Source organism: Carica papaya, chromosome 5, assembly GCF_054855325.1.
Source record: "Carica papaya isolate Zhongbai chromosome 5, ASM5485532v1, whole genome shotgun sequence".
Classification (NCBI taxonomy): Eukaryota; Viridiplantae; Streptophyta; class Magnoliopsida; order Brassicales; family Caricaceae; genus Carica; species Carica papaya.
Genome location: NC_142313.1, coordinates 14202253 through 14346431, shown reverse-complemented (window position 1 = coordinate 14346431; position 144179 = coordinate 14202253). Strand labels below are relative to the sequence as shown.

At 35.9% G+C, this 144179-nt stretch overlaps 3 protein-coding genes and 1 long non-coding RNA gene across 4 annotated transcripts; 3 read left to right on the top strand and 1 right to left on the bottom strand.

The window, feature by feature from the left end:
* Nucleotides 1-811: 811 nt before the first annotated feature.
* Nucleotides 812-4370, top strand: LOC110806960 (uncharacterized protein At1g28695-like). The gene is made up of 3 exons (XM_088220262.1): nucleotides 812-1049; nucleotides 1135-1530; nucleotides 3844-4370. Exons 1-3 carry the CDS (start codon nucleotides 903-905, stop codon nucleotides 4342-4344), a joined length of 1044 nt encoding a protein of 347 aa, XP_088076388.1. The 5' UTR covers nucleotides 812-902; the 3' UTR covers nucleotides 4345-4370.
* A 75785-nt stretch (nucleotides 4371-80155) lies between these two features.
* LOC110816230 (RNA-binding (RRM/RBD/RNP motifs) family protein) lies at nucleotides 80156-85654 on the top strand. Its single transcript, XM_088219650.1, has 13 exons — nucleotides 80156-80269; nucleotides 80406-80729; nucleotides 81381-81940; nucleotides 82015-82104; nucleotides 82186-82425; nucleotides 82931-83152; nucleotides 83242-83530; nucleotides 83618-83931; nucleotides 84034-84143; nucleotides 84245-84348; nucleotides 84443-84516; nucleotides 84597-84690; nucleotides 84932-85654. Exons 2-12 carry the CDS (start codon nucleotides 80435-80437, stop codon nucleotides 84687-84689), a joined length of 2391 nt encoding a protein of 796 aa, XP_088075776.1. The 5' UTR covers nucleotides 80156-80269; nucleotides 80406-80434; the 3' UTR covers nucleotide 84690; nucleotides 84932-85654.
* Nucleotides 85655-109605: 23951 nt separating this feature from the next.
* CYCP4;1 (cyclin p4;1) lies at nucleotides 109606-110732 on the top strand. Its single transcript, XM_022044356.2, has 2 exons — nucleotides 109606-110055; nucleotides 110378-110732. Exons 1-2 carry the CDS (start codon nucleotides 109664-109666, stop codon nucleotides 110634-110636), a joined length of 651 nt encoding a protein of 216 aa, XP_021900048.2. The 5' UTR covers nucleotides 109606-109663; the 3' UTR covers nucleotides 110637-110732.
* A 4253-nt stretch (nucleotides 110733-114985) lies between these two features.
* LOC148253770 (uncharacterized) lies at nucleotides 114986-120902 on the bottom strand. Its single transcript, XR_015819109.1, has 2 exons — nucleotides 120119-120902; nucleotides 114986-115226 (listed from the first exon to the last, which is right to left on the bottom strand). It is a non-coding gene; the product is annotated as an uncharacterized LOC148253770 (long non-coding RNA).
* Between the last annotated feature and the right edge of the window lie 23277 nt (nucleotides 120903-144179).

The window sequence follows — 144179 nt, the reverse complement described above, 5'->3', positions numbered from 1 at the left end:
AATAGATGATCAAGAACTTATATAGTGTATACGCCCATACTTTTTAGTCAAATAAAAGTTAATCACATAATAATATTATCACACTTATCGTTTAAAATATTTAAATAAATAACTATTATATGTTATCATATTGAATAGATAGATTAACATCATTTATTATTCACACGATTATGCAGAGTAATATTCTAAAATATTTTTTAAAAAATAAAATTTATAGTCATCATTGATCATATTGGAAGTGGAATTAAATGTTAAAAAAAATATTGGTCTAAAATAAAGATTCATGATTTAAAATAATATTGGATAAGAAAACATAAATTTTCACCGATCATATTAAAAGCATAATTAGACGTAAAAAAATATGTACTAATCTAAAATAAAGATCTCTAGCTTTAAAAAAATATTGAATAAAATAAGTTCGAACTTATTCTAAATATAAATTAATTAATAGTATCATTTATATACCAAAATTAAGTTTAAAAAATATTTTAATATACAAAATGGAACTTTCATTTAATATCAGGATTTGCATTTAGAAAAAATTAATAAAATCAAAATTTTATTTAATGTGAAACTTCTGGACGTTATATATTTTATGTTTTTATCTAATTTTTATATTTTTCAAAGAATTTGACATTAAATTTACGTCTATCTTTCTTTATCAAATTAATTTATATTTTTGACGCATTTAATTTTATATTTAAAAATTAGTTTTAAAAAGGAAATTAAAACACGTGTGAAGGAACAATCAGTTATTTATAATTATATAATATAAAAAACGGATATTAGTAATGTTATTATACTTTTCAAATATGTAAGCTAGTTTTCATTTTTATGTTTCATAACTCACTGTGTAAAGAGTTCGATTCAACTCCTCCAAAACAAATCTCCGTCTTCTTCACATGGAAATCCATAAAAGAAGCTCTCTGCAAAATCTCGTAATCGTCTGTCTCCTCCTCTCCGGTGTTGTTTTTGTCTGCTTATGGTCTCCTTCAATGTCATTTCCTTTCTCTTTATACCGAAAAATCAACTGTTCGTCTTCCAATTCGGTAACACATCCGTTTCTTATATCTCTGTGTTTATTTCCATTTTTTTTTTCAAATTCGAAGTAATTATATATAGGTGTATATATAGACTCAGGAGAGGATTGAAATTCAAAAAGATGAGATTGATTTGGCGCTAGAGAAAGCTTCGATGGCGAACAAGACGGTGATCATTGCAGTGGTAAACAAGGCTTATGTGGAGCAAAAATTGGAAACAGAGACGACAATGCTCGATCTGTTTTTGGAAGGATTGTGGATTGGAGAGGAGACGAGGCCGCTATTTGAACATTTGTTGTTTGTGGCCGTAGATCAAACGGCTTATGATCGCTGCAGATTTAAGCGGCTAAACTGTTACAGGTTGGTGACAGAGGGCGTTGATTTTGGCGGAGAGAAAATTTTCATGTCGCCGGATTTCATCAACATGATGTGGAGAAGGACTCTGTTTCTCTTGGACGTGCTCGACCGTGGCTACAACTTCATCTTCACGGTATGTTTTCTGTTTTTCTTCTCTTTTAATTGCCAACAATAAAATTAAAAAATAATTAAACAAAAATTTAAAAAAGCTAGACAGGAATATTGGTAGGAGAAAATTAAGATATGTTAAGCAATAATTAAAACATTTAAAATAATGATCCATAAATATTCATATAAAAAGTAGGTAAATAATCAGAATATTATGTTAAACATAAACAAAATAAAATGGTAAATTACTAGGTTTCAGTTATTTAATTTGTCTTTCTCTAATTTATTAATTCAGTTGAATCTTTTAGGTGTTTAATTAATGGTCATTAATTCTGCCACAACTGACGTCAGGCTATTAATACGCACATCTTCTAGAAACGTGTCAATATTGATTACATTATACGTACATACATATGTACATGTAGTCTCAGTTGTTGACTGTTGGTTACCTACCAGATACTCTATCCTAGACCTTGAGTTATCAGATTTTTTTTGAAGTGTTTTAACATTAAGATAGCAAAAGTAGATAGTCAACACTGTGCTTACGTGAGAACATAATATAAATTATTATTTTTAACATGTGTAATAATAGATAAAACAAATTACATAAAAATTATATAAAAAAAAAAACTGATATTTTAGAATAATTCATTAAAACATTTAAGTAAGAATTGGATATTCATAAATATTAGAATGATGCAAATAAAATCATTTATGTTAACTTGTACGTTTTATATGTTTTTTTAATTCACAAATTTATCATATAAAAATTAATTATCATCTTACAAGTTTATCATAAAAAATGTGCTTACAAAAGTTTGATCTTGGAATCTATCTAAAATAGAGAATTTTTTTATTGAAAAAAAAAAGAAAATAGTTATTGTATATGTATATATATATATATATATAAAGAACAGTTCCATGTTTGAATAACATTTTAATTACAAAAAAAATAAATAATTGTTTTCTATAAATATATACTTATTATAAATTATTACTAATTTTTAAAAAATAACATATAAATTAGTTTGATAAAAAGTTAAGAAACTAAAAGATTATGTCTATAACGCTTATTTTCTGGCTTCAAAAATTTATTATAAATATAATATCTTTTATATTATTAAGAGAAATATGAGAATATTATTTACTTAAAAATAAATACCACTGTTTTTATATTTATATTACTCTCCAGTAATGATGTTGACCAGCTAAACTGAGATTCTCAGTTTTGGTCCATGAGGATTTGTAGTAATTATTAATTATACTTCATAAAGAGCCGCGGCAGACTTTCGAGCCACGTGGCAATAAGATACTGGCCAACTTGAAGAAATATCCATAAAAATCCAGGTAAGTCTTTGCAACAGAAAAAATAGAATATTCTATTTTACAGAAAGAAAATTAGATAGTAACTTAATTTGGTTAGGAAAATGAGTAACAAATTTTAATTTTAATTAAGAAGATATTAAAGTTTTATCCATTCTATTGTTTTTAACAAGATTCTTAAAAAAGTCTAGGGATTTGTCAAATCATGAAAAATCATACTTGAGACTAACGTAATGTTTAAGATTAATATTTTTAAATATTTAATGACACATTGATCAGTCAATAAATTCATACATTTTAATTATTTAAGTCATTAAATAATATATGTTTATTAGTTTATTAACTTAACTGTATCTTTGGTAATTTAATATTTATTAGTTATCAGCTCATTCTGAATAATAAAAATAAAAATCAATGTTTATTTTGATTTTTAATTGACCAACAGTAATATATATGATTTAAACAATTTACTACTTTTCTAAAATTAAAAAAAAAATCTTAATGTTGAACAACAATAATATATATATTACTATAAATCTGAGAAATTTAGAAAAAAATCTTAATGTTGTTTTCTTAACCAGGAAAGAAAAGCTTAATTGAGCCAGTTTTTTTTTTTTTTACCCAAGAAAGAAAAGTGTAAGTAAGACATTTCTGTTGAAAAAAAAAAAAAAAAAAAAAAAAAGCTAATCTAATCTCCATCTGATCTTAACACCGTTTAATCTTACATAATTAGTAACGAAGTCTCATACAAAAACACAATGTTAAGTTACTAACCACCACTTGATTGAGGCACATAATATCAATGATTTTTTTTTTTTTTTGCGCAACAGAAAGGGTTTTTCACCCAATTTAACTTTTTTTTTTTCTTGCAAATATTAACTAAGGATCATTTGCTTATATAGTTTATCTAAATTTCTAGGCATTATACTGATATTTGGCCTTGCCATTTCTATTGTTTGTTGCGGGTGATTGTAGCCATTTTTATATAATTAATTAATGTTTTGTGGGTTTACAGGACACAGATATAATTTGGTTGAGGAATCCATTTAACCAGCTAAGCAAAAATGAAACTATGGACATGCAAATAAGTGTCGACATGCATAATACAGATTTAATCAATACTGGCTTCTACTATGTGAAATCCAACAACAAAACCATATCACTTTTCAAGAAATGGTACCAACGCAAAGAAAACTCAACAGGGATGAAAGAGCAAGATGTTTTGGCGGGTTTATTGAATGAAGGTATATTTACCAAGCTAGGGTTGACCTTCAAGCTCTTAGACACTCTTCATTTTAGTGGGTTTTGCCAAGATAGCACCGACATTCAAAAAGTCATCACTGTCCATGCTAATTGTTGTCGCCATATAGGCGCCAAATTTCATGATCTAGCTCGTGTTCTTCATGAATGGAAACAATTTAAGGCGTCTCCAAGCACTAATGTTAATTTTCATTGGTCACCTCATACACAATGTTGGAATTCATGGAATGATACAAAATATCGCCCCATATCTTAATAAATCTTCTACATTTCATTTCTCAATTACTACTTAATATTCTTAATTCTTTTTTTACCTATACAATAAATTTTTCTTATATAACATGCAGTGTTATTACAAATATTATAGGGATATATTAAGGCTTTGTATGAATTTAGGATATATATATATTTAATTCATGAGATATTTTGGCCTAAAAATGTTACTTTATTTAAACTTTTAAATCCATATGTATTTTATGCATAAGAATATTTATAATAATTATACATATTATTGTTTCTACTATTACACCATAGCTAGCTAAGGTTTAAATGATTGTATTTTTAAATATGTTAATTATGCTTTCAAACAAGCAAAAAATATATATGTTTTTAAAGCCATAATTAAATAGTAAGTTATTTAAATTATAAAGAAATTATTAGAATATGCTAGAAGAAATATAGTACATAGTTTCTTTACAGAATAAAACATAGAGAAATAAAAATTTAGAAATATTGCAATTGTGTTTTGTGCTTGTTAAAATTTTCAGGGTTAATAATTTAACTACCATGTCTATGAGTGTGCTTGTTAAGTTTTCTAAGTCTACAAATATTATAGTACTTAGCACCAAAATACTTGTGTAGCATTACGTTTCAAAATATATAGGTATCCAAAAAAGAAAAAAAGATATAGCAAGGTAATGAGAAAAAGCATGGCCTCACAGTAGAAGGGAAAATTTTAATCAATAGAAGCAAAACGGAAAAATAAAAAACGATAATACCTTTAAAAGAAAAATATATTATCAACAAGGTTATAGAAAAACAAAATAAATGGAAGGATGGTGAAAATCTTACTGATGTTGAACTAAAAAGAACAAAATGCATGTAGAGAGTATTTATAAGCATTTAATGAATCAAATCACTAAATCAAGAAGAAATACACCAAGAATATGCTTACAATTAATAAAACAATATTTTACTCCCACCTAAAATTAAGAAAAATGTCATCATTATGATCATGCCTAGAATCTCCAATACCACCCCTCAAGTTAGAGTCTGAGGATCCTGAATGCACAACTTGGAGAGAAAAAAATCAAACTGTTGCTTTTCTAAGGCCTTCATAAAGATTTATGAAGCTGCATAGAAGTAAATAGACATATTTGGTTTAAATATTATCATTTTGTATTTCATCATGTACAAAGTGACAATTAATTTTAATATACTTTGTTTGTTTACGGAAAATTGGATTAGCAGCTATGTGTAAAGCTCTCTACCACAATATAGATGCATAGGTCCTCAATGTGTCACACCAAGAGCATACAACAATCCTTTCAACCACTTTAATTCACAAGACATGGTTGCCGTGGACCTATATTTCGCTTCAGTCGAAGAGTGAGACATTGTATGTTGCTTCTTAACCTTTTAAAAGATTGACAAATTACCTAAAAGAACAAAATAATCACTTGATGATTGTCATGTTAAAGGATAACTTGCCTAATTGGAGTCACAATAAGCGTACAGTTTAAGGTTACAATAAGCATGCAGGAGGATACCTTAACCTAGATTACCTTTCAAATATCGAACAACTCTCGAAGCTATTTCCTAATGTCCACCATTCGGCTGCTGCACGCATTATACAAGCATATGCTCACAATAAGACAGTCCGAGCCTAGTAATCATCAAATAAATTAGTCACCTTAACTAACGCCTGTACTATCCAAGATCATGCAAACTAGCATTTTCAGCAAGTGTTAATTTATGATTTTGTTCAAGATGAGTGCCAACTGGCTTAGTTTCTAATAAACAAGTCTAAAAAATGATGTCCAACACATACTTATATATAAGAAGATATATTACGAGTCCCATACAACTTAAATTCCCAAGAAATATTTCAGTTTTCCCATATTATTCATATGTAAACGCATACTTAAATAATTTTTGAACTTTTGTCTAGCCGTTCGTTCATTACCATATATAATTAGATTGTCAGCATAGACAAGAACATTGAGTAAAATCTGTTGATCTCTACAAGTAAAAAGTGAGTAATCCAAATATTACTATTTAAATCCATAAATTCTAAGTGTTGCTGCTAACTTGGTAAACCAACACATGGGTGCCTACCACTGACCATATAACAAATTTCAAAGTTTGCATACCTTACTTGGTGTTAGGGATACAAAACCAAATAGCATTTTCATGTACACCTCTTCACCCAACTCACCATGCAGAAATGCATTATATATATTCATCTCATGTAATTCCTAATTTCTCGCAGCTACAACAACTAGAAACGTTGCACTGTGACCATCTTTATTGTCGGGGTGAAAGTCTTGTTGTAATATATGCTTTCGACTTGATTATTTTTAATGATCAGTAAACGTGTATTACATCTCTCGATGCTTTTATTTGAATTATATTTAATCTTTTAGACCTATTTGCTCTCGATTACTTTTTTCATAGGAGGAAAATCTTTTACTTTCCATGTTTCATTATCCTCAAGAGTATGTATTTCCTTTCTTATCGCCTCTATACAACAATCATCCTTTACTGTCTCAGCATAAGTACTACGTTTATACACTATGGTAATAACTACCATAAAAGATAAATATTGCATAGAAATTTTGCGCAATTTACATGATGTTTTATAGGATGGGGTGTATCTGACAACTTTGATTTGAACGATGAACCTACTGAAGGGATTACTTAAATGGTATGCATCACATAGTCCTTTAAATGAACAAAAGTTGTTAAATCCTTTTTCATTTGCCAATTTATTCATCAGACACCAGGATCTTCCCATGTCGATACCCCCTTATCTCCTACTCCAATATTCACATCAGTAGGCATCTTCTCATCATGACCCATCTCAATATTCACCTCGTGCTCCACACCTGAGGTTAGAACTTATTGCTCTTCCACATAATCCTGCACATATGAGTCCTCATTTTCTGCGGAGTTATTTGCAACTCCATTGTTGGTCGAGGAGGAATCTATATTGTTAGCGTATGAAAACATCGTTTCAACGAAGACAATAGCCATTGAAACAAAATATTTTTCTCTTTCTAAATCATATAACCTCCAGCCTTTCTTCTTAAATGAACCCAACCAAAATGCACTTTATGGCTTAATTAGCAAATTTATCTTTCTCCCTATTCTGGTCATGTGTATAGTACAAACACCTAAAAGTTCAAATGTGTTTATAGGAATATACCTATCCGTATAGGATCTCATATGGTGTCTTACCATCCAATAAAACATATGGCATTTTGTTAATCAAATATCCTGTTAGAAGAATACATTTGCCTAAAAACTCAATAGACAAATGTGCTTAAAAGCGTAAGGCTCTTGCCACATTGAGAATGCATCGATGCTTTATTTCTATAGGTTTATTCTATTGAGGTATCCCAACATAAGAAGTCTTGTGCAAAATTCTGTATTCAGCAAAATATTGTTTTTAAACACATTAACTCAATATCATTATCGCTCCTAATAATTTTCATATCTTTCTCAAATTTTCATCTAACCATTACATGAAATTTTTAAGAACATAAGGAACCTCATTTTTCTATTCAATAAATATATCTACACCACACAAGAATAGTCACCAACCATTATCATGAAGTAAACAGCACCGTAAGAAGCAGAAACCCAATAAGCTCCCCATAAATCACAATGGATCAAGTCGAAACTTTCTTTAGCTTTATTATCACTAGGAAAGGACACTTATCTTGTTTACTTATCTCTAAAACAAATGTCGTAGAACTTATTCTTGATACTATCACTTCTACTAGCACTACCAACTTCATAAATTAAATCTATAAACCTAGAGGAGGGATGACTCATTCTTTTATGTCAAAGATCCGAAGACGCAACACCAATTGTCTTGTATATACAAAAAAAAAATTACTCTTTTGAGAAAATAAAGCTCTTACATTATTCACTGCTCCAATCAGCATCCTGGAGTTGCAGTCTTGTATAACACAAATTTTATTAATGGATTGAACAACAAAGTTGAAATCATTAAGAAGCTATAACACATAAATTAAATTGCACTTCAACTCAGGCACAAACAAAATATGTTATGGTTTTAATTTCTCTCCAAAAGTAACTATTCTTACTTTTAAAGGTATGGTCTCCGCTCTACCTAGTAACCGAACCGAACATGGCGCAATATTGTGCAAGTCACTCAAATATATATATGTTCCATTCATGTGAAGCGAAGCCTCTGTGTCAATAATCCATGGCAAAAAAAAATTCCTTCTCGTTAATCTCTCAATAGCACCATTTGTGTGCGACTTTAACATGTTAAACAATGTGGCATTGTTCGTCACCCAACCCACTAATTCTTGTTCTATTAGAATCAATCACAAAATTTCTCCCGCCATCAACTCATGACATTTGAATAGTGTTGGCTTGAGGAGTCCCTTTACATTTTTGTCCTCCACCAATACTCTGTTGGACACCACATCCACGTGTATCGCCATGGCCACTAGTTGTTGTGCATGACATGTCGCCCCACAATTTTGAATAACCAATCTGTTAAAATTAGTTATCAACATCATGTCTCTGCTTGCAATTTGGGCAAACCACGGTCTTGCCTTTTCCATCCCCTCATGAGTTTCGAACACCAACATGTATTATAGAACTCATGGGGTTGCCCGTGTCATGGTCCATACTCGTTCTTGCTACATAACATAACATAAGCTCGATTTAGATTTGACAAAGATTCAATGCTCAGGATATTGGAACATACTGTCCCATATCCATCTTCATCTAATCCCATCAAGAATTGATGAAATTTTTTTTCTTCTCTCTTCTTCTCCAATTTAGTGGTAATGTTACATTTGCATCCAGTGCAACTACAAATTGGGATCGAGTCATAATTCTTCAATTCGTCCCAAAAAGACTTTAATCGACCAGAATAGGCGACTATGTTCTATCCTTCCTACTTGCAATTTACAAAGCCTTATCTCAATTGTTACACATGTGGGCCATTCACAACAAAAAATCGCTGCTTGATTTCTTCCCAAGGATCCTTCATATTCTCCATGTAAGATATGATTAATCAAAGTGTGGGTTCAACAGTGTTAAACACCCATGAAACGATCATTAAGTTAATAGTCCACCAATCTTCAAGTTCTGGTGAATCTTCATTTGGTTGTTTGATGGTGCCATCAATGAAATCATATTTATTTTTGGCTCATAATGCTGTACACATAGCACGTGCCCATTTGTTATAATTCTCACCTTTCAACTCAACTTGGATAATTATATTACTCAAATTTTCATTCGAAGTAAATGTATAGGAGGTTGGCATTTTCTTGTCAGAATATGTCCTACCTTCATCTTATTTCTTCCCTTCACTAGCCATGATCATGTACAAGCTCATAACATTGCTCTGATACTATAAAAAGATCTAAGTAATTTTCTACCAATTTTGTTCCCCTGAGTTATTAATATATATATAAAGAAGAAATACACAAAGAAAAAATTTACAATTAATAAAATAATATTTGCTTATACTTAAAATTAAGAAAAATATCACGATCATGCTTAGAATCATGATTATGCCTAGAATCTCCAATAATTAATTAGAATTTTTTTTCCAACATGTCTAAGTGAGGCATTGGGAAGTCCTCTTTGGGACTTATTTGATTGACATCCAGTAATTCACAAATATGTGAATCTTTTTGTCTTTATTTGATACTACAACAATATTAACCACTAAAATCATATGTTAGCAAAAAAAATATTATAAAGGCACAGTACTTTGGTTAAAAATGGAAAAAGACTATGTTGAGTTTGACAAAAAAAATGACATAAGTGTTAATCTGTGGGGTTCGCATTTATGCCCCTCTTTACATAATATCACAGGTCCTTGACCCTTTTCAATGTGGGGAATAAACGTAATAGACATTATTAATCCAAAAGTGGCAAATGGCCACAAATTCATTCTCATTGCCATTGATTACTTCATAAAATGAGTAGAAGCAATATCTTATGGTAGTGAAATTCATTAAAAGGGAGATCATTTGCAAATATGAATTGCTAAAAAAGATAATTAGTAATAAAGCTAGAATTTGAACAATGATATGGTAGGCAACATTTATAAGGAATTCAAATTCATCATCACAATTTTTTCCTATATAAGCACAAAATGAAATATGTAGCTGTGATCACAAACTTACAAAGATAATGAAATAGGTAGTTGTGATCGCAATAATGATTTAAACTTAAAATGAATAGTATGGCATGCTCCACTTTTCTTTGCATGCACATCATACCTCTATAAAAACATCAATTGGTGCAATTTCTTATTCATTAATTCTTGGCATCGAGGTTATGTTGTCGGTTGACATATATATTAAGTTTAATAAATGATATATTTATTAAGTTTAATAAATGACAACCCTTTATTTAAACTTTTGTTGAATAAGTTCTTGATCGTTTAAAGTATAGAGGTTAAATAACGGACAATGAAACTTGAAGGTTTAAAAGTAAATTGGTCGAATTGAGTAAAAAAATAAAAGACTAATATGTAATAAAATTTATTTTATTGTAAGTAGGAAATTGAAAAACATTAGCTCATGAATCCCTTTTTGACACTTTTGAAAAATTATATAATAATCTTTGAAGAAGGTTTTAAAAATTTGATCTTTAAGGTTTTATGTGAAAATTTATTTTGATATGACTTTTAAGACATTTTAAAGTTTTGAGAAATTTTAAACACAAATTTTTAGAAAAAAAAAATTATGGAGTATTTAATGTGATAAAACATGTTAGATCTCTTTGACACAATGAGAGATGTTCATGTGATGCGATGTGATAAAATATATCACATCATTTAACACACTGAAAGGTGTTTAGGTGATGTGATGTGAGAAAATGTGTCACATTATTTCGATAAAAAGAGAAGTATTTGGGTGACATGGTGTGACAAATGCATCACATCATTTTGGCACACTAAGATGTCTCTTAGTGATGCGATATGATAAAATATGTTTTAAGTCAAAGATGAGTCCAAGTAATGTGATTTGAAAAAAGGCATCATATTCTTTCATTAAATTAAAATAATCTCATTTTTTTTAACAAATAGGACGAAGTGATGTGATAGGTTTCACCAAATCATATTTGTGATAACATCTTTTATGTCACAAATTTTCAGAGTTTTAAATGGTCAAATTTGACTCCTTTATTTGTCTATTAGATCTTTCCTTTGAAACCTCTAAATTTACTTCTCTACTTCATTTTAAACAACTTTTATAATGATTTTTTTTAAGAAATCAATCAACTTCCTAGAAGCATTCATGAAATATTACTCACATACACATAAAAATAGGGGAATCTCGAAGGTAAGTATAAAAAAGGAATCAATTAATGAGAATCCAAGGATAAAAATGACTAAAAAAGCTTCCAAATTTGCATAAATGTTAATAAAGGATCCCATTTTTTTATCATGATGTTCTAATGGCTTGGTCTAACCAAAGGAATAATTTAGGAAGGTAGAGAACATTTACGGTCCAATTATTCACTAATCATTTATCAAGTGAGTGCACGTAAACACCAATTGAATATTTAAAAATTACAATATTTGTCAATACTTGGTCATAGAACAAGTTAAAAGCTTCTTTGGATAAGAATCATGTTATCCCTTTGTTGACATTTCTGAGATGCTTGAGTCTAAATAATAGGGATTGACTTAGTTGCTAGCGTTAGACCTTGGGTTTCAAGATTTAGGAGAAATAAATATGGTACAAATGGTTTAGGCACCATAAAGGTATTGGGTGATGTCGCACTTGAATCATCATCTTGCCTCTCTTAGTCTCACTCTTCTTTCTCTATATTCTAATATGCCTATTGTCATGCGCATCAATTATGTAAAACAATTTACCAAATTTTTTTGTTTATTAACAAGATTTATAATAATCATTTCTTCGTACTAGCTATGAAATTTTTGGTATAGGTTCAGGAGGTACATAGATGAAACATAACTCGGCTCATGTCATTCAGAGGCTTGCCAAACCCTTAAAATCAAAATTCTTTTTTTGGGCATGTTGGGAGTAAAATTTCTCGTCTTTCTTTCTTTTACAAGTAGTGGTGAAAAGAATGCTCAAAGTTTCCTCTTTTGCTCTATCTCATTACTCTGTTTCTCTATTCCCTTCTAGTTCTACTTCATTTTTCTTTTCTTCTAATTTTTTGGAACCCTTTTTCTTTTTTATGTTTTCTTCTCAATTCTTCCTTATTTCCTCTCTTTAACTCCCTCAAAAATGAAGCTCACACTTTTGTCAAATCTCACACTCTCTCCACTTTGTGTTTTTATTTTTGGATTCTTTGTTGGGTCTTCTAAAAAATCTAATTTTTACTTGTGCAAATTAAGATAATCACAAAATTAATTAAGAGAATCTTAATTAATGCTTCTAACCCCATCAATCTGTAAATGTTATCGACCATACCCCATTTTATAGGGTAATGACTGGAGTATACTTAAATCACATATACTCGAGTTAAATCAAATAACTTAACTTTACTAATCATAACAGAGTCACAGAAGTATTACATTCCTTAAATGTAAAACATAAACATATGTATGATTCTCTAAATTTTCTTACTTACATTACTAAATATAAGTATGAAACAGTAACATTAATATTAAAGTATAGCTTCAAAAACTTCCTCTGTATCACTGTTCACTCTGCAGCGGTATTTTTAGTATCTGGAGAATGATAGTGGGGTGAGATAAAATATCTCAATAAGCGATATTACGAAATCACAGCATAGTATATGCAATATATAGTTTATTTACATACAATAAAATAAAATATATATCATATAATCTTTCTGAAATATATATACAAATTAAAAAACAAATGCACAAATCAGAAAACAAATTCACAATTATTTCATTGTATACGCCATCACTATTATGAAAGATCAACCAGTTACCATACATTATGCGTAAGCATACATACTTATCATTGGTTCCCTATGTACCAGAACACGAAATGACATATATGAGTACATTGAAACACTATTAACCCCCGAACACGGAACAGTTAGGGCACACATATGAGACTATTTTTTCATACACCTAAACATGAAATGGTTATGTATGGATATGCACTGATCACTTCGCCAATAAACCTGAACACTGGTTATGCATGGTCATATTAAAGCCTAACATAATACAAGTGTTTTTAGAACAACTTCTTTCCATAATGAGTAATGCACACATATCAAACTCACATTTCGAAAACAAAAGGCGAAATAATACTTATATCAAAGTAAAATTTTAACAAATACTTACTTAATAAATATGAAAATAAATTGAATATTTTTACATTTTTATATTGAAAATACATAAAATACTTCAAAATTACATAGACTATGAATCCATAATATCCACTTGCATTAGGTCCTTAACAGTCATAATCTTAATTTCAGCAGAGTTCTGGCTTTATTTATGACATTTTGCTATCAAAAATTAAGTAAAGTTTCGAGATGATTTTTTTGTCACTTTCTTGACTCAAAAATATCCAACACAATACTCAAAAACTAATTCCAAAAATTAAAGAGAAATTGAACTTCAAAATTTAAGAAAAAACTTACCTTTCTAACAGTTTATAACCTTCTTTTGATTGTGAACCTTTCTCCTCTTCTCTTCATCTTCCTTTACTCTAAAAAATTTAGCAAAGTTTCCCCAAGATTTTTATATAAAATCTCACGATACTCTCAAAAATTACACACTTTGTACTCCTTCTTTCCTTACCTCTATGTTTCTTACTATTTTCTCTTATCTAGAATGTCTCTTCCTCCCTTCTCCCATCCCCTATTTATAGGAGTGGAGAGCCACAAGAAAAAGGTTGCCACCATTCTGTCATACCATTTCATCTAAAATTTGTCACACTTCATCATGTTACTTCATCTAAAAAGTTACCACTTTTCACATACCATTTTATCTAAAAGCTCTTTTTTCATGTCATTTCATCTAAAAAGTTGCCACTTTTTACATGTCACTTCATCTAAAACTTACAACTTTTCGTTATGTCACTTTATTTAAAAGTTATTACTTTTTGCATGTCACTTCATCTAAAAGTTATCACTTTTTGTTATGTCACTTCATCTAAAAGTTACTTTTTTTAATTATACAACTTCATCTAAAAAGTTCTCACATTTTTCTATGTCTCTTCATGCTTATTCTAGCTCTTTCATTCTTATCCATCATTTTTTCGTTTGACTCTAAACTAAATCCTTAATCCTATTATATATTTTCAAATATATGTGAATACTAAATTAAATATATCAATCATAAAAATTAATTTGGGAATATTTTTGAGCTATCACAGTAAATCAATTTGTAATGCAAACAAAGAAATAATCACAAAAATAATAAAACACAGGATTTACGTGGAAAACCTTTCAGTGTAGAGAGAAAAACCACATGCCAAGATCTGAATCAAATCCACTATTACAGAATTCAAGTACACAATATTCTGGAGAGATACATAAATTCTTCCCTAATAAAACTCAATTCTCCTTGAATGATCACACTAAGAAATTAGAGAATAGTCCTCCAAAACTTGACTAAAAAATATCAAAGAAAAGTACCAAATTTTGTCAACAGTTTTTCCTATCTTGATTTTTATGGATGAAGCAAAATCAACAATTCTTTTTATGCTTTCTTCGGTACCTGTGTGCAGAGAAGGAAAACAAAACAAGTATGAATTGTTCTTCTACCCTTTTTTATTGAAAACAAAAAAATTTTCTTCCTTTCTCGGTGTGCATGTGTGAGAATGAGAAAGAACACAAAAATAGATCCCTCTAACTTTTTCAATTTATGTGCAGTTTTTAAAAGAGGGACCCTTGGTTCTTGTATTTGTGTTAGAGGCAACTATCAATACCACCATTTTATTTATTTATTTATTAATTTACCCATGTGGGCAGGATGCACAAAAACCAAGAATCTCCCCCTCTAACCCATGGGGAGATATCCACCATACATTGCTTAATTTCCAGTTAATCCTACCTTTTTGGTGCAAGATTGATACTTGTCACGAGTCACTATTTTGGTCAACATGTCAACTGGATTTTTATCAGTGTGAATCTTTTTCAGTAATATTTTTTATTATTCACCACCTCACAAATCTAATAGTACCTAACTCAATATACTTAGTTCGACAATAATATGTGACATTCTTACTCAAATGTAGAGCACTTTGACTATCACAATTCATCACATACTCATTTTGCTTCAAACCTAATTCTTCGATAAATATTTTCATCTAAAGCATTTATTTACAAGCTTTAATCATAGTTATGTATTCTGCCTCAGTTGTAAATAAAGCAATACATATTTGCAATTTAAACTGTCGTGGTACCACTCTCCCTGCAAAAGTGAACACATACCCTGAAGTAGACTTCCTACTATTAAATGCTATATTTATATCTGTATATCCATCTAGAATTGGTTTTAAGCCTCTAAAACATAAGCACATCTTAGAAGTACCTCTCAAATATATGAAAATCCATTTTACTATTTCCCAATGACTTTTACCAAGATTAGAAAGAAACTTGCTTACGAAACCAATAGTATGAGCAATATCTAATCAGGTGCAAACCATAACATATATGAAACTCCTAACTGCAGAAGAGTAAGGAACAATGTCATTTCTTCTTTTTCTTTTTGAGTAGAAGGATATGATTTCTTGCTAAGTGTGAAGTGATTAACAAGTGATGTGTTAACTAGCTTAACATTCTTCATATAAAATCTACTTAGAACCTATTTAACATACCTCTCTTGTGACAAACATAACTGTTTTAGCTTTCTTGTCACGAGTAATCTGCATACCCAAAATCTGTCGTGCTAGTCGTAAATATTTCATATTGAAATAGCCAAAAAATTCATTTTTCAAACCGCTAATCTATGTAGTGTCTTGTCCTACTATCAGCATATCATCTATATAAAGCAAAATGATGATAAATTTACCATATGGGAATATCCTGAAGTACACACAATGATCTACATCTGTTTTAGTGTAACCATGACTCACCATGAAAGAATTAAATTTATTGTATCATCCCTTGGAGCCTGTTTCAACCCATACAAACTTTTCTTTAACATGTAAATCATATGTTCTTTTCCTTTAACTTCAAATCCCTCTAATTGATCCATGAAGATTTTTTCCTCCATGTCACCATGAAAGAATGTTGTCTTCATATCTAATTGCTAAAGTTTAAGATCTAAACTAATAGTCAAACTAAGAATTACTCGAATGAAGCTCATCTTCAAAACATGAGAAAATATCTCATCAAAATTAATCCATTTCTTCTTATTAAAACCCTTTATTACCAAACAAGCCTTATATTTTACTAGCTTATCACAGTCCATCTTAAGCTTGTATGCCCACTTATTTTTCAAAGCTTTTCTACATTTTGGAAGTTCAACTAACTCATAGATGTTGTTTTTCTTTAAAGAATTCATCTATTCTTGCATTGCTTTCAACTACTGAGTTTTTTCTTTATAATTCTGAACTTCTTGAAAGCTTTTTGGCTATCCTTCTTCAATAACTATAATATATTTAGAACTGAAATATCTGGTAAAAGGATGGTGTGTTATAGTTGATCTTCTGTAATATGAGGTGCAAGGAGTTGCTCCCCTTACTCAATATCATCTAGTGTTGACATATCATCAATCCCTTGGTCATCATGTAGCTCTTCCTCATCTGTGTCATCTCTGATTGAAGGATAAACTAGTGCATGAACAGGCATATATTCATTTGTAATCTTCTCTAACTTTTCAAAGTCTGACAAGATCTTGTACTCATAAAAAATCACACATTTGGATATGATGACTTTTTTATTCACTAGATCTCATAATCTGTACACAAACTTTACATCTCCATAGCCTTGAAAAATACATGTAATTATTTTATTATCAAGTTTCTGACTATGCTCCTTAGGTACATATATAAATGCCTTACACCCAAATACCTTCAAGTGAGAATAACTAACATCCTTCTTAGACCATATTCTGAGAAATGTCAAAATCTAAAGGAGTTGATAGAGATCGATTCATCAAGTAGTAGGTATTGTAGAGTACTTCATCCCAAAATGATTTTGGTAGATTAGCCATTTCTAACATACATATGACCTTTTCAAAGAGGGTTCTGTTTATTCTTTCATCAACACCATTATGCTGAGGAGTACCTGGAACATTCTTCTCATGTCTGATTCCATCCTTTACACAGTAATTCTCAAATTCTTTTGAAGTGTATTCACCATCATTGTCACTGTGAAGATGCTTTAAAGATGTTTTTTTTCCTCTTTCTACAATAGTATGAAACTGCTTGAAGTATTGTAGAACATGATTTTTTTTTTTTGAAACAAACACTCAAACCTTTTGTGAAGCACCATCAATAAAAATAATAAAATATCTACTACTTCCTATGGTTTAAATATCAATAGGATCACATACATCATAGTAAACTAATTCAAGAACATTCTTTTTCTTTTCAGATGAGTTAGTAAAAAAATTCGTTGTTGTTTACCATACAAATAATGATGACAAAAGTTTAAACTCATATATTTGACAAAGGGAATAAGAGACTTCTTTGCCAAAATCTACAAACTTTTTTCACTCATGTGAGTCAACCTCTTATGTCATAAACCTGGCAAAACATCATCTTCAGTTACATTCAGTGCACCTCTAATAGTATTCACCTGAGTCTTGTAAAATGTATAACACAATTTGCCTTTAGCAACCAAAATTGAACCTTTAGTGAGTTTCCATTGTCTATCACCAAATAGATTGTAATAACTATGTAAGTCAAGAGCATTAGTAGAAATCATATTAAGACGTAAATCTGGCATATACTGCACTTTCTTCAGAGTCGACGTGTAACTAACACCTGTCTGCACACAAATATCACTAATACTCACAATATCTGCCTAGTTGGTATTATCCATCTTCACTCTATTAAAATTCTCAACTTTATACATAGTAAAGAAACATCTTCTGAATGTAGCATGATAGGATGCTAATCAATAACCTACTCAGTATTAGAATCAATGACATGGTTATGATCCTTAACAAATAAAATTACAACCAATTCTTCACTATCATCAGCTATAGTTGCTGTGGTGTTCTGATCATCTATCTTTTTCTAATTTTTTCACTATTCTGTTCCTTTTTTCCAAATTCTGCAGTTTCTTTTCACATGCTCTTTTTGGCTGTAATGATAACAACTTAAATTTTTTTTTTCAATTGTGATTTGCCCCTAGATTTATAGCACCCGCTTAGGATCTCTACTTTTACTCTACCCCTATTCTATATTATTGTAACAAGTGCTTATGAAATCTCAGTGCCCATATCTTTTCTTTTAGTCTCTTTATTATATAAACTATCTATTACCATAGGTAAAGACAATACCGTTTGAAGCAGAATTGCTAAGAGACGTTACTGAGGTTTTTTAACTGTCTAACAAAGAACTCAAGAGTAATAATGCCTATAATTCATCATCTAGAGCCATTTTAATTGTGTTCAACTTATTTACCAATTCTTAAAATTTACTATTCTACAATTGATTGTCCATCTCTCAGCTTCAGATTGACAACCTTTTTAATGATAAAGGTTTTATTTTGAGCATTTGTCCTCTCATACATATTTTCTAATTTATTCCACAAAACCCGAGCTTTCACTTCTTTATTTATATAATAATATAAGCTATTATTCACCCACCATCGGATAGTTTATCCAATCATTCTATCCATTTTCTCCCAATCATCATCTCGTTTTTCTATTCACTTAATAGTTCCTAACTTAATAGAATCATATAAATCTTTGTAAAAAAGAATGTCATCCATCTTTGACTTCCAAATTAAATAATTTGAAAGAAATAATTTTATTATTGTACCAGCAAATTCCTCCATCCTAATTCATACAATTAATTACAGACCACAAATCAACCATAAAACCAATCAACTTGGCTTTAATACCACATATTGGGTCTTTTAAAATATATAATTCTTATTTGTGAAAATTAAGGCAATCACAAAATTAATTTATAAAATCCTAATTAATCCTTCCAAGCCAATCAATCTATAAATCAATTTATAGTGCAAATAAAGAAATAATCACAAAAATAAAGAGGCACGGGATTTTCAGAGAAAACCTTTTAATATAGATGAGAAAACCATAAATTAAATTCTAAATCAAATCCACTATCACAGAATTCAAGTACACAATATTCTAGAGAGATACATAAAATCTTCCCTAATCAAACTCAATTCTTCTTGAATGATCACACAAAGAAATTAGAGAATAATTCTCTAAATATTGACCCAAAAATACCAAAAAAATTACCAAAATTTGTCAACAATTTCCTTGTCTTAATTTATGTGCATTAAGTAAACTCAACAATTCCTTTTATGCTTTCTTGGGTACCTGTGCGTAGAGAAGGAAAACAAAACAAGTCTAAACTGTTCTTCTTTCCTTTTTCTTTGCTAAAGACAAAAAAAAATTTCTTCCCGCAGTTTTTAAAAGAGGGAAACCCTTGGTTCCATGTTTGTGTTGGAGGTAACATGTTTATTTCTTATTGTTTATTTACTAATTTGCCCATGTGGGCTCGACACATAAAACCAATATTCTTTTTTTTTTTTAATCTTCCCCCACTTAGAAAGGCTTTTCTTTTTCTTGATTCTTCTCTTGAGTCAAAGGGGATCTTTGCTTCATTGCCCTCTTAGAACCCAATTCCTTTTTGCTTCTCATTTTCTTTGTCCTTTCGAGCAGTATTAATTCACCATGATAAAGTTTGATCTCAACCCACATCGTTTCTCTGCTTCATCAATCATGGGTTTCTCTTTTTCCTGTTTATAGCTTTTTTTCTTGAAATAAATCTTGACGGCTCTTCTATCCTTTTTTAGCTTCTGTTCTCTTTTAAAATTATGCTTCTTCCACGGACCAAACACTTGAAAGCTAACTTTCCCCCTTCTCTTCATTTCCATATGCTCTTTTTCCCTGTTCTTTACATTGCCATATTTGACTTGTCACCATCATGCTCCTGCCTTCAGCTCTCTTCTTTTTACTTTACTTGAACAAAAACTGAGACCTAAGCCTCCCTCTACCGACTATGGCTGAAAAGAAGAAAAGAGAATAAGAAGAAAGCACTTTAATTAAGAGGATGTTGTTTTCGATATTTTGGTAGAGGCAAGTCGGATATAGTTTGTTGGGATCGAGATTAATAATGAACTTGGGCTGAGTTTCTGTTTAGATCAGGCAAAATAAAAGGCTGAATTTTAAATTTGGGTTTGTTTATTTGGATTGGGTTGGCTTTTTATTATTCGTTTTGGGTTTTAATCCTCCTCTTTCTTCTCTTCTTTATTTTTCTCTTTTCATTCTTGTCTCTCTTTTATTTTTTCTTTTCTTTTTTAACAGAATGGAAGAGAAATAATACAAAATAATAAACCAAAAAATGAATCAAAAGTTATATCGATAACAAAATCAGCCACTGTAGACAAACGAACAAATTAAATATTTCTACTTAAATTTTTCATTTACAATTGCATAAAATTTTTACAACTATTATTATTATTATATTTTATTTTGTTTTTACTTGACAAAATTGAGGTAAAAATTTGACCTTTAAAAATTAAATTTACCATAACTTTTTTTCAAAGGAAGCAGACATAATAGGTTGATAAAAATAAAATAATGTAAAGTTCATGCAGACCAAATAAAATGTAGAGTGATATGCCTCTTGTTCGTGTATCACTCAATGTAAAATGATTTGCAATTTCTATATGCATTAACTTCTTATCCTACTCCTCTATGAAGTGAATATAAACATTTTGCATCTCCTTCATATTTCCCTTAATGTGACAAGATTTTGTAGGACAGTAATATAATTATAACACGTAGTGAAATATATAAAATAATTTAATATAATCTATTTATGTTTTAAAAATTATATTTTAAATTTAAAATTAAATCTAAAATATAACTATTAGTATATTATTAAATTAAAATTATTTAAAAATATGAATATTTTAAATATATCTACACTGAAATTGATCTTTATTAATTAACTGTTTAATTGACGAAACTCGCAAACAAATTGAATAATATTTGTGTTGAAATTTTCTCATAAAATTTTAAACATAAAAAAATTCTCTTAATTTTTTTTTCTTTTGTTTTGGTGTGCAGCTAGGTTTTTTCTTCCATTCTCTTAATTTTTGCAATCCCCACTCATATATATACATACCAAATATATATAGGTGGCATGGGCAGTTATTAATTCTTATTTTGGACTTTTTCCTGTATTTTTTTTCAGCACTCAATTACATATATATATATATATTTCTTATATATAAAATCCAAGTCCAACTTCCGGTGCTGCCCATACTTATTTTGACTCCTTTTTTTTTTTCTTTTTAAACACCCAATTATATATACATCTTATATATATATATTGCATTTTTAATTATTATTATTTAATCAAAAAATTTATAAATTAATTTAATTTCAAATTAAATTTTATAATAATTTTTATTATTATAATAGTCACACGTATTATATTATTACACGAATAATATAATAATCAAAAAATATATATATTGATTTTTTATTTTTAAAATAGAAAATTCAATTTATCTCAAATATTAATTGTATCATTTATGCTAGTAAAGAATATAATAATATTCTATTTAAATTAAAAAAATTATTTGTTTGATTAAATTAAATTCTCTAATTTAATTATTAAACAATTAAAATAATTAATTCATTTAAGAAAATTAGAACATTCATTAGTTTGCGACTTTATAGATTCAATACTAAATCGGTAGCAAATTGGTCAGATCAATTTACTAATTAAGATTGACATCTAAGAACACTTCTTAACAATCGGATAACATGAAGTGTACAATTACTTTTAAGAACTTGCTAAATAATGATGTAATATTTTCATATGTCATTATTACTTCGGATTAACCCAATGATACGGTTTAACTATCAAATCCCATTAAATAACCAACCATATTTCATATCAGTTATAACTGACTAATAAATTGCATAAGAAACTCTTTTCTTCTTTCATTCAATTATTATGACCAAAGTTTTAATTTAGTCATTATAATAAATGACAACATAGAGTTTAAACTTATTACCAAAGTTAATAGATTATGTCTTGATCAATTACTAATTTTACAAGTATTTAATCACACTCAATATATTTTCAACTATAGTTCTATGACTATAGATGTTCAGAATCAAAGTATGAGAAATAACTTATTAATTGCTATGATTATCTCAGGTCAAAGGAAATTCTTACATCTCATCATTTTAAGAGAATATTATATTGATAGTTTAAGATAATATTAACCATTAAAAATTCTCAATTGAGTCGGTTCAATGATCATATCTCCATATGCTGGTATATCATTCCCAATGAGTAATATATCATCTACATATAACACCCAGAAAATAATTGTACTTTCACCAACCTTTTTATACACACAATGGTTCTATTTGCATATAACAAAATTGAACTTTTCAATTATTTTGTTAAACTGAATATTCCAAATTTGAGATGCTTGCTTTAATCTATAAATGGATATTTGTAGCTTGCATACTTTATCATCATCAGACGGGGATATAAAACCTTCAAGTTGTGTCAATACACATTATCTTCCAACTCACCATTTAGAAAAGTTGTTTTCACATCTATTTGTCATATCTCATAATATCCTAGTAGGTAGCTACAGCAAGTAGAATCCGAATTGATTTGAGCATTGCTACAGGGGAAAGTGTTTTGTCATAATCGATTCCTTTTTTTTATAATATCCCCTAGCAACAAGATAGACTTTACAGATCTCCACCTTTCTGTTAGCTCCAATATTTGTCATAAAAATCCACTTACAACCAATAAGCTTTTATATCATTTAAAGCTTAACCAAAGTATAAACTTTGTTGACCTTAATGTATTCTATTTTAAATTCCATGACTTTTATCCATTTCTCATAATCAGAGCTTTGTATAGCCTATTTATAGGTCTTGGGGTTATCATCATCATGATTAACCTCATTTGATACATCAGCTTACACTATAAGATTCAACCTATTTAGTGCACAATGTTGTCTAGCATACCTTCTAAGAGGTTTGTACACAACTTGCTCATCTTGTACTAAATTAGGTTGCTGTTCAATCTGATTTTGAATAGGTTCACTAACTTGTTCTTGAACAACATTTGTTTCTTGAACCTCAACCATTGGAGATGACAACTTCTTTGTCATCTTCAAAACATCTAGTAAAGGTTGCTCAATATGTTTCTCATGATTATCTTCTTATATTGATTCATTAGTTTCTTGAACTTCATCAAGTTCAATTCTTTCACCATGATTTCCTTCTAAAAGAAATTCATTTTCCAAAAAGGTTGCTCATCTAGCCACAAACACTTTATGGTTAGATGGGTGATAGAAATAATATCTCATTATTTCTTTGGGAAACCTAGTGAATATGCACTTATAACATCTTGAGTCAAGCTTATCGATTTACAATCTCTTAACGTAAGCTGAACAACCTCGAACTTTAATATGTTTGAGGCTTGGTTTATGTTCTTTCCATATCTCATATGGTGTTGTAAAGATTGACTTAGTGGTTACTTCGTTTAGTAAATATGATGCAGTTTCCAAAACATATCCCTATAAATTAATTGGAAGATTTGTAAACCTCATCATTGATCTCATCATATCTAATAAGGTTCGATTTCTTCTTTCAGATACACCATTGTGTTGTGATGTTCCAGGAGGGTCCACTGTGAGAGAATCCCTTTCTCTTTGATATATCCAATAAAATCATCACTAAGATATTCTCATCTATCAAACCTTAGCACTTTAGTGTTTTTGTTAGTCCGTTTTCTCAACTTCACTATGTAATCTTTTGAACATTTCAAAAGACTCAGATTTATGTTTCATAAGATATACAAATTCATATCTTAACGTATCATCAATGAAGGTGATAAAGTAAGAATATCCTTATTTGGTTCGAATTTTCATAGGGCCACAAACATCAGTATGAATTAATCCCAATAATTTAGAAGCTCTTTCTTCACTTCTAATAAATAGAAGTTTACTCCTTTTTCCTTTAGGAAAAGATTCACAAGTTGGATATAATTCATAATCATATTTGACAAGATAACCTTTCTTGTACGACTTGCTTATTCTTGTCTCTCCAATATGACCAAGCCTACAATGCCAAATATATGTATGATTTACTTGATCATCTTTTTTTCTCTTAAGACTAGAAACATGCAAAACTGAATTTTGATTCATATCAGGTAAAACATAAATACTATGATAAATAGAGAAAATTCTATTATTCAAAATAATACGAAAACCATGTTGGTTCAAAAAAAATATTGAAATTATGTTCGAAACAAATTTAAGAACATAATAACAATCCTCCAACAAAAGTATTTTGTCGATAGGCATCCTAAAAGAAATTGATCCTACAGTTAAAGCTGCAACTTTTGCACCAGTCCCAACTTAAAGATTGACTTTGTAGCGCCCGGAAAGGGGCTGAAAAAAAAAAAAAAAAGCCACGTCGGCAGCCACGTCAGCAGGCCCGGTCAGCAGCCGGCCAACCGGGACCTGCCACGTGGCAAAACCACGTCGTTCCAAAAAAGGCCACGTTGGTGATCCGCGTGGGCGCGATCGGACGGCCCAGATCAAGCGTGCGATTAGACGGCCCAGATTTAAACGCACGGACGACCCAGATTTAATCAAAAACGGACGGTCCAGATTAAAACAAAATGGACGACTGAGATCAAAAGGCAAAGGGTTATAAATAGACCCCCCACACCAGACCACAAACCCTAGTCGCCTGCCGCTCGCCGGAGAAGACGAACCAGAAGCCGGCCGCCGCCACCCGCCGCCGCACCGGAGGAATTTTCGACCGCCGATCGAGGTAAATTTCGTACCCCCGACTCGTTTTTCCACGCTGATTCCTCCTGTGGCCAAATCGGAGCCAAAATCCCAGCCAAACTGTAGCGCCCGGAAAGGAGGAGGAAAAAAGGAAAAAAAAAAAAAAAAAAAAAAAAAAAAGGGGGGGGGGCCACGTCAGCAGGCCCGGTCAGCAGTCCCGGCCAACCGGGGCCTGCCACGTGGCAAGATCGCGTCACTCCGAAAGGAGCCACGTTGGCGATCCGCGTGGGTGCGATCCGATGGCCCAGATCAATCACGCGATCGGACGGCCCAGATTCAAACGCACGGACGGCCCAGATTCAATCAAAAACGAACGGCCCAGATTAAAACGAAATGAACGGCTGTGATCAAAAGGCAAGGGGTTATAAATAGAACCTCCACACCAGACCAAAAACCCTAGCCGCCAGCCGCTCGCCGGAGAAGACGAACCAGAGGCCGACCGCCGCCACCCGCCGCCACTCGCCGCCGCACCGGGGAAATTTCCGACCGCCGATCGAGGTAAATTTCATACCCCCGACTCGTTTTTCCCCACTGATTCCTCCTATGGCCAAATCGAAGCCGAAATCCCGGCCAAACGGCCGGAATACGCGGCCGAAGCCCAGCGGCGCCGCCGAAGCCCAGCGGCGCCGCCGCGCCCCCTCTCGGTTTTTGCCTCCGACGAGGCCCTTCCCGGCCTCCGTTCGATGCAATTTTTATATCACCGTGATCACCATTCTTTTCTCTACAGGTTGACCGAAGCCAAATCACCAAAACACGAACCTCGCCGGAGGGTCGCCGTACCCGAGAGCGCCGCCGCCGGTAAGCTCCGCTTTTCCGTGATTTTTTGGCCCCCCGAGGGCCCTAGGGTTGTTTTCTGACAAGGACCGATGCGAGTGTGGCCGAATTCGGCCGAAAACGGCCGAAAACAGCCAACCCGAGGCGACTCGCCGCCGCCAGCGGCGGCGCCGTCGCCGGAGCACGGCGGAGCCGCCGTGCCGGAGTTGCGATTTGGGCCGAAAGAGGCCCTGGGCCTAATTTGGATTTTTTTTGGAACACGTGCAGGTACTGTTAGCGTGTTTCAGTTCCTCGGGAAAAATTCAGGGAAAATTAGGGACAGCCTGCAGGCGCACTGTGAATCGTATTCGGATCCCGAAAACAAGTAAGGACCCCTCACCCTATTTCCTATCACGGTATTAAAGTTCAAAATGATAAAACGGTATTTCTTGAATTAACGCATGTGTGAAATTGCTTAAGGTTGCTAATGGAGCCCGAGTCTAGTGTGATTAATGATTTACTGTTGTTTGGCATGTTTTACACTGTTTTACAGCTTTAAATGCATTATGGGGTTTGATGTGTTCATTTTATAATTTCGAATGCATATATTACTGTTTTATTAATTATGGGTTGAATGACTGAAGAACTGATACTGTATGTTGTCTGTTCGGCATGAATTACGATTTGCTTGTTTAAATGTGAATTGATGATGCTTATTGAGGAAAAAGGGAAATGAAACATTGTATAGACTGATAATTGTATGATGGGGTCAGCCTGACTAGATATCCTGGGAGATGGTGGACGGACCGGGTCCGTAGGGAACCCTATCGGGATTGTGGTCTCACATGCCGAACGGGGCATGGAGATCTTATGGTTTTGGCGCCCATACCGGACGGGGTATGGGGACGGCCCGTTTCACCCTCATACCGGACGGGGTATTGAGGTTTATGGTTTTGGCGCCCATACCGGACGGGGTATGGGGACGGCCCTGGAAACTGATTATGAATGTTAAAGGTTAACGGGTAGCGGGACCCCTAGGGACCCCCATGGATACTAGTAGGCTGGTAAATGAGAAAAGGATATGTTGTGTAATGATTGAATTATAAAAGGCGTGATAAGTGCTATGTTTTACAGCTTATATTATTCCATGATTGTGATAATGTTATTATTTTTTTTATATTGTTTTCATAAATTCCACCGAGGTAAGTGGATGGTAAAGGTTTTCATGTTAATAAACGAGTTTATTGTAAATTATGCTCCATTGGTCTTTTTGTGGTTTTCTACCCACCTTTATCTCCGTGACGGTGAGATATCGTGATGTTCTTACTGGGCTAGTGTAGCTCACTCCTTAATTAACCATTTCAGATCAGGAAGACATGGTTCCCGAGCCCGTTCCGCAGGAGGACGACGAAGGGGATGCCTAGAGACTCTGTAGTCATACGCATAGTTTATTTTCGAGTTTTCTTTCTTAGTTAGTTTAACCTTTTATATTTTAAGTACGTTTTTTTTGGGTTTTTTCGTGTAAGGGATGTTAACTGAAATTTTGATCTTGCTTCCGCATTCGATATATTTAAATACTCATCTCTTTTTTAATATTTTCCGGGGCCGTTACACAAACGGCCGGAATACACGGCCGAAGCCCAGCGGCGCCGCCGCGCCCCTTCTCGGTTTTTGCCTCCGATGAGGCCCTTCTCGACCTCCGTTTGATGCAATTTTTATATCACCGTGATCACCATTCTTTTCTCTACAGGTTGACCGGAGCCGAATCACCAAAACACGAACCTCGCCGGAGAGCCGCCGCACCCGAGAGCGCCGCCGCCGGTAAGCTCCGTTTTTCCGTGATTTTTTGGCCCCCCGAGGGCCCTAGGGTTGTTTTCTCACAGAAACCGATGCGAGTGTGGCCGAATTAGGCCAAAAATGGCCGAAAACAGCCAACCCGAGGTGAATCGCCGTGCCGGAGTTGCGATTTGGGCCGAAAGGGGCCCTGGGCCTAATTTGGGATTTTTTTGGAACACGTGCAGGTACCAGTAGTGCGTTTCAGTTCCCCGAGGAAAATTCAGGGAAAATTAGGGACAGCCTGCAAGCGCACTGTGAAGCCGTGTTCGGACCCCGAAACGAGTAATGACCCCTCACCCTATTTCCTATCACGGTTTTAAAGTCCAATAAATGATAAAACGGTTTTTCATGAATCAACGAATGTGTGAAATTACTTAAGGTCGCTAATGGAGCTCGAGTCTAGTGTGTTTGTCGGTTAACTGTTATTTGGCCTGTTTTACAGTTTTAAATGCAGCATGAGGTTCGATGTTTTCATTTTATAGTTTCGTGTGCATATTTTACTGTTTTATTGATATGGATTGAATGACCGGGATATTGATGTTGTATGTTGTCTGTTTGGCATAAATTATCGTTTTGCTTGTTTGTATGTGATTGATAATGCTGACTGAGGGAAAAGGAGAATGAAAGATTATATGAATGGAAATTGTATAATGTGTTCAGCCTGACTAGATATCCTGGGAGATGGTGGACGGACCGGGTCCGTAGGGAACCCTACCGGGATTGTGGTCTCCCATACCGGACGGGGTATGGAGATCTTATGTGTTTTGGCGCCCATACCGGACGGGGTATGGGGACGGTCCGTTTCACCCTCATACCGGACGGGGTAATGAGGTTTATTGTTTTGGCGCCCATACCGGACGGGGTATGGGGACGGCCCGTTTCACCCTCATACCGGACGGGGTAATGAGATCTATGGTTTGGTGCCCATACCGGACGGGGTATGGGGACGGCCCTGGAATATGATTTCAAGTGTTAAGGATTAACGGGTAGCGGGACCCCTATGGATCCCCATGGATACTAGTGGGCTGGTGAATTAGGAAAATATGTTGTTAACGATTAAATTACGAAAAGTGTGATAGGTATTATGTTATACAGTTCATATATATGTTTTCATGATGATGATGATGTTATTGCTTTCATATATTGTTTTGTGAATTTCACCGAGGTAAGGGAATGGTAAAGGTTTTATTATCGATAAAAGGATTTGTTGTAAATTATGCTCCATTGGTCTTTTTGTGTTTTCTACCCACCTTTACCTCCGTGACGGTGAGATATCGTGATGTCTTTACTGGGCTAGTGTAGCTCATTCCTTATTTAATCATTTCAGATCAATAGGACATCGTTCCCGAGCCGGTTCCGCAGGAGGACGACGAAGGGGACGCCTAAAGACTCCATAGTCACATTCGTAGTTTTTACTTTCAAGTTTTCTCCCTTAGGTAGTTTGATCTTTTATATTTTGTGAGCACGTTTTGGTTTTGGTGTAAGGGATGTTACTCAAATTTTGACTTCGCTTCCGCATTTGATATTTTTAATATAATTTCCATTATGAATTTCCAGGGCTGTTACAGACTTTTTATTTCTTCATTATTCTATTAATTTATAGTTCCTACAACATATTACAAATGTTAAAACGACTACCAGTATCAAATACCCATATAGACGGATTAATAAAAGTTAAAGAAATCATGAAAACACTTTTCATTGAGGTCTTACCTTGTTTCTTATCTTTCATAAATGCAAGATACTCCTTGCAATTTCTCTTTTAATGTTTTTTTTCTTGCAGAAGAAATATTCAACATCATATTTGTAAGCTTTTCTCTTATATTTAGGTTTGGTCATACCACTTTTAGGTACAGTGGGCTTATTCTTGGGTTTCTTCTTACCCTTACCCTTTTTATTAGAAAAGTTGCTAACCAACATGACAATTCCTTTCTTCTTCTCAAATGCAGTTTGATTCCCATAATCAATCAACATATTGAGCATCTCATGAAGATTATAATCCATTTTATTCATGTTAAAATTAATAATGAATTGTGAAAATGACTCAAGTAGTGACTGTAAGATCAAATCTTGATAAAGCTCTTTACCTAGTGTACACCCTAATTTTTGAAGTTCTTCAATAAGACCAATCGTGTTCAAAATATAGGGCCGAACTGGAGAGTTAGTAGTTAACTTGGATCTAAATAGGGACTTAGATAGTTGGTATCTAGCTGTCCTACTTTGTGCACGATACATCTTCTGAAGATGATCGATGATTGCACGGGGATCCATATCTTCATGTTTACTTTGGAGTTTGGAACTCATGGTATGACATCCCAAATGAAAACTAAAGCATATGAGTGTCAGATACGAAAACATATTATGAGTGCATAATAGATAAATGTATGCAGCGAAACAAAAAATTACAATCTCTTATAAAATAATAATAGAGTTTCATACAATACTGAGGCAGAAAAAAAATTAATTACGAGCCTCTACAAAAGATGGACTTATCAGAGTGCAAGACAACTATGCACTCATAGAAGTTCATGGATCCATAGGATCCTCAAAGGCTTCAAGGGGAAGGTCAACGATCAGTTCCTCACTATCTTTCTTATCTAAAGGGAACATGAAAAGAAGTGAGTTCCATATATCCAGTAAGAAAACCAGTATCTAAATAACACCATAAGATTTCAAATGTAATTAAAAAGTACCATCATTATTTACCATCAAGAGTCATGTTTCTTTATTTATTATAAAAATGATTTATTTTAATAAAGAAAACATTAAGTCAAAGTCATATCATGTTAATCAAATCAATTATGCTGAAAGATAGAGAAAATCAAACAAATTATGATATGCACTATATTTCATTTTACTCTTCGCGCAAAGTCATTCCGACTTTCATCTACTGAGGGCAATACGGATTCTCAACTAACCATGTGGAATGACCAATTCATTTCATGTTATAACAGCAATTTGTCGCTTGCTAAACCAACAACACATTTATGGCTTGCCAAATGATGACACAATCTATGACTACGGTCGTGGCAACTACAGTGGTACTACATGTAAACTATGGCAACAGTTGTACTTCGCCAAAGGTGACCCCTACCATCATATCACGTCACTACTCTCGTCAAATGGTATGCCGCCATCCACAAAGAGTGGTTCTCTCATGTCTTTTAAGAGTAGATAGGAGAGAAACAGAAACCTCTTAGAGATAAAAAGCCTAATAAAATATTTTATGAATCATGCATGCTAATACCAATACATATTTCTCATACTTAAACATCACTTTTATTTTTTTACTATCGTACAATGTGGCATGCATCAACATTTATCCCAAAGAATTAATCACTCAAATTGGACATGCAATTAATCAATTTGCATATGCTTATAAAACACGCAATTAACAACATAAATCATTTCATTTAAGCATATAAAATTAATCATGCAACCATTTAATTCAAACTTTATTAATTTTAATTTAGAAATACTTCATAGGATGTTCAAAAGTAAATACTAAATTCTTTACCAAATTCTTAGTGTTTCCTACGCCTTTTCTTCTTCTTTTCCTCTCTTTCTCTCTCTAAATCACTCCTTCTCTCTCTAAAACCCTTTGGTGGATGATAGAATAAAGTGGAAGTGATGAGCAAATGGTGAAGTGGGGGTCCCTATTTATAAAAAAATGGCGACCATTAAAATTGCGCCAAGTGGAAAAATCTGGTGAAAAAAGAGAAAGTCAAGGTGAAATGAGATGGAACGAGTGACAGATGGACGACGGGATGTGACGGCAGTGCGAAAACCAGAGGCATGCCACCCAAACAACGATGACACACCGCCCAAGTCAACAGGCACGGACGAGATTCTTCCTGCGGGCATTCCCGCGAGATTTTTTGTTGTTTCTCCTCTGTTTTTTCCCTAAAATCTTTTTAATTAATTTTAAATTATCTACCAACAAATTAAATAAAATAATTTCAATAATTATTTAACTAAATAATGTATAATTAAAATATGAAATTCATCCAAAACTCAAAATACGAAATTCAAAAAGTTTAAACGACCTTAGAGCCCGAATAAATAGGGATTCACAATACAAATTAAGCACGAAGGTTTTTGGGGTGTTAAATTCCCCTTACCTTAGAAGATTTGGTCTCCTAAATTTGTCATGAATAGATAAGAAAACTTCTCTCGCATTTTGTTCTCCAACTCTCATGTCACCTCCTCTGGAGTATGGTGTTGCCAGTATATATTCACCATTAGAATCCTCTTGTTATGCAAAACTTTGTCAGTCCAATCAAATATTTTCACAAGGAGCTCCTCATATGTCATATCAACTTGAACCTGTATTTCTTGGTGAATAATGATGTGAGAAAGGTTAGGGCTTCATACGAAGCCATACTGATACTGGAATGATAATTGTCATTGTAAGCAAATTCACACAAGAGAAAGTACTCATACCAGTTATCACTAAAGTTGAGAACACAAGTGTGTAACATGTCTTCCAGTATCTTGATAGTACGTTCAGACTGGTCATCAGTCTGGGGATGATAAGCAGTAATGAAATACAATTTTGAACCAAAGGCTTTTTGAAAGATGTCCCAGAAATGGAAGGTGAACCAAGGATCTCTGTCTAACACAATAAATGAGGGAACACTGTGAAGTCGAACAATATCTTCGATGTACAAGAGGGCTAATCTATTGGTGGAATCTATGGTTCTGATTGGTAGGAAATGGGCGATCTTGGTCAATCTGTCAACAATGACCCATATTGCATTGCGACCGAAACAAGTTATGGGCAAACCAGTAACAAAGTCCATGGTCATATACTCCCACTTCCATTACAGAATAGGGAGGCTTTGTAATAACCACAAAGTCTCTGGTGTTGAGCCTTAACTCACTGGCAGGTAAGGCATCGGGAGATATAGTTGACAATGTCTTTCTTCATTTCAGGCCACTAATATTGAAATCTCATATCCCATTACATCTTTGTACTTTCCTAGTTGATAGATAATTTGGAGGCATGAGCAATCTTGAGAACATCCATCCTGACAGCAGCGGTATGACATCTCAAATGCTAATTAAGACATGAGGGTGCTAGATACAGAAATAGATTACGAGTGCATAATAGAAATTATATGCAGCATAGCAAATTAACACAAATCTTTTTCAAAATATATGAGTTCCAAATATATATATAACTAAGGCAGAAATGACTACAAAATACAAAGTATTAAAATACAAAAAGGGTCACTTCTATCATTATGTTATTGGACTCATCAGAGTGCAGGAACAAATCATACACTCAAGGTTTACAGATCCACAGGATCCTCATAGACTTCAAGGGGTAGGTCAACGAACGGTTCCTCACTATCTTCCACATCTGGAGTGGGGTATGGAAAGAGTGAGTTCCATATGCTCAGTAAGAAAAACAATATTTAAATAACATTGTAAGATTTAAAAAGTGAATAATTATATCATAAATTCTTACCATTTGGTCATGTTGGAGTCCTATCTTCCTTATGAAAATAATTTACTTATTAAGAAAATATTATGTCATAGTCACCACAATCAAAATCAAATATCATACTTAACAATAAAGAAAATCAAATAAATCATAAAATGCTTAGATTTTCGTGTCATGCTTCGCAAAGTCGTTCCGACTTCCATCTCTAAGGGCATATACGAATTTTCAACTACTCATATGAAATGACCAGATCATATACAGATAACGGCAATTTGCTCATACACATTTTCAGCTTGTCAAACTGTAGTGACCCCAGAAATCTAAAAGAAAATATATAATAATTTAAGTGCAGAAGCGAAATAAAATGTTTAGGTTTACATCCCTTGCACAATAACTTAAAAGTACTGAACAACATTACGGAATGAATTCTCTGAAAGAAACACGAGAAATAAGAAAAATAATAGAAAATAGAAAGTATCTAGAATCTACTCGCAATTTTCTTGCTGATTGGGCTCTGGAACCAGGTCATCTTGATCTGAAATAGTTAAATAAATGATGAGCTACACTAGCCCAATAAGGATATCACACTATATCACTGGCACAAAAGTAAAGGTTGGTATAAAATCAAAACAACTAATGGAGCATTATATTTAGCAAATTCGTTTATTAATCATAAAATCATTTACCATTCACTTACCATAGTAGAATTTATGAAAACAACCTGTAGAGACAATAATACCATACAGATTATAACTTCATGAACACCCAGCAACATAGAACATATCATGAATTCATATCCATTAATAATAAACTAAATCATAACCGTTTCTCATTTCATCAGCCTACTAGTATCCATGGGGGTTTATAGTGATGTCCCATCTACACATGAACTCTTTCCTTTAACAATCTCAATTACAGAGCCGTCCTTATACCCCATCCGGTATGAGCACCAAGATATTAAATCTCAATACCCCGTCCAGTATGAGGGTAAAGTGGGCCGTTCTCATACCCCGTTCGGTGTGAGCGCCAAATTACTAAGTCTCTATACCTTATCCAGTATGAGACAACGTTCACAGTAGGGTTCTCTATGTACCCGATCCGTCCACCATCTCCTAGGATATCTAGTAAGGCTGTCATTTCATCTGTTTATTTGATCACACCCCTTTTCTGTTTTCTTTAGTCTCTATTATCAAATCAAACATAATCACAAAAATAAATAAACATGCATCTGGTAATGTAATCATGTCTCAAATCTCAAATCAAACAGTGGTCAAGTAAAACAGTAATACATGCATTTAAACCATAAAATAAATAAATCAGATACTATCATCTTTTTAGACTGTAAAATAAATAAACAGAAAACAATGTCCGGTTCGGGCTCCATTAGCAATCCGTAAATAATTATGCAAATCTATTTAATTTGTACAAAATACCGTATTATTATTTATTTAAACTTCAATTCTATGATAGGGAATATGGTGAGTGGTCCTTACTCGATTTGACACCGAAAAACTAAACGGTTTATTGCGCCTATGGGCGGTCCCTATATTCCCTGAATTTTTCTATGGGAACTGAAACGAGCTCATAATACCTACAAATATTCCAAATAAACCCAAAATCAATCACAAGGCCCGCTCAACCAATTTTAAAAATTCAGCATGGTGGCTCCGCCATGCTCTGACAAAGGCGTCGCCGCCTACGGCGGCGGTCCACCTCAGGTCGACCGTTTTTGGCTGAATTCAGCTGATTTTGCATTGATTCCTATGAGTACACACGCTAAAGGGCCTCAGTAGGTCGAAAAAACACAAAAAACCTAAACTCACCGACAGCGAGGTCCTTCGGTGCGGCGGCTCCTTCAGCTCACGTTGCGGTTGGGTGTTTCACTTCGGTCAACCTGTAGAGAAGAAAATGATGATCACAACGGTGAAAAAATTATGCGAAATGAGAATTGGGAAGGGACGGGAATCAGGAAGGGTCTCATCGGATGCGATTTGTGAAATTTCTTGCGGCGGCCCCGCCGGGCTTCGTCGGTATTTTTCAGCCAATTGACCGATTTTTTCACTCCGATTTGGCCATGGGTGGGCTTAAAATTGAATTTTGTGCAAAATAGAAATTTTTTACCTTTTTTGACGATCGAAAATGGTTCTAGTACGACGGCGTGTAGCGGCGGTCGGCTCCCCGGCAGCTGGGTTGTCTTCTCTGGCAAGGGGTTCTGGCGACTAGGGTTAGAGTTTGGGTGGGGATGAGATTATTTATACCCATCCGCTTTTGATCTGGGCCATCCATCACGTTTGATCTGGACCATTCGATCGCGATTAAAAGGGAGTGAATTTGGACCGTTCATCGCAATCCAATCTTGGCCGTCCATCGCGATTCACTCGGGGCTGTCCATGCGCATGGGAACGAACCTCAGCCATTCAATTGTGTGCACGTGAATTGCCCACATGGCTCCCCCAACGTGGCCTCCCGCGTTAGCGCCTCTGCCACTTGGCGCGTCCTGGTTGGTCGAGGCTGCTGACCGGGCGTCTGACATGGCAAATTTTTTTTAAATTACGTTTTGACCTATAATTTCTGATTTTTCTTTCCTTCAGACCATTCGGGCTTCATTCCACTTTTCTCTTTTTTTTTGTTTTTATTTTCCAAATTACCTTACCAATTTTATATTATTTTATTTATATGCAAGTCATCAAGTGCCTATAAATCGCATGGCATGATTGAAATCAAGAATAATTCACATTATTTAAAAACTACTAAACACAGAACATGCAAATCACACAAAATCACAGATTTATTATTTTAATTTTCTAGAAATACTCCTTGAGACGTTTAAAGAAATATTAGATTTCTTACCAAAATCTCAAAATTTTTCCTATACTTTTCTTCTTATCCTCTTCTTCTTCTCTTTCTAGATCACTTCCTCCCTATCTCTCTCTAAACTCTTGAAAGGTTAAAGAATGGAAGTGATGAAAAAATAGGAGGAAGGACCCCTATTTATAGAAAATGGGGGCCATCGGATTTACACCAAGTAGCGAAATCTGGTGAAGAGAGAGATTGTTGAAATGGGAAGATCGATTTGACACAGCACGAAAAATGGAGAAATTATTTTTTCCTCCTCCGGTGACGGCACACCCCAAGTGGCGGCACACTGCCCAAAGAGGGCAGCAACACATCGCCCAAGGCAGCAGTGAGCCTAGCTTGCAAGTGCCGAGCTACCCTGCCACGCATAGGAGCTGCCCTGCGTGCACGCAAGACCTACAGTGCACTGGGGCATTTCGGGAAGGCCCTAGGCACATAGGCCTATCCGCGCAGGCCTATTTTGCTGACGATGCGCGCACGGTGCGCAGCACCTGGCCGGTTTGCCGACGTGCGACATGATGCACACGCAAGTTTGGCCTCGTGCTTCGCGAGGATGGGACGTGCGTACTGTGAACATGTCCTACGACTGTCACGGGGGCAACCCTCTCCCGCGAGATTTTTCCCTTTTGCCATTTTCTCATAAAAATTAATTATTTTTAAAAAATGAAAATAATCATAATAATTAAATCAAAATAAAATAATAATAATAATAATAATAATAATAATTAAATAAAATCAAGACAAAATCAGCATAAATCGAAATTATGAATTAGGATATAAAGCTGCAAAATAAATTTAAATGAGTTCAGTGTGGACTAAAAGCCTGAATAAATAGGATTTTCAAATACAATTTAGCACGGTGGTGAGCGAGCTGTTACAGGCGGGAACCAAATACGATCCTGAAATCTGCATAATCCATCATTTGTGAAGCTGAAATCAAGAAATTTATTAGAAGTAAACTTACTCAGATTTTGGGTTATTTCTGGGTAGGTGGATTGAGCTTCATAAATCTTCATGAAAAGATCAGACAAAGCTCGGATCTGGGGGAGGTAGGCACTATTGCCATAATGGTTAAGGTAGAGTATCTATATAGAATCAACTAACTTCTAACTAGAGGCCATGGTTTGGGCTAATAAAGCAGACTCCTTCCGGCTAAGAGTATCAGTAACTACATTACCTCAACTAGGGTGGTAGATGATCTTGCAGTCGTAGTCCTTCAGGAGATCCATCCTATGTCTCTTTCTCATGTTTAGTTTCTTCTGCAAAAATATATACTTCAAACATTTGTGGTCAGTATAGATTTTAAATGTTTAACCGTACAAATAATGGCATCATATCTTCAAGGCAAAGACTATGACTGCCAACTCCAGGTCATGAGTGGGGTAGTTACGCTTATGGAGCTTTAATTATTTGGATCCATAAGTAACTACCCAATCGTGTTGTATCAAAACACAATCCAAACCCACATGAGATGCATCCTATTAAACCTAAAATCTTTCAGTGTTGTTAAGGAGGATCAACACCAGAGCAAAGGTGAGATGATACTTCAACTCAACAAAACTTTCATCACATTCATAGTGCCAAATATAAGGTACACTGTTCCTAGTGAAACAGGTCAACGGAGCTGCAATTTTGGAAAATTCATTAATGAATCGCCGGTAACCTACTAAACTAAGGAAACTACGTGCCTCAATGACATTTATAGGCAGGTTCTAGTTTATCACTATTTCAACTTTGGATGGATCCACAAAAACTCCTTCGCTAGAAATTACGTGGTATGTGGCCAAGGAAGGAGACTCAATCCAACAAAAAATAATACTTACTAAACTTAAAATACAGATGGTTCTGGCGGAGGGTTTCCAATACCCTAAACAAGTGAACTGCATATTTCTCATGGCTCTTATAATACACTAGGATGTCATCAATAAACACAATGACGTGTTAATTTAGTGCATGTCGAAAAATCTTGTTCATAAGATCAATACAAGCAGCAGGAGCATTAGTCAGTCTAAATGGTATAACTTTTTATTGGTACTAAGCATATCGGCATCGAAATGTTGTCTTTGGAATATCTTTTTCTTTGACCCTCAACTAATAGTACCCCGATCCAAGATCGATTTTTTTAAAAATCGTAGCACATTGCAACTGATTAAAAAGATCATCAGTATGAGATAAAGGATACTTACTTTTCACTGTGACACAGTTGAGCTCTCTGTAATCTATACACAATCAGAGGGAGCCATCCTTCTTTTTTATAAATAACACTGGGGCACCACAAGATGAATGATCGGGGTGGATAAATTTTTGTCCAAGAAGTCGAAGAGCTAGTTTTCTAATTTCGCAAGCTCAGTACGACTCATGCAATATGGAGGTTTTAAAATAGGCTATGTTCCATGAAGCAAATTGATAGAAAATTCTATCTTGCATGGGGGAAGCAGACCAGGTAGATCATCCGAAAAAACATTTGGAAAGTTACACATAGTAGAATGGTGTATACAACGAGATCGACATCCAAATTCCTATTTATTCAAATATTAGATAATAGTAAAACCAATTTATAGATTTTTATTTTATTTTTGGTGATCACAAAGCTACAATCTTACTTTTATAGTTAATGATTGCTTTATACTTCTCAATTCATTCTTAAGATAACATCGAATCTTGAAAAATCTAAAAGTATAAGGTTTACTAATAGTTCTACTCCTAAAGCTTTTATTTTACAATTTTTATACACCCAATGAGTTTTTAATAAACCTCTAGAGGGAGTTTCTACTACCAGCACTTCATTTAAAGTTTCAAGCCTAATATCTAATTTATAAGTAAATGAACAAGAAACAAAAGAGTAGTTAGCACCTGTATCAATCAGAGCTCTGACAAAAATATAATGAATAGAAAGCATATTCTAGATAAGAGCAGGAGTGACAAGGGAACCGAGTTTATCAAGGTGGTACACACGATCCTAAGCTACTAGTCTGCCCATGTCCTTTAGCCGCTGGGAACAATAAGACAGAAACAAAATTAACTATAAGGCTCTACAAAAGATGGACTCATCAAAGTGGGAGACAACTATGCACTTATAGAAGTTCATGGATCCACAAGATCCTCAAAAGCTTCAAGGGAAAGCTCAGTGATCAATGCCTCACTATCTTCCTCATCTTGAGGAGGCATAGAAAGAAGTGAGTTCCATATACTTAATAAAGAAAGCAGTATTTAAATAATATCATAAGATTTCAAAGGTAATTAAAAAGTATTATTATTATTTACCATCAAAAGTCATGTTATGATTCTTTATTAATTATGAAAATGATTTATTTTAATAAAGAAAACATCAAATCAAAGTCATATCATGTCAATTAAATCAATCATGCTAAAAAATAGAGAAAATCAAATAAATTATGATATACACTATATTTCATTTTATCTTCACGCGAAGTCGTTCCGACTTCTATCTATTGAGGACAATACAGATTCCCGACTAACCATGTGTAATGACTAATTCATTTCATGTTATAACAACAATTTCCGGCTTGCTAAACCAACAACACATTTATGACTTACCAAACTATAACACAATCTATGACCACGATCGTGCCACTATAGTATTCCTACATATAAATTATAGCCGCAGTCATACTTCACCAAAGGTGACCCTTACAATTATATCGCATCACCACTCTCGTCAGAGGGTACGTCATCATCTACAGAGAGTACTCCTCTCACGTCTTTTCAGAGCAAATGGGGGAGAAACAGAAACCTCTCAGAGATAAAAAAATCTAACGAAACACTTTATAAATCATGCATGCTAGTACCAATACATATTTGTCATGCTTAAACATCACTTTTATTCCTTTACTATCGTATAATGTCTCATGCATCGGCATTTATCCTATGCAATTAATCACTCAAATTAGACATACAATTAATTGATTTGCATATGTTCGTAAAACATGCAATTAACAACGTAAATCATTTCATTTTAGCATATAAAATAAATCATATAACCATTTGAATTAAACTTCATAATTTTAATATAGATTAATCCTTAGGATATTTAAAAATAAATATTAAATTTCTTGTCGAATCGTTGGTGTTTCCTATGCCTTTTCTTCTTCTTTTCCTCTTCTTTTCTCTTTAGATCACTCCCTCTCTCTCTAAAACCCTTTGGTGGATGATAGAATGAAGTAGAATTGATGAGGAGATGGTGAAGTGGTGGTCCCTATTTATACAAAATGGCGACCGTTAAATTAGCTACAAGTGGCGAAATATGGTGAAGAGAGAGAAAGTCAAAGTGAAATGATGAGATGTGACGACTGACAGATGTGACTGACAGATGAACTATGCAATATGACGGCGATGCAAAAATTGAAGGTACACCACCCAAACAATGGCGACACATCGCCTAAGCGACGGCGACACGTCGCCCAAGTTGGCAGTGGCTCGCCGCACGAAGGCAACGCACAACACCCAAGGGGGCAGTACGCATCGCCACAGCCAGCATGTGCCGCAAGCCTAGCCTACTGCTTACAGGGCACAGGGAGCCCACACGGGCAGGATCCTTGCCGCAAGCATTCCTGCAGGATTTTTTGTCGTTTCTCCTCTGTTTTTTCCCTAAAATCTTTTTAATTAATTTTAAATATAAATTATCTACCAAAAAATTAAATAAAATAATTTCAACAATTATTTAACTAAATAATGCATAATTAAAATATAAAATTCGTCAAAAACTCAAAATACAAAATTCAACGAGTTTAAATGGCCTTAGAACTCAAATAAGTAGGGGTTCACAATGCAAATTAAGCATGAAGGTTTTCAGGGTGTTATACATAGAAGCAAGAATAATGCATTTGGTAGTAAGATAATATGTTAAGTATTTCTAAAAATCTTTGAGTACCTTAGTATCATTCTAAGGTGGGGTCTCTCTGGTAGGCTTATCGATCATATCAATAAGTTTTTATGCATAAGAACAATTCTCAAGTTTTGATACCAATCATCATAATTTGGTCCAACTAACATGTTAGCATCAAGTATGTCACTCAATGATATAGCAGACATATCGAGAAATCTGAAATTAAAAAAAGTCAACAATATAAGAACACATTTACATATATCATAAAAAAATAAACTTTTATCTAAATAATATTTTTACTAAATAAATCAAATAATTTTTAAAAAATCTATATTTTAATTTAGTAGAATAAAGAAATCCTCTAATAATATGAATGAGCTCCTTGGTAGTCATGTAAAAGTCCAAAACTTAAAAAAATGGAAATATCGAATTATATCAACTCTAAGCGGAAGCAATTTAGAATTTAGGATTTACATTCCTTACACAGTAAATCAGGATACCCAATAGGGCTACGAGAATGTTCTTTTATAGGAGTTCAAATAACGGAATAATTAAAACAAAACGTAATAATAAAATCCTATAAGGTTAACATCCGATGGGCAACTCTGATAAGATTCAGGAGGTAACTTTTATTCATAACCCTCTTACTGTTCAAGATCTGGATCTTGGTCTTCCTGATCTGAAATGGTTATATAAGAGGAATGAGTTACACTATCGCAGTAAGAATATCACACTTAACACCCATATAAAAAATTGAATATTGGTAAAAAATCATCAAACAACCAATGGAACCCCTATTTCTTTTTCAATAAATTCATTTAACTTAAAAAGGGTTATTTCGTACTTACCCTTATGAGTTTCCAAAACTGTCCTATGAAAACAATAACCTGAATAGCATTTTGATTATATACTTAAAATGAGCAATAACAATAAACTTACCTTCTTACCTGCTTACCAGTATCTTTGGGGGTCCATAGGGATCCCCCTACGCATGGACCCAATATCTAATTTATCGATTAACTGGTTGTTCCCATACCTCATCTGGTAATGGGAGCCAAATATGTCACCGCCTCAATACCCCGTTCGGTATAGGGATGAACTATACCTCACAACCTCTTCTGGAATGGGACTTCTCAGCCCCGTTCGACTGAGATAATGTCCACAGTAAGGTTTTTTCTATGCACCAGGTCCATACACCCTTCCCCAAGGTACATAATAACCTTTTTATATTTTTCCCAATGACCAGTCACATACCAACACCTCAATTTTACCAATTAATAATAAGTTATGCAAAGAGCTAAAACGTAAAGTAAGAAAACATAATTAGGACATTAATTTCAATCAATCAACAAATGAGAGAAACAGTTAAGTAATCAATAACGAGAGGGCAAATAAATCTATAAATAAAAATATATGCGCAAGCCAACAAATATATCCTAGCAATAGATAAATACTGTGGACAAATAGATAATTTCATACTGACCGGTTATTGGCTCCACTGGTGACCTGTAATTAATTTTTTTTTGTTTTCTAATTTTTTAAAAACACACCATTATTAATTATTAAACTTTAATTTACTATAGGGGAAAAGGGTGAGGGATTCTTACCTCAGATCGGTGTTCGAAATGCCATTCTTTTCATTACACCTCTTAGTGGTTCCTGTGTTTCCTGATTTTTTCCTGCAAAAATAAAAAATATGTGTTACATATCCAAAAATACCTCCAAAAAGGCCAAAATAAGTGTTTTTAAAATTTTTCGGCCAATTTAGGGTTTCAGCACGGCGTCGCCACCGTGTTCTGGCACCGTCGTCGTGTTCTAACATCGCGGTGCTCCGGCCCCGAATCCACCGCCCACAACTGTAGTTCCTCTCAGCCTCGTCATTTTCGGCCAATTTTGGCCGATTTTGGCTGGTTTTGCATGAGAACCTGTAAAAAGCAAGGTTATGAGGCCTCTTTTAGCCGGAAAAGGAAAAAATTGAGATCCTACCGGTAGAGGAGTCTCCTGGTGCAGCAGCTCTACTGTTCCTCCTTTGTAGTCGAGTTTTTTCTTTTGCTAATATGCACTAGAAAGAAACAAGGAACATGATGGTCAGAAAATTGAGGAAAACGTGAAACAGGAAAGGAGTCATCAAAGAGGTTTTTGGGTTGCAGTTACGGTGGCTTGGCTGAGCTCCACTCGTATTTTTTGGCTCACCGTTTGTCCTTTTTGCTCCAATATGGGTGTGAGGAGGTTTGGAATTCAATTCCGAATGGAAGGAAAAAAATTCTACCTTTTTCGACATCGACGGTGGCTCTGGTGGCTGAGCTTTCCTCGGTCGCCCTCCTTCTTCTTCTCCGGTCAAGGTTGTCGGCTAGGGTTTTGGGAGCCGACTGAAGAGATGTTTAAATACCTCTCTTCTCTTGATCCTTGCCGTTCATTTGCGTCAACGTGGAGCGAGGAGGGCCATCCAATTTAAAGCCCGTTTAAATTGTCCAACTGTCTATGCGTGTGGGATGCGATATGGGTCGTCCGTGCGTGCGAGATGTGATCTAGACCGTTGGATCGCCCAGGCACGCTGATCGCTTGCGTGAAACTGGTGTCAGCATGTCCGCCACCCCGTGCGTTTGACTCGTCGTTGCTGTTAACGTAGCCGTCCCACGTGGCCGTATTTCTCTTTTTTGCGATTTGACCCACTGTTTTATATTTCTCTTTAAAACACCTCCCCTCTTATTCACAGTTTCATCATGTTTTTCCAAAATTAATTTTAATTTCATCCCAAATCCATATTTCTCCCAAAAATTAACAAAAAAAATAAAAAAAAATTAAATCATATTTATTATTTTGTTAATACTAAGTTATCTTAGACCAAATTTTAGATTTGGGTGTTACAAATCAAGTCGATTCTCACACATATTTTAAAGGTAGATACTCTTATCAATTGTATTCCTATACAACTTTTATAAATTTCTCTATACTAAATAGTCCTCTGGTTGTCAGGTCGTTCATATTGGTATAGTTGAATTCAACCAATATAATGACAAAAAATTAATAAAATTTTATATTTTCCAAATAATTTAAATAATTAATATAAAATTAAAATAATTATTTTCATATATGCATTTTATGTAACAAATAATTTTATTTTATTTTTAAACTATAAGTCTCTTGTTAAGTCGTTTCTTATAAATAAGAAATAAATAAATTTATTTATTTTGATGATAAATTATATAATAAAATATCTTATATTTTATTACTATAAATTTAATTTCAAATTAAAGAATAAAATTATCAAAATAATTATTAAAAGCATAATGATCAAATCACTAGTATAAAATTTATTTTATTTAAATTATCTACATACAATTAGTTTTAATAAATTTACATCACATATAACACTTAATTCAAAATTATGCAAAGAATAAATATACATATAACAATTAAATAAAAATTAAATATGCTAATGATATATATTTACGATTATTAAAATATAAAAAATATTTCAAAATTATTGTAAATATATAAACAAAATAATTCAAATATTTTTCCACCAACACACTACATATATACATATATCATATTTATATATATATATGTGTTCTAAGTTGGTGGCGGAGGCTACAGCCCACCTTTTGTTTTTTTTTTCTTTTTAGCTTTTTTTACCATTCAAATTATATATATACAGACATCTCATATATACATATATGAGATGATATATATATATATCTATATAAGACTGGCGGAGGGGCTACAGCCCCAATTTTATTTTTTTTACAGATTGTATATATATATCGTATATATATATAAATTAGTGCAGGGGCTGCAGCCCTTTCTTTGTTTTTTTTTTCACATTATATATACATATATCTTATATACATGTACTTATTACGCCCTAACTTTTCAACAGCTCTAAAAAATTATATATATCTCATATATATATATATATTCCAGCGGTCGCAAAATTATGTATATATACATATATCTCATATATATATATATATTGCGTCTTTCCTAATTTTTTGCAGTAGCTCAATTTAATATATATATATATATATGAGACAGCGGCCATTAAACCCTTTTTTATTTCTTTTTAATATTAAAAAAATAAAAATATGCAAATAGTAATTTTCATATTTAAATTCTTCAAATATTTAAAATATAATATCAAAAATTAAAATTTAACAATATAATTTAAACACAAAAAATTTATAATTCTGATAGCACTGTAAGATTGTAATATATTTATATGATATATTTATATTTTAAAAATTATATTGTAAATTAAAGTTAAAATGTAGCGCCCGGAACCGGAAAAAAAAAAAAAAAAAAAAAAAAGCCACGTCGGCAGGTGGCGTCAGCAGGCCCGGTCAGCAGTCCCGGCCAACCGAGACCTGCCACGTGGCAAAATCACATCGTTCCAAAAAGGGCCACGTTGGCGATCCGTGTGGGCGCGATCGGACGGCCCAGATCGAGCGTTCGATCGGACGGCCCAGATCGAACGTGCGATCGGACAGCCCAGATTAAAACAAAATGGACGGCTGAGATCAAAAGGCAAGGGGTTATAAATAGAACTCCCACACCAGACCACAAACCCTAGCCGCCTGCCACTCGCCGGAGAAGACGAACCAGAAGCCGGCCGCCGCCACCCGCCGCCGCACCGGAGGAACTTCCGACCGCCGATCGAGATAAATTTCGTACCCCCGACTCGTTTTTCCACGCTGATTCCTCCTGTGGCCAAATCGGAGCCAAAATCCCGGCCAAACGGTCGGAATGCACGGCCGAAGCCCAGCTGCGCCGCCGCGCCCTTCTCGGTTTTTGCCTCCGATGATGCCCTTCCCGGCCTCCGTTTGATACAATTTTTATATCAACGTGATTACCACTCTTTTCTCTACAGGTTGACCGGAGCCGAATCACCAAAACACGAACCTCACCGGAGAGCCGCTGTCGGTAAGCTCCATTTTTTCGTGATTTTTTGGCCCCCCGAGGGCCCTAGGGTTGTTTTCTCGCAGGGACCGATGCTAGTGTGGCCGAATTCGGCCAAAAACGGCCGAAAACAGCCAACCCGAGGCGAATCGCCGCCGCCAGCGGCGGTGCCGCCGTCGGAGCACGGCGGAGCCGCCGTGACGGAGTTGCGATTTGGGCCGAAAGGGGCCCTGGGCCTAATTTGGGATTTTTTGGAACACGTGCAGGTACCAGTAGTGCGTTTCAGTTCCCTTAGGAAAATTCAGGGAAAATTAGGGACAGCTTGCAAGCGCACTGTGAAGCCGTGTTCGGACCCCGAAACGAGTAAGGATCCCTCACCCTATTTCCTATCACGGTTTTAAAGTCCAATAAATGATAAAACGGTATTTCATGAATCAACGAATGTGTGAAATTGCTTAAGGTCGCTAATGGAGCCCGAGTCTAGTGCGTTTGTCGGTTAACTGTTATTTGGCCTGTTTTACAGTTTTGAATACAGCATGAGGTTCGATATTTTCATTTTATAGTTTCGTGTGCATATTTTACTGTTTTATTGATTATGGATTCAATGACCGGGATATTGGTGCTATATGTTGTCTGTTTGGCATAAATTATCGTTTTGCTTGTTTGTATGTGATTGATAATGCTGACTGAGGGAAAAGGAGAATGAAAGATTATGTGAATGAAAATTGTATAATGTGTTCAGCCCGACTAGATATCCTGGGAGATGGTGGACGGACCGGGTCCGTAGGAAACCCTACCGGGATTGTGGTCTCCCATACCGGACGGGGTATGGGGACGGCCCGTTTCACCCTCATACCGGACGGGGTATTGAGGTTTATGGTTTTAGCGCCCATACCGGACGGGGTATGGGGACGGCCCTGGAATCCGATGACGAATGTTAAAGGTTAACGGGTAGCGGGACCCCTATGGACCCCCACGGATACTAGTAGGCTGGTAAATAAGGAAAAGATATGTTGTATAATGATTGAATTACAAAAGGCGTGATAAGTGTTATGTTTTACAGTTTATATGATTCCATGATTATGATAATGTTATTGCTTTCGTATATTGTTTTATAAATTCCACCGAGGTAAGTGGATGGTAAAGGTTTTATTATTAATAAAAGGATTTGTCGTAAATCATGCTCCATTGGTCTTTTGTGTTTTCTACCCACCTTTACCTCCGGGACGGTGAGATATCATGATGTCTTTACTGGCCTAGTGTAGCTCATTCCTTATTTAATCATTTCAGATCAAGAGGACATCGTTCCCGAGCCGGTTCCGCAGGAGGACGACGAAGGGGACGCCTAAGGACTCCATAGTCACATTCGTAGTTTTTACTTTCAAGTTTCCCCTTTAGGTAGTTTAATCTTTTATATTTTGTGAGCACGTTTTTGGTTTTAGTGTAAGAGATGTTAATCAATTTTGTCTTCGCTTCCGCATTTGATATTTATAATATAATTTTCATTATGAATTACCGGGGCTGCTACAGTTGGTATCAGAGCCGTATTTCCTCGGACCCATCCCTTACACAATAGTGCCTTAGAGTAATACTCACCGCTATATCGTTACTCAATCATTCCTTGTGAATGCAAGTACACGGGAATGAGGAGAGGAAGGCCCCCACTAAACCGAGCGGCCCAAGATAATTCGCTTCGGAAGAATTTAGACATACTATTTGAGATGGTGGAGGCTCTCGTAGCTGCCCAGAAAAGGCAAGAGGAGAGAAGGGAGTTACCCGGACCTCCTCCGCTAGCGCAGGTTGAGCCCCCGCTACAGTAGGCTGATCCCGAGCCACCCCGGCAGGAGCCTGTTCCTCCACAGTACCACCCGGCACCACAGCCGCAGTACCACCCGGCACCACAGCCGTGGTACGACCCAGTACCACAGCCACAGTACCAACAGGTGCCGCCACAGCACATTCCAGTGCCCCCACCACATCAGCAGGTGCCACCACAGGGTCCCCCAGTTCACCCTCAGCCGGCCCCAGTCCCTCTACCCCGGGACCCCGCTCCTTCCTTGATCGACCCCGGCTTCATAGAGAGGTACAGAAGACTGAACCCTTCTACTTTTGCAAGGGGATCCTCTCTTGAAGAGGCCCAATACTGGCTAGCAGCGTATCACGCTACCATAGACTGCTTTAACAAAAAGATTGTATTTAATCCTCCCAACGAGGAGCCATTTAGGAGTTAATAAAATTATTCAGTACTGATTTCCCCTAATGACAAGTTTTTCTTAATTCCCAGTGCCTTAATCTTGTATTTTCTCTAACTAGGTAAACCCAAGAAAGAAGTTTGTATCCAAGAGATTCCAATAGTCCTAGACTTTCCAGACGTATTTTCGGATGAACTGCCCGGTCTACCAGGGGACAGAGAGGTCGAGTTCACCATAGACTTACAGCCAGGAACCCAGCCCATCTCGGTAGCTCCTTACCGAATGAGCCGCATCGAGATGGAAGAGCTAAGAAAACAAATCACTGAGCTACAAAACAGTAGTTTCATTAGACACAGCATTTCCCCATGGGGTGCCGGGGTTACTTTTGCAAAGAAAGGGGATGGAACGTTGAGACTGTGCATTGATTATAGAAGGATAAACAAGGTAACAATTAAGAACAAGTACCCTTTTCCTCGGATTGATGACCTTTTCGATCAGTTGCAGGGTGCACAGGTCTTTTCTAAAATAGATCTACGATCAGGTTACCATCAGGTAAAAGTGAGAGCAGAAGACATCCCCAAGACGGCATTCCGAACCAGGTACGGACACTATGAGTTCCTGGTTATGCCGTTTGGGCTAACCAACGCCCCGGCCATCTTTATGGATCTAATGAACAGAATCTTCAGAGAATTCTTGGACCAATTTGTCATCGTGTTCATCGATGATATCTTAGTCTACTCAAAAAGTAGGGAAGAACATGCTCATCATCTTGCCCAAGTCCTACAGGTACTCAGGGAAAAGAAGTTGTGTGCGAAGTTGAGCAAGTGTGGATTTTGGCTCGAACAAACCGCCTTCCTAGGACATGTTATATCGAAGGAAGGGGTGTCGGTGAACCCCGAAAAGGTTGAAGCGGTACTTGGTTGGGAAAGGCTGACAACAATTCAGGAAATTCGCAGTTTCCTAGGAATGGCAGGTTATTACCGCCGGTTTGTCGAAGGGTTCTCTAGTCTAGCAGCTCCTCTAACCCGACTCACAAAGAAAAATGCAAGGTTTGAATGGAATGAGAACTGCGAGAGGAGTTTTTCAGAGTTGAAGAAGCGACTGACTACTGCACCAGTGCTAGCTCTACCGAGTGGATCAGGAGGGTACACAGTTTATAGTGATGCCTCCTATCTGGGCCTGGGTTGTGTCCTAATGCAGCATGGAAAGGTTATAGCATATGGATCTAGACAGCTAAAGAATCATGAGAAGAACTATCCTACCCATGACTTGGAGCTTGCCGCCATCATACACGCCTTAAAAACCTGGCGCCATTATTTGTATGGAGAGACCTTTCAGATCTACACCGATCATAAGAGTTTGAAGCATATCTTCACCCAGAAGGATCTCAACATGCGTCAGAGAAGGTGGATGGAACTCCTCAAGGATAATGATTGTGACATCCTATACCACCCAGGTAAGGGCAACGTGGTGGCCGATGCCCTCAGCAGGAAAAGTGCAGGCACCCTAGCCCATCTGATGGTTTCAGAATGTAGGTCCATTGGGGCTACACAGCAGGTTCGCCTGCGAGACCTGAAGAGAGTCACATGTTTGGGCCACCTAGCAGTCCAACCCGAGTTAATCCAGAGAATAAAGGAAGCCCAGTCAGTCGACCCCGCCCTAGTAACCCGCAAGAAGAGTGCAGAACAGGGAGTGAGCTCAGAATTTCAGATCTCCACCGACGGATTGATTCGTTTCAGGGACAGAGTGTGTGTCCCAGACGACAGTGAGTTAAGAAGAGACATCATGACAGAGTCCCATAGTTCAAGGTTCGCCATGCATCCAGGAAGTACGAAAATGTACCAAACTATGCGACCCCGGTTCTGGTGGAATGGGATGAAGAGAGATATAGCCGACTTTGTATCTAAGTGCTTGGTATGTCAGCAGGTCAAAGCAGAACATCAACGCCCGGGCGGGTTACTTCAGCCTTTACCGATTCCATAGTGGAAGTGGGAACATATCACCATGGACTTCGTATCGGGACTACCCAAGGCACGATCGGGACATGATGCTATATGGGTAATTGTTGACCGACTCACTAAGTCTTCCCACTTCCTGGCCATCAGAATGACTGATCCCTTGGACAAGTTGGCAAGAATGTATATCCGGGAGGTAGTCAGACTGCATGGAGTTCCAGTAACAGTGGTATCCGACAGGGATCCCAGATTCACTTCTCGGTTTTAGAATAGTTTCCAGCAAGCTGTGGGAACAAAGCTGTCTCTTAGTACTACTTTCCACCCCCAAACCGATGGACAATCAGAGAGGACAATTTGTATGCTGGAGGATATGCTCCGAGCTTGTGTCCTTGACTCCGGGGGCCATTGGGACGACCACCTACCCCTGATAGAGTTTGCTTACAACAACAGTTACCAAGCAAGCATCGGCATGGCCCCATACGAGGCGCTATACGGGCGTCCGTGCAGGTCGCCGATCTGTTGGGAGGAAGTGGGCGATAGAAGATTGTTTGGCCCGGATTTGGTAGAAGAAACCACGTCCAAGATAGTTAAGATCAAGAAGAACATCCAGACAGCTCAGAGTAGGCAGAAGAGTTATGCCGATACCCGGAGAAGAGACCTGGCCTTTGAGAAAGGCGACCGGGTGTTTCTTAAAGTCACCCCCTTCAAGGGAATTAGTAGGTTCGGCAGGAGGGGAAAATTAAACCCCAGATATATTGGACCCTTTGAAATCTTAGACAAGATTGGTACCACTGCCTACAGACTTGCACTGCCTCCTGAGCTCTCCCGGGTTCATAATGTGTTTCATGTATCTATGCTACGTAAGTACAATCCGGACCCTTCTCATGTCTTGGCTCATGAACTGCTTCCACTCCGAGAGGACTTGTCTTATGAAGAAGTACCGGTCAGTATCACGGACCGAGAAAGCAGAATACTCCGCAACCGGGAAATATCATTTGTAAAAGTCATGTGGTAGAACCACACGCCCAGGGAGGCGACTTGGGAACTGGAATCAGAATTTAGGGCCCAATATCCTCATCTGTTTGATCAAGAGTAATGAGGCAAATTTGGAGACCAAATTTCTTTATGGGGGGGAGAGTTGTAGCACCCGGATCGGGAAAAAAAAAAAAAAAAAAAAAAAACCACGTCAGCAGCCACGTCAGCAGGCCCGGTCAGCAGTCCCGGCCAACCGAGACTTGCCACGTGGCAAAACCACGTCGTTCCAAAAAGGGCCACTTTGGCGATCCGCGTGGGCGCGATCGGACGGCCCAGATTTAAACGCACGGACGGCCCAGATTTAATAAAAAACGGACGGCTCAGATTAAAACAAAATGGACGACTGAGATCAAAAGGCAAGGGGTTATAAATAGAACCCCCACACCAGACCACAAACCCTAGCCGCCTCCCACTCGCCGGAGAAGACGAACCAGAAGCCGGCCGCCGCCACCCGCCGCCGCACCGAAGGAACTTCCGACCGCCGATCAAGGTAAATTTCGTACCCCCGACTCGTTTTTCCACGCTGATTCCTCCTGTGGCCAAATCGGAGCCAAAATCTTGGCCAAATGGCCGGAATGCACGGCTGAAGCCCAGCGGCGCTGCCGCGCCCTTCTCGGTTTTTGCCTCCGATGAGGCCCTTCCCGGCCTCCGTTTGATGCAATTTTTATATCACCGTGATCACCACTCTTTTCTCTACAGGTTGACCAGAGCCGAATCACCAAAACACGAACCTCGCCGGAGAGCCGCCGCACCCGAGAGCACGCCGCCGGTAAGCTCCTTTTTTTCGTGATTTTTTGGCCCCCCGAGGGCCCTAGGGTTGTTTTCTCGCAGGGACCGATGCGAGTGTGGCCGAATTCGGCTGAAAACGGCCAAAAACAGCCAACCCGAGGCGAATCGCCGCCGCCAGCGGCGGTGCCGTCGCTGGAGCACGGCGTAGCCGCCGTGCCGGAGTTGCGATTTGGGCCGAAAGGGGCCCTGGGCCTAATTTGGGATTTTTTGGAACACGTGCAGGTACCAGTAGTGCGTTTCAGTTCCCCGAAGAAAATTCAGGAAAAATTAGGGACAGCCAGCAAGCGTACTGTGAAGCCGTGTTCGGACCCCGAAACGAGTAAGGATCCCTCACCCTATTTCCTATCACGGTTTTAAAGTCCAATAAATGATAAAACGGTATTTCATGAATCAACGAATGTGTGAAATTGCTTAAGGTCGCTAATGGAGCCCGAGTCTAGTGTGTTTGTCGGTTAACTGTTATTTGGCCTGTTTTACAGTTTTGAATACAGCATGAGGTTCGATGTTTTCATTTTATAGTTTCGTGTGCATATTTTACTGTTTTATTGATTATGGATTGAATGACCGGGATATTGGTGCTATATGTTGTCTGTTTGGCATAAATTATCATTTTGCTTGTTTGTATGTGATTGATAATGCTGACTGAGGGAAAAGGAGAATGAAAGATTATGTGAATGAAAATTGTATAATGTGTTCAGTCCGACTAGATATCCTGGGAGATGGTGGACGGACCGGGTCCGTAGGGAATCCTACCGGGATTGTGGTCTCCCATACCGGACGGGGTATGGAGATCTTGTGTGTTTTGGCGCCCATACCGGACGGGGTATGGGGACGGCCCGTTTCACCCTCATACCGGACGGGGTATTGAGATTTATGGTTTTAGCGCCCATACCGGACGGGGTATGGGGACGGCCCTGGAATCCGATGATGAATGTTAAAGGTTAACGGGTAGCGGGACCCCTATGGACCCCCACGGATACTAGTAGGCTGGTAAATAAGGAAAAGATATGTTGTATAATGATTGAATTACAAAAGGCGTGATAAGTGTTATGTTTTACAGTTTATATGATTCCATGATTATGATAATGTTATTGCTTTCGTATATTATTTTATAAATTCCACCGAGGTAAGTGGATGGTAAAGGTTTTATTATTAATAAAAGGATTTGTCGTAAATCATGCTCCATTAGTCTTTTGTGTTTTCTACCCACCTTTACCTCCGTGACGGTGAGATATCGTGATGTCTTTACTGGCCTAGTGTAGCTCATTCCTTATTTAATCATTTCAGATCAAGAGGACATCGTTCCCGAGCCGGTTCCGCAGGAGGACGACGAAGGGGACGCCTAAGGACTCCATAGTCACATTCGTAGTTTTTACTTTCAAGTTTCCCCTTTAGGTAGTTTAATCTTTTATATTTTGTGAGCACGTTTTTGATTTTAGTGTAAGGGATGTTAATCAATTTTGTCTTCGCTTCCGCATTTGATATTTATAATATAATTTCCATTATGAATTATTGGGGCTGCTACATAAAATCTAAAATATACTTGGTAATGAAAAAAATTCCCTCAATTTTTTTTTTCTTTTCTTTTAGCGTGCAGCTAGGTTTTTTTTTTCTCTTATCTTAATTTTTGCAATCCCCACTCATATATATATATCACATATATATAGATGGCAAGAGGAGTTATTAATTCCAATTTGGACTTTTTTTTTTTCAGCACCTAGTTACATATATATATATATATATTTCTTATTTATAAAATCTAGGTCCAACTTTCTGTACCGTACAAACCAATTTAGACTTTTTTTTTTTAACACCCAGTTATATATATATATATATGATGTATATGTATATTGTATTTTTTATTATTATTATTTAATTGAAAAAAATTTATAAATCAATTCAATTTAAAATTAAATTTTATAATAATCTTTATTATTATATACTTATACATATTATATAATTACATTAATAATATAATAACTAAAAATATCAATATTAATTTTCTATTTATAAAATAAAAAATTCAATTTATTTTCAATATTAATTATATTCTCTGTGCTAATAAAGAATATAATAATATTCTATTTAGATTAAAAAATTTATTTATTTGATTAAATTAAATTTTTTAATTTAATTATCAAATAATAAATTTATTTAGCAAAACTAAGAACGCTTCTTAGTGTGCGACCCCATAAGTTCAATACTAAACCAATAACAAATTAGTCAGATCGATTTACGAATCAATGTTGGTGTTTAGCAACACTCCTTAACAACCAAATAGCATAAAGTGTACAACTACTCTTAAGAACCTATTAAAGAATGATGTAATATTTTCTTCCGTCATTATTACTCCGAGTTAAACCTATGATATGATTTAACTGTCAAATCTCATTAGGTAACAAATCATATTTTGTGTCAATTATAACTGACTAATGAATGACATAAAAAATTCTTTTTTTCTTTCATTCATTGTCTTATCTAATGTCTTAATTTAGTTATTATAATAAATAACAACATGGAGCTTAAACTTCTTACCAAAGTTGACAGATTCTATCAATCACTAATTTTATAAATATTTAATCATACCAATATCCTTTCAATTATAGTTTTATGATTATAAGTGTCTAGAATCAAAGTATGATAAATAATGTATTAATTAATATGATTATCTCAAGTCAAACAAAATTCTTACATATCATCATTTTAAGATAATATTTTATTAACAGTTTAAGATAATATTAATAATTATGAATTCTGAATTAAGTCGATTCAATAATTATATCTCCGTATACATCATCTATATATATGATTTAATTAATGAGATCAACTAATTTTTATCTTATAGAGACTAACATACATATATTAGTCTTATCAGATCATTAATGTTCTATTTTAATGATCCAACGACTAATAATATTTTAGATTAAATCATAAAAAATTTCATTCTCATGATCAAGATCTTCATCTTTATGTAAAGTCTCTAAATTTAATGAATGACTTTATCATATAAATTAAACAACAAGACAATATATATAATAATAAAAATATTATTGTCATATATTAAAATAAATTGTCAAATAATAATGTGTTTAATATATTATACAAATAATTAGATTTTGGGCATAACAATTATATTCCTAACAGATTTAAGATTATTATGCATTTGTTTCACAAAATACACATGAAAAATGAATATAGATCATTATACATATCTTTTGTAGATCACCCAATACAACATGATTTCAAATTAATGTGCATCTTCTTTACAACTTACTGATGAAAATGAACATAAAATCCTACATATTTTCTTCATAGTTGACTGAATGCAAAATATTTTGAGAAATGTTTTGAATGCATATCTTTCACAAGTTAATCATGAAAAATGAGTGCAGAGTGGTATACACCTCTTTCACATATCACTAGATGCAAATTATTTAAAATTCTTATACATCTCTTTTACAGTTTACTCATGCAAAATAAATTTAGAATATTATGCATCTTCTTCTTAGATTGCTCAATGCAAAATGATTTAAGATTGTTGTGTATCTCTTTTATAACCTATTTATAAAAAATGAATATAGAGTGTTATGCATATCTTTTGTAGATCACTCAATGCAAGGGGATTTGAGATTATTATGCATTTCCTTTATAAACTACTTATGAAAAATGAATGTAAAGTATTATATATCTCCTTTGTAGATCACTAAATACAAGATGATTTGATATTATTGTTCACTGCTTCATAACTTACTCATGAAAAATGAATATAGTGCTCTAATATCTCTTTTTTAGATCACTTAATGTAAATAATTTGGGATTTCTAACAAATCAATATTTTATTAACAATTTAAGCATTAAAACACTTAATACTAGCTAATTTTATAACATTTTACATGGAAACTTAATGTATTAATGTTACTCTACATAATCAAAAGTAATTGTAATTTATGATGTTTCAAAGTATTATCATTATGAAGGAACATAATCTTAGAGTCGCGGTATCAAAAAGGTAGAATTGCAACATAAAAAAAAAGTGACATAAAGGTTGATGTTGTGTCACTAGAACTTGGGTGCTACAACACTAGAAATGGCAGAAACTTAGGGTCACAACACCAAGACTTAGTTGTTGCAGTATTGAAGGAGTAGAAAGTGAGCCCAGTAATGCCAAGATTTGGATATCATGCATTGTACAATATTTAAAAACAAAAAATTTGGGTTCCATAATGCTAAGAATCATATACGAGCAATGTTGTACTTAAATTAGTAAAAAAACTAAAGTTAGATTAAGATTTATAGAGATAATTCAATTGACGCTTAAATTATGGATATATAAGTGGATGGAGACTTGAATTTGAGGCCCCATAAGCTATAAATAGGACCCTTAAAGGTCTTAGAAGAATCATTAGCTCTTGAAGAGAAAATTCATAAAAAATATAAAGAGTTGAACACATAAGTTATGAAAGAGAGGAATCAGCAGTAACTTTATGACTATAAAGAGAATAAGAGTACAGAAAATCATGGGCATAACACATCACCTGCATGTTGATCACCGAGAGTGTATGTTTTCTTTTAATCTCTTTATTTGTAAAAGCATGGAGATATTCTTCAATTTTGCACGTGGATTATTGAATTTTAGTATGGAAAATAATTTATTTATGTTAGGGATAGATGGATATGAGCTTTGAGTTTCTATCAAATGAATGAAATTTGATTTATTATCTTGTATAACGAGTATATCATATTTTTCTTAATGTTTTTTAGTTATTTGATTGTAGATTTACTCGTAGAAATGTATTAGATAGAGAAGCTATGTGTAAAGAGACTTTTGAGTCCTAAGTCAATCACTGAATTTAAAAAATATTTAAAGAACCTATAAGATGTATCATGAATGAAATAAGAATAATTGAGAAATATCTTAGAAAATTTTTCTAGTCAGTTTAAATTATAATCAAGTGGGAGATTTAACCTAAAAGGATTCTACAGAACTTGATGCATTTTGATAAGAATTAATATAAAATAAGCATGAAAATATGGATATTTAAAGGTTAAGAATCATTGAGATAGTTAATTAAACATGAAAGATGTATTATTAAATAGTGGCAATGACACTATCACATGATTTATAATAATTAAACTCATTCTTTTTATAATCTTTGCATCCTGGTGTAGATGAAATCAAATTCCTAATAAATTTTATTCAGTGAAATATCATGTTAAAAGTTGCATAATTAGTTTAGTAAATAGTTCTTGTTTTATGCTTTAATTTACTTTTTAGCATAAAACTCTAGAATTTGATATATTAAGTTAATAGTATAATTACATAAATCACATAGTGATGTGATCCTTGATGGCATAGAAAACTCAAGGGACCATTCCATCCATCCAAGCCACGACATGGGTTATCCAAGTGAGCAAATAAGCGATCAAAGCTTCCCAAAGGAACAAATAAGTGGTCAAAGCTTCCCAAAGGACCAATCAAAAGGCCAAGGCTGTTCAACATCTAATTTTTGTAGTTTGGACCCTAAACTGCCTACACATGAAGTCTAACAAGATAAAAAAGGCTCATACATGATGAATGATGGTCTTGGGCCATTTATGAAGAGTATAATGATGATATATGGGCCAATCACACAGGCTAGAGTCAAGAAACTCAAACAAACTTTTTAATTATTTGTCCAAGAGTGGATCCATGAAAGAGAAAAGCTTGGGCAAAATGAAGAAGGCCACACGAAACAGAAATCAGTCCATTCACCTAAGTAGAAGTTAGTCATGTATCCACCTGCAATTTAGGACACATGGCCAGAAGACATGCATGAAAGAGAGTCCCACCTAAGAGGGAAATTATCTCTCATGAGAGTTTTTCCTCTACTCTTCTTTTATTTTTTCATCCATTTAGTTTTATGAATCATACTTCAAGTAAGATTTGTGTCTAAGTTTCTTCAACGAATTTAAAGTCAATTTTGCAAGTGTTCTAATCAGTTTTTTATTCAATAAATTAATGTGTTAAAATAGTTAGAATCATGTTTGAAGTATGAACTTTCATATAGAGTCCTAAATAGGGAATATAATTAATTGTATAATTAATGTAATCCCCAAATTAATTTACAGACGCCAATAATAATAATACAAAGTCAAATTAATGCACAATCAAATAAATAACTAAGTAAATGATAACCGCAAAATATAATAGACACAAGATTTTACGTGAAAACCCTCCAGTGTAGAGGAAAAAACTACAGATCAAACTCCGAATTAAGTCCACTATTAACGACAATAAGTATAAGCTAATTTACTGAGAATTAAATCCAGACCAAAAAGAAACATAACCTTTTCTTGTGCAGCAAATGAGCATAGAGGTAACCAAAAGCAAAATTAATTTTAGTTTCATGAGAAAAAGACAAAAATGATGATATCACTAATGATGTTATCAACGATGAGAGAGAAAGAAAATCACTACTTTATTTTTCTTTTGGCCGCCACTCAACTTGTATATATATATATATAAATACCTCCCCCTTTTTTTGTCTTTCTTTCTCTTTTCTTTTCACTCTTTTTCAGCCTCTACACGCAGAGCTCTTTCTCTCATTTTCTTATGGTTTCTTATCCTTTTGGTTTGCCTCTTCTTTATTCTAGGTTCTTCTTTTATAGGTGAAGAAACATGTTATGATCCACATTTTTTGCTAAAAAAAATGCTTTGTCAACACAATTGGAGATTCAAAAAATCAAGGTTGATCTTCATCATTGAATTCTCGTGATCTAATCTTCATTTTGCTGAAATCTCTTTGCTTTGAAAATCCTCCATCATGGGATCTCATCTTCATTAGTCTGTTGAGATCTTGTGATTTATGTGCTAGAATTAATAATCTCCCCCTCTAACCCATGGGGAGATATCCACACACCTATTTCTCAATTGTCACTTAGTCTTATCATCTTAGTGCAAAACTGATGTTTGTCGCGAGTCACCACTTTAGTCAACATATCAACTGGATTAGTGTGAAACTTCTTCAAAGAAATCATCTCCTCCTGCATTGTGTTTATCAATTAAGCTTTTCTTTTGTGATTTACGCTTCTTATAAGCTCTTTGGCTCCCCCTCTTCAGTAACTGAAACATAATCAGAACTAGGATATCTAACATATAGATGATGTGTTTTGGTTGACCTTCTAATATGAGGTTCTTATACAATATGAGGTGAAGACTGTTGATCCCACTACTTAACATCATTATTAGCATCTACTTGTGCTGACACAATATCAAACTCATCTACTTCATTAGTGGCATTTTTAATTGAAGGAGAAATTAGTGTTGAAAGAGGAGCGTCTTCACTTTTTGTAGTCTTCTTTGATATCTCAAGCTCCAACTGGGTCCTGTATTCATCAAAGATCACATCTCTAGATCTGATCACTTTCTTCACTAGATCCCATACCTTGTACCCAAAATTTGTGAGTCTCCATAGCATAGAAGTTTACACGGAATAATCTTGTTATCCAATTTCAGTCTTTACTCTTTAGACACATGCACAAATGTCTTGCACCTAAATACCTTCAAGTGAAAGTAGGTAACATCCTTCACAAACCACACTGTCTTAAGAATATAAAAATCTAAAACATCTGATGGAGAACGATTCATTAGGTAGCAAGCGGTGTAAAGTATTTCCCCTAAAATGGATCTCATAGATTAGCCATTTCTATCAAGCATTTGACCTTCTATAGAATGGTTCTATTTATGTCTTCAACAACACCATTATGTTTAGGAATACTAGGTATAATCTTCTCAAGTTTAATTCCATGTTGTAGACAGTAATTTTTAAACTCCTTTAAAGTGTATCCATCATCATTGTCATTACGAAGACAATTTAAAGATGTTCATTTTTCTCTTTCTATCATAGCATAAACTAGTTGAAAGCACTATAGAACCAAATATTTTCTTTCCAAAACAAACACCCAAACCTTTCGTAAAGTGTCATTAATAAAAGTAACAAAATATCTATTACTGCCTAATATTTTCACATTAATGGGACCATATGTATCAAGTAGACTAACTCAAGTACGATTTTTTTTTCTTTCAGAGAATTACTAAAGAAGTTATCTGTTGTTTACCATATAAATAATCATCACAAGGGTTTAAACTCGTACCTTTGACAAAAGGAATACGAGACTTTTTTTCAAAACCTGTAATCTTTTCTCATTCATATGAGGTAGCCTTCTGTGCCAAAAGTCTAGCAAAACGTCATCTTCTATCGTATTAAGAACACCTCTAATTTTTTTTCACTTGAGTCTTGTAGAGTGTGTGACATGATCTACCCCTCGCAACTACAATTGGACTTTTGGTGAGTTTTTACTTTTTACCATCAAAAGAGTTGTAATCACCATATAGATCTAGGGCATGGATGAAATCAGATTAAGACGCAAATCGGGTATATATCGCACATTTTTTAAAGTCAACGTCCAACCAACATTTGTCTATACACAGACATTACCAATGCCCATTATAACTACATAGTTGGCGTTATCCATCTTCACTCTACTAAAATTTTCTATTTTGTATACAGTAAAGACATCTCTCTTGGGTGTAGCATGATGATGTTGAATTAATAATTCACTCGGTATTAGGATTAATAACATGACCTAATCTTTATCAAGAGAAAGTATAACCATCTCTTTATCATATAGTTTCCATGGTATTCTAATCATCTGTCTTTTTATAATTTTTCTCATTATTTTGTTCCTTTTTCTAGGCTCTACAATTTTGTTTCATATGTTATTCTTTAGCGTAATGATAACAACTGAATTTTTTTTTATTGTACCCTTTATGATCTTTACTATTGCTTCTACCTTACTCTCTATGACTAGAGCCTGTGAAATATCAATGCCCAAATCCTTCATTCTAGTTTCTTCATTATAGAGACTATTATTTATCAAGAATAACGATTAAACATCATTTTGAGTAGAGTTATTAAGAAACACCACCAAGGTCTCCCAACTGTTTAGCAATAACTCAAGAGCAATAATGTCTGTATTTCATCATCTATAGTTATTCTCGTGGTGTTTAATTGATTTACCAAATCTTAGAACTTACTCAGGCATTCTACTATTGATCGTTCATCTTACAGCTTTAGGTTCACTAACTTTCTGATAACAAAATCTTTATTTTAAGTATGTTTTCCCTCATATGTAGTCTATAATTTCCTCCATAAGTCTTATGTATTAACTTTTTTCCTTATGTGGTGGTAGACATTGATCTCCCCCAACTACTAGATAGTTCAAATAGTTTTCCTGTAAATTTTCTTTTAGTCATTATTTAATTTCCCAACTGGCTTGCCAATTTCTAATTTAATAGAACCGTATAAATCTTTACAATAAAGAAGATCATTTATCTTCGACTTCTAAATTGAATAATTTGAAGTAATTACTTTAATCATCATACTTGCGAATTCCTCAATCCTAATTTACACAATTAATTCCGGACCACATATCAATTAAGATCTGATACCGCTTGTTGGGTCATGAATATAAAATATAATTAATTATTTAAATTAAGATAATCTTTAAATTAATTCACATAAACCAATAACAATAAAAATTAATACACAATCAAGTAAAATAATAAGCAGATGATAATCACAAAATAAAATAAACACAAGATTTTACATGAAAAATCCTCAAAAATAAAGTAAAAAATGACGAGTCAAACTGCGAATCAAATCCACTATTAATGAAAATAAGTATAAGATAATTTATCGAAAATTAAATCTAAAACAAATGGAAACATAACATTTTCCTATGCAGCAACTGAGCAGAAAGGTAAGCAAAAGTAAAATTAAATTTTACTTTCCTGAGAAAAAAACAAGATTAATGATATCATTGATGATGTCAAGCATGATGAGAGATAAAGACAATCATTCCTTTCTTTTTCTCTTGGCCACCACTCTCTCTTTTATTCTTTTTTTTTTCTCTTCTTCTTCTTTTTCTCTTTCTTCCTTTTTTCTTCTCTCTCTTCTCGACTTGCTTCTTCCATGTTCTAGACTCCTCCTCTATACGCGAGGAAGCCTATTGCGATCCATATTTTCCACTTAGAAAATATACTTTATCAACTCGATTGGAGATTTAAAAATTTAGGGTTAATCTTCCTCATTGAAATCTCGTGATCTAATCTTCATTCTATTGAAAATCCTCCTTACTCGGGAAATCCTTCATCACACGATCTGATCTTCATCATCATGCAAGATCCCATGATTTATGGGCTAGAATTAACAGTTTAAAAGGATAAGGATACCCATTCATGACTGATTTCCACAAGAAAAAGTAGTTGTTTTTTACTCAAACATGGTTGGAATTTTATTCATCTTCAATGCAAAGTCTACGTAAAAAATTCATTAAATAATAAAGTTTCAACCTAATCAACACAAAACAAGTACAATCCTTAAAGGAATCCTACACTATTCAAGAGAGAAAAGTTATATTTTATTTATGTTTATGAGTTTTTAATTAGAATATTATATAAGATTATATTTAGAGTTTTTCTAGGATTTAATTTTCAAATTTTACTCGAAGTAGTAAGGTTTGTGGCTGTATAAAGGTCTCATTACTTAAGTTGTAATATATTAATTCAAATCAACAAAATTTCAAGTTCTTTTTCAAGCTTTAACTTTTGGCTATTATGAGTGTTTTTTGGAATGTTTGTTTCAACTATCTCATTGAGTGATGAATTGATTCTACTTATTGAGGTAACTCTTGTGACCTTTTATCAACTATTATTTTTTTTTCAATTGACTTAATTTGCGATCACATGTTGATTGTGGTTTAAGTAGGGAGTTTTTATTTAAAAATAAATTTTTACATGGTAAATTGTATGTTTGAGTTTTAGATTGCACTTGTTGATCCTGGCTTTTGTATGACATATTAAATTTAATCAATCCCAATGGAATAATAACCTATTCATCAATTTATTACATGAACAATTAGTGCATTTGCTAGTGTAATTTTAGTTGCATCTTGTTATACATCTCGTTCATAAATCATTCAATATAAATGAATTTTGGAGCATCATGTATATCTTTCATAGCCTACTTTTATGAAAATCAATTTAGAGAGTTATGTTTCTCCTTCGTAAATTGCTCGATTAGTATAATTTTGGAGTGTTATACATCTCTTTCATGAATCCCTCTATTAGAAAATTAGGACTAACCTTAATGCCGAAGCAATATGATAAGATGTTTATTTTTCTGTACATGATCCTTAATTGTTGATGCCTTTTATTTTTTTTCGGATGTTACTAGAGTTCCGGTTAATCTTTACACCCCAAAACCCAAGTCTACTTATAGTTTAACTTAACGTGAGAGAGAAAATGGTAATGTATTTTTTCTTAATGTTATCTGCTTTCTTCATTAAACAGAAATAACTTTTTCTCCCTTATATACTCACCAAGAGTAATATTTTTTTTTATAATAAGAGTATCTCTCTTATAAACTCACGAAGAATCATGTCTTTTTACAATGGGTATTGTGGATGTTTCTAATTTTATACAACATCTCCCACTCGACCACATAAGCCACACTAACCACAATATACTACCACATCAACATATCTTTCATGCTTCATACAGGATATAAGGTGTGTGACTAAAAGGCAACAAGTAATATTATATTAAGTCACCATCTAACTAATATAACACTCTCATATTTATAATACCCCAGATCATTTGAACATCACCATTAGCATACAATTTCCCTCTATGCTATAATTATATTACTTGGTTATATACAAAATATAATTGTTCGGGCTTATGATATGATGTCAGAAAGATTCTTCCTTAGACACTCATAATAATCCATCTCAACTTGACTGTTTTCTTAACATGCTCCGTATACGGTCATGGCCTTTGAAAATATATGAAAGTAGGAACATCAAATCTTGACTTCATGTGATAGCTCTAAGTCGAAGGGTATCATACAAGGAGGACACAAGAGTCCATAAGTTTCACACAGTGACAAAATGTGGAATTATTTTGTCACTCCCTATATCGGTCGTCATAAATAGTATATACAATATGATCTATATGTCACAACATAGCTCCCACTAAGTTAGGTATGTCACTCTTCTATATCGTGCAAATCATAAGTTCATATACTACTTAAGTATCTAACTTGAGTCACTTGATCAATATATTCAGTGTGTGATCTGACACTCGATATTCAGCTCTAATGTTTTAGTATGAAATCGGATATATTTCATAGTTGACTCTCTGGAGTCTCATCTTAGACATACTAAGGCGACTATGAAATTTTAATATTCTATCATTAATACAACACAAATATAAAGATAATTCATATTGCATATACTTAATGTTAATAAGAGTGTCTTATCCTACCCGCTACTCAAGCATTAAGGAGATCACCCGTGTGATAAGGTCAATCATAAAGCCAGATGATATTATTACGTACCTAATCATGCAATTATATTTATGAACATTTCATAAGAAAATAACAACTTTTATTTCATAAATGATTAATACACAAAAATATATGTCCATTACGTATCAAATTCTACTCGAAATTTAAAGTCTATGCAAACCTAAACTCTTCACATGACCCCAAAAAACATCTATAGATATAGACTTAGTCAAAGGATCAACAATCATTTTGCTAGTAGATATATACTTAATAACAACTTCTCCTTTTTTGATGGCGCTTCGAAAAAAGTGATAACACCTCTTAATATGCTTGGTTTTCCTATGGAATTTGGAATTCCGAGCATATTAGATAGCAGTAGTATTATCACAATGCATTTCAATAGGTTCATCAACTTTAGAGGTGATGTTGAGATCCTTCAAAAAGTTTTTCAACCAAATTAACTCTTGTACAATAAGACAACTAGTAACATACTTTGTTTCCATTATAAGTAAAGCAATTTAGTCTTGCTTTTTACTACACTAAGATATGGCACCTCCACCAAGAACAAAACATATCCTGAGGTTGACTTAGACTCATCTCAGTCGCCACCCTTGTTTGCATATGAATATCCTTTCAACCTTAAGTCACCTCCTTGATAATAGAGGACTAGGTCATTTATACCACGAATGTAGCACAAGATTCTCTTGACTGCTTGCCAATGAGTAGGTCCAGGGTTCCTTTGATAGGACTTACCAAACTAACTGCAAAATAAATGTTTGGTCGTGGACACAACATGACATACATCAAACTGCCTATTGCACTAGTATAAGGAACGTTGCTCATTTTCTTTTTCTTTTCATTTGTCTTTGGGCACTGGTCAAGACTTACGATTAGACCATTCTCAATAAGAGTGTCAACGGGTTTGAAGTAATGCATCTGAAATCGTTCAAAGACTTTCTTAATATATACTTCTTAGCACTGTCCTAAAAGCTTCTTGGGACGGTCTCTGATTATTTCCATGCCAAAGATAAACCTGACTTTACCCCTGTCCTTCATCTCAAAAATAGAGGACAACCACCGCCTAGTGGCATTAATCATCTCCATATTATTTTCAGCCAATAGTATGTCATCACGTATAAGGAGAGAAATATAATATCTCTCATTGTTTTATTGACATATACACAATGGTCTTCATCTATTATGGACAAGCCAGATGAAGTAATGGCTTCATGGAATTTGAAATACCATTATCTGAAAGACTATTTGAGACCATATATGGATCTTTTAATATGACAAACTTTGTTTTTTTAACCTTTTGAGACAAACTCAATAGGTTTATCTATATATATTTCTTCCTCAAGTGGATTATTGAGGAAAGCAGTTTTAACATCCATTTGAAATAACTCCAAGTCTAAATAGGCAACTAGGGCTAGAAAGAGGCGAATAGAGGCAAATCTCACCACGAAAGAAGAAGTCTCTTCATAGTTTATACTCTCAATTTGGGCAAAACATTGCACCACTAGTTGGGTCTTAAACCTTTTAATTGATCCATTCACTCCACATTTTATCTCGAAAATCCACGTGTTTCTAGTTGATTTACGCCGAGGCAAGAGATCAACCAGTTCCCAAACCTTATTTCTCGTCATTTAGTCCATCTCATCCCTCATGGCATCAATCCACTCTTTATTTTTTGGTGAATTCATAGCTTCCTTATAGGAGGTGGGTTCCTCAAGTTCTAAAAAAGTGCATAGGAAAATTTCTCATTCGATTTTGAAATATTGTTGGGGAATTTTTTCACGTTTACTCTTTCAAATTTTAAAACATTCATCACCTACCTGATTAGATGATAAATCTCTTCATTAGATTTGGAATTTAAAGACTAATCTCATATTTCAAGCTCGGATTTTGAGGACTAACCTCATTTTTTAGTGGATTATCATCTATATGCAAGTTTTCACCGTCTAGAATAGTAGGATCACTCCCACTATCTCTTTTATTTAGTGAAATATCATTATCTTTGGTGACTGATTAGATTCTCAATGCCTCACTCGCGTTAATAGATAGTTGTATGTCCTCCTATAACTCATATAGTTTGAGATTTTCTTTTATTTTACCAATGTTTAGGAACTCATCCTCAAGGAAAGCAACATTGCGGGAGTCAATTTCATTTATGCCACCATTCAGGTGTTCTCTAAACATTACATATCCTTTTGAATATTCAGGATATTTGATGAACACCATCTTAGTTGCTCTTGGACCTAGTTTTCCGTGTTTGTGGGTTGTGTTATGCACATAGTCTACCGATCCCCAATGATGTACACGATCAAAAAATGGGCTTCTTGTCATTCCATAACTCATATGGATTTGATGAGTATATTTTTACTTGGTATACGATTAAGGATATAGGTTATCGTAAGCAACACATCTCTCTAAAATTATTAAAGATGTTAGCATGTGCATCATCAATCTAACCATATCTAATAATGTACAATTCCTTCATTTTATAACACCATTTTATTACGGAGTATGAAAAATTGTAAGTTGCCTACGTATACCCTTTTTCTCATAATATTCTTTGAACATTTCATAAAGGTATTCACGACCATGATCGGTTCAAAGAGTCCTTACTCTTTGATCCATCTGATTTTCTACTTCTGCTATAAATGTTTGAACATATCTCACGCTTCATAGCGATGAGAAATTAAATACATATATCCATATCGTGAAGAATCATCTAAAAAAATGAGAAACTATATGGCATCATGATGTGTTTTGATATTTAAAGGCTAGCAAATATTAGAATGGTTTAATTCTAAGGGACTTGACGTCCTTTAAAGCCTTACCAAAAGGCTTCTTACTTGCTTTACTAGCTAAACATGACTCACATTTAGACAACTTAACCTTAATAAGTTGATCTAAAAGACCTTCTTTAGCCAATCTACTCATTCTGTCTTGGCCAATATGACCAAGTCTAGCGTGTCATTTAATAGATTCAGAATCATAATCAAAGTGATAAATATAAGCAAATCTAGAATTATTGTATATATTGTTATCCAAGTTAAGAACAACGAAATTATTTCTTAAAGACCCATGACCAAATATATCACCATGATATAAAATGTCTAAAATACCAGACCTAAAGTTAAAAGAAAAATACAATCTCAATAAGGAAACAACTGAAAGTAAACAACATCGTACCCTAGATGCATATAGAGTATCATAAAAGAATAAGTATTTCCTGCATGTAGCTTGAGTTGGTATATTCTGATTTCAAGGACATCCTCTTCGCTGTCGTTACCCAATACAATAGTTTACGAACCCACCATAATACAACAGTAGTCCAGGAATCAAGCTCGATCTTGAATTCCATGTTTGTTTGCCCCTATGTCTATAATCCAATTAGGAAAAGAATTAACAACTAATGCATGAGAACAAACAAATAAATCAAGAGACAAAATAGAGAAAGGTACCTTTTTCGACTCGTAACAATCACGAACGAAGTGACCCTTGTTGCTGCAGTTGTAGCACTTCATACGTGTTACATTTTTCTTTCTATGGCTCTTAGCCTTATGCTGTTTAGCCACACCACCTTTAGGTCCATTAGCTTGAAAGGGGCACCGACCTTCCTTAAATTGCTTGACACGATTAGGCTTGTTTCCCTTGGGTTTGACCCCATGGGCAACAAGCACCACATTGGAATGATTAAATGCCTTTTGACGCTCAACCTCCATCTCATTGTGTCTAACAGTTTTAGAGAAACTATTAATGTGTTCACTATGAACCATCAGGAGTTTAAAATTTTTCTAACATTCAGGTTCATCTAGAAGTGAACAAATCACATTCAGAATCTGCTCCTAATCTCTTATGTCATGCCCTCCAACCTTAAGGCCGCGAACCATAACACTCATCACACATAAGTGTTCAGCTTTACTGTGCTTTAGACCCACTTCATACTTCATCCACTTTAAATCTAAGGCACGGAACCTTGTAGCGGATATTTGACCATAAATGACCTTAAGCTTGTTCCACATGTTTTTAGCTGTGGAACAACTCTCAAACTCTCCAATGAGATCGTTATGCATGTAACACAATATAGTATAGCACGCAGAATGGTCCTTCTTAGACCATTCCTGGTATGAAGCCTTATCCTCATTGTACAGTAATGGTCAATATTTCTAAAACCTTGCGCTCATTAAAAAGATACTGAATCTTCCTATGCTATATATCATAATTTGTTCCATCCAACTTCTCATTGGTGGACAAATCAGTAATTATATTCTTGGTTGTCATTTCTACAAGTACATAAAAAAATAGACATTAGACACAATTTTTTATAATTAAATTATCAAAATCTTATTATTTATATCACATGTTTAAAAAATTCGTTATGCTCATAATAATCACATATAATACAAATTAGAAATATGATAATTTAATTATCATAATAAAATAAAAATTAAATGGAACATATCCATGTAACCCTCTAAGTTTGCCAAACTAATTAGCATAAAAAATATCACATAAATATACGTAGTTATCTCAACTTAACAAAAAATGTGAAACTAACTAATGTACATAAACTAATTAATATACATAAGTACAATGATGATAAAATAATATTACAAAATACTAACATGACATCCAAATAAATAAAATAATGTGCATACACGGAATACTATTAAAATACTCATATCGCCAACCAACAAATATGCTCAAAAACACAAATAAGTATCTATATGTCAAATTGGCCCAATGTTGATGAAGGTGCTAAATTAAGGGTATGGTTGGAGAGGTTAAGGGTTTAATTCCCATTTTTAACATCTAATTTTTTTTTTTTTTTCTAATTACAAGACATCTTTGAAAGAATAAGCCATTTATATCTATATATACATATAAAAAATCCCCTTTATTTTATTATTTTTTTTCTTTCTTCTTCTTTCACGCACACACAATGCACTTTTTTTTTTCACACACCACATAGTGCCGCATCCTCTTCATTCTTCTTTTCAAGCATATACAATGCAACTCCTCTCTCTATTTTTTTTTTGTTTTCACCCATGGCTAAAACTCCAATTTCTTTTTCTTTTAAATGCCTATGTGGGAAAAACTTAAATTACTCAATTTTTATTATCGGCAACCACAACCACTGCAAACGCTTACATATATTCAACCATTTCAACACTTACATTTAGGAGAAAAATCAGAAGAAGATTAATGTGCCACTCATGCGGTGTTTTTGTTTTCAAATTCTTAGAAAACAAAAATATACATGAAAAAACAACATGTTTTCTGGATTCATTATCATTAAAAATTAAAAAAAAAAACTTAATTCAGATTGAAATATGATTATTGCCAACAAATGCAAGCAATTAAGCTTTGATGTAAGACTTGGGCCCGAAAATTGGCCCGAGATGATGTTTACGGATTATATAATAATTAAAAAAATTTATTTTATTTTAATTTGATTGAATTTTTGAGAAAAAACAAATTACGGACGAAATTGAAAATAACTTTGGGAAGAATGGGTGAAAATTTGAGTACGGAGGTGTTTTTGAAAGAAAAATTGAAAACAGGAGGTCAAAATACAAATAAAGAAAGTTCACCTATGTAGGACTGCCCAGTCAGCAGCCTCGACAAATCAGAGCGTGCTACGTGGCCAAGCGCGATGACATTGGCACCACTCGGGAGGCCATGATGGTGATCTGTGTGCCCCGCGATCGGATGGTGCAGGATCGATCTCGCGCACGTGGACGGTCCATATCCGCTTTTTCCTTAGGCGCAATCAAACAGTTGAGATCAAACGTAATGAACGGTCTAGATTTGTTTCCCTCTTAGGCCCAATCGAACGGTCGAGATCAAACGTGATAAACAATCCAGATTAATTTTCTCCTTATGCGCGATCGGAAGAACGAGATCGATCACGATGGATAACCCAGATTAACGTGGGATGTGTATAAATATTTTGCATCACACAGAACCCAAACCTTAGCCACTAGCCCTTCCGCTGGAGAAGAAGAACCAGATGTTGGAGAAGGAAGCCGACCGCTAACCGCTCCAGCACCGGAGCCACCTCTGACCACCAAAAAAGGTAAAATTCTTTTACACGCTCGAAATTCGATTTCGAGCATCCTTATGGTCATATTAGAACAAAAAAAATGGCGGGTGAGTGGAAAACTGCGGACAAAGCTCGGCGGGGTCACCGTGGCCCGAAACCCGCAACCTCCTTCGATGAGCCCTTTTTCGGTTTCCGTTTTGTGCAATTTTTTCATCATTGTGTTCATTGTTCTATTTTCTATAGGTTAATCGAAGGAGGAATCCCAACCACGAAGGAGAGCTGGTGGAGCCGCCGTATCCGAAAACCCACCACCGGTAAGTTTCAATTTTCTGATTTTTTTTTTACTAACTGAGGCTCCCTAACGTATTTTTTTATAGGGATATGTGTAAAGCCGGCCGAAAATGGCCAGGCTGAGCAAAACTACAGCCCCGGGCGGCAGTGCCATCGTCAAAGCACGGCAACACCGCTGTGCTAGAATCCCGAAATTGGCTATAAGGGATTTTTAACACTGATTTTAGGTTATTGAGATATTTTTTTAGGTATGTGAAGTGTGTTTAATCTTCGCAGAAAAATTCAGAAAATTCGATGACCAACAGGAAGCGCAGTAGAAAGTATGGTATTTCCGACACCTTTTCGAGTAAGAATCTCTCACCATATTCCATATTATGGAATTGAAACTTAAAAATCAATAATATAGTATTCTATGGAATTTAAAAATTTTTAGAAATAATTACAGGTCACTAATTGAGTCGGAACCGGTTAGTTGTTTACTTATCCTGTTTAACTGATTACTTGCTCGTACAGCTTTAAATACATTATAATATATTGAAATAGTTAAATGATTCAGTTGTGTTTTCTTGATACATATGTCGTTTGTTTTGCCTAATTTACAGTTCATTGTGAAACGTGAAATTAATATACATATGAGCAATTGCTTGATGATGTGAATTAATAAATGATTGTCTTACAAGATATCTTAGGAGATGGTAGACGGATCGAGTACATAGGAAACCCTACCGTGAATGTTACCTCATACTGAACGGGGTATCGAGGGATGGTATTTTTGCTGCTCATATTGGATAAGGTATAGAGACGGTCCAGTTCACCACCATATCTGATAGAGTATCGAGGGATGACATTTTGGCGCTCATACTGGACGGGGTATGAGGATGGCTGAATAATCTACAAGTTTACATATTGGGTTCACGTGTAAGGGAATATCCCTATAGACTCCTAGATGTATCAGTAAGTAAAAAAAAAAGTTGTACTTGCTCACTTGTATAAGAGATCATAATGTTATTTGAGTTATTATCTTATTAGGTTGATTTTAAAAATCTCATAACGGTAATTATGCAATAAATAGTTTTTCTTGTGATAAATGAACTTACTTAAATTAAGAGCTCCATTAGTTGTTTTATATTTTTTTACCAACCTTTAGTCTTCATATTGGTGAGTAGTGTGATATTCTTATTGGGTTAGCATAGCTCACTCCTATTAACCATTTTAGATCAAGAAGATCAAGACTCAGATCCTGATCAACAGGAGGGCTGGGAGTAGGTGTCTTCCGGATCTCATCAAGAGCTAGTAGAGGCTAACCTCCTAACAATATTTATTTACTATTTTCATATGTTTATTTCGTTTTCTTTATGCACCGCTATGAAAGGGACATTTCTGTAGCCCTATTGGACATTCAAATTTATGTATAAAAAATGTAAACCCTAACATTATTATACACTTCTGCATTAAATTTATAAATTTATTTTTCTCCGAGTTTTGGGCCATTTCAGTTGGTGTTAGAGCTGCATTCCTCGAAACCATTCCTTACACAAAGACTTAAAAATACCAAATACAAAATTATCACTCAACCTTTCCTTATGAAATATAGGTACAAGAAATTAGGAGAGGAAGACCTCCACTAAATTGAGCAGTCCAGGATGGCTCACTTCAAAAGGATGTCGACCGACTCTGTGAGGTGTTGAAGAGACTAATCTTTACCCAATAGGCCCGAGAGGAAGGAGGGAGCTGTGTGGCCCTCCCCCATTGCCATAATTTGAGCCACCCTTATAGTAGAAAAATCCAGAGCCACCTCTGTATGACCCTACTCCTCTACCGTACTATCCGACACCACCACAGCACAATCCAATGCCTCCACTGTATCATCCAGTACCGCCACAGTACAACCCGATGCCCCCACCATATCATCCGGCATAACCACAGAGCCACCAAGTCCCTCCTTAGTACAACCCAATTCCTCTTCTGCGGGATCCAATTCTACCCATGATGGACCCAGGCTATATTGAGAGACTAAATCCATCTACCTTTGTAGGGGCATCCTCTTTTGAAGAGGTCGAGTTTTGGTTAGCTGAGACAGAAAAGGCCTTCGGGACTCTTGGGATGGTTCCCGAACGGAAGGTTATACTTGCCACCTATATGCTTGTGTGAGAAACAGGTCACTGATGATAGCTCAAGCAGGCCACCCTGCCCGTTCCAGTCACTTGAGAACAGTTCCTGATGGCCTTCAATGCAAAATACCTCCTAGAGCACCTCCGATATTTGAAGGAGATGGAGTTTGCACACCTTGTCCAAGGTGAGATAACTGTGTCGGAGTATGCCCAAAAGTTCCTAGAGTTGGGCTGGTATTCCCCTAAAAGCATGATGAATGAAGGCAGGAAGGTAAGAAAGTTCGAGTGGGACCTCCGCTCTGATATCAGACAGCAGCTGTACGTATTCGAGCTCAATACTTACTCAATTGTTCTGGCCAAAGCACAACTAGTGGAGAGAAACCTTCGTATCTTTTCTCCAGCAATGGGGAATCTCATACCCCCGATTTCACACTGTAGACCAGCACCCACTACACCAGCTCAGTAGAACAAGAGGTTTAGGCTACTGACTCAGGCTCCTCATACTCTAGTAACAGGATGCGGTAGAACTTATCAACACTGTAGCAAGGATCATGAGGATCGACCCTACTATCATCTCAATAATACCTACCACATATATGGAAGTACCCAACACTATGCGAGAGAATGCCAATGGAACCAAAATCAGACTACACCTCCTATCCGTGGGAGAGCTTACAACCTCACCCAATAGGATGCTTAAGCCAACTAGAACATGATACAAGATACGTACACTATCTGTAATCACCTTACACATGTTTTGACTGATACTAGTGCCTTCATATTCATTTATCTCATACACTTTTATACAAAATTTAAATGTATCACTGGAAAGACTTGTTTCTGTGTTGTTTATATTCACTCATGGAAGTAGGACACTACTAGGGAAGTATATATATAGAGCTTGTATCATAGACATAGCAGATAAAAAAATAAGTGTAGATCTGATAGAGATTGACACGAGAAACTTTAATATAATCCTGAGGATGAATTGGTTAGCGGCGTACCACGCTACCATAGATTACTTCCATAAGAAACTTGTATTCAACCCTCTTAATGAAGAGCCATTTACAAGTTAATGAAAATTTTAAATGTAATTTCCTCATTTCATAGTGTTTAACTCTGTGGTTTTCTCTACATTAGGCAAACCTAAGAAAGAAATCTTCGTTCAAGAGATTCCAGTAGTATGAGACTTCTCTGATGTATTCCCTGACGAACTACTCGGACTACCAGTGGACAAAAAAGTTGAGTTCATCATAGATCTCTAGCCTAACACCCAACCTATCTTGGGGGGCCCTTACCGCATGAGTCGTATCAAGATGGAAGAACTGAGGAAATAGATTAATGAATTTTAGGACAGTGGGTTTATCTGCCATAGTGTATCTTCTTAGGCTGCCGAAGTCACATTCGCAAGGAAATGAGACAATACGTTATGATTGTGTATTGACTATAGGAGATTAAACAGGGTCACGATCAAGAATAAGTAAACCTTTCCCAGAATTGATGATCTATTTGACCAGTTACAGGGTGCGTAGGTCTTCTCCAAAATAGATTTGTGTTCAGGTTACCATTAGGTAATGATCAGGGCAGTGGACATTCCCAAGACAGCTTTCAGAACCAAGTATGGACATTATGAGTTCCTGGTCATGCCCTTTGGATTAACCAACGCGACAACCATTTTTATGGACTTGATGAATAGGGTTTTCAGACAATTCTTATATCAGTTCATTATTGTGTTTATCGATGATATCCTGGCCTATTCAAAGAAAAGAAATGAACACGCTCACCACCTGACTTAGGTTTCTCATGAAAAAGAAATTGTATGCCAAATTGAGAAAGTGTGGTTTTTGGCTCAAGCAAACTACCTTCCTAGGGCACATCGTATCAAGGGATTGAGTATTAGTGAACCCTAAAAAAGTTGAGGCAGTGCTTGGATAAGAGAAACTGACCTCAGTTAAGGAGATTTGTACCTTTCTACGAATGACAGGCTATTACCGCAGGTTTGTAGAAAGATTTTTCAGTGTAGCTGCTCCATTGACCCGACTCATAAAGAAAAACATTAAGTTTGAATGGAATGTAGATTGGGAAAGAAGCTTTATAGAACTCAAGAAGTGATTGACTACTGCAACCGTGTTGGCCTTATCGAGTGGGACAGAGAGTTATACAGTATACAATGATGCCTCCTACCTAGGGTTTGGTTGTGTTCTGATGCAGCATGACAAGGTCATAGCCTACGGGTCTAGACAATTAAAAGTCATGAGAAAAATTACCACACCCATGACTTGAAACTTGCTGCCATTATGCATGCTTTGAAGACCTAGCGCCATTACCTGTATGGGGAGACTTTTGAGATTTTTACTGACCATAAGAGCTTGAAACACATATTCACTCAGAACGATCTGAATATTCGTTAGAGGCATTGGATAGAGCTCTTCAATGATTATAATTGTAATATCTTGTATCACCTGGGTAAGGACAACGTAGTAGCTGATGCGCTAAGCAAAAAAAGTACAGGTATGTTAGCTCACCTAATGATTTCTGACTGCAAAGTAATAAGGCCCGCACAATAGATATGACTTAAGGACTTAAAGAGAGTTATATATTTGGCCCACCTGATTATTTAACCTGAATTGATCCAGAGAATAAGAGAAGCATAATTAAGCGATTCCACCATAGTCGTCCTCAAGAAAGATGCAGAACAGGGAGTACGTTTAGAATTTTGAATCTCTATCGATAGATTGCTCAGGTTTTAGGACAGGATGTGTGTTCTAAATGATAGTGAATTAAAAAGAGATATCATGACATAGGCTCATAGCTCCAAGTTCGCCATACATCCCAAAAGTATTAAAATATATCAAAATATGCGACCTTGATTTTGGTGGAGCAGGATGAAAAGGGAGCTAGCAAACTTTATTACCAAGTGTCTAGTATACCAACAAGTTAAGGCAGAGCATCAATGCCTAGACGAACTACTTCAACCATTATCGATACTAGAGTGGAAGTGGGAACATATCGCAATGGATTTCGTAACAGGGTTGTCTAAAGCACGCCTAAGACATGATGTCATTTGGGTAATTATCGGCTGACTCACCAAGTCTTCTCACTTCTTGGCTATAAAATGACCGACCCATTGGATAAGGTAGCAAAAATATATATTAAAGAGATAGTTAGGTTACATTGAGTTCTAGTGTCAGTAGTATCCGACAGAGACCCCAAGTTCATTTCTCAATTTTGGTCTAGTTTTCAACAAGTCACAGAAATAAAACTATCCTTTAGCACCGTATTCCACCCTCAACCTAATAGGCAATCAGAGAGAATGATTTGCACACTAGAGGATATGCTTCTAGCTTGTGTTTTAGACTTTGGAGGCTATTGGAATGATCACCTACCTCTAATAGTTCGCCTACAATAACAACTACCAAACAAGCATCGGCATGACTTCTTATGATGCATTATATGGCCGACCATGCAAGTCGTCAATCTATTAGGAAAAGATGAGTGATAGAAAATTATTTGGCTCAGATTTTGTAGAGAAGACTAAAACCAAGATAGTTAAAATCAGAAAGAATATCCAGATAACTTAGAGTAGGCAAAAACTCTCGGAGGAGGGATTTAGAATTTGGGAAAGGTGACTGAATGTTTCTTTAGGTCACTCCCTTCAAAAGGATCAATAGGTTTGGCGAGAATAAAAAAATTAAATTCCTGGTTCATTAGACCATTTGAGATTTTAAACCAGATCGGTACGATTGGCTACAGATTAGCACTACTTCCAGAGCTATCCAAGGTTTATAATGTGTTTCATGTATTTATGCTACGCAAGTACAACCCAGACCCCTCACACATCCTGTCTCACGAGCCCCTTTCACTCAAGGAGGATCTATCCTATGAGGAGGTATTGGTAGGAATTGTAGATTAAAAAGTAGAGTACTCCACAACTGAGAAATTCCATTCATCAATGTCCTATGGTAGAACTGTACGCAGGAAAAGGCCACTTGGGAACTAGAATCAAGATTTAGGGCCCAGTATCCCCAGCTGTTTGACTAGCAAAAAGGCAACAAATTTGATAGACCAAATTTCTTTTAAGGGAGGGAGAGTTGTAAAACCCGGTTCCGAAAATTGACCTGGGATGATGTTTACGGATTATGAATATATATAATAATTAAAAAAAATTATTTTATTTTAATTTGATTAAATTTTTGAGAAAAAATGAATTAGGGACGAAATAAAAAATAATTTTGGGAAGAAAGGGTAAAAATTTGAGTTTGGATGTATTTTTGAAAGAAAAATTAAAAACAGGGGTCAAAGTATAATTAAAGAAAGTTTGGCCACGTAGGACTACCCAATCAGCAGTCTCAACGAACCAGAGCGTGTCGCATGGCCAAGTGCGCTAACGTTGGCACCACGCAGGAGGCCATGTTAGCGATCCGCGTGCCTTGCGATAGGATGATCAAGGATCGATCTCGCGTGCGCGGACGGTCTGAATCTACTTTTTCCTTAGACGCGATCGAACGATCGAAATCAAACGTGATGAACGGTGTAGATTCGTTTCTCCCTTAGGCGCGATCGAATAGTCGAGATCAAATGCGATGAACAGTTCAAATTCGTTTGCTCTTTAGACGCAATTGAACGGACGAGAACCCGCCGGAGAAGAAGAACCAGACGCTAGAAAAGGAAGTCGACCGCTGACCGTTGCCACACTAAAGCCACCTCCAATTGCCAAAAAAGGTAAAAATTCTCTAGCCCTCTCGGAATTCAATTTCAAGCACCCATGTGGCCATATCGGAGCAAAACAAACGGTGGGTGAGTCAAAAACGGCGGGCAAAGCCAGGCGAGGTCTCCGCGGCCTAAAACCCACAACCTCCTTAGATGTGCTCCTTCCTGGTTCTCGTTTCGTGCGATTTTTATACCATTGTGTTCACCATTCTATTTTTTTGCAGGTTGACCAAATGAGGAATCCCAGCCACAAAGGAAAGCCGACAAAGCCGCTGCACCCAGAAACTCCACCACCGATCAGTTTCAGTTTTCTAATTTTTTTTTTTACCAACCAAAGCTCCCTAACATATTTTTTTACAGGGATATGTGTAAAGCCGATCAAAAATAGCTAGGCCGAGGTAAATTGCTGCCCCGAGCGGCAAGGCCATCATCAGAGCACAGCGACACTGTCATGCCGGAATCTCGAAATTGGCCATAAGAGATTTTTAACACTATTTTAGATTTTTAGGATATTTTTTAGGTACATGAAGCGTGTTTAATCTCCACAGAAAAATTTAAGAAATTCGAGGATTGCTAGAAGGCAAATAGAAAGTACGATGTTTCATATACCAATTCGGATAAGAATCCCTCACCCTATTCCCTGTTATAGAATTAAATCTTAATAATTAATAATATGGTATTATGTGGAATTTAAAAATTTTTGGGAATAATTACAGATCGCTAATGGAGCCGGAACCGGTTAGTTGTTTACTTGTCTTGTTTAACTGATTACTTGCTCGTACAACTTTAAATATATTACGATATATTGAAATAGTTAAATGATTCAGTTATATTTTCTTGATACATATGTCACTTATTTTAAGTGATTTACAGTTGATTGTGAAATATGAAATTAATATATAGATGAAAAATTGCTTAATGATGTGAATTAATAAATGGTTGTCTTATTGAATATCCTGAAAGATGGTAGACGGACTGTGTACATAGAAAATCTTATTTTGAACGTCACCTCATACCAGACGGGGTATCGAGGGATGACATTTTTGTCACTTATACCGGACAGGGTATGGGGACAGTCCGGTTCACCCTCATACTGGATGGGGTATCGAGAGATGACATTTTGGCACTCATACTGGATGGGGTATGGGGACGAACGAATAATTGATAAGTTTAAATATTGGTTTCATGCGTAGGAGATCATAATGTCATTTAAGTTATTGTCTTTTTAGGTTGATTTTGGAAATCTCATAATGGTAAGTACGCAGTAAATGATTTTTCTTATGATAAATGAGCTTACTTAATAGCTTCATTAGTTGTTTTATATTTTTTTTACCAACCTTCATTTTTCGTATTAGTGAGTAGTGTGATATTCTTATTGGGTTAGTGTAACTCACCCCTATTAACTATTTCATATCAAAAAGATCAAGACTCAAATCCTGATCAGCAGGAGAGTTGTGAGTAAGTGTCTCCTATATCCCATCAAGAGTTACTAGAGGTTAACCTTCCCACAATATTTATTTGCTATTTTCATATGTTTATTTCATTTTTTTATGCACCGCTATAAAAGAGACATTTTCGTAACCCTATTGGGCATTCAAATTTATATATAAGAAATATAAATCCTAATGTTATTATAAGCTTCCGCATTAAATTTATAAATTTATTTTTCTCCAAGTTTCGGGTCGTTTTATCTAATACCACTGTTAAAAAATTAAAACTAACCTTAATGCATAAACAATATGATAAGATGTTTTTTTTTTCTGTCTACGATCCTTAATTATTGATGTCTTTTGTTTTCTCTCGGATACTACTGGAGTTTCGGGTAATCTTCACACCCCAAAATCCAAGTTTACTTATGGTTTAACTCAACGTGTGTGAGAGAATGATAATATATTTTTCTCTCACTTATATACTCACTAAAAGTCATATCTTTTTTATAATAAGGATTTCTTTATTATAGACTCATGAAAAATCGTGTTTTTTTACAATAGGTATTGTGGATGTTTTTAATTTTATATAATACACTCAATACAATTAAATAAGATTATAAAAATATTAAGAACAAATAAAGTTATAATGAGATTATAATAATGTGACTTAAATATTTCGCTTATAAAATTTGATTTAAATATAATTAATTCAAATAAAATAGTACATAATATATCATTCTTGAGAAAATATTTAATCTCATTAAACATTAGTATATTATGATATATATATATATGTATGTGATCTACTTGTTACAAAAAAATAAATCATTAGTATATCAAACAAGATTATTAGTTTAGTTTTATTTGAAACATAAGAGTTATTATAACTAAGAAATAATATATAGTATAATGTGTAATATATTTGAGTCTAATTAACAATTGCCTTTATAACTAGTTAAGTTTTGCTAGAAATAGATATGGTTGTAGCAAAAGTTTTACTTGTCAGCTCTGAAGTGTTTCATTCTTACATGCTAATGAAAACAAAGCTTTCACATAAAAAAAAAGATTATTTAACATTGAAAATGATATATTTTTTAAGGTGTTATCATCTATATTAATTAAAATTTAAAATATAAAATTTAAATTTCTGATTATACTATAAATTTATAGTCTAAAAAATAAAAAAAAGTTTTTTTAGAAATATATTTTTGTTAGGTAGATATATTAAGAGAGAAGATTATATATACGCGGTTTATTTATTTATTTGTTTATTATTTTCCTTCTTTTCCTATATATTGCTTCCACCGTTTATTTTTATCCGGGTTGTCTCTCGGAAATTGGCTTCTCTGTCTAGGGTTTCCATAGAAACATCTCTTGTGATCAATCCTTTTCATTCCCAGTATAGTCATCTTCTTACTAAGCAATCCTTTCGGTTCTCTCCCTTTTCTGTTTCCTGCTCTGTTAATTCGTGAACTTAGGGTTTCTGGAGACTGCTCTAAGTTTAGGGCTTTGTTTTGATATTACTTTTACTTCAGGCTTCGACGACTAAAAAACCAGCGGAACAATGCCTCCAAGGACCGGGAAGAGAGGAGCCGCAGCTTCAGGGCAGAAGAGGACGCCTCGGGCCACCAGAGGCACGCCCAAGGCGCAGAATAATCCGCCAGAAAAAACGGCGGAGACAGCCAAGGTCGAGGAGGCTCCTGTGGTGGCTGCTGTGGAAGAGAAAGATGATGTGAAGGTAGAGGAGGTAACGGTTGTTGAGAAGGAGGAGATAATTGAAGAGGAAACCGTTCTTGTTGACAAGGCATGTTCGGAGTCCGGAGAGAAATCGGACGTAAACGGGATGCTCCCTTTGAAAAGTAGGTTCTTTTTCCTTTTACGATTTGGATCTGATGGGCTACGGACCTGTTTCTTTTACTTGTTGGTGATGATGTTTAATAAGTTGCGGAAATTATTCCAAGCTTGTGTTTTTGGTGTTTTCTTAATCATGGTTTGAATCTCCTGTTATTGATCTCGATACTTGAATTATGCCTCCATTTCTTGTTTTCCTTTATTCATTTAGTTGGCTGTAGGTTATATCTCCTCGACTTAGAATTTGCAGAATCTGGAGAGTCTGCGTTCTAATTTGAAGCTTGGGTTTTTTTTTTTGAATTAGGGTTTTTTTTTGTTTGGGGGGGGGGGCGGGGGGGGGTTTGCTGCGTCATAGAGGAGCTTACAGACATTGTTTTCGTAAATTTATGCTTAAGGTTTACGCCTTGTCTTTTTTGTTATGGTAAATAATTGATGATCGAGAGAAGTCTTTTACTTTTTTTTTTTTTTGAGATAAAAGAAAAGTATTTTACATCAGTCGCCTAGTTTAATGTCTTTCCTTGTTTAAGGGTTTTGGAATTTTGGAAATTAGTTATACTTGAATGGAATGACAATTCTCTGGTGGAATTTCAAAAAAGTTTATATTGGGAGTATTAAGTTTTGACTTTGATATGGACCATCTACTATCTTTCCCATGGCAGAAGAGGAGGAGGTAAAAGAATCTGGAGATGAATATGGGAAGGATGAGAGATTAGAATTGGATGATAATGAACCTGAATCTGAACCAGAAGAGTATTGTGGGGTCGATTATGATGAGAAGGAACCTGGGCAGGAGGATGTTCAGGAGGTTGGAGATGATGAAGAGGAGGAACCAGAGGAGGAGATCATTGGTGATGAGGAAGGTGGTGATTTGGCAGAGGACGAAATTGCTGATGTTCCCGAGGAACTTGATAGTGAAGGGGATGATGAGCGTGCTGGTAAAGAACAGGGTCATCGGGAAATGGTTGATGCAGAAGAAGAGGAACACCATGAAGTTGTTCAGGAGAGGCGCAAGCGGAAGGAGTATGAAATATTTGTTGGGGGTTTAGATAAGGATGCAAGTGAGGAAGACCTTAAGAAGGTTTTTAGCCAGGTTGGGGAGGTTTCAGAAGTGAGACTGATGATGAACCCTCAGACAAAGAAAAACAAGGGGTTTGCATTTTTGCGTTTTGCAACTGTGGAACAAGCAAAACGAGCTGTTACCGAGCTGAAAAACCCTGTGGTAATTTTCCTTCTGTGATTTGTTGCATGAAAGATTTAGTTAGCATGAATGCTTTCCTAATGAAGTAATTCCAGGTTAACGGGAAACAATGTGGTGTTACTCCAAGTCAAGACAGTGATACACTATTCCTTGGTAACATATGCAAGACTTGGACAAAGGATGCTGTAAGTACATGGTTTTCCTTTCCTTGTTCCAGTTTTTAACTGGTTATCTTGACCTTTGGGGGGTATTTATTATCATTTCAGTTGAAAGAAAAGTTGAAACACTATGGGATTGAGAATGTTGAGGATTTGACTTTGGTGGAAGATAGCAACAATGAAGGAATGAATCGGGGTTTTGCCTTTTTAGAATTTTCGTCTCGTTCTGATGCCATGGATGCTTTTAAACGGCTTCAGAAGAGAGATGTTCTATTTGGAGTTGATAGACCTGCAAAGGTTTCTTTTGCAGATTCCTTCATTGACCCTGGTGATGAAATAATGGCACAGGTAAGTTATTTGGATGGTTATTCTTCTAAATTTCGGGTTGTTTCCACACCATCTGTAGTTCATTTCACTTTTATTTTTTCTCCATTTTTTGGTGCTTGGTGGACTTCTAGCAGCATGAATCTGGAGTATGAATTTTAATTCTCTAATGAAGGGAGTGGAAGCTTGGGCATGGCATGTCCTTTAAAGGCCTTGTTCTTTTGATCTTTTGTAAATGGGTTGGCACCCTATTTGTGGTTGTATTTAATGAATACATTATCCTTATTCAAGAAAAAGGCCTTGTTCTTTAAACTAAAAATTTGATTATAATATTAATTGACCTTCCATTGTGTATGTGCTGCTTGCATACTGTCCTACGGTTGTACATGTACTTAATGCAAGTTATTTTCTAGATTGTGATCATCCCACTCTTTTATATTTTGCCTATGTGTTTTTAGTTGGTGTAATTATTTAGCCTGCTACTCTGGGCCTTCCAAAGAATCCTGCTAATTAAATGTTTCGGTTTAAGGTCAAAACTGTGTTTGTTGATGGTCTTCCGGCTTCATGGGATGAGGATCGTGTTAGGGAACTTCTAAAGAAGTATGGTGAGATTGAAAAGATTGAACTTGCTCGTAACATGCCATCAGCGAAGAGAAAGGATTTTGGATTTGTCACATTTGAGTCTCATGATGCTGCAGTGACCTGTGCTAAAAGTATCAACAATTCGGAACTGGGTGATGGGGATAGCAAGGTTTTCACGCATTTGGATTGGGTTTGAATTTTTTACTTAAATCAGTTTTCTATCGTTTTGATTAATTTTTGTTTTTAATCTTGTATTAGGCTAAAGTTAGGGCCAGGTTGTCACGACCGCTTCAAAGAGGAAAAGGAAGACATGCTAGTCGTGCAGATTACCGGTCTGGGCGAGGGATTGGACGAATTGTCAGGGGTTCATGGAATCGTCCAGCACCACGTAGTCTTCCAACACGCAGTATGAGAGGAATTGGGATTCGTGTTCCGCCTTCTAGTGTAAAGAGACCTATTGGATTGAGGGATAGACGCCCTGTTATGGCTATGCCAGCAAGAAGCAGGCCTTTACCACATCCTAGGCAATATGAAAGGGGAGCACCTGGTATGCAGAAATTCTGAATTGTCTAAATGGATGTTCTAACATCAGTTTGCTTGCCATACTTTTTAATGCAATTCCCGTTCTTGACAGTTCCTTCATACCCAAAAAGTAGCTTGAAAAGGGAATATAGCAGACATGATGAGCTACCTCCTCCAAGGAGCAGAGCAGCTGTTGATTATGGTTCCAGGGTAGTTCCTGATAGGCGCTCATCCTATAGAGATGAGTATTCATCTCGTGGCTCTAGTTACCCTGATCTGCCAAGAGTGTCTTCTCGTTCAGCGGGAAGGAGACCTTATATAGATGATGGTTACGGACAAAGATTTGAAAGGCCTCTAAGTTACCGGGAAGGACGTGGCCGTGACTATGATTCTATTTCTGGCTCAAAACGTCCATATCCTGCCATGGTTGGTTTTCTTTGTACTATAAAATATTTTATATCTTATTATGTTCATGTCTCATACTTGACATATCCTCTATTGATATATGATATGCTTGTAATATGTTAGGATGATGTTCCCCCTCGGTATGCTGACCCTGGTGTTCGCCATTCAAGAGCTCGTTTGGACTATGAACTTGATGGTAGTGCTCCTCAATATGGGGATGCGTATGGGGATAGGTTTGTTTTGATGCATTGGACATGGAGGCATCCATATTATTCTTTTCCATGGGAGAGATATCTTACTAATGTAGCTTACTTTTATTCCATTTGGTTGGCAGGCTTGGAAGATCTAGTCTAGGATATGGAAGCAGCAGAAGTTCCATGTCCAGTCAGGATACACATGGGCTTTATGGCAGCCGTCAGGGCATGGGTTATGGAGGAGGTTTGTTTCTGTTAGGTTTTATAGACGTGAATACGAATGTTTAGGCTTTAATCCTGTCGTTAAATGATGTCTTTCCAATTTATATGGCCTTCAGGTTCATTTGGAGGCGGTGATGTTGATGGAATGTACTCGAGCTATGGCAGTGACTACATGCCCCGTGGAAGTGATGTATGCTTGTGACCTGGTTGACTTGTGAAACATTTTTCTGCACTGGATGTTTGTGTTTATGTTCTTTGCTATTATGGCAGGTTGGTGGTAGCTCATATTCATCAGTATACTCTAGTCGTAGCATGGGTGGTAGCAGTTACATGGGCGGTGGTGGTTCTGGATCATACTATTGATGTAAGTCAAACTGTTATCTTGCTGGTTGTTCCTTTCATTAAGAATGTTTTAGAAGTTCTTTATTTCTATGCCTTAGTTTTTTTTCCTTCATTTCGTTTTAATTTCTGGGGAGTTGTGGTTCTCTGAAAAAAGTGAACATCTTTTTACTTTCTGAGACGTATAATTCGAAAAAGAAAAGAATGTAGCCGCCTTAAGGTTACAAGTGATTGAATTTATCCATGGAACATTTTTGACATGACAGAGGCTGCTCTAGGATGTGGGCTATTTGATGCATATGCATTATGATTTTCAGTCTTGGCGAGAAGCTGATTGTGAAGGATAGTAGTCTTTCCATGTTATTGGAGAATGTGTGGTGAGAGGCTGCAATTTCAAACAATTTTTTCGTCTGCCCACTGGTGCCCTGTGTTTCAGTTTGTGATGTAAGGAAATTTTAAGATATAGATGGAAACATGAAGTGCTTAGCGATAATGTATATTTTATTTTCTCAGTTAAAAGAACTCTACAGAGCAGACAAAATGGAGTTGTGAATCACCTGTTTTAATGGAAGATTTTTTATGAGTTGGAAGGCCATGTAGTTGCACTGGATAACATTTTCCTGTGTGATAAAACTTACATAATGAGTGCCGTTTGGCAAGCAAGATAATTGAAGGACATGAAAGAATTGGGTATTCTGTTTCACAGCCAAAAAGTGTACTTAAAGCTGTTGCATGTGGATGCACCGAAGTAAGCCCCATGGGAAGTTAGTAAGCATGCCTAGCACGAAAGTTGTTCTAGTGACTTCTGCTTCTGAAGCATGCAGGCACCTACTTCCTTTGGTACTGCTTGCAATCAAAGATATTTTCACAAGTTGAATAAAGGAAGTCATGGATGTGAACATTTGATACTCCGTTTTTCCTTGGTATTACTTCCAATTTAGGATATTTTCATAAGTTGAATAAAGGAAGTAAGGCTTATGAATGTCTCATTTTAGTTTGTGCAATGGTTGCATCTTCAGTTCTGGACTTATATTTTTCAAGAATATGCTAAAGTTTTGCATTCTTGCATTTAAATTTGGTTTGCTGAGTTGGAGTAGTTTCCATTGAGTAAATCTAGCAGGATACTGGCCTTTAATTTTCACGATGAGGAAATAAATGGTTGGTCTGGTTCAAGCTTTCCTTTGGTCTAGGAATAGTTGGCACTTCATTTTCACGATGTTATTATTTGATAGAGTTGATATTGTGGGTTTTTCTAAGTGGGTTTTCGGACTCTATGCTTCCGTTGGATTTTGCATTGTTTGTAGATGTGAGTGTATGAATATTTATAGATTGATATATGTGAACAGCAAAAGGTGTAATTGTTATGTGAAATTGACATCCTAGACAAAGAATATACCAACTTAGATGTGAGGGGTTGCTTGCTGTTGGATTTTCTTGAATATGGCATACGTGTTGAGGGAGCATGTCATTTTGACTTTCTACAAGACAATTGTTTTTAATTGCTCATACTAGTTCAAGGAAATGGAATTCCTAACCACGAAGTAAAGAATTTTGGAGGAAAATACTATTTGAATGGAGAAGCTGATTAAGGAATAGGTGTGGTGGTTGGGTTATGAGTGTGCAGGTGATAGTATTTTGGATGTAGGATTTATTATTATGCAATTTGTGATAGGCGAGAGAGTGACCGAAGTAAGAGAAGCTGGTGGGTGGTTTATAGTGTTAATACTCCACTCCACTCCACTCCACTCCACTCCATTGGGATTGAGTGTGTTCATTGGCATTGTTCAAACTTTTAATGGCAGTTATTTATTATCTTTAATTATTTGGGTCCTAAGGAGTTCTGGTCGACTAGAATTTTGAATGATATTTTGCATTTGGAATCGGCATATATAGAATTTGTTTATCAAGCCTGTTTCAGTTACAATTTGCAGATTAAGTATCTTGCAATTGATGCTAGTCCTGATTGGTGTTATATGCATGTTTTGTTCTGTTTGCTGTGACTATTTTTGGTTTGCTGTTACGTTCTCTAGAAATATTGGCAGTTTGGCCGGATATGAAAGCAAACACTGGAGGAATAGTATATCTTTTATATGACAGATGTCCTCTCTCTCTCTCTCTCTCTCTATACATATATATATGTATATGCATGTATATCCATATCTGAATGTGTAGTTAGTTATATAAATCCCGTATCATTTGTACTTTGTTCTGTCCAACTTCTCTCAAGGCTTCAGGTTGTTAGGCTTTCAGTTCTATGAGGAAAATAAACAATTAAACAATGTAAATGTGAAGTGCACTCAATGGGTGTCTTATTGTATGTATGTGACATTATATTTTTTTAGGTGGAATTGGAAATAAAATCTGTTTGTGTTAAGTCTTTACTTGGGATTTATATTTATTCAAGTTTTAAAATTGTCTACTTACTTTCTCATTACTTGAAAAAATGGGATGCATGTGCGACAGATGCACGTGTTGCGCGGATCACTATAAATATTTCTGGATTTTATATTATAGTCAAGTCTGTCATTTAAAATCATATAATTTTTTCAAGTTCTAAAAATCATAATAAAATTGTGAAATTCATAAATTTTTTAAAGATATATTATTTTAAGAATAAGTAGGGAAAGTATAATTTCTTTAAAGACAAGCCTGAGTGTAAAAAATCATTTTAAAATATTGTCTCTTATAAGCTTTTTTCAGAGTCTAATTTCATGTCATCAAATCAACTAGAACACGATTTTGATATAATTGGAAAGCTTGTTTGAAGGGCTATCAAATGGTGGCTGGAAGTTTACTTTGTAGTGCTACCAAGTTGGTTAATTATGCAAGAAACCCATGGTATGCTTGAGAAAAGTTTATGGCGAAAAGCTTTCTAATGATCTACTATATAAATCTGCTAAATCTATAGAGTTATTGTAAAAGACTAAACAAATAAAATAAAAAATAAATAAATAAAGAAAACCAAACTCTCATATATTATTATCCGCCAACGCAAGAAACTAGTTAATTAGTAAACATAGATTTTATGTTTCTTTCGTCGAATCTCTCCCTCCATCTCTGTCCTCCAAAACTGACTCGGAGAAATAAATTTAGGATTTAAAAAGTTGATATTTATATTGGTTTATTAAAGAATATATTTAGGAAAACTCTTAACACCTTAATAATTATATATGTATATACTTTGATGGTCATTGAAATCGGTGAATTAGACATCATATTCAACAATCTTTTTGAAGAAGTTCAAGTAGGAGAGAACTACAGGCATATGATTGGTGGCAAAATACGACTGCATTCTCTTTCCCTTCTCTACTTGTATTTTTATATTGATTTTGTTCAAGATTCTTAATTTTGTATGACTTTGAATATCCAAATAATTTCTGGTTAATGAGTAAACTTGAAAAATCAATTCACCTTTTTGGACTGACAACCCACCTTTCTCATTCTAAACAATGTTACCCCTTCAAAATTCAAAACCTTCTCGTGAATCTTTCTCCAAATTGCAAGAGGCTAGTCTCCTTAAAAATTTGTGAACTACTACTGCATTCGGTACTTTTAACTTACAGTATCCTCCAGTTAATTCAACTGTTGGGATCCACTATCAAGAATAATATTGGATATTATAATGGAACATATACCCAAATACACTAGCCCTTGTAGCAATTTTTGATTTAAATATAATATGTATTTTTAAATTAATTCCCGAAAATATTTTAATTTTATTTGATCAAATAATTATAATAACAATAATAAAATAGTGAGAAATTCAAGTAAAAAGATTTATTTTTTATAATTGATGATATTTTTATTATTATAATATTATTATTGTCTACCTGAGCAAAAGGCCAAAAATGATCCATCCTGGGCTCCACCAACCCAGCATCTGAAACAACGTCGTTTTGTTTCGGAGTCAAACTAAACGACATTATTTCAGATTTTTAATATTATTTTCACGAGCTCAAAACAACGTTGTCTCAAAGTTAATCCTGGCCACTGGAAGACGTCATTCTGAATAGAAAGAAGCCTTCTTCTCGTTCGTACATACGACAGGGGAAGAATATGCTTCGAGGGCTCCGAAGAAGAAGAGAGAATAGAGGGCGCTATGAGATGCAACTAGGGTTTAGAGGTCTGCAATTTCGAGGATCAAAGAAGCATGAAGATAGATATTGGCTCAGTATCCGAAGATGGCATCAAAAAGGGGAATACAGAAGCGAGCTCATAGGGGCCCTGCACAAAACCAGAAGAGAAAAAAACAGAGGCGAAATAGAGAGAGGAGGAAGCCGTAGGAGAAAGAGCTCGAAAAGATCATCAACTTGAGCCATTTAAGGATTTCCAATCTGGGTCCCTTAGGGGGAGAGAGAGAGAGAGAGATGAAGATGATGACTGATGGCAATAATGGCAGAAATAGTAATCATAGCAGCTGATTGAGTTTTTTTTTTTTCTGTTTTACCAGACACGAGAATGGAGATATCTCCTGATCCCATCATCATCATCATCAGTTCCAGCTCCTAACATCTTTCGACCTGTCTTCTTCTCTGCTCTACAGCTCTGGAATCTGCGACAATATCTATCGAAATGACGGCTTTGCTCTGTCCTGTTTGTCATGTCGCTAAAGTCAAATGGGTCTTTTTGTATAATGGAAGTCCTCAGCAGATTACACACAGACAACGTTAGTATACTGTACTATATTTTCTAATCAACAACAGGACTCGATGAATTTTTTCTATCTTTTTTTCTTTTAAATTGATAGGTCCGATCAGATGTTGGTAAGTAAGTAAGAAAGTTTTTATCTTTAAGGCGAGAAACACTACAAATTAATTTGCAAAATAGCACTTCATTTTATTCATAACGTTGATGTGCTTTAAATACAAAAATTCCTACACGTTGCTTCCTAATATTAAGAAGTTGAATTTAAACATGTGAAAAATGAAATACATATGCTAATGAAAACGTGAGATGTGATAGTTACGCAGAGACTGTGGAGGTGTTGGAACTGCTTGACTATTTCCTAACTGCACGTTCTTTTACTGGGCATATTTGGGATTCCTTCTGATCTTCTCATTGCCTCCCTTTTTAAGAACCTTGTCCTCAAGTTTCATATTGTTGAATCTTCATGGAGCTCTACTAGTCCCATTGCTGATTGAGTTCTCTCTTTATCGAGGCTTCGCGGGTTTGATGTCTTCTTCTTTTTCTTTGTTGCCTTCTAAAAGCAAAAGTTGGGTTCAGTAGCTTTTATGTACGGCTGTAAACTTCTCGTCGTAGTTGAAGCATAACCTGTGTACTCGATGTCTCTGCATTTCGTCTCACGAGAGCTGCTTAGTGGTGGGGAAAGGAGTCGATATGCTTTATAACATTGGAGCTGCTAATGCTTGAGATGGTTGGGTGGTCGCAACTCACCCGAATTGGTTAAACCGACATTGCTAGTTTAATTAATCATTTCTCATGCGGGCTAAGTTAATCACTTCCTTCAAAAACTTAAGTTGGAACATTTTGATCTCTTCTGCTATTTCGGGCTTAAGTCTACTGATAAAAGTCCCCATCAAGGCCTTTTGCATCTATTCTTGAACTCGATTACTCAGTCGCTTAAACTCTTTTATGATATTCACGTAATAGACTAGTTTGTTTTACTCTAGACAAGGTTTCGTCAAAGTCTTCACTCTTAGTTGGCCCAAACTTAGCTTAGAGCTCCTCTTCAAACACAACCTAAGTAATCTCTTTATCCTTTTTCTTGCAGAACTGACGAAGCCATTGCCCCCATTGGTTGGCTTTGCCTTTCAGGTGGTACGACAACAATGCCACTTTTTTATCTGCGACAGTACTCTGGTGCTCAAAGAATTGCTCTACTCGATTAAACTACTCCGTCGGGTCATTGCTGGCGTAAGAGGGAAAGTCAAGTTTTGCGAGTTTAGAGTAGAAGGGCTGACAGCCTCCATCCGTGTGTCTGGTTCCATCTTTGCAATTTAGGCGTGACTGACTGGGACAATGAGTTTGGTTGTTGCTGAAGCCTTCACAGTTGGAAGTGACTGCATCTGTGAGCCGCTTGAACGAATCCTTAATCATACAGAATTTATCGGCCATTCCGATTTCCAACCGACTAAAGCTGTCTTGGAAGGTGCCGAGACCTGTTTTCAGATTCTCAATGCGTTCTTTGTTGGAGGCCATTTGGACCTAGTTCTGATATCAATTGATAAGTCCCGATTAGATGCTAGTAAGTAAGTAAGAAAGTTTTTTTCATTTAGGTGAAAAACACCACAGATTAATTTACAAAATTCCATTTCATTTTATTCATGAAGTTGATGTCCTTTAAATACAAAAATTCCTACTCGTTACTTCCAAAGATTAAAGAGATGAATTTAAACATGTAGAAAATGAAATATATATGCTTAGAAAATGTGGGATGCAGTACTTGCGCGAAGATCATAGGGTGCTGGAACTACTTTGACTATTTTTCAACTGTACATTTTTTTTACTTGGCATACTTGGGATTCCTTCTTATCTTATCATTGCCTCCCCCTTTAGGACCCTTATCCCCAAGGTTCATATTGCTTAATCTTCATGTAGCTCTACTGGTCCCCTTACTTCTTGGGTTCTCCCTTTATCTAGACTTTGCAGGCTCAACGTCTTCTTCTTCTTCTTCTTCTTCTTCTTCTTCTTCGTCGCCTTTCAGAAGCAAAAGTTGGGTTTGGTGGCATCTGTTTCCAGTTGTAAACTTCTCATCACAGTTGAAGTATAACTCGTGCACTCGACGCCTTTATATTTTATCCCACGAAAGCTGTTTGGTGGTGGTGGAAGGAGCCGAGATGTTTTGTGACACTGGAGTTATTAATGCTTGAGATGATTGGGTGGTCATAACTCACCCAAATTGGTTAAACCAACGTTGTTGGTTCAATTGATCTTTTCTCATGCAAGTCAGACTAATCACTTCCTTTAAGAATTTGGCTCAAAACATCTTTATTTCATCTGCCATTCCGGGTTTAAACCCACCGATGAAAGTTCCCACCAAAGCCTTATGTGCCCATCCCTGAACTCGGTTACCCAATCACTCAAACTCTTTATGGTATTCACGTAATGGACTAGTTTGCTTTATTTTGGACAAGTCTTTGTCAAAGTCTTCACTCTTAGTTAGCCCAACCTTGGCTTAAAACTCCTTTTCAAACGTAACCCAAATAATATTTTTATCTTTTTCCTTACAAAACCAGCAAAGCCATTGACACCACTGGTTGGCTTCACCTTTCAGGTGGTCTGATATCGATGCCACCTTTTGATTTATGATGGTGCTCTGGTGCTCGAAGAGCTACTCTACATGGTTAAACCACTCAGTCTGGTCATATACGACGTAAAAGAAAAAGTCAAATTTAGCGAGTTTAGAGTAAAAGGGCTAGACGCCTCCGTCTATGCGATTGGTGCCGTCCTCATGAGTCAAACGCAGTTGGCTAGGGTGAGGAGTTTGATTGTTACTAGAGCCTTCACAGTTGAAAGCAACTACGTGTGTGAGTTGCTTAAGGGAATTCTCAATCATACAGAGTCTTTCGGTCATTCTGATTTACAATCGACTAAAGCTATCCTGCATGGTGTCGAGACTTGTTTCCAGATTCTCAATGTGTTTTTTATTGAAGGCCATTTTGATCTAGCTCTAATACCAATTGAAAGGTCTTGATTAGATGCTGATAAGTGAATAAGAAAATTTTTCTCTTTTGGGCGAGAAACACCACATATTAATTTGCAAAATTCTACTTCATTTTATTCATGATGCTGATATGCTTTAAATACAAAAATTCGTGCCCATTATTTTTTAAGATTAAGGAGCTGAATTTCAACATGTGAAAAATGAAATACATATGTTGATGAACACATGGAATACAGTAGTTACGTGGAGATCGTGGAGGTGCTAAAATTGCTTTGACTGTTTCCCAACTGCACGTTCTTTTACTAGGCATACTTGGGATTCCTTCTGATCTTATCATTGCCTCCCCCTTTTACGACCTTGTCCTCAAGGTTCATATTGTTGAATCTTCATGCAGCTTTACTGATCTCCCTACTTCTTGGGTTCTCTCTTTATCCAGGCTTCGCGAGCTCGACATCTTCTTCTTTTTCTTCGTTGTCTTCTAGAAGTAAAAGTTAGGTTCGACGACAATTATGTTTCGCTATCAACTTCTCGTTGCAGTTGAAACACAGCCCATGTGTTCACCATCTCTATATTTTATCCCATGATAGCTACTTGGTGGCAGTGGAAGGAGCTGATACGTGTTATGACATTGGAGTTGCTAATCCTTGAGATGGTTGAGTGGTCGCAACTCGCTCAGATTGGTCAGACCGGCGTTGTCAGTTTAATTAATCTTCTCTCATGCGAGCTTAGCTAATCACTTCCTTCAATGACTTGCGTCAGAACATCCTGATCTTGTCTACTATTTCGTACTTAAGTCTACTGATAAAAGTCCCCACCAAAGCCTTTTGTGTCCATCCCTAAACTCAGTTACCCAATTGTTCAAACTCTTTTTGATATTCACGTAATGGACCAATCTGTTTTACTATGGACAAGGCTTTGTCAAAGTCTTCACTCTCAGTTAGCCCAAACTTAACTTAAAGCTCCTCTTCAAACACAACCTAAGTAATCTCTTTATCTTATTCCTTACAGAACTGGCGAAGCCATTCCCACCACTAGTTGGCTTTGCCTTCCAGGTGGTATAATGCTAATGCCACATTTTGATATGCAGTGGTGTTATGGTGCTTGAAGAACTACTCTACACGATTAAACCACTCCATTGAGTCATCGCCGACATAAGAGGGAAAATTAAGTTTTGCGAGTTTGGATTAAAAGGGCTGACAACCTCTGTTTTTGTATTCGGTGTCATCCTCGTGATTCAGGCATGACTATTTGGGGCGAGGGGTCTAGTTGTTGCAGGAGCCTTCATGGTTGGAAGCGACTGCATCTATGAGTCGCTTGAGAGAATCCTCAATCATATGGAGTATATTGGTAATTTCGATTTCCAATAGACTAAAATTGTCATGTAAAGTACTAAGACCCATTTTCATATTCTCAATGCGTTCTTTGTTAGAAGCCATTTGGATCTAGCTTTAATACCCAACTGATAAGTCCCAATAAGATGTTAGTAAGTAAGTAAGAAAATTTTTCTCTTACTTTGCAAAATTCCACTTCATTTTATTCATGATGCTGATGTGCTTTAAATACAAAGATTCCTACCTATTACTTCCTATGATTAAGGAGTTGAATTTAAACATATAGAAAATGAAATATATATGTTGATAAAAATGTGGAATATAGTAGTTACGTGGAGATCGTGCAGGTGTTGGAGCTACTTTGACTATTTCGTAGCTGTACGTTCTTTTACTAGGTATACTTGGGATTCCTTATTATCTTATCATTGTCTCCCCTTTTAGGAACCTTGTACTCAAGGTTCATATTGTAGAATCTTCATGCAGCTCTACCAATCCCTTTATTTTTTGGGTTATCCCTTTATCCAGGCTTCACAGGCCTAATATCTTCTTCTTCTTTGTTGTCGCTTTCTAGAAGCAAAAGTTAAGTTCAGCGGCATCTGTGTCCATTTGTAAACTTCTCATTGCAGTTGAAGCAAAGTCGGTGCGCTTGTTGTCTCTGTATTTTGTCCTATGAGTGTTGCTTATTGGCGACAAAAGGAGTCGAGACGTTTTATGACGTTGGAGCTGCTAATGCTTGAGATGGTTGGGTGGTTGCAACTTGCCTGAACTGGTTAGATCGGCGTCATTGATTCAATTGATTTTATCCCATGCGGGTTAGGCTAATCACTTCTTTTAAGGATTTAGGTTGGAACATCTTGATCTCATTTGCTATTTTGAGCTTATGCCCACTGCTAAAAGTCCCCACCAAAGCCTTTTGCATTTATCCTCCTAGTCACTATAACTCTTTTTAGTATTCACGTAATGGACTAGTCTGATTTACTTTGGACAAGGCTTCATCAAAGTCTTCACTCTCAGTTGGCCCAAACTTGCCCCAAACTTGGCCCAAAGCTCCTCTTCAAATACAATCCAAATAATTTCTTTATCTTTTTCCGTGCAGAACCGGTGAAGCTATTGCCACCACTTATTGGCTTCGCCTTACAAGTGGTACAATGCCAATAATACCTTTTGATCCACATCGATGCTCTAGTGCTCGAAGAACTACTTTATGCAGTTAATCCACTTCGTTGAGTCATCGCCAATGTAAGAAGAAAAATTGAGTTTGGCGAGTTTGAAGTAAAAAGGTTAACAGCCTTCGTCTGTGCGTCTGTTGCCATCTTCGTGATTCATGCGCAACTGGCTGAGGCGAGCGGTCTAGTTACTGTTGGAGCCTTTACAGTTGGAAATGACTGTGTCTGTTAGCTACTTGAAAGAATCCTCAATCATATGATGTTTGTCGGCTATTCCAGTTTCTTACAAACTAAAGTTGTCCTGTAAAGTTCCGAGACTCATTTTTAGATTCTTAATGTGTTCTTTGTTGGAGGCCATTTGGATCTAGTTCTGATACCAATTGATAGGTCCTGATAAGATGTTGGTAAGTATGTAAGAAATTTTTTTTTTGGGCGAGAAACACTACAGATTAATTTATAAAATTTTACTTCATTTTATTCATGATACTGATGTGCTTTAAATGCAAATATTCTTACCCGTAACTTTTTAAGGTTAAGGAGCTAAATTTAAACATGTATAAAATAAATGCTGATGAAAATATAGGATGCAGTAGTTACGCAGAGATCGTGGAGGTACTGGAACAACTTTGATTGTTTCGTAGCTGCACGTTCTTTTACTAGGCATACTTGAGATTCCTTTTGATTTTACCATTGCCTCCTCCTTTAGGAACCTTGTTCTCAAGTTTTTTAGGTTCTCCCTTTATCCAAGCTTCAACGAGCTCGACATCTTCTTCTTCTTCTTCTTCTTCTTCGTCGCCTTCCAGTAACAAAATTTATGTTTGACGACATTTATGTATAGTTGTAAATTTCTCATCGTAGTTGAAACATAACCCACGTGTCCCGTCCCGTGTCAGCGTTTTCTTGCCACGCAGTGTGTCCTGGTTGGCCGGGGCTGCTGACCGAGCTGCTGACGTGGCACAACTTTTTTAAATTACGTTTTAACCCCCGGTTTCAGATTTTTATTTCAAAAACACCCCCAGAATCCAAATTTTCACCCCTTTTTCCCAAAATCAATTTCAATTAAATCTAAATAATAATTTTACCCAATTTTATCATTATTATTATTTTTATTTTCATTAAATTAAATTAAATTAAAATCTAAAAAATTTAAATACAAAAATAAAAATAAAAATAATACAAAAAATATACTTGGGTGTTACAACTCTCCCCCCCTTAAGGAAATTTGGTCCCCCAAATTTGTCTCTCACTCTTGGTCGAACAAATGGGGATACTGGGCTCTAAAATCTGATTCTAGCTCCCAGGTAGCCTCCCTGGGCGTGTGGTTCTGCCACACGACCTTTACAAATGATATTTTCCAGTTGCGGAGTATCCTGCTCTTTCGGTCAGTGATACCGATTGGTATTTCTTCATAAGACAAGTCCTCTTGGAGTGGGAACGGTTCATGAGCCAAGACATGAGAAGGGTCCGGGTTGTACTTACGTGGCATGGATACGTGGAACACGTTGTGGACTCTGGAGAGCTCTGGAGGCAGTGCTAGTCTGTAGGCAGCAATACCAATCTTGTCTAAGATTTCAAAAGGTCCGATAAATCAGGGGTTTAATTTTCTCCTCCTGCCGAACCTACTAATTCTCTTGAAAAGAGTGACCTTAAAAAACACCCGGTCGCCTTTCTCAAACGCTAGGTCTCTCCTCCGGGTATCTGTATAACTCTTTTGCCTACTCTGAGCTGTCTGAATGTTCTTTCTGATTTTAACTATTTTGGACATGGTCTCCTCTACCAACTCCGGGTCGAACAATCTTCTGTCGCCCACTTCCTCCCAACAAATCAGTGATCTGCACGGGCGCCCATATAACGCCTCATATGGAGTCATGCCAATGCTTGCTTGGTAGCTGTTGTTGTAGGCAAACTCTATTAGGGGTAGATAGTCATCCTAATGGCCCCCAGAGTCCAGGACACAAGCTCGGAGTATATCTTCAAGTGTACAAATCGTCCTTTCTGATTGTCCATCAGTCTAAGGATGGAAGGCAGTACTAAGAGACAACTTTGTTCCCATAGCTTGCTGAAAGCTACTTCAAAACTGAGAAGTGAACCTAGGATCCCTGTCGGATACTACTGTCACTGGAACTCCATGCAATCTGACTATATCCCGGATATACATCCTTGTCAACTCGTCCAAAGAATCGGTCATCCTGATGGCTAGAAAGTGGGAAGACTTGGTAAGTCGGTCAACAATTACCCATATGGCATCATGTCCTGAACGTGCCTTGGGTAGCCCCGATACGAAGTCCATGGTGATATGTTCTTACTTCCACTCCGGGATCAGTAAAGGCTGAAGTAACCCACCTGGGTGCTGATGCTCTGCCTTGACCTGCTGACATACCAAGCATTTAGATACAAAATCTGTTATGTCTCTCTTCATCCCATTCCACCAAAACTGGGGTCGCATGCTTTGGTACATTTTGGTGCTTCCTGGATGCATGGCAAACTTCGAGCTATGGGACTCCGTCATGATGTCTCTTTTTAACTCACTGTTATCTGTGACACACACCCTGTCTTGGAAATGAAGTAATCCATCGGCAGAGATTTGGAATTCTTAGCTCACTCCCTGTTCTGCATCCTTCTTGCGGGCTACCAGGGCAGGGTCGACTGACTGGGATTTCCTTATTCTCTGGATTAACTCGGGCTGGACTGCTAGGCGGCCCAAATATGTGACTCTCTTCAGATCCTAAAGTCGAACATGTTGCGTGGCCCCAATTGGCTTGCATTCTGAAACCATCAAATGGGCTAAGATACCTGCACTTTCCCTGTTGAGAGCATCTGCTACCACGTTGCCCTTACTTGAATAATATCAGATATCACAATCATAGTCCTTAAGGAGTTCCATCCACCTTCTCTGACGCATGTTAAGATTCTTCTGAGTGAATATGTGTTTCAAACTCTTATGATCGGTATAGATCTGAAAGGTCTCTCCGTACAAATAATGGTGCCAGGTTTTTAAGGCGTGTATGATTGCGGCAAACTCTAAGTCATGGGTGGGATAGTTCTTCTCATGATTCTTTAACTGTCTGGACCCATATGCTATAACTTTTCCATGCTACATCAGAACACAAACCAGGTCTAGATAGGAGGCATCGCTATAAACTGTATATCCTCCCGATCCACTCGGTAAAGCCAACACGGGTGCAGTAGTCAGCCGCTTCTTTAATTCTAAAAAACTTCCTTCGCAGTCCTCATTCCACTCAAACTTGGCATTCTTCTTTGTGAGTCGGGTTAGAGGAGCTGCTAGACTGGAGAATCCTTCAACGAACCTGCGGTAATAACCTGCCATTCCCAGGAAGCTGCGGATTTCCTTAACTGATGTTAGCTTCTCCCAGCCAAGTACCGCTTCAACCTTTTCGGGATTCACTGATACCCCTTCCTTCAATATGATGTGTCCTAGGAAGGCGGTCTGCTCAAGTCAGAATCCACACTTACTCAACTTTGCATATAACTTCTTGTTTCTAAGGACCTGCAAAACTTGGGCAAGATGGTGAGCATGTTCTTCTCTGCTTTTTGAGTAGACTAAGATATCATCGATGAACACGATGACAAATTTATCCAAGAACTCTCTGAAGACCCTGTTAATCATATCCATAAAGATTGTCGGGGCATTGGTGAGCCCAAATGGCATGACCAGGAACTCATAGTGTCCGTACCTGGTTCGGAAGGCCGTCTTGGGGATGTCTTATGTTCTTATCTTCACCTGATGGTAACCTGATCGCAGGTCTATTTCAGAGAAGACCTGTGCACCCTGTAACTGGTCAAAGAGGTCATCAATCCGGGAAATGGGACATTTGTTCTTGATCGTAACCTTGTTCAATCCTCTATAATCAATGCACAGTCTCAACGTTCCATCTCCCTTCTTTGCAAAAGTGACTTCGGCACCCCAATAAGACACATTGTATCTAATAAAACCACTGACTTGCAATTCAGTGATCTGTTTCCTCAGCTCTTCCATCTCAATGCGGCTCATGCGATAAGGAATAATCGAAATGGGCTGGGTACCTTGCTGTAGGTTTATAGTGAACTCGACTTCTTTATCCACTGGCAGACCGGGCAGTTCGTCCGAAAATACATTTGGAAAGTTTCGGACTACCGGAATCTCTTGAATACAAATTTCCTTCTTGGGCTTGCCTAGTCAGAGAAAACAGCAAGATTAAGGCACTAGAAGTTAAGAAAACTTGCCATCAAGGAATAAGTACTAAATGATTTTATTAATTTGTAAATGGCTCCTCGTTAGGAGAATTAAATATAACTTTCTTGTTAAAGCAATCTATGATGGCGTGATACGCCGCTAGCCAATCCATTCCTAAGATTACATCAAAATCCTCCGTGTCTAACCCTATCAGGTCTACACTCAGTTTCCTATTTGCTATCTCTACGGCACAAGCCCTATAGATAACTTCCCCTAGTAGTGTTTCACCTCTGGCAGTAGACACAAATAACAATGAATCAAGTTTATTAGGTGATACATTAATTTTGAAAGAAAAAACATGTGAAACAAAAGAATGCGATGCACCACTGTCAAATAAAACATGAGCAATATGGTCACAGATAGTATACATACCCTGTACCATATCCGGGTCAGCGTCGGCATCCTGCTGGGTAAGGTTGTAAGCTCTGCCCTAGGTAGGAGGCCTTCCTTGATTCTGGTTCCTCGAGCATTCTCTTGCATAATGCTGGGCACTGCTACATATGCGACAAGTGTTATTGAGGCGGTAGCAGGGTCGGTCCCCGTGATCTCTGCCGCAGTGCTGACAGATCTTCCCACGTGCTGCCCCTGGAGCCTGAGGAGGGGCCTGGATGGCTGGTCTGGGCCTCTTATTTGGTTGGGCAAGCGTAGTAGGTGCTGGTTTACGGAACGGAGCTGAGGGTCGGGAACTCCCTCCTGGCTGAGGACAGGTGTTGAAGCTCATTTCCACGATCTGTGCCTTTGCTAGAACTGCTGAATATGTCTTGAGCTCCAGTACCAACAAGTGTTGCCTGATCTCCAGGCGGAGACCCCACTGGAATCTCCTGGCCTTTCGGCTCTCATCCATCACTGTCTCCAGGGAGTATCGACCCAGCTCTAGGAACTTACGGGCATATTTCGATACTGTCATGTTTCCCTAAATCAGTTGAACAAACTCCATTTCCTTTAGGTGTCGGATGTGCTCAGGGAGATACTCCGCATGGAAGGCCGCTAAGAACTGCTCCCAAGTGACTGGTGTAGGCAGGGTGGTCTGCTTGAGCTCCCACCAACGTCCTGCTTCCCTTACCAGCATGTAGGAAGCAAGGGCAGCTCTCTGCTCAGGAACTACTCCCAAGGTCCTGAAAGCTCTCTCAATCTCTGCCAGCCAGTACTGGGCCTCTTCAAAAGAGGATCCCCCTACAAAGGTAGAGGGGTTCAATCTCCTGTACCTCTCTATATAGCCTGGGTCAATCAAGGAAGGAGCGGGGTCCCGTGGAAGAGGGACTGGACCCGGCTGGGAATAAACTGGGGGGTCCTGTGGTGGCACCTACTGATATGATGGGGGCACTAGACTGTACTGTGGCGGTGCCGGGTAGTACCGTGGCTGGGGCATCGGGTTGTACTGGGGCAATGGTGCTGGGTGGTACTGTGGAGGAGCAGGCCCATGCCGGGGTGGCTCGGGATCAGTCTGCTATAGCGGAGGCTCAACCTGCGGTAGTGGAGGAGGGTCGGGTAACTCCCTTCTCTCCTCTCGCCCTTGCTGGGCAGCTATGAACCCTTCCATCATCTCAAATAATCTGTCTACATCTTTCCGAAGCGAATTATCCCGTGTCGCTCGATTTAGTGGGGGTCTTCCTCTCCTCATTTCTTTGCACCTACATTTCATAAGGAATAGTTGAGTAACGACTTATCGGTGAGTATTTCTCTAAACATTATTGTGTAAGGGATGGTTCCAAGGAACGCGGCTCTGATACCAACTGTAACAGCCCCAGAATTTAAATGAAGATGTATATATTAAAAATCTTAAATGCGGAAACGTAATAAAAATTTTGATTAACATCCCTTACACAATAACAAAAAACGTACTCAAATCATGAAAGAATAAGCTAATTAAAAGTATACTCGAAATAAAAACTATAAATGGAGCTATAAAGTCCTTAGGCATCTAACTTGTCGTCTTCCTGCGGAATAGGATTGGGAACCACGTCTTCCTGATTTGAAATGGTTAAGTAAGGAATGAGCTACACTAGCCCAATAAAGACATCACACTATCTCATTGCCACAGGAGTAAAGGTTGGTAGAAAACAAAAACAACCAATGGAGCATAATTTATAACAAACTCATTTATTAACATAAAAACCTTTACTGTCTACTTATCTCGGTGAGATTCGTGAAAATAACCTATGAAAACAATAACATGATAATCATCATAAAATTTTGAAATTACACACACTTTATAACATAACACATATCATACCTTTACATTTTAATCATCAGAAAATAGATTTCTTCTTTAACCAGCCTACTAGCATCTATGGGGATCCATAGGGGGTCCCCGCTACACATGAACCATTAACATTTACAACCTGATTTTAGGGCCGTCCCCATACCCCGTGCGGTATGGGTACCAAAACACATAAGGTCTCCATACCCCATCTGGTATGAGAGACCACGTTCCTGGTAGGGTTTCCTACGGACCCGGTCCGCCCACCATCTCTCAAGATATCTAGTCAGGCTGTCCACATTATCCACTCATCAATTCACATAACCTTTTTGTCCTTTTTCTTGGTCTCAATCATCCAATCATACACAACCATATAAACTAGTAATTGACACCAAACAAGACAACACAGTATCGGGTTCACTATAATACCAACCATAATAAAAGAAACCATAATTCATGCATACGAGACCATAAAATAAATACATCAAACATCATGTTGCATTTAATACTGAAAAATAGATCAAACGACAACTGACCAACAATGTACCAGATTTGGGCTCCATTGGCAACCTTAATCAATTTCACATATATAAAGTCACAAAATACCGTTTAATTATTTATTAAGCTTTAATACCGTGATAGGAAATAGGGTGAGGGGTCATTACGTTTTTCGGGGCCTAAAATCGGCTCTACAATGCTCCTACGGGCCGTCCCTAATTTTCCTGAATTTTTTCTCGAAAAACTGAAACGCACTACCGGTACCTGCACGTGTCCAAAAGAATCCCAAATAAGACCTAGGGCCCCTTTCGACCAATATCAGAATTCCGGCACTACGGCTCCGCCGTGCTCCGGCGACAGCGCCACCGCCTGCGGCGGTGATCCACCTCGAGTTGGCCATTTTTGGCTGTTTTCGACCGAATTCGGCCAAACTTGCATTGGTCCCTGCGATAAAACAACCCTAGGGCCCTCGGTGGGCCAAAAAATCATGAAAAACCGAGACTTACCGGCGGCGGTGCTCTCGGGTGCGGCGGCTCCTCCGGCGTGAGTCGCATTTTGATGTTTGGCTCTGATCAACCTGTAGAGAAAAGAACGGTGATCACAGTAGTATAAAATTTGCATCAAACGGAGGCCGGGAAGGGCCTCATCAGAGGCAAAAATAGAGGGGAGTCGCGGCGGTGGCGCCGGACTTCGGCGGGGTTTTCTGGCCGATTTGCCGATGGTTTGGCTCCGATTTGGGCATAGGCGGATTCAGTATCGAAAAACAAGCCAATTGGAGAAAATTTACCTCGATTGGCGGTCAAAAAATTCTCCGGTACGGTGGCGGGTGGTGGCGGCCGGCTCCTCCGGCGTCTGGTTCTTCTTCTCCGGTGAGGCACTGGCGGCTAGGGTTTTGTGGTCAGGTGTGGGTGGGGTTATTTATACCATTTACCTTTTAATCTCAACCGTCCATCAAGATTAAATCTGAACCGTCCGATCGCGATTTATTTGGGATTAAATCTGGGTCATCCATCGCGATGCGATCTGGGCCGTCCGTGCCTGATTGAATCTGGGCCATCCGTACGTGTGAAATCTGGGCCGTCCGTGCGCACGGGAACGGATCAGTGCCGTTCGATCGCGCGCACGCGGATTGCCCACGTGGCCCATCCCGTGTCAGTGTTTCCTTGCCACGCGACGTGTCCTGGTTGGCCGGGGCTGCTGACGTGACACAACTTTTTCAAATTGTATTTTGACCCCCGGTTTCTGATTTTTTTTCAAAAACACCTCCAGAATCTAAATTTTCACCCTTTTTTCCCAAAATCAATTTCAATTAAATTCAAATAATAATTTTACCTAATTTTATCATTATTTTTATTTTTATTTTCATTAAATTAAATTAAATTAAATTAAAATCTAAAAAGTTCAAATACAAAAATAAAAATAAAAATAAAAATAATACAAAAAATATACTGTTGGAGTCTTTACAGTTGGAAATGACTGCGTCTGTTAGCTACTTGAAAGAATCCTCAATCATACGATGTTTGTCGGCTATTCCTGTTTCTTACAAACTAAAGTTGTCCTGTAAGGTTCTGAGACTCATTTTTAGATTCTTAATGTGTTCTTTGTTGGAGGCCATTTGGATCTAGTTCTGATACCAATTGATAGGTCCTGATAAGATGTTAGTAAGTATGTAAGAAAATTTTTTTTTGGGCGAGAAACACCACAGATTAATTTACAAAATTTTACTTCATTTTATTCATGATGCTGATGTGCTTTAAATGCAAATATTCTTACTCGCAACTTTTTAAGGTTAAGGAGCTAAATTTAAACATGTATAAAATAAATGCTGATGAAAATATGGGATGCAGTAGTTATGCAGAGATCGTGGAGGTACTGGAACAGCTTTGATTGTTTCGTAGCTGCACGTTCTTTTACTAGGCATACTTGAGATTCCTTTTGATTTTACCATTGCCTCATCCTTTAGGAACCTTGTTCTCAAGCTTCTTAGGTTCTCCCTTTATCCAAGCTTCAACGAGCTCGACATCTTCTTCTTCTTCTTCGTCGCCTTCCATTAACAAAATTTATGTTCGATGACATTTATGTCTAATTGTAAATTTCTCATCGTAGTTGAAGCATAACCCTTTGCATTTCGTCCAACGAGAGTTTTTTGGTGGCAACAGAAGGTGCCAAGATGTTTTGTGACGTTTAAGCTGCTTATGCTTGAGATGGTTGAGTGGTCCCAACTCACCCGGATTAGTTAAACCGGCATTGCCAGTTCAATTGGTCTTCTCTTATATGGGTCAAACTAATCACTTTCTTCAAGGACTTGGGGCAAAACATCCTGAACTCATCTACTATTTCGAGCTTAAGCCCATTGATCAAAGTCTCCACCAAGGCCTTCTGCGTCCATCCTTGAACTTGGTTACCTTGTTGTTCAAACTCTTTTTAATATTTATGTAATGGGCTAGTATGCTTTACTCTGGACAAGGCTTTGTTAAAGTCTTCACTCTTAGTCGACCTAAACTTAGCCCAAAGCTCCTCTTCAAACACAACCCAAGTAATATCTTTATCTTCTTCCTCGCAGAACCAACGAAGCTATTGCCACCACTGGTTGGTTTTGCCTTCTAGGTGGTACGATGCTAGCACTACCTTTTGATATGTGGCGGTGCTCTTGTGCTCGAAGAACTACTTTATGCAGTTAAACCACTTCGTCAGGTCATTGCTAACATACGTGGGAAAGTCGAGTTTGACAATTTTAAAGTAGAAGGGCTAACAACATCCGTCTGTGCATTCGGCGCCATCCTCGCAACTCAGGCACGACTTGCTCGGGTGAGGGGTCTAGTTGCTACTGAAGCCTTCACAGTTGAAAGCAACTGGGTCTGTGAGCCGCTTGAGGGAATTCTCAATCATACGAAGTTTGTCGGCTATTCCAATTTCCAACCGACTAAAGTTGTCCTGCAAGGTGACAAGACCCGTTTTCATATTCTCAATGTGTTCTTTGTTGGAGGCCATTTCGACCTAGCTCTGACACCAATTGATATTTCCTGATCAGATACTGGTAAGTAAAAAAGTTTTTCTCATTTGGGCGAGAAATACCACAAATTAATTTGCAAAATTCTACTTTATTTTATTCATGATGATGATGTGCTTTAAATACAAAAATTCCTACTCGTTACTTCCTAAGATTAAAGAGCTAAATTTAAATATGTGAAAAATGAAATACATATGCTAGTGAAAATGTAGGATGCAGTCGTTGCGGGGAGATTGTGGAGGTGTTGAAACTGCTTTGATTGTTTCCCAGCTGCACGTTCTTTTATTGGGCATACTTGGGATTCCTTCTGATCTTATCATAATTCTTTTCTTTTCCAACATTATTTTGTTTTCTTTTGAGAAAGCTTAAGTCATTCCATTGGAAAGTCAATGTTTATAATGATAGTAGGTATTCTATTAGACTTTCTTATACATACTACATGTCCTTTAAAACATTTGTGGATTAATTTTAATTAAGAATTTTCAATTTTTTTGCTGGAGCTTAATTTTTTTTCTTTTTTGGAATTTATTGAAGCATTAACTATTTTTTTTAGTTAAAAATTAATGTAGAAATTATAATTTATTTTATTTATTAATTTAAATATAAATAAAAAATTTTCTTTAATCAGATTTAGTTCATGTTTATGTTTTAAATATCAGTGAGAATTTATTTGTTAGAAGATTTAATTTAAATTTATCTTTTAGATAGTGATAAATTATTTTTTTTAAAAAATTAATTTAGATATAAATCTATTTAAAAATACTTTAAATTATTAAATTATGAGTTAGTGAAGTTAATGAAAATTTAAGTTTTATTTACTTAGAAAATTTTAACATTTTTTAAATGTTTTATATAATGTTTTTATTATTTAGAGGAATAATACTTATAATTTTAAGTTTATTAATTGGTTAATGATGATGATAATTGCATCATGGATAGCTTATCAAACACAATGAGTTAAAAAAAAAATTGTAGATGCTGTAACGGCTCTCGAAAATTTAAAATGAAATGTATATTAAAAATATCAAATGCGGAAGCGAAGTCAAAAATTCGATTAACATCCCTTACACTAAAACCAAAAACGTGCTCACAAAATATAAAAAATCAAACTACCTAAAGGAGAAACTTAAAAGTAAAAGCTACGAATATGACTATGGAGTCTTTAGGCGTCCACTTCGTCGTCCTCCTGCGGAACCAGCTCGGGAACGATGTCTTCCTGATCTGAAATGATTAAATAAGGAATGAGCTACACTAGCCCAGTGGACATCAAGATATCTCACCATCATGGAGGTAAAGGTGGGTAGAAAACACAAAAAGACCAATGGAGCATAATTTACAACAAATTCTTTTATCAATAATAAATCCTTCACCATCCACTTACCTCGGTGAAATTCATAAAACAGTATACGAAAGCAATAACATTATCATCATCATGAAATCATATATGAACTGTATAACATAATACTTATCAAGCCTTTTGTAATTCAATCGTTACACAACATATTTTCCTCATTTACCAGCCCACTAGTATCCATGGGGATCCATAGGGGTCCCGCTACCCGTTAACCCTTAACACTTGAAATCAGATTCCAGGGCCGTCCCCATACCCCGTCCGGTATGGGTGCCAAAACTATAAACCTCATTACCCCGTCCGGTATGAGGGTGAAACGGGCCGTCCCCATACCCCGTCCGGTATGGGCGCCAAAACACATAAGATCTCCATACCCCATCCGGTATGGGAGACCACGATCCCGGTAGGGTTCCCTACGGACCTGGTCCGTCCACCATCTCCCAGGATATCTAGTCAGGCTGACCACATTATACAATTACCCATTTACATAATCTTTCATTCTCTTTTTCCTCAGTCAGCATCATTAATCCACATACAAACAAGCAAAACGGTAATTTATGCCAAACAGACAACATACAGCATCAATATCCCAGTCATTCAATCCATAATCAGTAAAACAGTAAAATATGCACACGAAACTATAAAATGAAAACGTCAAACCTCATACTGCATTTAAAACTGTAAAACAGGCCAAATAACAGTTAACCGACAAACACACTAGACTTGGGCTCCATTAGCGACCTTAAGCAATTTCACACATTCGTTGATTCATGAAATACCGTTTTATCATTTATTGAACTTTAATACCGTGATAGGAAATAGGGTGAGGGGTCCTTACTCGTTTCGGGGTCCGAACACGGCTTCACAGTGCGCCTACAGGCTGTCCCTAATTTTTTCTGAATTTTTTTTGGGGAACTGAAACGCACTATTGGTACCTGCACGTGTTCCAAAAAATCCCAAATTAGGCCCAGGGCCCCTTTTTGGCCAATATCGCAATTTCGGCACGGCGGCTCCGCCGTGCTCCGGCGACGGCGTCGCCGCTTGCGGCGGCGATTCGCCTCGGTTTGGCCGTTTTCGGCTGAATTCGGCCACATTTGCATCGATCCTTGAGATAAAACAACCCTAGGGCCCTCGGGGGGCCAAAAAATTACGGAAAACCAAAGCTTACCGGCGGCGGTGCTCTCGGGTGCGGCGGCTCTCCGGTGAAATTCATGTTTTGGTGATTCGGCTCCGATCAACCTGTAGAGAAAAGAATGGTGATCACGATGAAATAAAAATTGCATCAAACGGAGGCCGGGAAGGGCCTCATCGGAGGCAAAAACCGAGAAGGGGCGCCGCGGCGCCGCTGGGTTTCGGCCGTGTTTTCCGGCCGTTTGGCCGGGATTTTGGCTTCGATTTGGCCACAGGAGAAATCAGCGTGGAAAAATGAGTCGGGGGTATGAAATTTACCTCGATCGGCGGTCGGAAATCTCCCCGGTGCGGCGGCGGGTGGCGGCGGCCGGCGTCTCCGGCGAGGGCAGGCGGCTAGGGTTTTTGTGGTCTGGTGTGGGGGTTTTATTTATACCCTTTTGCCTTTTGATCTCAGCCGTCCATTTTGTTTTAATCTGGGTCGTCCGTTTTTTGATTAAATCTGGGCCGTCCGTGCGATTTCATCTGGGCTGTCCGTACGCACGCTTGATCTGGGCCGTCCGATCGCGTGTACGCGGATCGCCAACGTGGCCCGTCCCCGGTCGACGTGGTTTTGCCACGTGGCAGGTCCTGGTTAGCCGGGACTGCTGATTTGGTCTGATAACGTGGCTGCTGACGTGCCCCCCCCCCCCTTTTTTTTTTCCCTTCAATTTCCAGGGCGCTACAGATGCACGTTACGAACCGACTTAAATATGAACTTGTATAGAATGTAATTAGATTATTTTATTTAGTATGTTCACATTTAATACTTTTTTTAAATTAAAAAAAACATTAGTTTGAATAAATAAAAGTGTGTGAATTTTAATATATATTTTGATATGAAACTAAATAAAATATATATATATATAAAAAATGTGAAAAGTGGCATTTTGAATAATGTTTGTAAAATGGATATAAAAAAAAAAACTTATGTGATAGAAAGAAACCAGGTTGTTGTGATATCGATGGTTTTCAAGATAGTTGTATATTTGCCTCAGCCTTTTTTAATTACGAAGAATGCTGCCATTAAAGGTCATAAAAAGCTCACTGCAAAAGTCTTTTTTTTTTTTAAAAAAAAAAAATTAATTAATACCTCAAAGTGTAGATTTAATCAAAATAAACTATATATAACTCAGGAGCAAAAACATTTTCTTTGACCGTATTAATTTGGGCCTAACATCCAATTAATTAAATTTCTTTTACCCTTCTAATAATATTAATTTATTAAAGATAAAAACTTTTAATTTAATCTCCAGTACTAGAAATTAACATAGTAGATTAATTAATTTATATAATGGATGAAAAACTAAATCAGTTTTAAGCCTCTGCCAAAAATAACAGTCTGTGTTAATTGCGAGAGGATTGAAACCTTTTACTTTTTACGAATACTTATGAAAGTTACATATTCTAATTTTGTTCATGGATTTTTAGCATGAAAATATCTGTCAAACTCAAGCCTTCCACGTTTCTTTCCTTTTTAGCAAAAGTTTTTTTTTTTTTTTTTTCTTAGATTAGAAAAGGGTACAATTTTATGAATATCAATTTTATATATTATATAATATTTAACATAATATACTTTGCACAAAACCTGGTCACACGTCCCAATCTTGAACCCAACACACCACCAGATCTCTAATAATTTGGTGTCTTCTTTCCATAAAGGGAGAGAAAGAAAAAAGAAAAAGGGGGGAGGAAGGTAGCAGCATGCAAAAACATACAGCAGCTTAATTATACGTATAAATATAATTTATGCATCCCAAAACAACATCCATGTTATGTCCTTCTGCAAAATAATAAAATAAATAAAGAAGTCTAATTCTAATGGGTAACAGATTCACACACACACACACACACACAAAAAAAAAAAAAAACACATAGCAAAGATCAGTCTCAAAAAGTGGGCCCCACAAATTACAAAACTCTTCTCCCCACATGATGATGGTTATGGCATTCCCTCAAGAACCTACTGCTCCGTCAAACTATGTTTCTTTAACTTAATTTTGAATTTTTAATCATCATTACTCAAAACCTTTTTGTTTAGTCCCCACTTAAATAAAGAATTTTCTGCTTAATTATAATTTAATCTTTTTTTTTATATATATATACATACATACACACTATATAACTTCTTTATCTACTTAAATTTTTATCCAAAAACATAAAACTACTTTTTAACAACTTTTACACATCTTTAATTCAGTAACTATTAGAATTTAAATTTTGATCGTAATAGCATAAAATGATATCTTTAATTCATTGACATAAAACCCATTCTCAAGTCGTAGTCAAAAAATTTAAATTTGTATATATGTATTAAAAAAAAAAAAAAACCAACTTGTTATTACTTGTTTCCTTCTGTCATGTACTAAAAGTAAAGCCTCACACACACACACACATATATATTATACACACATAACATGAGCATTTTGAAAGCAAGCTTCAAAGAACAATTATTTGGGCTTTCATCAATGGAGGAAATGATAGAGAAAGAAACTAGTGCAATTCCAAAAGTGATCGAGTTTCTGTCTTGTTTGCTGGAAAGAGTTGCAGAATCAAATGATATGAGGTGTGGATTTGAAGCTCAGAAGATGTCTGTGTTCCATGGCTTAACGCGACCAACCATCTCGATTCATAATTACATGGAGAGAATCTTTAAATATGCAAATTGTAGCCAGTCTTGCTTCGTCGTTGCGTACGTTTATCTCGATCGATTTGCTCAAACTCAACCTTCCTTTCCTATCAATTCTTTCAACATTCATCGCTTGCTTATTACCAGTGTCATGGTGGCTGCTAAGTTCATGGATGATATGTAAGTAATTGAGATTATAGTTCTTGAATTTGGTTTCTGCTGATTCTTTTTGGAGTAGAGGGAGAGAGCACAATAGTGACCTTTGAGATTTATGTGAGAAAACAAATTATATATATGTTTGGTATAGATCTATCTTAATTTGAAATTTCTGATTTTCTAGAAATTAATCAAACCCAGTTTCTTCTCTTGATGCTTTTTTTAATGGCTGAAATTTTGAAGAAATTTATCTCTAATAACCATTTGGGGTCATATAATTACAAATCATTATATGAAATATTTGGTAAATTTAAGCTATGTATATATATGGTGGTGGAAATTTCAGGTATTACAATAATGCATACTACGCAAAAGTAGGAGGAATCAGCACAAGAGAGATGAACTTTCTTGAAGTGGATTTTCTTTTTGGTTTAGGGTTCTACTTAAATGTGACTCCAAACACATTTCATACATATTGTTCTTTCCTTCAAAAGCAGATGACAATGATGCAACCTTCCATTTCTACACCACTTAAGATTCATCATCTGGGTTTGTCAGATCATGAAGAAACTTCTCATCAGAATCACCAACTAGCTGCTGTTTAGATTTTTATTTTGTTTTTATGTATAATTAGTTAGATGTAGAGATTGATTAATTAATGGCTCATATATATATATATATATATATATTTGATTTTTATATATGTGCTGTTAATTAATTATATCACAACTATTTTAAACAAGAGATATTGAGTTGGTTAAATTTCCAACTATTTTAAACTTTAAGTTTAAACTCAAAAATAATTATTCTTGTTATCCCTTAAAAAGATATGAATGTCATACAAATTATAACTAATAAATCTTAATTAAAAAGATAAAATAGTATGTAAATGTGGAAGTGGGGAAACATGTTTGATGGATGTATAGATATTGGAAAAAGAATTGAGTGGTGTTAGGTTATACTAATTGTTTTATGACAGTTGTATAGATTCTTTGGAGGGGACACGTCCCATGTGCAATCAAGACAACTAATTTTACAAAAAAAAAAGAGAATATTCGGATAAACTTTAAAACTAAATTTTTAATATAATTTTTTTACAAATTTTTTTAATACATTTTTTACTAGTTGAATTATGGTTTTCAATACCATGATTTTTTTTATTTTGTCAAACTACCGATTCATTAATTTTACATCCCATTAACACAACTCAACAAAGTAATAAATGCTTAAAAAGATGAACAATCTCTTAAATGTGTTCTAACAACAAATAATAAATGCTATGACAATAAATTCATTGGAAAAAGGAAAGTAACACCCAAGTATTTTTAATTTTATTCTTTTTTTTTTTTATTTTGTATTTGAATTTTTTATATTTTTATTTAATTTAATTTAATTTAATGAAAATAAAAATAATAAAAATTATAAAATTGGGTAAAAATATTATTTAGATTTAATTGAAATTAATTTTGAAAAAAATAGGTGAAAATTTAGATTATAGGAGTGTTTTTGAAAAGAAAATCAGAAACCGGGAGTCAAAACGCAATTTAAAAAAGTTGTGACACGTCAGCAGCTCCGGCCAACCAGGACACGCCGCGTGACAAGGAAGTGCTGACACGGGATGGGCCACGTGGGCGATCCGCATGCGCGCGATCGGACGGCCCAGATTCATTCCCGCGTGCACGGAGGGCCCAGATCAAACGTGCGCACGGACGACCCAAATTCACGCATACGGACGATCCAGATTCAATCAGACACGGACGGTCTAGATTTAATCCCAATTAAATCACAATCGGACGGTCCAGATTTAATCTTGATGAACGGTTGAGATTAAAAGGCAAATGATATAAATAACCCCACCCACACTTGACCACAAAACCCTAGCCGCCAGTGCCTCGTTGGAGAAGAAGAACCAGACGCCGGAGGAGCCGGCCGTCGCCATCCACCGCCGCACCGGGGAAGTTTCTAATCGCTGATCGAGGTAAATTTTCTCTCCCTGGCTCGTTTTTCAATGCTGAGTCTGCCTATGGCCAAACCGGAGCCAAACCACCCGCCAAACGGCCGGAAAACCCAGCTGAAGTCCAGCGGCGCCGCCGCGACCCCCCTCTGTTTTTGCCTCCGATGAGGCCCTTCCCGGCCTCCATTCGATGCAAATTTTATACCACTGTGATCACCGTTCTTTTCTCTACAGGTTGATCAGAGCCAAACATCAAAACGCGACTCACGCCGGAAGAGCCGCCGCACTCGAGAGCACCACCGCCGGTAAGTCTAGGTTTTTCGTGATTTTTTGGCCCCCCGAGGGCCATAGAGTTGTTTTATCGCAGGGACCGATGCAAATGTGGCCGAATTCAGCCGAAAATGGCCAACCCGATGTGGATCGCCACTGCTTGTGCCGGAGCACGGCGGAGCCGCTGTGCCGGAATTCTGATATTGGCCGAAAGGGGCCCTAAGTCTGATTTGGAATCTTTTGGGACACGTGCAGGTACTGGTAGTGCGTTTCAGTTTTTCGAAAAAAATTCAGAAAAATTAGGGACAGCCTGTAGGTACACTGTAGCGTCGAATTCAGACCCCGAAACAAGTAAGGACCCCTCACCCTATTTTCTATCACGGTAGTAAAGCTAAATAAATAATTAAACTGTATTTTGTGACTTTATAGATGTATAATTGATTAGGGTTGCCAATGGAGCACGAGTTTGATACAGTGTTGGTATGTTATTGTTGATCTAATTTTCAGTATTAAATGCAGCATGATGTTTGATGTAATTATGTTATGGTCTCGTATGCATGAATCATGGTTTCTTTTATTATGGTTTGTATTATGATGAACCCGATACTGTGTTGTCTTATTTGGTGTCAATTACTGGTTTACATGTTGTGTATGATTGGATGATAGAGATCAAGGAAAAAGGCAAGAGGGATAATGTGGACAGCCTGATTAGATATACTGGGAGATGGTGGACGGATCGGGTCCGTAGGGAACCCTACCGGGAACGTGGTCTCTCATACTGGACGGGGTATGGAGACCTTATGTATTTTGGCGCCATACCGGACGGGGTATGGGGACGGCCCGTTTCACCCTCATACCGGACGGGGTATTGAGGTTCATGGTTTTGGCGCCCATACCGGACGAGGTACGGGGACGGTCCTGGAATCAGGTTATTAATGTTAATGGTTCACGGGTAACGGGGACCCCCTATGGATCCCCATGGATACTAGTAGGCTGGTAAAAGAGGAAAATATGTTGTTTAATGATTGAAATGCAAAGGCGTGGTGAGTGTTATGTTATAAAGTCTATATGATTTCATGATGATGATAATGTTATTGCTTTCATATGTTGTTTTCATGGATCTCACCGAGGTAAGTGGACAGTAAAAGTTTTTATGTTAATAAACGAGTTTGTTATAAATTATGCTCCATTGGTCATTTTTGTTTTCTACCCACCTTTACTTCCATGGCGATGAGATAGTGTGATATCTTTATTGGGCTGGTGTAGCTCATTTCTTATTTAACCATTTCAGATCATGAAGACATTGTTCCCGAACCCGTTCCGCAGGAAGACGGCGAAGGGGACGCCTAAAGACTTCATAGTTATATTTATAGTTCTTATTTCAAGTATCTCTTTTAGTTAGTTTGTTCTTTCATGTTTTGAGTACGTTTTGGTTATTGTGTAAGGGATGTTAATCAAATTTTTATTACGATTCCGCATTTGAGATTTTTAATACATACATTTCATTTAAATTTCTGGGGCCGTTACAAACTACACGAGCAAAAATAATCCACAGCCTACAAAATTAAATGCAATCTATAAGTTTAAAAGAGAAGGAAAGAGATGGATATTGCAAACCCATTCTAAGAGAAGTCCGGCCTCTATCTCATCATGCCAACAAACTTTAGTGATTCTACTATTTTGTGCAAATCCATATAAACGCTTGTTTACTTGGTGTCAAACTCCACTATTCATTCAAGTACTTTCCACAAATATTTAACTACCAACGGTATTTCTCGCACATCTTTTTACAAATACACAAGTGTTAATTTGGTCTCGAGCTCCATCATACACAAGTGTTTTTCCAAACACTATCACCCGAGAGGAGTACTCCTTCTCTTTGTACAAATCTCAAGAATATAGAAGGAAATAATTGAATTTTTTTTTTTTTTCACCAAGATAAGATTTACAAGATGAAACTTTAGAATTTCTAAGAATTTTCCAATCTTTGACAAAAGAGAAACTTTGATCTTTCAAGAGTTTAGCTCACAAAAGTTTTTCTGAAGTTTTTCCCTTTACATAGTACTTCAAAGAGAATTGATTTGTACTAATAGCAATATTTGCAAATCCTTTTTTGCTCCTTTTAGTGTGAGCTCTACATTGCATCTTCATGTTACATCTTTCAAATGCTGCAAAAATTCAGAAAATAATGTGAAGACGATACATGAAATAGTTTTTTTCACATTATATCTTTATATATACTTCAAAACAATGCGAAAAGAATACGGGAAATATCGCACGTATTTTTTTTTTTTTAAATTGAAAAACAAAAATGTGATTGAATATGTCACATCTTCTCAACGTGAAGAAGGTGTATCATGAAATTCTTTCCATCACATGATCATGTGACAAAAATTAAGTTTCTGAATTTTCTGAAAACTAATCCTTTCAACTTTGTTATATTTCAAAAATACTTTTTGAAATGATTTTCACAGAAGAACTTTGAGGAAACTATATCTTTGAAAGAATATTTACATACAAAAATTTCAGTATTCTTTTTAAAAAAATCTTGAGCCAAAGAAAAAAAAAAGTTAAGAAAACCTACTTGCACTACTCGGTGAACATTAAATCTAGGGTAGTATGTCTTTTTCGTTTATATGCAACAAGTCTTCAAACTCTACTTTATTGCCTTAGCTTTTGTTGTAATCATACTTTCAAAAACTCACTTGGGTAATTGTCTCCTAAAATATAAAACAAAAATCACTTGGTAATCCTTCAACCTCTCAAAACGAATGTTTCAAATATATATATACAAAATAAGAAAGAAAAATAATACATATAAGTGCCAAATTAGATATTAAAAATAATAATAATAATAATAATAATAAAACAAATTTAAACATGCTTTAAAAGTAAATAACCTAAATTAAAAGCTACACCAATTATTTCTCAGCTTGAAGCAAAGTCTGAAGTCTCCATTAAAGTCGGCAAGCTGTCACACAAAAATTCTGAGAATATAATAAAAAACTAAAAGATCACAACAAACCTTATTATATAATATACATATATATATGTATGCCAAAAATATACATTAGTCTCAAAACCAAAATTTAATGCAATAGGGTGGAAATGTATTAGACACCTCCATGCACACGAACTGTAAGTTACTTAGGTTTCTAACTTCCCTTGCATTATTTGAGTCCTAATCAACACGCAATATATGATTAGTGTCCATGACAGAATGAAATCAAATAATTAAGACCACTACAAATTTTATTTGGGATGGAGAGATTACATTCATACAAATAATAGCAGAGAGGATAACTCAGAAAGGGGAGGAGGGAGGAGGGGCCGTCTCTATCTGGTCACAACTACCTCCAAAAAGTCAACTATTTACGTTAACATGCTCATCTAATATCATTGCCATATTATTTATACCTTCCAATCAGTGTCGGTATAAAGCGAGAGAGAATTTTTTCTTTTGGAAACAACAGAGAAAGCAGAATAGGCGCAGCCACTAACCATGAAAAATTAGAAGCAACCTAAATCATGCTCAACTCAATAGATCATTTACTGATTACAATGCCATCAAACTAACTACATGGTATGGTCATTAACCAATAAAAACATGAGGTGCACAAATAAAAACACATGGCTTTATCTTTTGATACTCAAATTTTAAAAAAATAACTACATCCAAAGCCCAACGATGCATGACACATTTGCCTTCCCGGCTTAAAAGGAAATGTGATGTACGATAAGTAATGGCAAAACCGGAATTATCCTACTAAGCAGAGAAATAGAGGAAAATACAGAGAAGAGAATAGAAAAGTAAAGATAGGACAGAGGAAATTATGGACAAAGATGAAGAAATACAGGGAGAAGTAGACAAAACGGGATAGATTAAAGAGAATAACAACCAAAAGAACAAATACAAGGAGAGATAATAGGAAATAAACTTTCAACAAATGAATTATTCATTCATTGTAATCTTTTTCTCTTTGTTGGTAGCTACTACCTTTATATATTGAAAATAAATAAGAAATTAAAATATTAAATGAATAAAAAATTACAAATGAATAAGAAAAATTATAAAAAATAAATTAAAAAATTCTAATTCTTATAATATTTAAAATCTACCAAAAAGGAAACTAAATATCAAAATGAATCTTAACTAAAAAAGGAAATCATAAAAAAAGAAACCTAAAAGATCCTATTCCTATAATGTTTAAAATATAACTAAAAGGGAACTAAAATATTATAATGTCTAAATAAACTTAAATAATCTAAATAATTTAAAAATATAAAATCATAGTAATAATTACAAAGATTTCTTTATCTTTCTTTCTTTTGTAATACCGCTCTCTATCTTTTAGGTAGCTTAGATTGAGAGAAATATGAGAGCTTTTGAGGAGATTGAGGATGTTAATAGTTTTGATATCTTTAAGAATATATGGTTCCATACCTTTAATTTTTTTGTTACGGGATCATTCTCTAACTTCTATGGAGGATTTAGCGGAACTTGTTGATATATTAATCGACTTGTAAATGTTGTAAATAGGTGGCACCCCTTTGTTGCCTATACTAATACATATTTCATACTTTATATTTTAATAAAAATACAAAAGATTTCTTTAATAAAATATTTATACTAAATTAAGATTTTCTTGTTTTGCATCATTCTACTCCACCTGGTAAAGACCTGACTTTGAGTTTTAAAGTGACAAAGCATCAAGATAGGAAAACTTGAATATACTCTTTATAATCTTCAAAAGTCAAGATTTTTTATATTTTTCATAGAAAAGTTGAGATTTAACTAAACTAATAGGTTCTTTATAACCATAAAACCAAAGAATTAAACTTAAATCATTCCAAGAAATCTCTTTAATGCATTCATTATGAATGAGAACCATTTCAATAGCAGGAGGTAGAACAAGATTATTGAAAGGAGGAAGTTCCTCAACATTATCAGCATGAATGGAAAAAACTTCAACAGGAACCAATATCTCTTGAGCTGCTACTGGTGGTTCTAAAGGAACTTCAAGTGTTTCTTTCTAACACAAGAGAAGAGTTATTTCTACTATTAAGCTCAGCTTTTGATTCTTGTAAGACTTCCCATGCTTTCTGAACTTCTGAGTATAAACCTATTTCTTCCTCAATATTTAAATGATAACAATTATCATATATGCAACAACTACTGAGAGAAGTTTTAGCGTAGAAAGCATGTCCGATACATTGATATCGGATATGAACTCATTTTGGATGTATCTCAATACTATATATGCACCCATAGGGACCAAAAACTTTGGTACAATACATCAAATGTAATCGGGTATGATGAACTGGAACAAGTTTATTGGACTCTAAGCAGATCTTAACTGATTTACTCTGAAGGTGACCATAAGGTGCAGATTTGACCAATATGATATGGTGGAAAACTTTGAGGTTAATTTTAGTCTAAAAAAGTGGACGAAGACAGGAGCAGAAGTTAGACTCTTATACCAACTGATGTAGGACAAGTAATGGTAGAACCAGAATTATTCTACGAAGTAGAGAAATAGAGAAATTATGGGGAAGAGAATAGAAGTACAAAGATAGGCCAGCTTAGGAATAAAGGTGAAGAAATATAGGGACAAGTAGATTGAACGGGATAAATTAGAGAGAAAAACAATCAAAAGAACAAAAATAAGGAGAGATGGTAGGGAATAAAATCTCAATAAAGGAATTTTAGTTCATTATCGTCTTCTTCTTTTTGTTGCTAGCTAGTAGCCTTTATATAGATGAAGGCATAATGAATTAAAAAAAAAATTATAAAAAAGTAAAATTAAAAATTTTAATTCTTATAATATTTAAAATCTACCTAAAAGGAAAATAAATAACACAATGAATCTTAAATAGTAAAGAAATAAATAAAAGAAGAAATGTAAAACATTATATTTCCTTTAATGTTTAAAATCTAACTAAAAGGAAAGTAAAATATTATAATGTCTAAATAAACGTAAATGGTCTAAATAACTCAAAAATACAAAATCATAGTAACAATTACAAAAGATTTCTTTAACAGAAAATCTATACCAAATTAGAGCTTGTTGATCTGCACTAAAATCATTTTATTGAAATAGCACTCAAGAATCATAGCTGTGCATGTCAATGAGTTTATTAAGGTGTTTTACTGTTAAAAACATTGCAGAAAATATATTGCAGAATAATGCTTTTTCGAAGGCTGAAAACACCTTATTAAAAAAAAGAAAGAATGGCAAGACTAGGAAGAAACTGGCCAGAAGATGAACTGATTTTTAAAGGTCACCAGCAAAATAAAATAATAGAAAAAAGAAAGGAAAAACTGAGTGAAAACTGCAGGTTTTGAAGTCAGCATAAGGATCAAAAAGTTAACTAAAGGTGCATGAAATAAACAAAGTTTAGAAAGTTGTTGAACCTGAGGATATTTATCATGTGAAAATAATAATAAAAACAACAATAACTACAAAAAAAAATATCAAACGTTCATGACTAGACTAAAGGAAGTCACCCATAGTGTTGAGACTTCTTATCTAAAGAACCTAGTGTTGAGGGTTCTTACCTTTACTCCTATGCAGATTGGGTTATCAAACATTTATATTGTGTAAAGAGGACATTTTCCATGCAGCAATCGGAAAACAAGAATCAATCTCATTTCAATAGTTAGGGTTATCCAAGAAAATTAGAAACAATGATAAAATCCTTCCAAATCAAAGCAAGTCAAAGCATATATTTTAATTAACATACAGGATGACCCTATTCAAGCCCCTGTTTAAGGCCACTTTAAACCAACAAAAGATGCGAGCAGTTAAAAAAACTTGGCAGATTGTCACCCTTATATCCAACAGCCATACCCTCCTACTGTGAAAAGTATTTCCCTATTCTCATGCCTTCTGTCATCCAGAGGGAGGGTAATTCAAGGCTCAACAGCATGCTTTTCAAGCAACCAGATCTCATACTTAGCAAAGGATAGTGGTCCAAAGCTAGACATGCTCTTCTAAAAGAAAAGACTCAACTAGATTATAACAGGCCAGAAATTCCATCAAGGTGGGCACCATGGCAGAATATTCAGAAGCAGATTTTCTCATCCAATTGTCCTCATTCTCGCATTTGGAAGTTTAAAAAAAATTGACCACCAATCATTGTTAATCCATATCATTAACAAAAACCGACCCTTGCATGCATTAGTAAGTTACCTATGACTATGTTTAATGAGTGCTTACTCTTCATTGTTTCTTTTTTCTTTTGAATATAATGCTTATTTTTATTGTTAGATGCAGACAGAGAATTTACCAGGACAAGAGAAGCATCAGCACCTACAACATCAAATTATCCCTAGTGCAATCGAAGTCAAAATGTAGAATTCACTCTACAGCATTCAACAGGGCCATATACGTTTCACTTTCCTCATCAGTGGCATGGGCAGACTCATCCAAATACTGGTTTTACGGGCCAAAGACAGGGAAAAAAAAAACTATAAAACACAAATACTGGTTTTATCATTGAACACCAGGTTTAATATATTGATATGAAGCTGAAATAGGCAAAATACTACAAGTGAAGCAGACTCATCCTGCCCTTACACGTTTTTTTCAACAGTCCAAAGATGCACAATATGAAGACAGAAATTAAAGTATCATCATGTTCGTTTGAAACTCTCATTTAACTCAAGTCCATAAAAAATCCGATAAGAGAGACATTTAACTCAAGTTCACAGATATTTAACCCAAGTTTTAGACAAGGAAAACTTGTTATTTCCAACCAGAAACATTCCATGCAACACCCGTTTCAAAATTCATTCCTAATATGAGCTGAAGCTCACAAAAGATCCTCATTCATAACGCTTCTAGGTTTAAAGGTTGTTACCTGAGAGCCAAAGCAGGAATTCTACAGTGAATGACGGCTGTAATAATCTTTTCTGGTTATTAGGACGTTTTCTTCTTCCCTCGCTGTTTGATTTTCCCTTTTCTCACAAACTCTCCCTCGGTTTGCCCTCTAATATGTTTCTTTAATGAAAATTCCCTCCCAAAAAAAGCATTATAGGCCTCTTCCCTCTACTCTCTACTCTTGCTCTCAAGTCTTTTTCTGAGTTTTATGCCCTAAAACCCTCCTCTCTCTTTCTGGCTCCCCTGCTTCTTCCCCCGGTCCCCTTCTCCTCTGTTTTTCACACTCCCGTCCGCTCTCCCCGAAAGATCTCTTGCTTCTTCCCCTTTCACCCGTGATCCATCTCTTCTTCTTCCTCCCCCTTTATAGTCCCAAAGCTTCTTCCCCAAACTTCGTCTGTCTGCCTCTTCTCTTTCTTCGACTTCCATCTCGGTGGCTTTTCAGACTTTAATTTTTAAATCCGCCGGTGCCTTGCTTCCTTCCTCTTCTCCAGGCAGAACATGATCACCAGAGTGGCAATGGGTTTGAAATCCTCCCCATCCTTCGATTTATCCCATCCTTCTTTGCTGAAAATCGGCCATGTGAAGAGATCACGAGCCCGAGGCCGAGGCCGAGCACGAAGTTTCCGCCGGAAGCTTTGTTCTGTCAGTGGAACGGTGACGTTTCACTGATAGCACCATCTCTTTTTCTATTTCGTTTTTCTCTCCTTTTTTTTTTTCTTTTTTTAAATGAAATAATAATAACTAAACAATGTATTAGTATAAATTGAGTCAAGTAAACAATTTTTTTTTTTCTGATGAAGAGTTAATTTGATTAATTAGTTTTGAAGACAAAAGAGAAAAAATTGTGCAAAAGGCTTTAATCAAGCATTCATGAGGAAGTCTAATTAAATTTATTAAAAAATTTAATTATAAATAAATGGGATTAACCTTAAAGTCCATGGACAATGTCAGTAATACAATAACAAGATTTGATAATCATTCACTTTAAAATAATTTTACATTTATAAATTATGTTATAAGTGAATATTTCTATAAATAGTTATAAGACAATACATTCTTTATATAATCTAATGTCTTTGAGAAAAATAAAGTATGAATTATATGTCATATGTACATATATCACTTTGTAATTAGATTAGTTAACTCAATTTCACGAATTTTATTACAAAGTTATTTATAATTGAACTAACTCTGTCTCAAGAGATCTTTTCGAATTAAGTATCAATAACATGGGACATACTCTTTTAGACTCTTACTAACTTTAATAAATTTTGAACTATATATAATGATTATCTCTATATATTTAATAACTGACCATATATTAATAATATCATATGAAGGTAGAACTATAAGAAAATTTAATGAAGAAATCAATTTCTATTAATTCAATATATCTTAAGAAAAAAAAGTACTAAAAAATTAGAGTTAGATACCATTCGAAAACGATGCAGTTATAACGCGATTGAGAGATCTCTTGTTAAAAAACTTAATTCTCTTTCTTCTTATCTCTATTTAACTATTATGTATAACAATGAAGAATTTTAGTTGATAGAAGATACCTTACAAGGAAAATTTGTGCTCTTTTTATAAATGAAATAAGAGGTCAAAGCACATTCAAAGTAATTGAATGTGTTGATAACTATTTCAATTATTGTAGTTTAATACCCATTAAATATGATAATTTTATAATTTATTTTAAGATTACCTACTCTATTAAGATATCTTTTCATTTACAATGGTTATCTATTATTTTAACCGTCTTTTAAGTTAGCTTCAACCATTATAAGTAGATAAGAAAAATAAAATATTAGGTTAGTGAGTCATCCACTTAATTACTAAAATTAACACTTTCCTACTTGACCTATAAAATCGATTATAAAAATATGATATATATATATATATATTATATTAAAATATATTTATTGGTAAAATAAATTGATACGTGATTACGATAAAATCAGTCAACAAACTCAAAATTAATATAGCATAATACTGAAATAATTTAGATTATAAATGTAAATTATAGCAGTCACATGACTTCAATGTCACATTTCCTTCTATGTACCACACATCAATAACCTTTACTAATTCAATTCATAATGCCAAAACAGTTTCTATAATTTGTCTTGTCAAAACATTCCCTGTTGATTAAATACTAAATTGTACACCCATAATTAAAAACATATAATAACATAAATAAATTTTAATGAGTAAAATGTCAATTATTCAACCACTGAAATATCCATCGTAATACTATGGTAATTCAAAAGACTTAACCTTACAATATGTTCTGTATATGTCTTTGGATGTAGTCCTTTAGTCAATAGATCAACAATCATAAATATGGTACTAATATTTTTAATCGACACTTGTTGATTTTGGACTCTTTTTCTAACAACTAAATACTTTTAAGTCCATGTGTTTGGATACACTAGAATATTTATCATTGTTAGAGAAGAAAATAATTGTGGTATTATCACAAAATATTTTCGGTGGCTTGGCAATAGAGTCAATAACACCAAGCCTTAAATGAAGTTCTGCAACGATAAAGCATGACTTAAGGCTTCAAAACATGCTATAAACTCAACCTCCATTGTGGATGAGGTAGTAATAGACTGTTTTACACTCTTCTACGAAATTTTCCTATTTGCTAGCATAAAGACAAAACCTGAAGTAAACTTTAAGCTATCACAGCAACTACCATAATATGAGATTGAGTATCCAATCACCTTTAATTGTTCTTATCTTTTATATGTGAGCATATAATCTTTTGTCCCTTAAAGATACTTCATAATCTTTTTTACAACTTTCTAGTGTTCAATTCCTGGATCACTTTGATATCTTCCCAACATACCAACAACATAGCTGATATCTGGTCTACTACAGGTTTGAGCGTACATCAAACTTCCCATAGTAGATGCATAAGGAATATTCTTCATATGTTCCCTTTTTAAGTCATTCATTGAGTACTGAATTTTACTTAATAATGTGTGCAACACTAACTAAATATAACTGGATATTGAATCTCTCTAAAGCTCAAGTAATAGATCCTCTATAAGATAAACCTAACAATCCTCGATAATAATCTTTGAAGATTTCTATTCCAATAACATAAGTTGTCTCACCCATATCAACCATATGAAACTTTTTAGAGATATATTTTTTGGTTTTGTATAACAAACTAAGATCACTACTAAGTAACAAAATATCATCAACATATAGTATCATAGATATAAACTTACTTCCATTAATTTTCATATATATATGCATTGATCAATAGTATTTTTTTTTAAATCTGAAAGATGTAATAATATCATTAAATTTTATATATCATTGTCTGAAAGCTTGTTTAAGAGCATAAATGGATTTCTTTAATTTGTAAATTAAGTGTTCTTTTCCTTTCTTTGTGGATCCTTCAGGTTGATCCATATATATATATATTTATTCAAATTTCCATTCAAGAAAGTAATTTTCACATCTATTTGATGTAACTCTAAATCAAAATGTGTTACAAGTGTCATAATGATTTTAAGGGAGTCCTTTTTAGAAACTGGAGAGAAAGTATCTTTATAATCTATACATTCCTTTTGACTAAAACATTTGGCCACTAGTTTGGCTTTAAATCGTTCGATACTGCCTTTAGTATCGCGTTTAGTCTTGAAGACCCATTTATAACCGATACTTTTATAATTATCAGACAATTCGACAAGATCTGAGACATCATTATGATCTATAGACTTCAACTCTTCTTTCATAGCTTTTATCCATTTATTAGAATCATCACTTTACATGGCTTGTGAAAAGCTAATTGGATATATTCTTATCCTAATATCAAATCAGGTTATTATAGATATACCACCTAATCATCTGATATAGTAGATTTCTTTTCTTTTTGAGATCTTCTCAAAGGTATTGATTGAGGTTGTTTTCTAACATTTTTAATGACAACATTTTCTTATGGTAATAAACTATTTTCATTATGTAGCTCATTTTTTGTAACTTATTGAGGAAGATGAACAACAGTTGTTTCTTACAGTAAAAATGGTGGTGGGATATCCACTCTTATTTTCTTAAGGTCTACTTTTCTTAATTCTTCACTCCCACCAATTTCGTCATTCTCTAAGAATCTGACATAGCAGTTTTAGTTATTCTCATACTATAGTTAAGACAGTAAAATCTATACTCTTTGAACTTATTTAGGTAACTAATAAAATATCTAGATATTATCCTTGAATCTTATTTTTTCTTATGAGGATTGAAGATTCTTGTCTCTGTTAGACAACCCTATATATATAAATGTCTTAAACTTCGTTTCCTTCCAGTCCACAACTCGAAATGAGTTACGGATATTACCTTACTAGGAACTTTGTTCAAGATATACATTGCGGTCTTTAAAGCTTAACCCTATAAAGAAATAGGTACAGAATAGTAACTCATCATACTCCAAAACATTTTCATTAAAGTACGATTACATCTTTCAACAACACCATTCTGTTGCGGCATACCTTATATTGTGTATTGAGTAGGAATGTCATGCTTTTCTAGGAATTTGATAAATGGACTGAGATTTTGTCCTGACTCATCATATCATCCATAGAATTTACCATCTCGATCAGATCTCACAATCTTAACATTTCTATATAATTGTCTCTCAACTTCTGTGATGTACACCTCAAAGATGTCAATGGCTTGAGACTTATCATGCATTAGATATACATAACCATACCGAAATAAATAATGTAAAAAAGTGACAAAATATCTCTCTTTAGTAAAACAAGGAATGAAGAGTGGTTCGCAAATATCCGCACGAATTATCTCAAGAAGCTCATTACTTCTTGTGGCAACTTTTCTTGTATGTTTAGTTTGCTTTTTTTTTTTAATGCAATCTATACATACTTGGAAATTAGTGAAGTCAAAATTTTGTAAAATTTCATCATTCACTAATCTCTCAATTCTTTCCCTATAGATATGCCCTAACCTTTTATGTTATAAGAATGAGGAATTTTCATTAATTAAGCTATGTTTTGAATCAATATTTGAATGCAAGATAACTAAAGCTTGTGCAAATTCATGATTCAGGCAAATTTTATATAAACCATATTATATAATACCATAGCCAACTATCATTGAGTTAAACATTAAATTTACTTTTTCACAACTAAAATAACTGAATATCCAACAACATCTAATTTGGATAATGAAATTAAATTCATAAAAATTGAAGGAACATAGAGAGTATTCAAAAAATTAATTTAATGACTAGTCTCTAATAGCAAGTGATAGGTACCTACAGCTACCACTTCTACTTTAAGATGGTTTCCCATGTAGAGGAACTTTTCACTTTCTTTTAGTTTTCAGGTTGTAAGGAATCCCTACATTGAATTAATAACATGAGTTGTGGCTCCAGAATCAATCCGCCAAGTATTAGAAGAAATCTTAGTAAGATTTGATTCATAACATAAAAAAGAAATATTCATACTTTTCTTTTCGAACCAAGCCTTATGTTTATTATTTTTTTTTTCACATGAACTTTCTTGCCACAAAAGTAGCAACTCAGACTAAATTTTCCATCATGACTCTAGTTATTCTCCCCAGGTCTACTCTGTTTCTTTGGTGGAATGTTCTTTAATTTCCTGGATTTGCCTTTATTCTTCATAGCTCCATGAGTAAACTGTAAGGGTAAAATTATGTCTATCTTGCTTTAATATAATTTTCTCCTTAATACACTTGATAGTAAGCTCATTCATATTTCACTGCTCATTATTAGTGTTATAGTGAATTTTGAGTAGAACAAATTGGGAAGGAAGTGAGTTTAGGATAAATTGAACTAAGAAGGACTTCTCCATGTTCATGTCCAATGCCTTAAGTTTTGCAGCATTTTCAACCATGTTCAAAATGTGTTGCTGAATTCCTTTCTGACCATCATATATCATGGTGGCTAATTTAGCCATCAATGTGCTTGCAAGAGACTGATCAGTATATTTGAAACACTCATCCGCATATTTCAAAAATTCTGAGGCTATCTCAGTTTCAGGGAGGGAAGTTTTGATGTTAGTGGCAATGGTCATTTTCATAAACATAAGACTGAGTTTGTTTGACCTTGTCCAGACTTTCAATTGTTCCTTCTGCTCTAGAGTATTATCATTAGTAGCTTTAACAGATTTTTTAATTATTAAATTTATGTCAAGATCCAATAAACCCAGTGAGAATTGATGTAATGTCTCGAAACTTAAAAGAAAATAAATTATAAATTCAATGCGGAAGCGAAATAATAGAGTTAAGGTTTACATTCCTTACACAATAATATAGAATACCCAAAATGGGTACGGGAATGATCTTTCTAAAAGAACAAACGAAAAATTGAAAAAACAAATAGAAAGTAAACAACTGGGCGTGTTTCTATCTGCTTTTTGAATAGATCAGGATATTATCGATAAATACAATGACAAACTGATCTAGGAATTGTCTGAAAATCCTGTTCATCAAATCCATAAAGATGACTGGTGCATTGGTTAGTCCAAATGGCATGACTAGGAACTCATAGTGTTCGTACCTTGTTTGGAAAGCTATTTTAGAAATGTCTTCTGCCTTGATATTTACTTAATGGTAACCTGAACGCAGGTCTATTTTGGAAAAGACCTGGGTACCCTACAACTAATTAAAAATGTCATCGATCTTAGGGAAGGGGTATTTGTTCTTGATCGTGACCCTATTCAGGTCCCCTATAGTCAATACATAACCTTAACGTCCCATTTTTCCTTCCTTGCAAATGAGACTCCAGCACTCCAATGAGAAACACGATGTCGGATGAACCCACTGTCTTGCAATTTCTTGATCTATTTCCTCAACTCTTCCATTTCTACATGACTCATTCGGTAAGTGAAAATTGAGATAGGCTACATTCCAGACTGAAGGTCTATGGTGAACTCAACTTCCCTATCCACTGGTGGTCCGGGAGGTTCACTAGGAAACACATCCAGAAAGTCTCAGACTATCGAGATCTCTTGAATACAAATTTCTTTATTAAATTTGTATATTGTAGAGAAAACAATCAAGTTAAAGCATTATGCACTAAGGAATTTTTTAAGAGAGAATAATATTCGAAACTTTTATTAGTTTGTAAATGACTCTTTGTTAGGAGGCTTAAATACAAATTTTATCGTGGAAACAATCCACGGTGACGTGATACATTGCTAACTAGTTCATTCTTGGAAATACATAAGGGTCTCCCATGTCAATCTCTATCAAGTCCATTATGGATGAAATCGAGTCCTGTGAAAGAGGGGCTGAATGTTGCTAGGGAGGGACTAGGTGCCCCAGTAACGGTGTCAGATGATACGGTGGGGGCTCTAAATTGTATTGTGACGGTGTCGGATGATACAACGGAGGAGTAAGGTTGCATTGAGGTGGCGTTAGATCCTCTCGTTGTAGGGGTGACTCATATTGTGGAAGTGGTGGAGGGCTAGATAGTTCCCTCCTCTCTTCCTTGGCATACTGGGCAGAGATGAGTTTCTCTAAAATCTCGAAGAGCTGATCAACATTCTCTCGAAGCGACCCGTTTTGGGTTGCCCTGTTCAGTAAGGGACCTCATCTTCTCGTGTCTTTGTACTTAATTTTCACGAGGAAGGGTTGGGCGATAGGTCGTATTTAGTATTTTTAAGTCTTTGTGTAGGGAATGGTTCTGAGGAACGCAGTTCTGATACCAACTATAACGTCCCATAACTTAAAAAAAATAAATTATAAATTGAATGCGAAAGTAAAATAATAGAGTTAGGGTTTACATTCTTTATACAATAATATAGAATACCCAATAGGGTTACGAGAATGACCCTTCTAAAAGAACAAATGAAAAATCAAAGAAGGAAATAGAAAGTAAACAACTGACCATCTTATTTGCAACCCTCTTGTGGATCGGGATCTGGATCTTGGTCCTCTTGATCTAAAATATTTAATGAAAGAGTGAGCTACACTAGCTCAGTAAGAATGTCACACTTCTCACCGATACAGAAATGAAGGTGGATAAAAATCATAAAAATAACTAATTGAGCTCTTAGTTTAAGTAAATTCATTTATCATAAATAAAATTATTTATTATGTACTTACCATAGTGAGATTTCTAAAACCGATCTATAGAGGTAATAACACAAACAACATCATAATCTCACATTTACTTAACCAGAACAATAACTTTCCCTTTTTATTTGCCTACTAGTATCTATGGGAGTCCATAAGGATGTCCCCTCTGTGTGTGAACCTTTATTCAACATTGTCAACTAACCGTCCGTCTCCACACCCCGTTCGATATGAGCACCAAAAATACCATCCCTCAATATCCCGTCCAGTATAAGGGTGAAATGGACCGTCCCTATACCGCGTCCGGTATGAGCGTCAAAATACCAATTCTCGATACCCTATCCGATATGAGACAACGTTCACGGTAGGATTTCCTATGTACCCGGTCCATCCACCGTCTCTCAGGATATCTAGTAAGACTATCATTCATTCATTCACTTAATCAAGCAATTCTCTGTTTACATTTAATTTTCAGTTTCACAATTTAATTGTAAATCATGCAAAACAAGCAATACATGCATCAAGGAAGCACAACTGAATCATCTTACCAATTCCAGTGTATTATTATACATTTAAAACTGTAAAATCAATCAATAAGTTAAAACATGACAAACAGTAATAAATAATCGGTTCTAGCACCATTAGTAACCTATAATTAATTATCAAAATTTTTTAAATTATGCAAAATACCGTATTATTTATAATTAGACTTCAATTCCATAACAGGGAATAAGGTGAGTGATTCTTACCCGAATCGGTATCTGAAATACTAAACTTTCAATTGCGCCTACTAGCAGTCCCCGAATTTTTTGAATTTTTTTTTGGAGATTAAAACACAATTCAAGTACCAAGAAATACCTCAAAAAACCTAAAATCGGTGTTAAAAACCTTTTTTTGTCCAATTTCAAAATTCCGACACGGCAGCACCGCCACCCGTGGCGACGAGTTGCCTTGGATTGGCCGTTTTCATCCAGTTTTGGCCAATTTTGGTCGGTTTTATATTCATCCTTGCGAGAAAACACATTAAGGGGCATCGGTTGGCTGAAAAAAAAAAATCGAAAAATAAAAATTCACCGGTGGCGAATTTTCTGGTGCTGCGGCTCCGCCGGCTGACCTTCACAGTTGGATTTTTCTTTAGTCAACTTGTAGAAAAAAGAATGGTGAATATAATGGTAAAAAAATTACATGAAACGAGAATTGGGAATGAACTCATCGGAGGTGATTTTTATTTTTTCTTGCGGCGGTGCTAGTGGACTTTACCCGTGATTTTTTGCTCATCCACCAGTCCTTTTGCTCCGATTTGGGCATGAGGGTGTTTAAAATCAAATTTCGAGTGAATAAATTTTTTTTTACCTTTTTTAGTCGGAAGTAGCTCCAGCGACTGGTTCTTCTTCTCTAGCGGGGGGCTGGCAGCTACGGTTAGGGTTTGGTGTGAAGTGAGATATTTATTATCCGTCTTCTTTTAATCTTGACCGTTCATCGTGTTTGATCTTAACCGTCTGATCGCATTTAAAGAAGAAATAAGTTTGTACCATTCATCGTGCTTTGATATGAACCGTACGATCGTATTTAAAAAGAGAACGAATCTAAACCGTTCATTACTTTTAATTGCGACTGTCTGATCGCGCCTGAGGAGGAAATAGATTCGGACCGTCCATGCGTGCGGGAACAAATGCAGACCGTTCGATCGCGGGCACATAGATTGCAAGCGTGACCGCCTGCATGGCACAGAGTCAGCGTGCCTTGCCACGCGGCGCGCTCTGGTTTGTCGAGGCTATTGACTGGACGATCCTACGTGACACATTTTTTCTAAATTATGTTTTGACCCCTAGTTTCTTATTTTTCTTTTAAAAATACCCCCGAACCCAAATTTTCACCCATTTTTTTCAAAATTATTTTCAATTTCATCATTTACCTATTTTTTTCCTAATTTTTGCATTAAATAAAAATTTATAAGTTTAAAAATTATATTTATATATATTTATTTTTTAAAAAATTAATCTCGGACCAAATTTTTGGGCCTGGGTATTACAATTGGACCATTTCATACCACTCCATAAAATTTGACTATCAAAAGTTGTCATTCTAGATGTAAGAGAATACAATAAAATGGGAACTATAGAAATAAAACAATGCTCATAGTAAGCCCTAAGTATATTTATAATATTAAATTTATAAACGATAAAGTATTGATATTATTATAGTTTTATTTTTAGGCAAAATATTAGCATATCTAATGTTCACTTAAAAGGACTTAAAATACATAATATTTTGTGTCATTTTTTTGTTATCTTTTGGTATCCATCTAAATAACACAAAATAAATTATCATTTCCTAATTAGTAGAAAATGACTCTCATTTGGGTTAGTTTCAATATTCTAATTATAAAAATATATGTTATTCCTTTATAAATCTTCCTTAATTCTTTAATATATTTTAACTAACAGAAGACTCATCAACCTGAGTTACTTTGTATAAGATATACATATATATTTATATTTGTGAAATTAACTATAATTTAAAATATATATATAAACTGTCAGGGTAATAATATATATGTATATATACATATATATATAAACTATTAATGTAAAATTATATATATATATAAATTGTTAGTATAAAATTATATACATATATATAAAATATTAGCATAATAATATATATATATATATAATCTGTTAGAGTAAAATTATATACATATATATAAACTGTTAGTGAATTAATATATATATATATAAACTGTAAGTACAATAATATATATATAAATTGTTAGTATAATTATATATAGATATATAAACTATTAATAACATATAAATATATATAAATTGATAATAATATATAAACTGTTAGTATAATTTATATGTACATTTAAATTGTTAGTATAATAATATATATATAAACTGTTAATATAAAAACATATATATATAAGCTGTTTATAATATATAAATACATATATATATATATATATGAACTGTTAGTATAAAATATATATATATATATATAAACTATTAGTATAATAATATATATATATAAACTGTTAATAATATATAAATATATATATAAACTGTTAGTAGAATTTTAAGATATATGAATTCAATTTTGTATGATACCAAATGTAAAAAAAAAATTGATACGGAAGTCATTTTCTCTTAATTCAACACATCTTAAAAAATGAAAAGTATGAAAAAATTAAAGTTACATATCATTCGAAGACAATGCAGCCTAAAAAAATGAAAAGTATGAAATTTCTCATTTCATGATGTCTTCTATCAGGAATGAGCTACACTAGCCCAGTAAGGATATCACACTATATCACCGTCACATAAGTAAAGGTTGGTAGAAAATCAAAACAACCAATGGAGCAGTAGATTTAAACCAATACATTTATTTAAAATAAAATCATTTACCCTTTTTCTTACCATCGGGGAATTGATGGAAACAAATTACAGAAGCAGTAATATCATACAGATCCAATTTCATGCATAATCAGTAACATAAAATATATCATAAATCCGTATTCATTAATAATAACTGATTATCATCGTTTCTCGTTTTCACCAGCCTACTAGCATTCATGGGGATCCATAGGGGTATCTCCGCTACACGTGAACCATTCTCCTTAACAATCTTAATTCCAGGGCCGTCCCCATACCCTGTCCGGTATGAGTGCCAAGACATTAAAACTCAATACCCCGTCCGGTATGAGACAACATTCACGGTAGGGTTCCCTATGAACCCGATCCGTCCACCATCTCTCAAGATATCTAGTGAGGCTGTCACTTTATTTGTTTTTCTTTAGTCTCCGTTACCAAGTTAAACATAATCATATAAACAATAAACATGCACCCGGTAATACAATCATATCTTAAATTTCAAAATCACACAGTGTTCAAGTAAGATAGTAATACATGCATTTAAAATCATAGAATAGATAAACCAGATAGCATAATGTATTTAAACTGTAAAATAAATCAAACAGTAATCGACAGAGAATAATGTCTGGTTCGACCTCCATTGGCAACCTTAATTAATTATGCATATCTATTTAATTTGTACAAAATACAGTATTATCATTTATTCAAACTTTAATTCCATTATAGGAAAAAGGGTGAGGGGTCCTTACTTGATTTGATGCCGAAAAGCGAAATGGTTACTGCGCCTATGGGCGATCCCTAGGTTCCCTGAATTTTTCTTCGAAAACTGAAACGCACTTACAGTATCTACAAATGTCCCAAATAACCCAAAATCAGTCTTAGGGCCTACTCGGTCAATTTCAAAATTCTAGCACGGTGGCTCTGCCGTACTTCAGCGACAGCGCTGCCGCCTGCAGTGGCGATCTGCCTTGGGTTGGCTGTTTTTGGCCGTTTTAGGCCGAATTCAGCCAAACTTGAATCAATTACTGTGAGAAAACACACTTAGGGCCCTCGGTGGGCCCAAAAAATGTAGAAAATCAAAATTCACTAGCGATGAGGCTCTCCGGTGCGGCAGCTCCTCCGACTCACGTTGTGGTTGGGTATTTTGCTCCGGTCAACTTGTAGAGGAAGAAACATGATCACAACGGTGGAAAAATCACATCGAACAGGAATCAGGGAGGGCGTTATCGGAGGCAAAAATTGAAACATCCTACGGTGGCGCTGCTGAGCTTCGACGGCATTTTTCGGCCAATTGGCTAGTTCTTTCAGTCCGATTTAGTCATGGGTGAGTTTGAAATTAAATTCTGAGCAAAGTGTAAAATTTTTACCTCGTTTGGCGGTCGGAAATTGCTCCGATGCGGCGGCGAGTGGCGGCAGTCGACTCCCTGGCGGCTAAGTTGTCTTCTCCGACGAGGGGCTCTAGCGGCTAGGGTTAGGGTTTGGGTGTGGATGGGGTTATTTATACCCATCCGCTTTGGATCTGCACTATCCATCGCTTTTAATATGGACCGTCCGATCGTGATTAAATAGAGAGTGAATCTGGACTGTTCATCACGATTCAATCTGGGCAGTCCGTGCACGATTCAATCTGGACCATCCGTGCACGATGCAATCTGGGCCGTCCGTGTGTGTTTTTTATCTGGGCCGTCCGTGCATGCGTGAACGAATCTCAGCCGTTCAATCGCACGCACGCAGATTGCCCACGTGGCTCCCCCCGCGTCAGCGTCTCTGCCACCTAGCGAGTCCTGGTTGGTCGGGGTTGCTGACCGGGCAGCTGATGTGGCGTAACTTTTCTAAATTATATTTTTACCCCCGTTTTCTGATTTTTTTTTCAAAAATACCCCCAGAATCCAAATTTTCACCCATTTTTCCCAAAATTATTTTCAATTAAATCCTCAATTATTTTTTTCACCCTTTCTATTATTATTATTACTATTATTTTCATTTAATCAAATTAAATTCAATTCAATTCAATTAATACATATTGTATTTATATAGAAATAATAAAAATAAAATAAAATAAAAATAATTGGGTGTTACAACTCTCCCCCCCCTTAAAAAGAAATTTGTCCCTCAAATTTGCCTCTTATTCTCGATCGAAAAATTGGGGGTATTAGGCTCTAAAGTCTGATTCTAGCTCCCATGTAGCCTCCCTTGGTGTGTGGTTCTGCCATGCGACATTTACAAAGGATATTTTTCGGTTGCGAAGTAATCTGCTCTTTTGATCCGTAATGCTGACTGATACTTCCTCATAGGATAAGTCCTCCTGGAGTGGGAGAGGTTCGTGGGCCAAGACATGAGAGAGATCCGGGTTGTACTTGCGTAGCATGGACACATGAAACACATTGTGGATCTTGGAAAGTTCTGGAGGTAGTGCTAGTCTATAGGCGATTGTACCAATCCTGTCTAAGATTTTAAATGGTCCAATAAATCGGGAGTTCAGTTTTCCCCTCATACCGAACCTACTAATTCTATTGGAAGGAGTGACCTTAAGGAACACCTGGTCGCCTTTCTCAAACGTTAAATCTCTCCTCCGGGTGTCCGCATAACTCTTCTGCCTGCTCTGAGCCGTTTAAATGTTCTTCCTGATCTTAACTATTTTGGATGTACTCTCCTATACTAGCTCCAGGCCGAATAATTTTCTATCGCGCACTTCTTTCCAACAAATCGGCGATCTGTATGGACGCCCATATAACGCCTCATACGGAGCCATGTCAATACTCGCTTGATAGCTGTTGTTGTAGGCGAATTCTATCAGGGGTAGATGGTCGTCCCAATGGCCCCCAGAGTCAAAGACACAAGCTCGGAGCATATCCTCAAGTGTACGGATTGTTCTTTCTGACCGTCCATCAGTCTGAGGGTGGAAGGCAGTACTGAGGGACAACTTCGTTCCCATGGCTTGTTGAAAGCTACTCCAAAATCGATAAGTGAACCTGGGGTCCCTGTCGGACACCACTATCACTAGGACTCCATGCAATCTAACTATTTTTCGTATATACATTCTTGCTAACTTGTCCAATGGATCGGTCATCCTGATGGCTATGAAGTAGGAAGACTTGGTAAGTCGGTCAATAATTACCCAGATGGCATCATGTCCTGAGTGTGCCTTAGGTAACCCTGTCATGAAATTCATAGTGATATATTCCCACTTCTATTATGGGATCAGTAATGGCTGAAGTAACATGCCTGGACACTGATGCTCTGCCTTGACTTGCTGACATACCAAGCACTTAGATACAAAGTCGGCTATATCTCTTTTTATCCCGTTTTACCAAAATTGAGGTTGCATACTTTGGTATATTTTAGTACTTTTGGGATGCATGGCAAACTTTGAGTTATGGGCCTCTGTCATAATGTCTCTCTTTAACTCACTGTCACCTAGAACACACACCCTGTCCTAGAATCGAAGTAACCCATCGACGGAGACTCGAAATTCTGAGCTAACCCCCTGTTCTGCATCATTCTTGAGAGCTACTAGGGCGAGATCAGCTAACTGAGTTTCCCTTATTCTCTGGATTAACTCAGGCTGAACGGTCAGATGACCCAAACACGTAACGCTCCTCAAGTCCTGAAACCGAACCTATTGTGTGGCCCCAATCTGCCTGCATTCTAAAACCATTAAATGAGTTAATATACCTGTACTTTTCCTGCTGAGTGCATCGGCTACCACGTTGCCCTTACCCGGATGGTACAAGATGTCATAATCATAGTCCTTAAGAAGTTCTATCCACCTTCTCTGATGCATGTTGAGATCTTTTTGAGTGAATATGTATTTCAAACTCTTGTGATCGGTATAGATCTGAAAAGTCTCTCCATATAAATAATGGCCCCAAGTCTTCAAGGCATGTATGATTGCGGCAAGCTCTAAGTTATGGGTGGGATAATTTTTCTCATGACTCTTTAATTGTCTGGACCCATAGGTTATGACCTTCCCATGGTGCATTAAAACATAACCCAGGCTTAAGTAGGAGACATCACTGTAAACTCTACATCCCCCCGATCAACTCGACAAGACCAGCATAGGCGCAGTAGTCAGCCACTTCTTTAGTTCTGAAAAACTTCTTTCACAGTGTTCATTCCATTCGAACTTGGCATTCTTCTTTGTGAGTCGGGTCAGGGGAGCAGCTAGACTAGAAAATCCCTCAACAAACCTGTGGTAATAGCCTGCAATTCCCAGGAAGTTACGGATCTTTTTAATTAATGTCAATTTCTCCCAACTGAGCACTGCTTCAACCTTTTTAGCATTTACTGATACTCCATCCTTAGATATGATGTGTCCCAAGAAGGTGGTCTGCTCAAGCCAAATCCACACTTACCCAACTTTGTATACAGCTTCTTTCTTCTAAGAACCTACAAAACCTGAACTAGATGGTGAGCATGTTCCTCTCTGCTTTTTGAATAAACTAGGATGTCATCGATGAACACGATAACAAATTGATCTAAAAATTGTCTAAAGACCTTGTTCATTAGATCCATGAAAATGGCTGGGGCATTGATTAGCCCAAACGGCATGACCAGGAACTCATAGTGTCTGTACCTGGTCTGAAAAGCTGTCTTGGGGATGTCTTCTGTCCTAATTTTTACCTGATGGTAACTTGAACATAGGTCTATTTTAGAGAAGACCTGCGCACCCTGCAACTGATCGAAGAGGTCATCAATTCTGGAAAGGGGATACTTGTTCTTGATTGTGACTCTGTTCAATCCTCTATAATCGATACATAGTCTCAATGTTCCATCTTCCTTTCTGGCGAAAGTGACTCCAGCACTCCAAGGGGACACACTATGTCTGATAAAACCATTGTCCTGCAATTCAGTGATCTATTTCCTCAGCTCCTCCATCTCAACGTGACTTATGAGGTAAGGAGCCACCGAAATAGGCTGGGTGCCTGGCTGTAGATCTATGGTGAACTCGACTTCCATGTCCACTGGCAGTCCGGGTAGTTTGTCCGAAAATACATCTGGAAAGTCTCGGACTACTGGAATCTCTTGAATACAATTCTCTTTTTTGGGTTTACCTAATTAGAAAAACAGCAAGGTTAAGGTACTCGACGAATAAGAAAACTTGCTATCAAGGAATAAGTACTAAATAATTTTATTAATTTGTAAATGGCTCGTCATTATGAGGATTGAATACAACCTTCTTGCTAAAATAATCTACGGTGGCGTGGTACACCGCTAGCCAATTCATTCCTAAAACTACATTGAAATCCCCCGTGTTTAATTCTATTAGGTCCACACTCAATTTTCTATCTACTATCTCTACAACACAAGTCCTGTAGACAACTTCTCCCACTAGTGTCATACTCCCAGCAGTGACACAAACAATATAGAATCAAGTATATCAGGTAATATATTAAATTTGGATGCAAAAATAGGTGAAACAAATGAATGCGATGCACTAGTGCCAATCAAAACATGAGCAAGATGGTTACAGATAGTATACATACCCTGTACCATGTCCGGTTCAGCTTCGGCATCCTGCTGGGTGAGGTTTTAAGCCCTGCCCTGGATAGGAGGTCTACCTTGATTCTGGTTCCTTGGGCACTCTCTCGCATAGTGTTGGGCACTACCACATATGCAACAGGTATTGTTGAGGCGGTAGCATGGTCGGTCCCCGTGATTCCTGTCGCAATGTTGACAGATCTTACCACATACTGCCACTGGAGCTTGAGGGAGAGCCTGAATCACCGATCTGCGACTCTTGTTCTGTTGGACAGGCGCAGTAGGTGCTGGTCTGCGGGGTGGAGCTAAGGGTTTGTGGTTCCCTGCTGACTGAGGGAGGGTGTGGAGGCTCCTGTCCATTAATTGTGCCTTGGCCAGAACGACCGAATAAGTCTTGAGCTCCAGTACAAACAAATGCTGCTTGATCTCTGGGCGGAGGTCCCACTGGAACCTCCTAGCCTTCCTGCCCTCATCCAACAACGTCTCAGGGGAGTATCGGCCCAACTCCAGGAACTTATAAGCATATTTTGACACAGTCATGTTCCATTGGACCAATTGGACAAACTCCATCTCCTTCATATATCAGATGTGCTCTGGGAGGTACTCTGCATGAAAGGCAGCTAAGAACTGTTCCCAAGTAACTGGAATAGGCATGGTGGTCTGCTTGAGTTCCCACCAGCGGTCTGCTTCTCCCACTAGCAATGTAGGTAGCAAGGGTGACCCTCTGCTCGGGAGTCACCCCTAGGGTCTTGAAGGCCTTCTCCATCTCTGCCAACCAGTACTAGGCGTCTTCAAAAGAGGATTCCCCTGCAAAAGTAGATGGGTTCAGTCTCCTGTACCTCTCTATGTAGCATGGGTCAATCGTGGGAGGAACTGGGTCTCGTGGAAGAGGGACTAGGTCAGGCTGAGGATAGACTGGGGGGCCCTGTGGTGGTACTTGCTGATACGGTGGGGACACTGGATTATACTGTGGCGATACCAAGCAGTACTGTGGCTGGGGCACCAGATTATACTGCGGTGGGATTGGGTGATACTATAAAGGAGCAAGGTCGTACTAGGGTGGCTCAGGATCCTCTCGCTGCAGTGGTGGCTCAACCTGCAGTAGCGGAGGAGGGTCAGGTAGCTCATTCCTCTCCTCTCGACCTTGCTGGGTAGCAATGAGTCTCTCCAACATCTTAAATATCATGTCAACGTCTTCCCAAAGCGAACCATCCTGGGCTGCTCAATTTAGTGGGGGTCTTCTTCTTCTCATCTCTCTGTACCTGCATTTCACAAGGAATGGTTGAGTAATGATTCATTGGTTTGGTGTTTCTCTAAGTATTATTGTGTAAGGGACGGGTCCGAGGAACGCGGCTCTGATACCAACTGTAACGGCCCCGAAAATTCAAAAAGAAATACATATAATAATCTGAGTACGGAAGCGAAATAAAATATTAAGGTTAACATCCCTTACGCAATAACTTAAAAGTACTAAACAACATCATGGAATAAATTTTCTGAAAGAAATACGAGAAATGAGAAAAATTAAGGAAACTATAAAGCATCTAGCATATACTCGCAGTCTTCTTGTGGATCGGGCTCAGGAACCAGGTCCTCCTGATCTGAAATGGTTAAATAAGGAATGAGGTACACTAGCCTAGTAAAGACATCACACTATATCACCGTCATAGAAGTAAATGTTAGTAGAAAATTAAAACAACCAATAGAGCAGTAGATTTAAGCCAATACATTTATTTAAAATAAAATCATTTACCCTTTTTCTTACCATCGGGGAATTGATAGAAACAAATTACAGAAGCAGTAATATCATACAGATCTAATTTCATGCATAATTAGTAACAAAAGACATATCATAAATCTGTATTCATTAACAATAACTGATTATCACCGTTTCTCGTTTTCACCAGTTTACTAGTATCCATGGGGATCCATAGTGGTGTTCCCACTACACGTGAACCATTCCCCTTAACAATCTTAATTCCAGGGTCGTCGTCATACCCCATCAGGTATGAGTGCCAAGTCATGAAATCTCAATACCCCGTCCGGTATGAGACAACGTTCACGGTAGGGTTCCCTATGAACTCGTTTCGTTCACCATCTCCCAGGATATCTAGTGAGGCTGTCACCTTATATGTTTTCCCTTAGTCTCCGTTACCAAGTTAAACATAATCACATAAATAATAAACATGCACCTGGTAATACATTCATATCTTAAATTCCAAAATCACACAGTGGTCAAGTAAGACAGTAATACATGCATTTAAAACCATAGAATAGATAAACCAGATACCATAATGCATTTAAACTGTAAAATAAATCAAGCATGAATCGACAGAGAATAATGTCAGGTTCGGCCTCCATTAGCAACCTTAATTAATTATGCATATCTATTTAATTTGTACAAAATACAGTATTATCATTTATTCAAACTTCAATTCCATGATAGGAAATAGGGTAAAAGGTCCTTTCTTGATTTGACACCGAAAAGCTAAACGGTTACTGCACCTATGGGCGGTCCCTGAGTTCCCTAAATTTTTTTCAGGAACTGAAACGTACTTACGGTACCTATAAATGTCCCAAATAACCCAAAATCAGTCTCAGGGCCTACTCAGCTAATTTTAGAATTCTGGCACGGCGGCTCTGCCGTGCTCTGAGCGGCGGCGATTCGTCTCGAGTTGACTGTTTTCGACTGTTTTCAGTCGAATTCAGCCAAACTTACATCTGTTCCTGTGAGAAAATACACTTAGGGCCCTCGGTGGGCCCAAAAATGTAGAAAATCGAAACTCACCGGCGGTGGAGCTCTCCGGTGCGGCGGCTCCTCCGGCTCACGTTGCGGTTGGGTGTTTTGCTCCGGTCAACCTGTAGAGGAGGAAACCGTGATCACAACGATGGAAAAATCACATCAAACGGGAATCGGGAAGGGCCTCATCGGAGGCAAAAATCGAAACACCCCGCGACGGCGCCGCTGAGCTTCGGCGGCGTTTTTCAACCAATTAGTCAGTTCTTTCACTCCGATTTTGCCATGGGTGGGTTTGAAATCAAATTCTGAGCAAATAATAGAATTTTTACCTCGTTTGACGGTCAAAAATTGCTCCGATGCGGCGGCGGGTGGCGGCAGTCGACTCCCCAGTGGCTGGGCTGTCTTCTCTAATGAGGGGCTCTGGCGGCTAGGGTTAGGGTTTGGGTGCGAATGGGGTTATTTATACCCATCTATTTTTTATCTGGGCCGTCCATCGTTTTTAATCTGGATCGTCCGATTGCGATTAAATAGGGAGTGAATTTAGGCCGTTCATCGCGATTCAATCTAGGTCGTCCGTACGCGATTCAATCTGGACCATCCATGCGCGATGCAATCAGGGTCATCCGTGCGCATTTTTTATCTGGGTCGTCCATGCACGCGGGAACGCATCTCAGCCGTTCGATCACGCGCACGCAGATCGCCCACGTGGCTCCCCCTGTGTGGCCTCCTGCGTCAGCGTGTCTGCCACCTGGCGCGTCCTGGTTGGTCGAGGCTGCTGACCGGGTTGCTGACGTAGCGTAACTTTTTTAAATTGTATTTTGACCCCCATTTTTCGATTTTTCTTTCAAGAATACTCCAGAACCCAAATTTTCACCCCTTTCTTCCAAAATTGTTTTCAATTAAATTCTCAATTATTTTTCACTCTTTTTATTATTATTATTACTATTTTTTTATTTAATCAAATTAAAATAAATTAAATTAAATTCAATTCAATTAATACATATTTATATTTATATAGAAATAATAAAAATAAAATAAAATAAAAATAATTAGGTGTTACATAGTGGGTCATCCACGTAATTACTGAAATTAACAAGAATATCTATGAGATAATTTGTCATAATATTCGAGTCTAAAAGCAAAATTAGTATTTTTCATGATGGACCAAATAAGTTTGACAAGTAAGTATACTTGAATTCAAAGTCATAGTGATTCATTCAGTAAAATCATTCACCTCATACTTGTTCATGGATTGTTGATGCAAATGATCAATCTAGCAATTTCATTAACATATAACTCTCATAAATTTCTCAAAGTTATTCCTATGTTACACACCAAAAAGTGTGGTGACTTGGTTGACTATTTCATAATTATCCAAATTGTATTATTAACTTTAAGTACAAAATTTATGTTGATATTCTCTCATTTTTATTTTGAAACAAGATGAGGTTGTAATAATCTGGTTAATCTTAATATCTTAAAAGAGATTGATTGGAGTTAAAATTTACTAATTAACCAACAATATTGTGTAGAACACTTCCATCATATCTATATCATTGATAAAATTTTTAATATCATGTACTAAAAAAACACTAGTTTAACAAATTTTTGGATCTAAATAATTAGCCTTAAAAAAGTGGTCTTGAGTTATTAGAAATATAATACCCGGACCTGAAAAATAATCTGAGATAATTTTTTATTATTTAATTATTAATTTAAAATAATTAATTAATTATTTTTATTTTTATTTAAGTAAAATTTTGAGAAAAAAATAAATAAGGGGCAAATTAAAAATAATTTTGGGAAAAATGGGTGAAAATTTGGGTTCGGATGGTATTTTTGAAAGAAAAATTAGAAATAAGGGGTCAAGTTCGGCCACGTAGTACTACCCAGTCAGCAGCCACAACGAATCAGAGCACGTCGTGTGGCAAAGCACACTGACATCGGTGCATGCGGGAGGCCACACGGGCGATCCGTGTGCTCCGCAATCGGATGGGCCAAGATCAATCTCGTGCGCATAGATGATCCAGATTCGTTTCTCCCTTATGCGCGATCGAATAGTCGAGATTAATCATGATGAACGGTCCATATTCGTTTCCTCATTAGGTGCGATTAGACGGACAAGATCAATCGTGATGGATGACCTAGATCAATGCGAGATGGGTATAAATACTTCGCATCAGACGGAAGCTTAAACCCTAGCCGCCAGCTCCCATCGGAGAAGAAGAACTAGACGTCGGAGAAGGAGGCCAACTGCCGACCACCGCCGCACCAAAGCCATTGTCAGCTGCCAAAAAAAGAAAAAATTTCCCTTACTCGCTCGGAATTCGATTCCGAGCACTCTTGTGGCTAAATCAAAGTAAGAGGGACAACGGATGAGCCAAAAATCGTGGGTAAAGCTCGGCGGAGCCACCGTGCCCAAAACCCAAAAATACCTTCGATGGGCCCCTTCCTACTTCCCACTTCATGCAATTTTTTGGTCATTGTGTTCTCCGTCCTTTTCTGTGAAGGTTAGACGAAGAAAGAATCTCAGTGATGAAGGAGGACCGGCGGAGCCACCGCATTCAGAGGTCCCTCCTGCCGATAGGTTCATTTTCTATGATTTTATGGCCAACTGCAACCCGTTAACGTATTTTTCTACAGGAATAAGTGCAAAATCAGCCAAAATTGGCCAAAAACGACCAAACCAAGGCAAACCACCATCGTGGGCGGCGAAGCTAGCACCGAAGCACAGCAGTGGCGCTGTGCCGGAACTCCAAAAATTAGCCGAAAAAGGTTTTAGACATTGATTTTAGATTTTTGAGATTTTTTAGGTATATTACGAGTGTTTTATATTTTGTAGAAAAAATTCAGAAAATCCGGTACCCGTTAGGGTACATAGTAGACAGCTCGACATCTCGAAATACCGATCCAGATAAGGATCCATCACTTTATTCTCCGTTATGGTAAATTGGGATTTAATGATGTATAATTTTGTATTTTTGTAAAAGTTTAAAAATCCTAAAAATAATCACAAGTCACTAGTGGAGACGGAACTGGTTAGTTCACAATTGTCTTGATTTCCTGTTTATTTTTTTGTACTGTCCTACTTGCTTGATTTTTGTATAGTATATAATCTTAATTTATAGTTTCAATGGTCTTATCGACTTATCTGGTTATTTTGGTTATATACCGTTAGTATGAATGTAGTTAAATTGATCTGTAAATGTAATATAAGATATTGGTATACGTTTGTTGGTTATTTTACTAATGAAATTTTGTATGTAAAAAAATTAGTGGGTACCCAGGGAAAGGGTGGACGAGCCCGGTACATAAGGAACCTTACCGTGAACGTTACCTCAGTCAAATGGGGCTGGGAAGTCCCTTACCAGAAAGGTTTGAGAGATATGATTCACTATCATACTGGACGGGGTATCGAGGTAATGGAATATTTGGCGCCAATTACCAGATGAGGTATAGGGACGACCGGTTAATTAAAAAATTGGATATCACCCCCAGAGGTACCAATAAGCAGACAAGAAAGGAAAACTATTGTTTCTTGTTCTCTTATGCGTGAAAGTGAAAAGTGGTACATATATGAATTTTCATAAGTTGTCTTTGAAACAATCATTATGGTAAGTATTAAACAAATGTCTTCAAGTTTAAATGTATTTAAATAAAGCAAGTGCTCCATTAGTTATTTTTCTAATTTTTAGCAATCTTCAATTTTTTGTATATGTTATTAGTGTGATATTCTTACTGGGATAGTGCATCTCACCCTTTTATTAACTATTTCAGATCAAGAGGATCAAGATCTAGATCCCGATCAGTAAGACGGTTGTGAGTAGTTCACTATTCGGACTCCCTTCAAGTGCTAGTGAAGGTTGTCCTAGGATGTTTAGTTATTCGCTCTTCATTTTATATCTTTAATTACCATTTATTTTTTAGAAGGGACATTCCCGTAACCCAATTAGGCATTCAAAATTATTGTATAAGAAATGTAAACCCTAACTCTATTAATCGCTTCCGTATTTAATTTATGAATTTATTTCTATTTAAGTTCTGAATTTTTACAAGAAATGTATGATTTCTATATCAAGCTCAGTAATACGCATTCTTTAGGTATGAGATTGGGGTATCACAAATGCTATAACATTCCTGAGATATTTTGAACATTTTCTTATACTATACTAAAAAAACAACTGTAACGGCCCCGGAAATTCAAATGAAGATGTATGTATTCAAATCTCAAATGTGGAAGCGTAATAAAAATTTTGATTAACATCCCTTACACAATAACAAAAAACGTACTCAAAACATAAAAGAATAAGCTACTTAAAAGAGATACTCGAAATAAACACTATAAATAGAGCTATAAGGTCCTTAGGCGT

Coding starts and splice junctions, on each gene's coding strand:
- LOC110806960 (XM_088220262.1), top strand. CDS start 903: ATGGAAATCCATAAAAGAAGCTCTCTGCAAAATCTCGTAATCGTCTGT. Junction 1,050..1,134: donor ACTGTTCGTCTTCCAATTCG/GTAACACATCCG, acceptor GTGTATATATAG/ACTCAGGAGAGGATTGAAAT. Junction 1,531..3,843: donor GCTACAACTTCATCTTCACG/GTATGTTTTCTG, acceptor GTGGGTTTACAG/GACACAGATATAATTTGGTT.
- LOC110816230 (XM_088219650.1), top strand. CDS start 80,435: ATGCCTCCAAGGACCGGGAAGAGAGGAGCCGCAGCTTCAGGGCAGAAG. Junction 82,105..82,185: donor AGACTTGGACAAAGGATGCT/GTAAGTACATGG, acceptor TTATCATTTCAG/TTGAAAGAAAAGTTGAAACA. Junction 82,426..82,930: donor GTGATGAAATAATGGCACAG/GTAAGTTATTTG, acceptor TTTCGGTTTAAG/GTCAAAACTGTGTTTGTTGA.